At 54.6% G+C, this 137,607-nt stretch overlaps 5 protein-coding genes, 2 long non-coding RNA genes and 1 other non-coding gene across 35 annotated transcripts; 4 read left to right on the forward strand and 4 right to left on the reverse strand.

Annotated features, from left to right (window-relative positions):
- Positions 1 to 16,409: 16,409 nt before the first annotated feature.
- Positions 16,410 to 26,631, reverse strand: LOC145540629 (uncharacterized). The gene is made up of 2 exons (XR_014078432.1): positions 26,331 to 26,631; positions 16,410 to 18,906 (listed from the first exon to the last, which is right to left on the reverse strand). It is a non-coding gene; the product is annotated as an uncharacterized LOC145540629 (long non-coding RNA).
- SPHK1 (sphingosine kinase 1) lies at positions 22,085 to 30,116 on the forward strand. Of its 8 annotated transcripts, none has more exons than XM_081575481.1 (7): positions 22,085 to 22,388; positions 22,960 to 23,774; positions 27,660 to 27,863; positions 28,198 to 28,350; positions 28,450 to 28,544; positions 28,640 to 28,755; positions 29,065 to 30,116. In XM_081575481.1, exons 3-7 carry the CDS (start codon positions 27,854 to 27,856, stop codon positions 29,867 to 29,869), a joined length of 1,179 nt encoding a protein of 392 aa, XP_081431607.1. In that variant the 5' UTR covers positions 22,085 to 22,388; positions 22,960 to 23,774; positions 27,660 to 27,853; the 3' UTR covers positions 29,870 to 30,116. The 8 variants fall into 8 exon arrangements, with proteins under 8 accessions (XP_081431607.1, XP_081431609.1, XP_081431608.1 ...); XM_081575475.1 differs by lacking the exons at positions 22,085 to 22,388; positions 22,960 to 23,774 and adding exons at positions 24,839 to 24,877; positions 25,897 to 26,076; XM_081575476.1 differs by lacking the exons at positions 22,085 to 22,388; positions 22,960 to 23,774 and adding exons at positions 25,057 to 25,331; positions 25,897 to 26,076.
- Positions 30,117 to 31,026: 910 nt separating this feature from the next.
- UBE2O (ubiquitin conjugating enzyme E2 O) lies at positions 31,027 to 81,801 on the reverse strand. Of its 5 annotated transcripts, none has more exons than XM_081575470.1 (19): positions 81,715 to 81,801; positions 81,238 to 81,665; positions 43,631 to 43,690; positions 43,417 to 43,527; positions 41,262 to 41,359; positions 40,726 to 40,789; positions 39,918 to 40,061; positions 39,531 to 39,640; positions 39,254 to 39,404; positions 38,579 to 39,051; positions 38,083 to 38,237; positions 37,734 to 37,846; positions 37,512 to 37,640; positions 36,924 to 37,013; positions 35,448 to 36,144; positions 35,106 to 35,242; positions 33,516 to 33,719; positions 33,362 to 33,419; positions 31,027 to 33,219 (listed from the first exon to the last, which is right to left on the reverse strand). In XM_081575470.1, exons 2-19 carry the CDS (start codon positions 81,646 to 81,648, stop codon positions 32,549 to 32,551), a joined length of 3,876 nt encoding a protein of 1,291 aa, XP_081431596.1. In that variant the 5' UTR covers positions 81,649 to 81,665; positions 81,715 to 81,801; the 3' UTR covers positions 31,027 to 32,548. The 5 variants fall into 5 exon arrangements, with proteins under 5 accessions (XP_081431596.1, XP_081431598.1, XP_081431597.1 ...); XM_081575472.1 differs by lacking the exons at positions 81,238 to 81,665; positions 81,715 to 81,801 and adding exons at positions 45,879 to 46,165; positions 67,112 to 67,292; XM_081575471.1 differs by having other exon boundaries at positions 81,238 to 81,801.
- Positions 59,277 to 67,220, reverse strand: LOC145540632 (uncharacterized). The gene is made up of 2 exons (XR_014078435.1): positions 67,173 to 67,220; positions 59,277 to 62,439 (listed from the first exon to the last, which is right to left on the reverse strand). It is a non-coding gene; the product is annotated as an uncharacterized LOC145540632 (long non-coding RNA).
- LOC145540628 (serotonin N-acetyltransferase) lies at positions 81,262 to 93,254 on the forward strand. 2 transcript variants are annotated; one of them, XM_081575490.1, is made up of 4 exons: positions 81,262 to 81,444; positions 91,721 to 91,956; positions 92,248 to 92,402; positions 92,755 to 93,254. In XM_081575490.1, exons 1-4 carry the CDS (start codon positions 81,410 to 81,412, stop codon positions 93,058 to 93,060), a joined length of 732 nt encoding a protein of 243 aa, XP_081431616.1. In that variant the 5' UTR covers positions 81,262 to 81,409; the 3' UTR covers positions 93,061 to 93,254. The 2 variants fall into 2 exon arrangements, with proteins under 2 accessions (XP_081431616.1, XP_081431617.1); XM_081575491.1 differs by lacking the exon at positions 81,262 to 81,444 and adding an exon at positions 81,933 to 82,374.
- A 10,348-nt stretch (positions 93,255 to 103,602) lies between these two features.
- LOC145542867 (serotonin N-acetyltransferase-like) lies at positions 103,603 to 105,015 on the forward strand. The gene is made up of 3 exons (XM_081582589.1): positions 103,603 to 103,765; positions 104,056 to 104,210; positions 104,563 to 105,015. The coding sequence occupies exons 1-3, from the start codon at positions 103,603 to 103,605 to the stop codon at positions 105,013 to 105,015; spliced, it is 771 nt and encodes a 256-aa protein (XP_081438715.1).
- A 721-nt stretch (positions 105,016 to 105,736) lies between these two features.
- RHBDF2 (rhomboid 5 homolog 2) lies at positions 105,737 to 130,942 on the reverse strand. Of its 16 annotated transcripts, none has more exons than XM_081575502.1 (21): positions 130,908 to 130,942; positions 130,396 to 130,477; positions 120,937 to 121,064; positions 120,089 to 120,290; positions 115,832 to 115,997; positions 114,813 to 114,955; positions 114,246 to 114,441; positions 113,959 to 114,162; positions 112,942 to 113,070; positions 112,510 to 112,622; positions 112,163 to 112,357; positions 111,041 to 111,152; positions 110,746 to 110,820; positions 110,400 to 110,561; positions 109,130 to 109,239; positions 108,897 to 108,960; positions 108,709 to 108,803; positions 108,430 to 108,505; positions 108,196 to 108,296; positions 107,891 to 108,044; positions 105,737 to 107,115 (listed from the first exon to the last, which is right to left on the reverse strand). In XM_081575502.1, exons 5-21 carry the CDS (start codon positions 115,973 to 115,975, stop codon positions 106,696 to 106,698), a joined length of 2,493 nt encoding a protein of 830 aa, XP_081431628.1. In that variant the 5' UTR covers positions 115,976 to 115,997; positions 120,089 to 120,290; positions 120,937 to 121,064; positions 130,396 to 130,477; positions 130,908 to 130,942; the 3' UTR covers positions 105,737 to 106,695. The 16 variants fall into 16 exon arrangements, with proteins under 16 accessions (XP_081431628.1, XP_081431629.1, XP_081431631.1 ...); XM_081575503.1 differs by having other exon boundaries at positions 130,392 to 130,477; positions 130,822 to 130,942; XM_081575505.1 differs by lacking the exon at positions 130,396 to 130,477.
- Positions 130,943 to 132,068: 1,126 nt separating this feature from the next.
- TRNAE-CUC (transfer RNA glutamic acid (anticodon CUC)) lies at positions 132,069 to 132,141 on the forward strand. The gene has a single exon. It is a non-coding gene; the product is annotated as a tRNA-Glu (tRNA).
- Positions 132,142 to 137,607: the final 5,466 nt, after the last annotated feature.

The following is a 137,607-nucleotide window of genomic DNA, read 5'->3' on the forward strand; positions in this document are numbered from 1 at the left end:
AAAGTGCAAGAGAAGCCTTGACACTTTCCTTTCCTTCACTTTCTATATCTATCCATTTATCCATATATTAACATTGACTGAGCATCTGCTGTTTGCCAGGCTCATTTTAAGTAGTTTGGGATACTTTAGAGGAAAAAAGAAAAGACAGAAATTCCTACCCTGGAGAGGAACATCTATCAGGGGGACAGAAATTGAAAAATGAACATAATAATTGAGTAAATTATATAGTATATTAGAAGTTGTATTTATTCCCTATGGCATCAGTAACAAATTACCACAACGGGGCTTAAAGGTGAAAAAATAAAGTGTCAGTCACTCAGTTGTGTCCCACTCTGAGACCCCATGGACTCTAGCCTGCCAGGCTCCTCTGTCCATGGGATTTCCCAGGCAAGAATACTGGAGTGGGTTGTCATTCCCTTCCCCAGGGGATCTTCTCAACCCAGGGATCAAACCCGGGTCTCCTGCATTGCAGGTGGATTCTTTACCATCTGAGCTGCGAAGTGGCTTAAAATGACACAAACACACCATCTTACAGTTCTGGAGGTCAAAGGTCCTACAATGGAGGTGTTGACAGGCTGATTTCCTCCAGAAGATTCTGTAAGAGAATGCATTTCCTTGCCTTTTCCACTCTCTAGAGACCACTTCTCTCCTTGGCTAGTGGTCCCCATCCTCCATCTTCAAAACCAACAACCTATCTTCTTCAAATCTCTCTTTCATCTTTGCTTCCATTCACATATCTTTACCCACTCTGACATCCCTGCCCCCGTCTTATTGACTTTTGTGATGACATTGCATCCAACTGGAGAATCCAGTAAAATCTCCCCATCTCAAGGACCTAACCTCATCTCATCTGTGAAGTCACTTTTACCGTATAAAAAGGTAATAAAAAAGTGATCAAAGGAATTTTCACATATTGAGGTGTGGGAAGTCATTCTGGCTTATACATGAGTTAACTTGAATTTTATACTAACTATAACAGTCTATTAATGGCCTATGAAAATTACAGTGTGCTGCTGCTGCTGCTAAGTCGCTTCAGTCGTGTCCGACTCTGTGTGACCCCACAGACAGCAGCCCACCAGGCTCTGCCGTCCCTGGGATTCTCCAGGGAAGAACACTGGAGTGGGTTGCCATTTCCTTCTCCAATGCATGAAAGTGAAAAGTGAAAGTGAAGTCACTCAGTCGTGTCTGACTCAGCGACCCCATGGACTGCAGCCTACCAGGCTCCTCTGTCCATGGGATTTTCCAGGCAAGAGTACTGGAGTGGGTTGCCACTGCCTTCTCCAAATTACAATGTACATCTGTTTTAATTATTAAGGAAAAGGGCACACTGACCAGAAGTAAAGAATGAAAGTAAAAATGTTAGTAGCTCAGTCATGTCCGACTTTTTTCGACCCCATAGACTGTAGCCAGCCAGGTTCCTCTCTCCATAGGGTTCTCCAGGCAAGAATACTGGAATGGGTTGTCATTTCCTTCTCCAGGGGATCTTCCCAAACCAGGGATTGAACCTGGGTCTCCTGCGTTGCAGGCAGATTCTTTATCTGGGCAAAGTAAAGAATGTACATGTTAAAAATAAAGATTGAATGCCTCCCTTCCTGGGATGCCAATGTTGGTTACCCTTTCAATGATAAGACTCCTTTCCCAGGCACCAAGGCCATGAGTCACTGAGTTCCTGCTGATCTGTTTTGTTTTTTTTTTTTTAATTTTGGAAGAATGTCTTGCTGACTTGTTTGATGTTCTTTGTCCTAATAAGACATAAAACTGAGCTGAAAACCATGCTTCTCTGGAGCAGTTCTTCAGAGTTATCTGGGAGGCTATCTTCCAGCCTATACTTTGGCTCAAATAATACGATTTTCTTTTCCTATTATAGTTTTTTTGTTGTTGCTTTCTGTTTTGTTTTGTTCCAAGGCATGTGAAACTTCTCTGACCAGGGGTCAAACCATTGCCGCCTGCTGTGGAAGTGCAGAGTCTTAAACACTGGGCTACCAGGAAAGTCCCTTAGATCGTTTACTGATTATTTTGTTCGACAAGGGGATCCGGATGTCAACATCTTTGGAGGACTGTTATCCTTGCTACCACAGAAGAAAAAAATAGGAAAAAGAGCAGAAGAGGGTTCTGGGGTGGGGTACCAAACAAGTTTTGTGTTTTCTACTTTCCAAAACTTCTAGAAGCCCTCCCACCTTCTTAGACCTGTGATAGGTATCTCACTAGAATAGCCAGCTCCTCTCTACTGGGTTCCATTCATAATGACCTCTTCTTTACCCCCTGGAGAAGGGAAAGGCCACCCACTCCAGTATTCTGGCCTGGAGAATTCCATGGACTACATAGAGTCCATGGGGTCTCAAAGAGTTGGACACAACTTAGCGACTTTCACTTTCATCTACCTGACACAGGAATCACCTGGAGGATCAGAGTCTATGCTTCTGATTATTGTGATTAAACAAGTTTGGGAAATACTCTGTGACCTGTCCTCCACATAAGCCAGCCTGGGATTTACATATACAGATCTGATAGTGACTCCTCCCAAAAGGTGTCCGAGGTTCCCTGTCACTTTTAGAATAAAGCCGAAGCTTAAGGTCTGATCCCTGCCTGTGTCTTCAGTTTCATGCCTTATATTCTTCCTTTGGGATCAACCTGATTGGCTTTCTTCCAGCCCTGCTCTGGCCCTGTACCCTGCTGCCACAGGACTTTTACACGTGCTGTTCCTTCTGCTGGGAAGCTCTGCCCTCTTCTCATCACCCAGTCAGCTCTCATTCCTTTTCAGCCCTGGAGAGTCTTCTCTGACCTCTCTGAGAAGGTCAAAGTCTCCTCCCGTTAGCTCTCCCAGCAATATACCTTGGTCACATTCTCATAGCTCCAACGGTAAAGAATCTGCCTGCAATGCAGGAGACCCGGGTTCCATCCCTGGGTCGGGAAGATCTTCTGGAGAAGGGAATGGTGATCCATTCCAGTATTCTTGCCTGGAGAATCCCATGGACAGAGAAGTCTGGCAGGCTACAATTCATGGGGTCACAAAGAGACACGACTGAGCGACCAACACTTCACTTCACACTCGCAAATGTGTATATTGTGAGGACCACCAATCATGAGACTGTACCCAATCTCCCTTCTTCCTTTCAGTATTAGAACCAGCCCAGCTAGTGTCAGGTCCCGGCCTCCCTTGCAGCTAGGGTGGCCACGTGAACACATTTGGCCAAGGGAATGAGAACAGAAGCGATGTGTGCAGTGTGCGGGCATCTGATGCTCCTGGTCTGTCATTTCGCTGCTGGAAAATGACAACCACTGGAGCAACCCCTGTGGACCTGGAGGTGGAGGCCATGTGTTGAGGACAGCAGAGTCAGCTTATCACCTGAGTTGCTGGCTGACCTCAGGAAGCAGACCTGCCCTGCCAGTCCTGGACCACCCACCTCTGCTTGGTCACAGAGGACAAGAGATCAGCGTCTATCTGATTTAAAGCACAGTATGCTGGGAGCTTTCTCTTAGAGCATCTCAGTCTGTCCCCAACTGGTCCCCATGTTTTGGGTGATTATTTATCTCCCCACCAGACTGTTAGCTCCAAAAGGCATGGATGACTCTGTGTTCATTCATCCTTGCATCTCTGGACCAGACAGACCAGATTTAGCCGGCCCATCTCACGTTTTGAAGTCTCTGATGAAAAATGTACAAAATTTGAGATTGGGAGTCCTCACCTTCACAAAGCCTCAATGTCTAATTTCCTACAAACTTCTCTTATTTCTCCAGTGATAGGGAGGAAGGGCTGTAAAAAATCAATTAGGGGGACTTCCCTGGTGATCCAGCGGTTAAGACTTCATCTTCCAGTGCAGGGGGTGTGGGTTTGATCCCTAATTGGGGAGCTGGGGTCCCACACGCCTCATGGCCAAAAGACCAAGACATGGAGCAGAAGCAATGTTTTGACAAATTCAATAAAGACTTTAAAAATGGTCCACACCAAAAACAGCCTTCAAAAAAAGAGATGAATTTGTAATAACTATTGGGGGAGCTACTGATGAGAAGCAGCTGCCCTCTCAGACTGGCTCAGGCGTAGAGGGAGGAGGCTGGGCTTTAGGTACAGAATGTCTCCGGAAGCGCCGTCAAGCTAGGCGTTTAATCTTAGCCTGGCATCAAGAACTACATGCTCTGTTTTAATGTGACGCTTCATAAAAAATGAACATTTCGATTACACTGTTGGAAGTGTTCCCAGTTAATGATCTGTGTATAATAATCTATGTGGCGCCAAGGTGGTTCACACAGTGTACCTGGGAGGAGGTATTAGTAAGTGCCTTTCAGGTGCCTGGCACATAGTAAGGGCTCTGCTTGTATTTGTGGACCAGACACGTGACACAGCAAATAGCTGTTGGTCTCTGATGTTGGGCAGAGTTCTCGCAGCTGGCCTCATTCTTTCATATTCTGTCCTTCCTTCCCTCCAATGGCTCTAGCCCACCCTCCACACACACAGCAGGTTTCCTGGTAAAAAGCCTTCAGGACTGTCCACCGCCTACAAGCCCAAACACCCTAGTCTGACATGGTCTGAGCCTCCCTCCCCATCCTCCTGCTTTCTCCCCACCCCCACCCCATGGGCCACACCCTGGGTCTGTGGTTTTCTGAACTCTTTGCCATTTGCTGAAAATGTCGTGTTTTTTTTTTTTTTTAAAGATTATTTATTTATTTGGCTGCGTGGAGTCTTAGTTGCAGCATGTGGGCTCTGTTCCCTGACCAGGGATCGAACCCCAGCCCCCTGCTTTGGGAGCTCGGAGGCTTAGCCACCGGGCCACCAGGAAAGTCCCATGCCGTGGTTTTTTGTGTCTGAGAATCTTTGGAATGTTCACTATGATTTCGTCTTTGTCCTGTGGATTGTTAGCAGTGTATTGCTTGATTTCTAAACTTTGAGAAATTTCTAGAGACTTATGATTGATTTCTAATTTAATTCCACTGGGTCAGAGAACACACTCTAAGTGAACTCAGTCCTCTGCTATGTGTTGAGACACTCTTGGTGGCCCGGAATGTGATCTATGTAGGTAAATGTCCTACCTACACCTGAAAAGAATATGCATTTGGCAGTTTGGAGGTGCATGTCCTATATCTGTGGTTAGACCAAGTTTGTTAGTTGTATTCAGATTCTTTATTACCTTAATTATTTTTCATCTGCTTGTTCTCTGATTGTGGACTTTTTTATATTTCCTTTTAGTTCTTTAATATTTGCTTTCTAGGCACTTCCCTGGTGGTCTAGTGGCTAGGACTCTGTGCTCCCAGTGCAGGGGGCCCGGGTTTGATGCCTGGTCAGGGAACTATAATAGAGCCCATATACTGAAACTAAGACTCGGCGTATCCAAATAGATAAATACTAAAATTTTTTTTTGCTTTCTAGATAGATAAATAATCATATGAATTCTGTTTCTTCTCTGGAGAACTCTGACAGATACAGGGTCTGAACCGAGGGAAAAAAATACCTCTTCTCATTTTGTAAAGAATGTTTTTTGTTTTTTCTTTTTTTGCAGTTTGAAATGAGACTTTTCTTGCCCGGTTCTATTTAAAAAAAAAAAGGTTTCTCTGTAAGAACAGACTGATCTTCCATATCTGTTGGACATTTCCTGCAAAAAAAAAAAAAAAACAGCTCTCTCTGCTCAGTGCAAGATGACATTTTTCACAGTCAACTCAATTTCGGTTTTCAAGTTTAAAAAGAAAAACCCTGTTGTTAACTGGGCTGCAGGTTCAGCATAAATTACGGAAACGTAATCTCCTCTGTTCTAAAAACTGGAATAGAAAGCACAGGTTCAGATTTGACACGAAGAATTGTCCGAGAGAAGGGAGCAGACAAAGAGGGGTGTGTTTCAAAAGACTCGGCCTTGTCCCTGGGGAATGAATCCTTTGGAAGACAAGGTCAGTCTCGGCAACAAAGGAAAATGTTTTAGGCAGTGATTCAGAAATGTTGCCTCCAGGTCGCACTACTCTGACTTGAACTTTGAAAAAATGTGAGACTTTTCCCTGTTTTCGTTCCCTGAACAGGACTAAGCAAGCTGAGACCAAATGATCTTTAGTTCTAAAAATAATACCGATTTGGATCTCTACGCTGATTCTCTCCATAGGACACCAGAAACCACGCTGGGGACAGGGCAAAATACTGGGTAGATAGAGCCAAGCACGCTGGGAGTGACCCTTCCCAACTAGAGCAAGGGCAGTGATAGAGAGCAGCTGCCATGACGGCCACTGGAAAGTCTGAAATGGAATCCAGCGTAGGGTCTCAGTAGGACAGAACCTCTGTTATGAGGTTTTCAGGAACTCTTGGTGGAGGCCTTTGGAAATAACATGCTAAGTGCTAAGTCGCTTCAGTCATGTCCGACTCTCTGTGACCGCATGGACTATAGCCCACCAGGCTCCTCTGTCCATCGGATTTTCCAGGCAAGGATACCGGAGTGGGTTGCCATTTCCTTGTCCGGAGGATCTTCCTACCCAGGGATCGAACCTGTGAAGACATAAGTGTCTCCTATGTCTCCTGCATTGGTAGGCAGGTTCTTTACCACTAGTGCTACCTGGGAAGTCAGAGAGACATTTCAGGGTTTCACCAATACCCATACTTGCTGAAGACTTTGGTTCAAGGTGAGACCATAGTGCCTTCTAAAGTTCTGCCAAACAGGAGACATTTCCTTGCCCAAATCTCCAGATTTACAGCAGCATTGGAAAGGGGTGGGGGAGCTCATAGAGAAAGACATGGAGGGAGGAAAAAGGTCAGTAGGGGCTGATAAGATAGAAGATAAACATTAAGGAGACAGGGGACTCTCCTGGTGGTCAGTGGCTAAGACTCAGAGCTCCCGGTGCAGGGGACCTGGGTTCAATTCCTGGTCAGGGAACTAGATCTCACATGTCGAAATGAAGATTGAAGATCCCATGTTCCAGGACTAAGACCTGGCACAACCAAATAAATAAACAAAACCAACCCTATTAAAAACAAACAAACGTTAAGGAGGTAGGTTGCAACAAATCATGGACCAAATAATTCAGAAAGTTGCAAGATTCCTGGCTCAAGTAAACTAAATTTGTCAGGTTCAAGGTGATTCAGGATCTCTAATACCTAAAACCTCCACATGATATAAACATCCAAAAATAGCTCTAGTCCATCCATAAACTGGGAAACTATGTGTTCACTTAATGCCCCAAGGACACCCTGAGAGGGTGGATATGTGTGCTCTGTCCCAGGGCCAACTCTTAACAGCTGTGTGACCCTGAGCAAATAATTCTGTATTCCTTTGCCCTTCAGTTTTCTCCCCTGTTGAAGTGAGGATAATAGTAATTGCTGTTTAGAAGGGTTTTGTGCGAGTGAAGTGAGTCCATACATGTTAAGCAGAACAGGGTCTGGCACGTTGGAGGTAATTAGGTGACAAGTGTTAGTTGCTGAGTCCTGTCTGACTCTTTGCAACCCCATGGACTGCAGCCCGCCAGGCTCCTCTGTCCATGGGATTCTCCAGGCAAAAACACTGGAGCGGGCTGCCATGCCCTCCTCCAGGGGATCGTCCCAACCCAGGGATGGAACCCGGGTCTCCTGCACTGGTGGATTCTGAGCCCCCAGGGAAGGGAGGGGGGAAATGTTTATATATATTTATTAGTCACGGGCAACCAGGAAAACAAGCACATTCATTATTTTAACAAAGAATTTAGAACAGAGAATTGGTTAAATGGGTATTGCAGGACAGAAGCGGCAGAAAGTCGACTCTGGATGAACCACAGGAAGCAGCTACCCCACCCCTTGGCTGGGGAACCGAGAGGACAGGAAGGGGTTATGGGATCCTTAGAAGCCGGGAAGAGGGGGTCCCAGGGAGCTGGGACTCTGATCTCTGGCGAGGGGTCACTGCCCAGCTGGTGCGGTATCTCTGTGAGGCACAGAGGCTGGTTCTGGGAGCACAGGGACCCTGGAGCCTGGAACCAAACATCAGAGTGATGCTCGGGAGCCCGACTAGAGAGCCCTCCCCGCTCCGCCGGCCGTGTGGGCCCCGCTAGCGCCCCTGGCGGCAGAGGCTGGAAGGGAGCCGTGGCCGACGAGAAACGGGGGTTCGCAGAGTCCCGGCAGCATCACGGAGCCGCGTGTGGCCCCCACTTTAAACACTGCCCCTCCTCCCCCTCCCCACAGCCTCAGGACGGCGGATCGGAGGAGTGAGAGGAGGTGTTCAAGGGTTTAAAGGCAGGCCTGAATGACAGCGCCGCCGCAGGAGGGAGAGAGCAGGACAGCCTGGCCCGTGGACTTCAGCCCTGGAGAAGGGCTGGTGGTCCTGGGGCGGCCGCGAGGGAGTCAGGGCTGAGGTCGGACGCGGATGGAAAGCCCTCTAGATCGGAGAGAGATTATGGCAGGCGTCCAGCTCCCAGAACCTAGTGTTCTACACGTTCTCAGAACTCGGAGCCAAGAAGATTGAGAGCAGAGGCCAGAGACGTCCCAGACGAGGAGTGGGCGACCACAGAGGGAGGGCTCGGAGTGGTGAGCCCCGGAGCAGAGGGTCAGGACACGGCTTTGCAGGAGGAAGGGAGGTGTTTTGGAGGCCGTGAGGGGAGCTGGCATGACTACACCAGTGGGGGCAGCGGATAGGGAGGTTTGGGGGGTTTGGGGGGAGCCAGAGGGGGCAGCTCTGGAGTCAGACAGACCTGGACTCAGTCCTGTTCTAGTGGTTCACCTGGGGAGTCTCTCAGCCTACACCTGCGTTTCTTCATCTGTGAAAGGGTGATCACAATAACACCTGCCTAGGGGCAGGGGGTGGGAGACGGGGTTCAACTAAATGAGGTAATGTATATGCGACAAGATGGAGGGAGGCACCCTGCAGGATCTTTCCTACTCTCCAAGAATTGCCAGAGCCTACTGCCAAGAATAAAATGCACCCCACATTATAAGTTCAGGGAACTAGCAGCCAGGGGCTGGTTGGGAGCTGCCACGCAGCACTGATTCTGTGAATCCTGTGTGTAACCCGGCATTTGGATGGTCTTTGTCTGGTTCCTGGGAGGCCACCTCTAAATCCTTGGAATTTTCTAAGTGATGGAAGTGTCAGTTATTCACACTGGACTCCTCCAACTCGACCTGTTGGTTTAGGATAAACCATGTGTTATTAGTTCAGTCTCGGGGAAGGGAGGGGAACTGGAGATTGAATTGAGTCAATGGTGTACGTATATAATGAAACCGCAATAAAATCGCTGGGAAAGATTGAAGGCAAAAGGAGAAGGGAGTAGCAAAGGATGAGATGGTTAGATAGCATCACCAACTCAATGGATATGAATTTGAGCCAACTCCAGGAGGTAGTGAAGGACAGGGGAGCCTGGCATGCTGCAGTCCATGGGGTTTCAGAGTCATACACGACTTAGCGACTGAACAACAGTAACAGCAACAGCAATAGAAACTCTAGACACTTAAGCTCAGTGAGCTTCCTTGGCTGGCAGTGCTCTGCATATTGTCACATGCTGATGTGCCAAGAGGGTAACATGTCCCTGAGGATGTCAGAAGCTTCAAGTTTGGGACCATACCCCACCCACCCCCCCGCAGACCTTGCTCAAGACTGGTTCAGATTTGTATCCTTTTGCTATCATTAAACTGTAACGGCAAGTACAGCACTTTTCTGTGAGTCCCTCTAGTGAATCATTAAACCTGAGGGAGTAGGGGAACTCCCAGGTTTGTAGCAAACTGTTAAAAAGTGAGTGTGGCCTGGGGAACCCCAGACTTGGCGGCTGGTGTCTGAGTGAAGACAGTCTTTCAGAGGACGGAGCCCTTAACCTGTGAAGTTTGGCCCAACCCTGGGTAGTGGGTGCCTCCAAAGGAAAAGGGAGGGAGGAGGGGTGACAGGCTGCTTCTTCATGAAGACTTGACTGGCTTTTCTGGGAAACAGGTGGGAGTGAAGGGGGTTGGGGACACAGTGGAGTCATTGTAAAGTGGGTGGGACAGCAGAGAGGAACACCTCGTCCCCCACTTGGCTGTCCACTTGGCCATGGGCTGGTGGCTCTGCCCTGGGGCTCCTGAAGTTTGGAGAGTGTCCAGGGGAGCTGGCGTGGTGGGCAGTCAGCCAGGAGGCAAAGGACTGGGACCATCCCCACCCCAGCTCCCCTACAGCGCCAGAGCTGGATCCGGAGTACGGATGGAATTGCAGAGTCTTGGTGTTTTTTTGAGGCTTTTTTAGAAATTTACTTTTGGTTGCACTGGGTCTTCATTGCTACATGCAGTCTTTCTCTGGTTGCAGCCATCAGGGGCTACAGTTTATTGTGGTGCTCATGCTTGGCCTTCTCATTGCAGTGGCTTCTCTTGCTGCAGAGCCCGGGCTCTAGGCATGAGGGCTCAGTAGTTGAGGCACACGGGCTCTAGAGCGCATGCTCAGTACTTGCGGTGCACAGGCTTAGTTGCTCTGTGGCATATGGGATCTTCCCAGACCAGGGATCGAACCCACGTCCTCTGCATTGGCAGGCGGATTCTTTACCCCTGGACCACCAGGGAAGTCTAGAATTGGATTCTGGGGTTTGGGGGTGGGGGAACACCTCAGAGCAATATGGCATGAGGCCAAGGGTCAGAAAGAACCAGGGGAGCCCCGAGGGAGAGAGTCTCTGTTGGTAGGCCCATGGGGCACCCCCTTGTCCACACCAAATCTAAGGAGCACTGGTTCTCAACCAGGGCATATTTGTAATGGCTGACACATTTTTGGTTGCATAACTTGGGAAGTGTGACACAACTTAGGACTGAACAACTGGCGTCCAGTAGGGTGAGGCCAGGGATATTGCCAAACAATGCATAGGACAGGGCCCCACAACAAAGGATAATCCAGCCCTAAACATCAGTAGTGCTGAGGACGAGAAAGCCTGCTCCATAGAATGAGTTGGGTCAGCAGTAAAGACCCAGGACAGCCACATCATTGCCCCCAGCCAATGACCACAGGAAACACCTCTGCTTTCCATTTCTCTTCCCAGTGCCTTAAGTAAGCCGAGAGGAGGGATGGTGTGAGAGGTATGTTTGGGCCCTGCTTTAGTGCTGGAACCTCAGGCCTGTGCTTCGGCAAGGGTAGGGGTAATTTGAGACAAGCTTGACTTTATTTATTTATTTTTTTGGCCATACCACGTGGCTTTTGGGATCTTAGTTCCCTGACCAGGGATGGAAACTGTGGCCCCAGAAGTGAAAGTGAAGAGTCCAAACCACTGGCTGCTGCTGCTGCTGCTAAGTCGCTTCAGTTGTGTCCAACTCTGTGCGACCCCATAGACGGCAGCCCACCAGGCTCCGCCATCCCTGGGATTCTCCAGGCAAGAATACTGGAGTGGGTTGCCATTGCCTTCTCCAGTGCATGATTGGGAAAACTGAAAGTGAAGTCACTCAGTAGTGTCCGACTCTTAGTGACCCCATGGACTGTAGCCTGCCAGGCTCCTCCGTCCATGGGATTTTCCAGGCAAGAGTACTGGAGTGGGGTGCCATTGCCTTCTCCGACCACCAGGGAATTCCCGAGTTTGACTTTTTATTTATTTTTATCCTTTAATTTTTATTGGAGTATAGTTGCTTTACAATGTTATGTTAGTTTCTGCTGTACAGCAAAATGAATCAGCTCTACATATACGTATGTGTGTGCTCAGTCATTTAGTCGTGACCCACTCTTTGCGACTCTAAGGACCGTAGTCTTCTAGCCTCCTCTGTCCATGGGATTCTCTAGGCAAGAATACTGGAGTTAGTTGCCATTTCCTACGTCAGGGAATCTTCCCGACCCGGTAATCGAACCACAGCTCCTTTGTCTCCTGAGTTGGCAGGCGGATTATTTTCCAAGAGCCACCTGGGAAGCTCATGTGTGCCAAGTCTCTTCGGTCATGTCTGACTCTTTGCGACCCTATGGACTGTAGCCCATGAGGCTCCTCTGCCCATGGGATTCTCCAGGCACGAATACTAGAGTGGGTTGCCATGCCCTCCTCCAGGGTATCTTCCACACCCAGGGATTGAGCCTGCATGTCTTATGTCTCCTGCATTGGCAGATGGGTTCTTTACCACTAGCGCCTTCTGGGAAGCCCTGGGAAGCTCACACATATACATATATTCCCTCTTTTTTAGATTTCTTTCCGAGTCAGGTCACCATCATGCATTAAGTAGAGTTCCCTGTGCTATACAGTAGGTTCGCCTTAGTTACCTGTTTTATAGCTAGTGCATACATATGTCGATCCCAAGCTCCCAGTTCACCCCTCCTCCCCACCCTTGGTATCCGTAAGTTTGTTCTCTACGTCTGAGTCCCAAGTTTAACTTTTTAAATAGACAAGCCTTCAACTCCCAAGTGGGGCTGCCTTAATAACAACAACAAAAACAAAATGACTGGAAAAGCGGAAACAGATTGAGGTGCCTTAACGGGGAGCCTTACACTCAAGTGACCAAGGAGGTTTGGACAGAGCACAGCTGGTGGTAGTTATTGGAAACAAACAAACAAGCAAGCAAGCAAGCTTTTCCTAACAGGCACTTCAACAAGACAAGTCTTCTTAATGAAACGGGTAAGTGCATGCATTGCTCAGCACAGTGTCTGGCACAAAATAAGAGCGTGATGAATGTTAGCACTTGTATTAAGAAGGAAGTGGAAAATCAGCAGCTTCCAATGGAGAGAGAGGGCTTAAGGATGAATGCTGTCTGGCTGGGTAGCTGGTTCCAGTTAAAGCACGGACACCCAAGGAAGCTGGGGCTTTGATCAACCAGGCACTGGGGTTTCCTGAAAATACATTTGAAGGAGTCTGTTCTTAAACTGAAAAACAGTTTCCTTCAGGGTGAAGCAGTTCCCTAAATTTGTCCCAGTTCCCACTTCCTGAGATAAGTAACCGAGTCCCTAAATATGGCCTCCATAGACCCCTCCCCCCCACCGAGGGGGAGGGGCCCTGGCTCCCTTCCCTGGAATCTGCCCTGGCCTTAGTGATTGCTTGGGCTGTAGAATGTGACGCAAGTGACAGCCTGGAACTTCCAAAGCCAGGGCATGAGACGCCGCACAGCTTCCGCTGGGCATCTTGGAATGATGCCCGTGAGACAGTCGCTCTGGGAACCCAGGCTCTGTGTCACCTGGAGGGGCCACGCAAGAGCTCTGGCTGCTGGCCCCAGCTGAACTAGCTGACAGCTCCCTCAAGGGTCCCGTGGGAGGGACCCATCTCAGATGTTCAGACCACTGACATTGCAACCACATGAGTCCCTTAGTGAGAACCACCTGACTGAGTCCAGTCATCCCGCCGAGGACCCAGGAAATTATTGCTTCAAGCCACTACATCTTAGGGTGATTTATCACTCGGAAACAGGTAATTAGAACACTTCCCTAGGGAGTCAAGTACTCTCAGAAACATATGGTGCTTTCGTGGACGAAAAATTAATTGTCTTTCTAGTGACCATCCAGGAAGGGTTTGCATAAGTGGCATATCCGGGCTTGTGGAAAGATACACGCCAAATACTCTTCCAATCCCAAGTTCTAGCTCAGGCACAGTATCAGCTCATAAGGTGGGTGACATGAAAGCATTCCAGCCCCCCACTCGTTGTTCTTCCCTTCCTGCCCATTTCTTCCTGCTGTCAAGCCTTTCCCATTCTTCTGTAAATTTTAAACCACTATTCCAAACAACCACTATAGAAACACAGTCAGGTTCTTAGAAATCTGACCCATGTCATGAAGGTACAGTGTGTTTAGGTGGGAGGAGCAGGAACATCAGAGGTTAACGCCCGCAGCGAGAGTCCTCAGGGGGTGGGGGTTGGAGGAGTTGGGGAGAATAAGGCAACTTTATCTTCCTTTCAGGGAAAATAGAATCCCACCAGTAATTAAATACCAATTTGATACTAAGAAGGAGCACAGGGAAATAAGGTTTAATTGAGTTTGGTTTTGTTTTTTTTAGATATTCACAGGAGCATCTGCTCCGACGCCACCTAGTGGAAATAATTGTAATAACAGCAGAGCCTCCCTTCCCCACCCCACCCCCAGCCCCCACGCCCCACTTTCCCTGGAGCCTGGGTGGCAGCCAGCTTTGTCACTGTTCCCACATTCCCACGCCGGCATCGAGGAGGATGTGGGGAGAGGCCGTAAGAGTATGTGTCACTTGTGTACTACGGCTGACTCATTTCCAGAAGTGAAATAGTCACAGGGACCATGACAATTCATGATGCTCTTGAGGAAGATGGCTTTTTGTGGTAGTTACAGAATCTCTGGGAGGCTTTTGAGTCTGCCCACCTGCTTGGAAGGCAGGCTTCAGATCCTCCTTGTAAGCTAAGTCAGTGGTTCCCAAATTTGTCCACGTATTAGAATCACTAGAGAGCTTTGAAAAATTCTCAAGCCCAGACCAGTGAAATGACCATCTCTGCGGATGGAGCCCAGGCATCTGTAGTGCTGAAGCCCCCCTGGGGGGGGGTGCCAAAGTGCTGCCCAATTGACCCAGGAAGGCGATGGGGCCATCAGTTGATCTACTGATGTAGATCTACTGTAGTAGTAGTTGGCTACTACCAGCTGCCTCCTTCTGCTTTCCCTTAGGAGCAACTTGAGGCCAAACTCACAGCTCTGTCTTTACAATGTCTAAGCCATTTGGAAGATCCTTCACAAATAAGCTTCCCTGGTGGCTCAGACGGTAAAGTGTCTGCCTACAATTTGGGAGACCCAGGTTCCATCCCTGGTTCGGGAAGATCTCCTGGAGAAGGCAATGGCACCCCACTCCAGTACTCTTGCCTGGAAAATCCCATGGATGGAGGGGCCTGGTAGGCTGCAGTCCATGGGGTCGCTAAGAGTCGAACATGACTGAGCAACTTCACTTTCACTTTTCACTTTGATGCATTGGAGAAGGAAATGGCAACCCACTCCAGTGTTCTTGCCTGGAGAATCCCAGGGACGGCGGAGCCTGGTGGGCTGCCGTCTATGGGGTCGCACAGAGTCGGACACGACTGAAGCGACTTAGCAGCAGCAGCGGCAGAACAAGTTCACTCACAGATAAAAAGTGCTGGATTTAAAATTTTTCCATCTCTAATGTATTTTTGCTGTGTTTAAATTTTAAGTATTTTTTCCCCAATATAAAAATATACTGCATGAGTAGTCATCGTGGTTGGGGGGCAGGGAGGAGCTGGGAGGGAGCACCAGGGGTTTCTAGGATGTGTTCTTTTGTTGATGCATGTGTGTTGGTTCATATTCATAGTTTATAATGTGTGCTTTTCTGTACACATTTATACCTCAATAAAAATCCCACATAGCCAAGCGATTCAGTTATACAGATATGTACATTCTTCAGAAAAAAAACCCAAGGGATTTCCCTGTTGGTCCAGTGGTTAAGACTCCGTGCTTCCGCTGCAGGGGGCACAAGTTTGATCCCTAGTCAGGGAACTAAGGATCTCACAGGCTGCATGGCAGGGGTCCAAAAACCCCTAAAAACTAAAATAAATAAAAACCCCACACATACTGCATAACTATGTGGGGAAATACAGAGAAATGAAAAAAAAAAAAAAAGAACCAGTGAAGACCAAGGATTGGCCCTTAGGGCCTCCACAAGGTAACACAACTTTTGAGACAAGGTAAGTCCCTTCAAATAAAGCCACCAAAGTGCTGGTGGCCACCTCTCACCCCTGTAAGGAGAGGGAAGGAGCCCCTGGGAGGTTCCATGAGGTTGACATACTAGACTCTGAATAATTCACTGCCAAGGAGCAAGATTCTCTCTTTGATCTAATCCAGCTTATCTTACGCCTCTCTTTGACCAAGTCTCAAACCCCGGGCCCTTTTGTCCTTCCATGCAAAGTCCAGTTGTAACAAGAATCCTGGTAAGTCAGTTTAGCCAGGACCCCCATCCTCCAGGTCTGGTCACCTTCAAAATGTTTGGGTTCTCCATCGTTCAGCACCCTCCGGTGATGTCTGAGCCTCCTGGCCTGCCTTCAGCAAGTTGTTTTTTTTTTAATTAATTAATTTATTTGGCTGCACTGGGTCTTAATTGTAGCATGCAAACTCTAAGCTGCGGTATGTGGGGTCCAGTTCCTTAAACAGGGATCGAACCGGGTCCCCCTGCAATGGGGGTGTGGCATCCTAGCCACTGGAAGTTCTGCCAGGTCAGTTTACGGTTTACCGAGAATCTCTCCTGACCCCTGATGTTTCCTTTTAGTAATCTTCCGCCCACTGACCCCTACACTACGCCTTGGCTTATAGTCCCACTTCTCTTTGTATTCACAGTCGAACTCAATCTCTACTCCCTCCCGCCCATCTGCAAGACCCCAACGTAGTGGTCCCTGCCCCCATCACAGAGGTCCTGAATATAGCCCACCTTACCCTTCTTTAACAAGTGCTTGGAATATTTTTCTTTAACAGCAGTCAAATCAGAATTTAAACCTCATCATTAGAAATGGACCTTTTGCGCATCACAAAAGAATGATGCTGAAAGGGACATTGCTGATTCAAGTCCCTCATTTAAAGAAAAAAAAAGGGAAGAAATGCACATAACAGGAAATAAACAAGTGATTCGCAATTAGCATATTCATGTTGTGCAATGATGACCTCTGTTTTCAAAATAAAACCCACAATAAAACTATCACCCAAAATAAAATCATCCCAAATAAAACCCATGTCCATTAAGCATTGTCTCCTCACGCTCCTGGCAACCACCAACCTGCTTTCTGTCTTGGTGAATTTATCTTTTCTGGAAGTATCATTTAAATGGAATCACACAATATATGGCCTTTTTGTCTGCCTTCCGTCACTTCTTTCACATGATGTTCTTGAAGTTCACTCACAGGGTAGCACAGATCAGGACTTCATTCCTTTTTATGGACAAAGCCACATTTCTTTTACCCATTCATCTGCTGATGGACACTTGGGTTGTTTCGACCTTTTGGTTATTGTGAATAGAGCTACTATGAGCATTCCTGTGCAAGGTTTTATGTGGACACATGTTCTCAGTTCTCTTGGGTAAATACCTAGGAGTGAAATTATTGGGTCACATGGTAACTCTAGGTTTAATTTTTTGAGGAACCTTCAGTTTCTCTTTTTTATTTTTTGGCCACACTTAGTTCCCTGACCAGGGATTGAAACCCTGTCCCCTGCATTGGGAGTTCAGAATCTTAACCACTGAACTGCCAGGGAAGTCCCAGGTCTCTCCTTTTTTAAAGATATTTTCTGGGACTTCCCTTGTGGTCCAGTGATTAGGACTCCAGGCTCTCACTGCTGAGGGTCTGGGATCCCATAACCCACCTGGCATAGCCAAAGGGGGGAAAAAAAAGATATTTTTCTTGGGGCAGGGTTGTTGTTGTTATTCAGTCGCTAAGTTATGTCTGACTCTTTTATGATCCCGTGGACTGTAGCCAGGTTCCTCTGTCCATGGGATTTCCCAGGCCAGGAATATTGGAGCGGGTTGCTGTTTCCTTCTCCAGGGGATCTTCCCGACCCAGGGATTGAACCTCTTGTATTGGCAGGTGGGTTCTTTACCACTGAGCCACCAGGGAAGCCCCGGGGCAGGGTGGGGAGGTTAAATCAGGAGTTTGGGATTAACAGATACATACCACTACCACTATATATACAGAAAATAGAAGAATAACAAGGACCTACTGAACAGCACAGGGAACTATATTCAATGTATTATAATAACCTATAATGGAAAATAATCTGGACAAGAAAATATGTATATGTATAACTGAATCACTTTGTTATACACCTGAAACTAACACAATATTGTATATCAACTATACTTCAATAAAAATTTTTTAACATATATTTTCCTCAAGGGCTGGTGGGTACTCCAGATTCGTTTTCCACATCTACTAGTAGTAGTAGTGTTAGTTGCTCAGTCGTGTCTAACTCTTTGCGACTTCAAGGACTGTGGCCCACCAAGCTCCTCTGTCCATGGAATTCTCCAGGCCAGAATACTGGAGTGGGTAGCCATTCACTTCTCCAGGGTATCTTCTCAACCCAGGGATCGAACCCGGGTGTCTTGAATTGCAGGCAGATTCTTTACCGTCTGAGCTACAGGGAACACCCTGTTCCACATCTGTTAGGACCAGTTTTTCATGGGTGACCAGGCTGTCTTTGTTAAATACACATAACATCCAAGTCTCAGTTTAGAATTAAAATGATGCTGTTGTTCTTTCAGGTGGCTCAGCAGTAAAAGCCCACCTGCCAATGCGGGAGACACAGGAGACACAGGTTCCATTCCTTGGTCGGGAAGGTCCTCCGGGGAGGAAATGGCAACCCACTTGTTTTCTTGCCTGGAAAATTCCATGGATAGAGGAGCCTTGCGGGCTACTGTCCACGGGGTTGAAAAGAGTCAACACAACTGAGGGCAATGAAGCCTGTTCTTCCACTCAGGGTCCTTTGCATTTCAGAAATGCCTGAGACCTTAGTGTCCTAGGGTTTGCCTGTGTGCTGGCGGCCAGCCAGCCTTCCCCCAGTCAGTGTGGCTCCTGCACCGCTAATGGCTGCAAATCGGGATAACAGATCCACCCCCGAGAACTCAACACGCCTCTCCCCTTAGGAATAACACTTACTCCTGCCAAGAGATGCAAGTGGCAGATCTGATTCCATGCTAATCCTATTTTACACTTAGATTGTCTTCCCTCTTTAAGTGCTCCAAGTCCTCAATTTGAGAACCAAGCGGTCACAGATACTTGTCACGTGGCAGCTGGAATTCAGCCTAAAAAGATAGGATCTTTGTGCTTGTTGGCAAATGCCAAGTTGATGCTGTGGATTTTTCTAGGTCATGCCGAGTCCGGAAGATGGATATGTCCTTTTAACTCCGCATCAGAGCCGTCTGTCTGTCCCTCCCTCCCGGGACCCATCAGCCTGCTGCACGGAGCCAGGAGGAGGTGGAGTGTTTGTGGCCTTCCTGGGCTCTGCATCGCTGCAGCAGCCACCTGGCGCCCAGATGGGGCTCCCTCCCCTGGATCCTCTGCTGCGGTTGGGAGGGGTCAGCCCACAAGCGTTTCTCTCGAGGACCTCTGTGTACAGAACCGCGCTCACTGCAGCTCTAGGAAGGAGACAGAAACAGAAAAGAAAGGATACTTTCTTCGTATATGCTTCCCATTATATGCTCCTCCCAAGCCCATTCCATCTTTTGTTTTCTTTAAAAATAACTTCATTCCTTAGTCTGTAAACTTTGATAGGTAATCACTTGGCTCCCTCTTCTGTTTTGAGACAGGGGGTTTCAGAGGAGGCTGCTAGGATCATCTGATGGTGCCTTGAAGGAGAAATGACATCTCGACTCATTTTCAAGATGCCAGTCACGTTGCCGTGGTCAGCACTTTAGGGCAAGGAGCAAAAAGGACAACGAGCCGCTTTTGGAAGTGGCTGTCCTGTTGGATCAGCACAGCATCACTCCCGTGGCAGCACAAAGCTTCAGGGGCACACGTGTGGAATGAGGTTACCGTGTCCCTTGCCCCGGGGCCCCTCTCCTCAGCCCCAGCTGTCCAGCCCATCCTGTGTAATCATTACTTAAATGACCAGGGTTCTGTCTGGAAAGAATCGAAGAGTTTGACCTTCAGGAGGCCAGCCTCCAGGGAAGGGGAATTTCTATTTTCGGGATGTGGATAGTGAGCGTCAGGGGCAGGCAAGCCCCACTCAAGGCACCCGTCTTTTTTTGCAGCTTGGCAAAGTAGGGTGCTGGCCCCTCTTTGGCCTCCAGTGAATTGGCTTCTGTGAAGGAGGCCTGAGAGGCGAGAGGGATGCAACCCCAGGTGCCCACCAGGGGCCAGCAGGGAGCCTTGAAAGGGCGGTCCCGCATCTCCGGAGAGGGTGAGAGAGGATGTCACCTCTGCTTTGTGGGAGTGGTCCATTCTCAGGTAGAAGGAAACCACCCCAGACCATTAGCGCCAAAGCGCTGCGTCCAGTCTGTTTGCTTTGGGAACAACCCAAGGACGCGGCTTAGCTTTGGAGCAATGTTAAAGCGGAAAACACTGCACAACGAAAAACGCCCGGAAAACTGTGTACACACCCATCCCCTTGGCCTGCACGTGGGCTGCTACCAAATAAAAGCGGCTCAGCATTTCTGCTGCCTGGCTGCAGAGTGGCCAGGTCTCTTTTCCTGCTTTCCAGAAGTTCTCCTTGTGGGAATCACCCAAAGCAGCTTAACACGGTTGCTGGCTGCTCTTCCCTTGAAGGAGACGACCAGTCTCTCCGAAACCAATATGTGAAGTGAAGTCGCTCAGTTGTGTCCGACTCTTTGCGACCCCATGGACTGTAGCCCACCAGGCTCCTCAGCCCATGGAATTTTCCAGGCAAGAATACTGGAGTGGGTTGCCATTTCCTCCTCCAGGGGATCTTCCCAACCCAGGGATTGAACCCGGGTCTCCTGCAATGCAGGCAGATGCTTTACCGTCTGAGCCATCAGGGAACCAGTATAAACCAGTATAAATGAGTACTGGTATAAAGTAGCTAGATGGCGCCCGAACCAGTATAAACCAGTATAAATGAGCAAGTGATTTCAAAGCACAGTTGAGGGCTTCCCAGGTGGCTCAGTGGTAGAGTCCGTCTGCCAATGCAGGAGTCATGGGTTCCATCCCTGATCTGAGAAGACGCCAGATGCCGCGGGGCCACTAAGCGCATGCGCCACAACTATGGCACCTGTGCTCTGGAGCCCAGGAGCTGCAGCGACTGAACCCACACGCCCAAGCTACTGAAGCCAGCGTGTTCTAGAGCCTGTGCTCCGCAGCGAGAGAAGCTACCGCAGTGAGAAGCCTGCACACAACTAGGAGTGGCAACGAGAGAAAGAAGTCCATGCACAGGAATAAAGACCCAGCACATTCAAAAATAAATAAAATTATTTCTTTAAAAAGAAAAACACAGTTGGGTAGGGCGGAGGCTGGCTGCAGCCTCAGACGGGGACCTTCTCTCCCCTCACCAGTGTCCAGGATGTGGGACTGGGTGCTGGAGACAGGCCAGAGCCCGCCGTAGTGGGCCCAAACTGGAGCTGATGTCAGCAAGAACCTATGAAATATTCCTAGCCGCCGTTCTCCATGTGGCTGGCCTGGCCAGCCTCACCACAGAGTGTAAAAGTAGCTGGACTGTCAGGCTTCATGACAGGAGCTGAGAGGACCATGTCATTTGTGTGGCACACAGTGGGCTGGGCCGGTGGCAAGCCCTTCCTGCAGAGTGGGAAATTCTGCCAAGCTGGAAATGGATGGGCAGGTCTGCGCCCCACTCTTCCCTCAGGTGAAAAGTCATTTGCAATCCTATAATTACTATGTTTAGTAAATATGCCAATTGCTCCTTCTTGGGCAATTTTTTGTTTTTCTCCTGTGCAGTTTTTAAAAATGGAAACCAGTGTTCTTTGCCGAGCCCTCTGTCTGCTGAGTCAAAGACCACAAAGTCTACAGAATCACGTGTTAACAACCTCAGCAAGAGTGTTTTCGGCCCCACCATGACAAATGCGAATTGAGGGAAACCAAGTTCCTGTTTTGTGTTCAGCTGGTAGCACTGCGGAGATGTGGAATGCTAGAAAGAAGGTTCTGGCACTGAGTAAGGACATGATTCCCAGATGTTCCCCTCCCCACTGTGGTTAGCAGAAAAACAACCCCCCAAAGATGTCTGCGTCATAGTTCCATGCGACCCATGACTATGTTACCTTATATGGAAAAAGCAATTTTGCAGTTGTGACTAAGTTAAATTAAATTAAGGCTTTTGAAAGGGGAGCTTAACCTGGGTTAGCCAGGTGGGGTCAATGCCATCACAGACAGGAGAACTTACAAGAAGGAGGTAGGAAGATCTGGGGGTTTTCCTGGTAGTTCAGCTGGTAAAGAATCCGCAGTGCAGGAGACTCCAGTTCGATTCCTGGGTCAGGAAGATTCCCTGGAGCAGGGTTAGGCTACCCACTCCAGTATTCTGGCCTGGAGAATTGCATGGACTGTATAGTCCATGGGGCCGCAAAGAGTCAGACACGACTGAGAGACTTTCACTTTCAGGAAGATCTGGGAGCTTCCCAGGTGGCGCTATTGGTAAAGAACCCTTCTACCAATGCAGGAGATGTAAGAGACTCAGGTTCAATCCCCTGGGTGGGGAAGATTCCCCTGGAGGAGGAAATGCCAACCCACTCCACTATTCTTGCCTGGAGAATTCCATGGACAGAGGAGCCTGGTGGGCTACAGTCCTTAGGGTCGCAAAGAGTCAGACACAAATGAAATGACTTAGCACAGCACAGGAAGGTCAGAGTCAGAGAAGATGTGACAACAGAAGCAAAAGTCAGACGGAGACTTGGAGATGCTAGACTGCCAGCATGGAGGTGAAAGAAGGGATCCGCAGCCAAGGAATGCAGGTGCTTCTAGGAGCTAGAACAGGAAGACGGCTCAGCCCTGCCAATCCATTCTAAACTTGTGACCTCCAGAACTGCAAGATGAGAAATCGGTGCAGCAATGAGAACCCGGGACACTAACACAAAACCCAGCTTTGTTCTTCCAAGGACTGCAGAAGAAATCCATCTGCTCAGAAAACCAGAGACGCCATAAGCCAAGGTACAGGGTAAGATCTGAAAGTCGGGGGAGCTGGGCTGGTGTGCAAGCCTGGGCAAGGTCACCTGGCAGCATAAGTGTAAACAAGTTCCCCCCACAGTGGGAGGCGGGCAGGTCCACTTCCCAGATCCCTTTCCTCCGACACCCACAGGAGTGTGCACTGTTGTCCTCTCTGGAGACACCTAGTACTGTTAGATTTTTTATTTTTTAGTTTAAAAAGTGATACATCCATTCACACTAGAGTCCTCATAACTAACTGGGTTTTCCTCCCAGAGTAATTTGCATTCGAAAAAGAACAGGCCCGCAGAAGACAATGCAGACCCTGAAACAACAAATTTCAGCCAAATCTTTCACCAGGGAAGAAGGCCATGTGGTGACCAAGGCAGAGCTTGCGTGATGCGTGTACAGGTTATGCGTGCGTGCTCAGTCGTGTCCAATATGTGACCCCGTAGTCTGTCACATGCTCCAGGCTCCTCTGTACATGGGATTTCCCAGGCAAGAATACTGGAGTGGGTTGCCATGCCCTCCTCCGGGTGATCTTCCAGACCCAGGGATCGAACCCACATCTCCTGCATTGACAGGTGGATTCTTTACCGCTGAGCCACCTAGGAAGCCTGCACATACAGGTCAAGGAACACCAAAGTTGGCCAGTCAACCACTAGTAGCTAGGGGAGAAGCCTCGAACAAGATACTCCCTCACAGGCCTCAAAAGGAACTGACCCTGCTGACATCTTAATCTTGGATTTCTTAAGAACCGTGACGCGGTAAATTCCTAAGTCACCAGGTCTGTGGTACGTTGTTATGACAACTCGAGGAAACTAACACAGATGCCTTCAGATCCCAGACCAGCAGCTGAAATGAGTGGCGGGGGTGAGGCCTCTTTGGGGAGGCTGTGCTAGTGAACTTCCCTGAAAGGGATGTGTCCCTCTGAGCAGGCCTGCAGTTGCGGGGTGTGTTGGAGGCAGAGTCCAGAGGCCCAGAAGAGATGTTGGCTGGCAGCCTCGGCAAGGACACCTGTGTGGAGGAGGCCACCTCTGAGGTAAAGCTAGGCTCACCCCACCACAGCTGGAGCAGCTGAACCACTGCAGAGACAGAAACCTGGAACACTGCCTGCAAGTCAGGAATCTCGTGGGACCAGTCTGGTCTCCTGCATGCCCGTCCAGGGCACGCCCCTCCACCCACAGCCTGCCACCCTCAATGCCTGGCAGGGTCACTGGGATTTCAGAATGGAAAACCACATCTGGGGCCATCCCAGGAGACCAGTCTTAAAAACAGTTTGCCAGGCCGGACATCTCCCTCTCCCAGCCCTCGCAGCCTTCCACGCAGAAAGCCCTTGAGGTCAAGGCAGGCCTCTGGGTCCTGCAATTCAGCCTGGGAGCTGGAACCTCAGGAATAGGTGAGATGGCAGGAATGAACATATGAATGTTGATCGCTGAGTTGAGTCCAGGAGTCCCCACCAGGCTCCTCTGCCCATGGAATTCACCAGGCAAGAATAAATACTGGAGTGGGTAGCCAAGGAGATGGCAGGAAACCTCTTCTAATAAAAGCAAGTCATTTGCCATCTGGCAGCCTTGGTTCCAAGTTTTCAGAGAGCTGGGCCGGGCCCAGTGCATGCCTGCTTGCTTTTTGTTTTGAAAAAGAACAAAAAAGGATCAGGTGTGTGGTGGGGAGGCTACCCTCAAGGAGGAGGGAGGGTGACTGGGGGAGTTGGAACAGCAGTCTCTTTCACCTGTGATGGCTAGTGACCGGGACAGATCAAGCTTCATGCCAGGCCTGTGGCCACAGCAGCTAGTTGCTTTAATCAGAACCTGGAGGATGAAGCCTGGAGAGGGCTTCCAGATGCTTCCTCTCTCTCAGAGCGATTGAGCAGCGGGTGGGTGAGGCAGCTCTGTGGCAAGCAACACATCAAGCAGATGGATACTCAAACGCCAGCTAGAAGCTTGGGGTCAGCTGGGCCTCCCGGGCTGGGGGCTGGGATCTGGGTTTGCTTCTCAGCTCTGTAGGGAGCTGGTTCAGTGGCTTAGTCAGGCAAGACCCTTCACCTCTCAGGGTTTCACTTCCCCAGTTATCAAAAGGGGAAAAGCATCTTCCTCTTGCCCAATCCGGTCTCCCGGGCCATGGGTACTAATGAGGGTCTCTGGAGACGAAATAAAGCTCTTCAGAGAGGGGCTGGGGGCGGGGCGGTGTGGGCCCGGTGGGAGGGAACCTGGAGGGAGGAGGTGACGGACGAGAATGAAGCGGGCAGAGCAGGGACCTTGGGGGTGGGGACGGGGGCTGGGGAAGAGGCGGCCGGGAGGACAGAGGAGCCTTTGTGCGGACTGGAACCGGGGCCAGAGGGCTCTGCCCTTCACCTCCCTCCCACTGGGCTCCGGGAGGCCGGATAACAACCCAGCAGGCCGCCCCGCCTCCCTCGCTGCCCGGTTTCCAGTCAGCCCCGCCCCCGCGCGGCCGCACGACCCCAGGGGCTCCAGCCTGGGAGGCGGAGGGACCCTGTGGCAGGTGGGCTTTCTCACTAGGCTCGTGCACGGCCACGTCCTCGCTTCCCGGGCCTGAGTCCCACCAGACTCCGGGGTTTAAGCAGCGGCTTCTCAGGACTGATGGAAGCGCTCGGGGGGAGAAGAGGGAGACAGCCCCCCTCCAAGATCCGAGATCCCCGGGAGCATCACGCCGCGTCCCGCGTCTTCCAGGCGCCCGAAGCCCTGACTTTGACCGTAGTCCTGGCTGGAGGAGCAGGCAGGCGAGGGAGGAGGGAGAGAGGAGAGCCGAGGGATCGAGCCCGGGCTCCCGCAAGGAGCCCCCTCCTCCCGCTGGCGCTGGCGTCCCCGCGTCGCGTGACCACGGCACTGCGGCTGCAGCGCGGCGCTCGGCTCCTGGCACGGGATTCCTGGGGGGTGGGGAGCCTGGAGGTTCAAGATCAGACCTCGGTGGACTCCGGTCGCGGCGCTGCTAGAGGGTGATGACGCCCCGCCCCGCTCCCCCCTCGGGTTCCTAGTTTCGCAGTTTCTCGACCCGTGAAAGCATCGCTGAGTCACCTTCCCGCAACGCGCTCGGGACGCTCACGACCCAGCCAGGGCTGCCCTCAGAGCTGCGCAGGGCAGAGGTGGCCACCACGCGGCCGCTTGCCAGGCCAACGGCCCCGGGACCCACGCGTCCCAGTCTGAGCCTCTCCCCTACCCGGGGACATCTGGGCTCCGCCCCGCCAGGTGTTGGGAAACAGGCCGCCTGGGTCCTCTCGCAAAGGGGTACCTCGGAGCCGTGCCGAGACCTGCCTCTTCTCAACTTTCAGGGGTGATGGGAAACTAGACGTGTGAATGGGTGTCGGGTGGGGGCAGGTGCGGGCGCGTGAGCACCCTGCAGCTGGGGCCTGCATGAGCTCAGCCTCCTGCAGTGGTTTGGTCTTTTCTTACTTCGTTTAGAGAGTTAGAAACTTGGTGACTTGATCTTGGCAACTTCCTCCTCTGGGTCGCCACACACTACCCCACAGGGAGCTTACTCGAGTGGGTCGTGGACACTTTCAGGTCGGACACTTACTTGCCAGTGATGTATGTTTATCACACCCCATTGACACACGAGGCCCCGGGCCAGTTTGCAGCTCCCCGCTGAGCCAGCAGGGGCGACGAGGGACACGCCCCCGATGCTTGGCTTCCCAATCCGGATGGGGTCGCCTAGGCCTGTTTACACCGCCAAGCTCCTTTCAGGTGGGTGAGGGGCGCGAGGCCTTAGAGCTCCCCCTGGTTCAGGCGAGCCTCGATGTCGTCCTCTGAGAAAAGCACCCAACTTCTGAGGTTCTTAACAAGGCCCCTTCCTCCGGACCGCACTGCTGGCCCTCTCTCCCGGGATGGCTCCTCTGGCTGTCTCAGGCTCCGTGGCCGTGCGGTCCAGGAGGCTAAAAATAACTCTGGGGGAGGATGGGAGCGGCTGCAGAGACGCCCCAGCATGGAGTGAGGGGTACCTGGCGGGGCCTGGACCTCGAAATCCGGGTGGGGTTGGGGGTCGCGGGCAGCGGGGCGGGTTCCGCCAGCAGACTATCCAGGGACAGGCGAGGGTCTAACGGGAGCACTGAGCCACGCGCTCCCGGAGACCCACCCGGGGGCCGATCCGATTTTGTGCGCGGCGGCCTGTGATGCGCGGTCACCCTCGCGCGCCCGGGATGCTGCGCTCGCGGCGGGTCTGGGGCTCCGCGCCTCGCCAGCGGCTTCCACGTCTCCCGCCCAGACGCGGCGCTCGCTTTCCTTCTGGGTCCGAGAGTCCCCGGACCCAGCCAAGGGCTGCGCGCTTGGCCGAGCCGTGTGCGCGGACTGGGCGGGGGAGGAGCGGCGAGGCCAGGGCCCGGCTGGCTCGCGCAGTGCGGGGCGCGGGTTCCACCCCCGGGAACGCCTGGGCCGCGGGGCGTGGCCAGGCTGGGAGGCTAGGCACGGCGCCCTCCTGAAGTTGAGCGAAAAGTTTGAGGCTGGAGGCAGCGAGGCCGCGCAGTCAGCGTTTACTCAGCGCTCCGGTTGTTCCGCAGATGCGAGGCTGAGCCCGGGACCGGCTGTGTTCAGCCCCAGGCCACTGTGGGGAACGGAGATAGTGCTTCCCCAGGAAACTGGACCGACTGGGTAGGGCTGGCCGCCTACCTTGCCTTCTCGCCCTTCTTGGCTTCCTGGGCGGCCAGGGGAGCTGCCGAGCAGCACATGGCCTCCGCGCCCACTCGGCTCTGGCTGAGGGAGGCGGTGGCTGGCGACACGGCTCCGGCTCAGCCTTCGCGCGACTCCGGCGCTGCTTCCACGAGCGCTGCGCGCGGCGCCGCATAGCCCGGCCCTTGGAAACGCGCGCGGCGGTCCGGGCCATCCAGAGCTCGGGTAGAGGACCCGGCGACTCGGCTGTTTCGGGCCAAGGATCGCTTGCCCCGAACTTCGCGCGGGGCGATGGCCACTCACCTTCTGGGATTTTTTTTTAAGCAACTGGACTCCCCTCCCCCTTTCGGCCCCCGGGGAGGGGCGTGAGGACCCGATCCCACGGAGAGAGCCACGGGGCTCTGACTCATCGTCGGGCAGGAACCCGAGGTCCTAGAAAAGACAGGTTTTCAGGAAAAGACCCTTTCCCCTTGGGGGTGGGGTGGGGCTCAGTTCCAGGACCCGAGCGCTCTTGGTGGCACTGAACCTCGGCTTTCTGGATCTCTCGGAAAACTAGGCGATGCCCGTGCACGCGGCTCCCCGAGTGTGGTCCCAGGACCTAACGGGGCGCCCCCCACCTCAGGGGGCCTCTCCAGACTCCACCAGCGCGGTCTCCTCTCCCTCAGGTCCGGCAACCGCAGGGAATGACGCGGGTGCCCCCAAAGCCCCGGCAACGGGCGGGGAGGTCGAGCCCCATAGCCGTCACCGAGACACCCGCCTGGGCAGCACCGATAAGGAGCTGAAGTCAGGAGCCGCCGCGGCGGACAGCGTTCCGACAGCGCCGGGGACCCCTTGGCAGCAGGGGCCACGGGGCGAGGTCATGGATGCAGGTTTGTGGGGGCCTGGCCGGGAAGGCCTGTAGAGGGATCCCTTCTCTCCCTGGTGAGGAAAGTTGGCCGGAGTCAACTGAACAAAAGAGGGGCTGGGGACCCTGGAGAGAAGCCTTTTTCCCCACGAGACCAGAAGCTGGTGGGAGTCTGAGCCCAGCCAAGCTGGCTGGGTGTGGAGTGTGGGGCTCCCGCTGGAGCGCGCCCCTGGAGGCCGCTGCCGCTGGCCAGGCTCAGTTGGATCAATTACCCGTGGATTTCAGGCGCCGCGTTTCCACCCCGGTGCGGGCGTTGTGATCCTCAGCCCCTAGTGGCGGGTTTGGGTTTGCGTTTACAGCGGGCGGCTCCCGGAATCCGCTCCCAAGGCCCTGCCACGTGCTGGTGCTGTTAAATCCGCGCGGGGGCAAGGGCAAAGCCCTGCAGCTCTTCTGGAGCCACGTGCAGCCGCTGCTGGCCCAGGCCGACGTCTCCTTCACGCTGATGCTCACTGGTGAGTGTCTCCCCTGGAAAGGGCGGGCGCGGGGAGCATCCCCAGCCGGGGGACGGGCGACTCCAACCTCCCACCTTGATAGCCGCGCCCTCTGCACAGAGCGGCGGAACCATGCGCGGGAGCTGGTGCGGGCCGAGGACCTGAGACGCTGGGACGCGCTGGTGGTCATGTCCGGAGACGGGCTGATCCACGAGGTGAAGCCTTCCCAGGGGAGGCTGGGCCTGGGTCGTGGGGGCGCTGGGTCCGGTGGGGGGAGCTTCCCAGGCTGAGGCTGCCTGTGCTCCAACAGGTGGTGAACGGGCTCATGGAACGGCCTGACTGGGAGACCGCCATCCAGAAGCCCCTGTGTAGCCTCCCAGCCGGCTCTGGCAATGCGGTGGCCGCTTCTTTGAACCATTATGCCGGGTGAGAGCCCAGGGTCCGAGCGGGCTTATTTTCCCTCAGGGCCACCCCTACTGCCAGGCTTTCTTTGGAGTGACTACCACTTGTCTCTGGAGCCCTGAGCCTCTGTTCCCGCCCGTCTCTCTCTCTCTCTCTCTCTCTCTCTCTCTCTCTCTCTCTCTCTCTCTCTCTCGGTGACTCCAGTTGGCTGTTACCCCCTGCCAACTCCCCCAGGGACTCAGTGTCACTTTGGCCTGCCCCAGCTCCTCAGGCGGAGGAAGGGCAGGGCGTGTGAGGGCTCCTGCCCCCCTCATCCGACTCCCTCCCCTGCAGGTATGAGCAGGTGACTAAGGAAGACCTCCTGACCAACTGCACGCAGCTGCTGTGCGGCAGGCTGCTGGCGCCCATGGACCTGCTGTCCCTGCAGACGGCCTGTGGGCAGCGCCTCTTCTCTGTGCTCAGCCTGGCATGGGGTTTCATCGCCGACGTGGATCTGGAGAGCGAGAAGTTTCGGCGCCTGGGCGAGATCCGCTTCACTCTGGGCACCTGCCTGCGCCTGGCGGCCCTGCGCACCTACAGGGGCAGCCTGGCCTACTTGCCCGCAGAAACGCTGGCCTCCAGGAGGGGCCCCTCCCCAGCTCGGGCCCCGCAGGGCCCCGTGGACACCCACGTGGTGCCCTTGGAGCAGCCAGTGCCCCCTCACTGGACGGTGGTGCCGGAGCAGGACTTTGTGCTGGTGCTGGCGCTCCTGCACTCCCACCTGGCCAGTGAGCTTTTCACCGCCCCCATGGGCCGCTGTGCAGCAGGCGCCATGCATCTGTTCTATGTGCGTGCCGGCGTGTCCCGGGCCACGCTGCTGCGCCTCTTCCTGGCCATGGAGAAGGGCAGGCACATGGAGTGCCACTGCCCTCACTTGGTGTACGTGCCCGTGGTCGCCTTCCGCCTGGAGCCCAAGGACGGGAAGGGTGTGTTTGCTGTGGATGGGGAACTGCTGATCAGCGAGGCTGTCCAGGGCCAGGTTCTCCCCAACTACTTCTGGATGGTCAGTGGCTGCAGGGAGTCCCCACCCTCCCTGAAACCGCAGCCCTCACCCCGCAGGAAGTCTCAGCAGAGGCCGCCCCCAGCAGAGCGCCCATGACTCAGTGGGCCTTGCCTGTGCCTTTGTCTACTTGGTTTACTCTGAGCTCAGGCCCCCCACCCCTTTCTTCCTCCCCGAGTACTGGAGGGCCTGTCCACAGAGCACGTGGTGAGTTGGGAGGAGGAGGAGGGAGATGCCTGGAGAAGGGTGGGAAGGGCAGGCTCTGCCCTCCAAAGGCCAGATGGAGTGTTGGGCTAGGAGCAGGGAAGCCACCCTTCAATCAGATCCGAATAAACTGACATTCCCAGCCTGCTGGTCTTATCCTAGGGGGTGGGGGGAGTGGGGTCTTGCTTCTGCTGGGGCTCTAGAATTTAACGTGATGCCCAACCCAGTGGTCCCTCCTGGATGGGGCAGCGTGTGGTACCGGCCCCTAAGTCATTTTGGTAGTTGGCACAGGACCAGAGCTGGTCCAGGCTGCTTTTGCAGGGCATGGGGCCCTGCCCCACTGAGATTATACCCCGTCTGGCCTGGAGCCAACTGCCTCTTTGCACAGGTAGGAAGACTGAGGTTTAGAGTGTGTCTTACCTAGGGCCATACAGCCAGCGAATCTCAGCCAAAAGGGAGAATGTCTCCGAGTTAGGGGCACTAGGGAAAACTGGCCAAGAGCAACAGAGGTCAAAACGGCAGACAGCTGTCCCCTTTCTAAAAGGAGTCTGTCGTCCCTCCAGGGAGGGCTCTGGGGCTCCCCCTGCCTCCCCTGCCCTCCTCCAGTCTGTCCTTGTGGGGGAGCAGTGGGCTGGGGTTTAAAAGGAAGCAGCAGTGAGGAGGGGCAGATTTCAGCTGTCCAGAGTGGCAGCTGGGCCCAGGCCAGGTGCTGCCAGGTCAGCACTCCCAGCATCTGGAAGGAGCTGAACCGGTGGACCTGGTCAGAGGCCCCCGGGGACCAGAGCTGCTGCTGCTGCCCTGCTAAAAGGTGGCTCTAGGACCCAGGCCCTGCTCAGAGGCAAGAGCACTGACCCACTGAACTTCTAGATCCTCACTTCCCAGCCCCTGCGAGTCCTTGATGGGAGATGAAAAGCCTTGGGAGCGGGCTAGGTGGGAAGAAGCCGCTGCCTTGAGACGCCCCCCACCACCCGCCCCAGCCACAGGGATCTTTCCTTCCCCTGGGGAGGGTGTGTGAGGTGCCCCCGAGGGGAAGAAAGGCGACAGAGCCCGGATGAATGGCAGAGGCAGGTTTAATGGTGCCACCTTGTCTGTTTTGTACATTGTAATGAGCCAAACCCCCCCTCAAAAAAAAATGCAAGTAAAAAAAAAAAGTTTAATCACACAGCACTTTATACAGATATCTTAAGCAGTAAGCATTCACATCTCCACATGAACAACGCACCGGGAAGCACAGCCCCGCCAGTCACTCCGGGTGATCCTCCAACAAGACTCCGACTCTGGGCGCCGATCGCCGCAGCCCCAGCCTGGCCCCCATCCTTACCCACGCTGCCGCCGGCCGCGTACTCACAGCGGCCCAGGTGTGGAGCCAGCGTGAGGCGGACAAGACACATCATGCTTTGGCTTATTTTCTTTTTTTTTCCTAGTAAGAGTTAATGTTTTTTGATTTATTTTCTTTCAACCTTAAATATTACATACATACACCAAAAATTACATAGCTGCAATGTGCTCAACGGCATCCCCTTCACCTGGAGCTTCACATTATCAAACGCTTAGAAAACTTGTAAACCTCTGGGCCCAGCCCTGCGAGGGAGAACCCTGTTGGCCGCCTCTCCCGCGTTGGGCCTGCGGTTTGTCAGCGCAGGGCCGACAGGCTCTCTTCTGTCGCGGGGGGAGAGGGCTGGCCCGCTCTGAGTTCCGTGAGCTGTGTGCTGCCCCCGCCGGCGTGAGCACTGGACGCTGGAGGGGAGAGGGCCCGAGTCCACGGGAGAGGCCCTCGTGTGTGCCGCTGCTCCCGCCTCCGGGGACCCGGGAAGGGGCCTAAAGCCAGAGCTGCGGTCCCCCCGCCCCGAGGGGCAGGAAGGGCAAGGCACCTACAGCTGTGTCTTCCCAGCAGCAGCTCCCTGTCCTCACCCCGTGGCAGCATGCGAGGGCCACCACCTCCCGGGGGTCGCCCTGCACCCGGCCTGGTGCCCGCCTCTCTGAGAGAGAAAGTTCAACAGGTCGGGCTGAGCTGGGAGTCAGCGGCACAGCTCTGGGGAAGGTGGCGGAGCTGGGGGGCGAGGGAAGACCTGGTGGGCGGTGGCGACGGGAGGGCCCGGGACACCAGGAAGCATCAGCGGGACTCAAGAGGGCAGGGGGGACGGGGCGACCGCTGCAGCAACCCACACTTCGTGCAAGGCACGTCCACGTGGCCCGTGGGTCCACCTGCGCCACGTCGGAGCCCAGCGTTCTCCTGTGTCAGCCCCCAGGGAGAGCCCACCCCTGCCCTGAGGGGGAGATGGCGAGGGAGGAAGCGCAGGGGCACTCTGCCTGGGACGAGGGCTCGCGGTTCCAATTTCCTTTGCCACAGGGCACCCGCCTGCTGGAAGATTGCTTCAGAATACAAATGGCAGCATCTCAAGAAACTTCCTGCACGTCAGCAGCAAACTCACCTTGGGAAGGAGGAGGCAAAGGCCGGGGGAGGTGGGGAGCCTGCACTGGGGACAGAGGAGGAGAGGGAAGGGGGGCGGCTCCGGGGAGGGCTGGGCGGGTGGCCTCTCCCCGCGGCGATGTGCCTTGCTCCGGGGCTGCCTGCTACTTGTCCCCTGCGCTCTCAGGCATGCCCGCTTCCATCAGGGCGGCCCGGAACTGCATCAGGACTCCCCGGATGCTCTTGACGAAGCCCTTGGAGAGCGGGAAGAGGGGGAAGCCGAGGTCGGGGTAGCCGCTCTTCTCGGGCAGGAAGCTCCGGTAGCTCTTTCTCCTCTTCTTTGGCTTGACGCTGGGCGGCACTGAGGCGTCGGGCGGGGCCTCCGAGGCCTGCTCTGCGTGGTCCCTGCTGGCTGAGGCCGGGCCTGGAGCGCCGCCCTCTGAGTCTGAGCCCTGGGAGGCCTCCCCGGGGGCCAGCCCCCCGTCCTCAGGTTCCTCGCGGCTGAAGTCCAAGAGCTCGGCCGTGGCCGGCGGCTCTGGCGAGCTGCTGTCCTTGGGGAGCCCGTTGGGCAGCGTCTGGGCCCTCTCTAGCAGGGCGTGGGTTTCCAGCCAGGACTCGATGCGGTTCACCAGCCGCCAGCCACCGGTGCTGAAGTGCTGCCGGATCTCCTGCTCAAAGACCTCGGGTGGCCGCCGCACCAGCTGGGTCATGGACTGCACCACGCGGATGAGGGCCATCTCGTTGTAGCAGCGACTGTTCTCATAGCCCTCCTGCAGGCCTCGGTCGCTGTCAAAGCCCGCCTCGTTGTAGTACGGTTCGTTCACCAGGATTAAACCTGCAGGAGGGAAGGGGAAGTCCCTCAGGGCTGGCCTGACCTCCACCCCCGAGAGGAGGCCAGACCCACAGACAGGAGGTAAAGGGGCGCCAAAGCCCGAGTGACTGTGCCCTCCAGCCCAGCCCCGCCCCGCCCACCGTACCTTGGATGGAGATGAGCACCTGGAGAAGGCTGGATTTGCTCGTCCACCTCTCTGTCCCCTGCAACACACGCACACACATGGTGCAACTGATCAGCTGTGTCCCAGATACCTACCCGGACTGGCCTACCCTCACCGCGTGCCAGCACCGACCCACCTTTCCAATCCAGGTGCCCAGGAGGCTGACGCACACCTTCCCGTTGTCGTACAGGTTGGGGTTCAGGCGGCCGCTGCACTGGGAGAGGTAGCAGAAGTGGGGGGGCACGGCCGGGTAGATGTTGGGGAGCTGGATGTCGAACAGGTAGAGGCCATCCTCATAGGGGGTGCGAGTGGGGCCCTTGATCAGGGCCGAGAAGAGGTCCTAAAGGGGGGTACGGGGAGAGAGCGGGGAGGCTGACGCGGGCAGTGGGCACCCGTACGTGGCACCTGCTTCCAGTCTCATCCAGGGCGCCTTATGGCTGCAGCGGGACAGGGAATGGCCCCGGGATCTGGACACCCGCGGACAGCGACAGAGAAGCTGAATGCAGGCACCTCTGTGCAGACCTACTTGGCACCTCTTAACTCCTGGCACGAAAGGAATTTTCCAAACTGCTTTTTATCTTACCAGGTTTTTTTTTTTTTTTAATAAACTACTACTTGTAAGTCGCATTCCTCAAAACACCACTGTGACCTACCCCCCCACCTCCCCCCAGTGAAGGCAGCAACAATTACAACCAATGAGAAGAGCAAAGAACATTCCAGGATGGCAAGGCTGCACTGGCTTCAAGGGAACTAGAGGGATGAAAGGATTTGAACTCGAGGGAAAATGCTCTGTCAGTCATTAAGGAGACTCTCCGCAGACATCAGAGACCCAGGCTGAGGGCTGGGGCAGGGGCACCATTGCCAGGGCAACGTGCCGGGTGAGCTGCCAGCTGAGAGACTGCCAGGGCTGAGTGGACTGGCGGGAGTGCCGGCAGGCCCGTTCCCACAGCATCCCTCTTTGTGGTCCCTTTCCCGTGGCCCCCTTCTCCAGGGCTGGGCCAGAGGTGAGGCTTCAGACCCAAATTCAGGGTCTTGCATGGTGCCTGGCACAGGACACGGCCCAGCTGAACAAACAAGGTGGCAGATGGACTGGGCTTGCTCTTCCTGTAACAAACAAGGAAGCACTCACGCGCCTCCACCAGTGTGACTCAAACACAGGCCCAGGTCACAGACAGGACTAGCAAATGGAGTGGGACGTGGCCACGGGAGGCTATACTGCCCTGGAGCTAAAAAGCAATGAACTACATGGCTGTCATTCAACACAGGTAGGTTTCAAAATTTACCCTGTTGATGAACAAGTTACAGATGATATATTCGATGACGCACTAGCCTTGTGGGACAAATCCTACTAAAAAGCCTGTGTTTATGGCGATGCATGAACAGGTAAATGTGGAGGGTCATCTGCAGGAGAACCTGCCCCTGGGGGTGGGGAGAGGACCGGTCAAAGGATACTACAGGTTTTTCTATAACATTCTAATTTTTCAAAGAAGAAAAGTCAAGTAACATATTACGTAATTTTAAAGCAAGCTTTAAAAGGACGGCCGTCTGGTCTAGACACAACTGTGGGAGTCTTGTTGGAGCCTCTCCTGCCCTGTGAGGGGCTGCGGGTGGGCAGCCTCATGGGTGCCCCCCAGGCCTGCAGGTCCAGGGCCCGAGGCTGCAGCCTCTTGGGCGCCCATCCAGCTGCCCGCGCCTGCCCACGCCCGGCCCGTGCCCGCCTACTTGCCATTCTGTCCTCGAACGTCTTGACCATAATGCCGTCGGGCAGCGAGGTGGCCAGCAGCGCCATCTCCTTCCTCACTGTGCTGAAGAACTTCTTGGCTTCTGGAGGCTGGAACTCAATTTTCTTAAAAGAGTGATTTGCTAGAGGGGGAAAGAGGGTGGTCAGTCCCTCAGGTGAGGCCTGGGAATGCCACCCGGAGGGGCAGCGGCAGCCGAACGTGCTCCCCAGATGGGTGGACAAAGCCACACACCTCCCACCCGCCGTCTCCTGGCATGGGGACCGGGGCCCACTCCAGGGACACGGCGCCCCGGCCCTGGGCCTGGAGCGCAGGCCGGGGGAACTCACAGGGCGCGAACTCCAGCACCGAGAAGACCTCGCCCTTGGCGCTGGTGAAGGTGACGCCGGGCTTGCCGCCGCACTGCTGGCAGAGCACCGGCGTCTCGCTGGGCCACTCGGCCTTCACCGGCGACTGCCCCTCGGGCTTGTCCTCCTTGCGCTCTGTCTCCGGCACCGCCTCCATCTTCTCCTCCTCGGCGATGGCCACGTTGTCCAGGGTCTTCTTGAGGTTCTCCTGCAGCTTCTTGATGTCATCCAGGAACTTCTTCTCCCGAGTGGGTTTCTCAGGCTCCGCCGTGGGGGAGGTGGGCGAGCCCGTCAGCAGCTGCTCCACCGTCATGTTTTTGAGGCTCTCCAGGATCTTGATGGCCTCCTTCAGCTCCCGGAAGCTCTTCGGGGGCCCGTCCTTGCCAGCCTTCTCCATCAGCCCGGCCATGGGGGCGGCCATGGCCACGGCCCCCTGGATGGCGGCCGTGGCAGCCTCCTCGCTGATCACCACGCCCTTGTCCTCCTCGGGGGCTGCCGGCTGCTCGGCGGCGGGGATGGGGGGCTCCTCTATCTTGGGGTGCTCATCCTCCACCAGCCCATTGTCCGTCTCCCAGCTGTCACTGTCGTCTTCCCACTCGTCCGAGGACGCCCCGCTGGTGCTGCCTTCCACCGAGTCGTAGTCCGACTCCTCGATCTCAGACTCGATGTTGTACAGGTGCTGGGGGGAGACGGGGCGTGGGCTGGTCAGAGGCCCTCTGCCAGGGACCCCGAGCCTCAGAGCTGACGGTGAGTGGGTGCCCTGAGGCCTCAGCAACCCTGCCACCCTTCCTCCCTTTCCTGCTCTGGCCTCGAGGTTGGGCCTCTGCGCTAGGTGTTCCCTTGGCCTCTGGGAGGCACCTGTGCCACCCCAGCCCAGCCCATGGGCCCAAGGCCCAGCAAATGCCAGTTCCAGCCTCCTTGCCACTGAGTGCACTTGGTCCGCTGGACCGTGGCAGACTCTGTTCCCATCCCTGGAATGACCTCCTGGACAAGGAGGGAGCCACCCCCTTGTCCATCCTGTACTGGCGCTGGGAGAGGGGAGCTGGGGTGTGAGAATCAGCTCAAACGAGGAAGCACAGAAATGGAGCTGCAAAAGCCCTGAGGCTCAGAACTCGTCTGTTCCCCCCCGATCTGTGACAGTTTCTTAGACGTGTTGGGGGAAGGCTGTTTCTTACAGGGAGCAGTGCGTTTTCAGCACAGTGAGATAGGGATCCAGGTAATCTGTGAGAACCTAGACATGCCTGGCAACCAGGAGCCTGCTTGGTGGGGCGGCACAGACGGGCCAGCTGTCGGCAGCCTCTCCACTCTCCCGACTCACCCGGGGCTCTGGGTGTAACACTGCCCTTCCTTTCCCCAAGACCCTGCTCCCCAAAAGAAGATTCCTTTGCCAGGAAGACCTGAGCCCTCGGCCTGGCTGCCACAGATTGGAGCTGAGTGATGGGCTCCCGGGGGTCTCACCTGGGGCAGGATGATGGTCTTTGAGTTGTCAGCCCACACAACCTCCACTTTGCTGCTGACGTCCACTCGGGCTACCTGGCCCACTGATGGCTGCAGGGCAAACGGGACAGGGTCACAGGGGCAGCTCTCCAAGGGTGAGGGCAGAGGCATGGCCGTGAGAATGGAAGTGATGTGGGCATCGGCCAGAGACCACCTGAGTACTGAGAGCACTGGCCTCCCTGGATGCTCCCCAGATGAGGCTCCAGTCTTGGGACTCTGGTCCCCCTTCCTCCCCTGCCCAGAATCTGCCTGACCTCACCGCATGTCCCCACTTGTTCTCTGGGGCCTAGCTCACGGTCACCTCCCCAGGCCTCTCCTATGCTCCTACGGCACCTGCTGCCACGATCACAGCACTGAGGACAGGGCTGGGCGCCCCTAAGAAACAACCCGTGGAGACCGGGGAGCAGCTGTGCAGACCTGGGCAGACCGCTGTTGGTGGGCGGGCCCTACAGGGGGCGGGGCGGGGCGGGCAGCCGCCTTCGCTGGGTGTACGCGCAGGCCCCCTGGCGGCACTGACAGGTACTGCAGCGGCCGCGCAGCACGCCCTACCTCGTCCTCCTTGTGCGGGGCTCCGTCCTCAGTGTTCCCGATTCGGATGACGATATCGGTCGTGCGAAACCGGAAGTCAGGGTGATCGGCGATGTCGTAGACGCTCACGTCTTCCTCCTCTCCGATCAGCTGGGGCGGGATGGGCGGTCGTGAGCCCAGGGGCTCTACGCCCAGCTCACCAGAGCCCACCCTGAAGGCGACACGGGGGCGGCACCCGCTCACCTCCACGTCATCCCCGCTCGGCCGCAGCTTGAACCACTTCACCATGCACGTGCGGCCCACGTGGTCCCCAGACTGCACCACGCCGTAGACAGCGGGGTCCGGACAGCTCTGGACTGTGGACCCAGCGCGGGGGAGGGGTGAGCTAAGGCACCCTGGTGGGGCCACCGCCCGTCCCCCCCCCCCCACAGGCTGCACGTCAAGCACAGGGGCCTGGGACCCACTGCTTCCCTGGCTCCATCAGAGGAGGCCAGAAAGGCTGCCCTGGTCTTCAAAAGTGGGAGCCACCTCCCAGGGGAGGCCTGATGCCAGACCTCCGAGTCCCTTCCTCCCGAGCTCCGCCCGGCACTACCTCGCTTGTCCACCACGAAGTCTCCGGGGCAGAACTCGTTGTTGTCCAGGTGGTGCACCGGGAAGAGGTCGTTGGAGCGGATGTTGCACTCCACGGAGCCGTCCTGCCACATCACGTCCGCCGAGGTCATCGTGGTCACCACCTCCACGGCCACCCTGTGGGCGGGGCCCGTGAGCAAAGGCCAGGGACGCTCCCTCCCCACCGCCCTCCCGTGGGCTTGGTAACTTGGAACTCGGCCTCAGGCAGGAGGGAGGAAACAGCGCCACTCCCCTGCAGTCTCCATGCCCAGCATCTCCTCCAGGAGAATCCCTCAACCCCCGTCTCGCCCTCTCCCACTCCCAGATCCTTCCATCCCACCTGGCCGACCCCAGGCACTCCTGAGCCTGCAAGGGGCTTGCAGACTGCGGGTGCGCCCATGAGCCCGCGTGCATGCAGGTGCCAGGGAACAATCCTGGGCTGGACACCCAGCTGGGAAAGAGGGTGCCCCTGAGTCTACCTGTCCCCCGGCTTGAAGTCGCGCGTGATTTTATTCTTCTTCCTCTTGTGTTTCCGCTTTAAGTTCTTGATTGACAAGGGGATGCTCTTCTTGCGACTCGTGCCGCTGCCGCTCTGGGAGGACGTGGTGGAGCTGGCGGAGGAGGTCACCGAGCTGGTGTCGTCCGTGTCATCGGCAGCCTCGTCGTCGGCGTCCTGCTCAGCCGAGTGCAGCCTGTCGTCCCTGCCCTCCTTCAGCAGGAAGGGGGGCAGCTGCTCGCCCGCCTCGTGGGCCTCCTCTGGGCCCTCGTCCTGCATCTCCACCGGGCTGGAGGACCCATCGGGTGTCTCCTCGGGGCTGGCGGAGGCCGTTTCGCTCCTGGCTTTGGCCGCCCCCTTCTTGCCTGCATCCTCCACGGAATGGTCCCTGGAGAGCTGGACGTCCGGGGAGCAAGACGTGATCCTCACAAGCTGCTTCTTCAGGAGGCGCTTCACCTGCCGGCAGAGAGGGAGGGCGGGCACCGTGGAGAACTGACCCCAGGCAGCTCGGTCGAGGGGTGACGGCCGTACACACCTAACTGGCCTGCAAGGTTCATCAGGGCTGCCCCCCAAGGCCTAAAGCACAGACCTTCCTCTGTGGAAATGGCTCAAGGCCAGTTCCTCAAACGCCCGCCAAGCCCCAACCCCGAGGACATACCTTCTTGGCCATAGAGCCCTCCCCCTGGGCGCAGTGTTTTTCTGGACATTCACAGGCAATCTTGGCCGGCTCTACCTTGGCTGGGAAGACATACAGACAGCGCTCCCCAAGCTGCCGCTGAGCATGGTCAAAGCATCCGAGACGCTTCACCCTGGGAGGGGAGAGGGGAGAGGCGGGTGCTGGGTGAGAGGGTCCTCAGCAACCCCCACCTGGCATCTGTGCCTGTGGCCCAGAGACTTGCTTGGGGACCACCTCTGGGTGTGCTGGGGCCGCTCACCTGCCTAGGTTTTCCTGCGTGATGACAGAGGGTGGGGGGCTGACACTGTCCGTGCCCCCTGGACAGAAGCTCTTGGTAATCCAGGTGACCTTCAGCTCTACAACCTGCACCTGGGAAGGGGGGCGGGACAGGGCCCCAGTTAGCTGACTCTAACGCCCCTCACTGTCCGCAGCTGTCCTCCAGAGCGGGAAGCAGGTCTTCATCGTAGTTCAGAAGCTCCCAGAGGTCACAGAGGCCTCCTCCCCTCCAGAAGGGCCCAGCGGACCGGCTACTGGCTACCCCCCGACTTTGCTCAGCCCAGGCTTCCCCTCAGAACAGCTCCCTTCCAGGCGAGAGAGGCTGGGTGGGAGCGCTCGGGCCTCACTCCCCGCCCTGCCCTCTCCCTACCTCTTCGACCACCACGCGGAACTTGCTCTTGGTGCTGAGCACCGGCTTGACGCCCGACAGCCACTGGACGCTGGAGAAGATCTTGGCAGGGCCAATGAGCACCTGGCCTGGGTAGAAGCCATAGGAATCATCGAAGAAGAGACCCTGCAGGATTAGGGGCCAGAGGAGGGTCCCTGTGAGTGCTGCCTCTTCGGGGGTGGGGGGAGCACTGTCCACACCTGCGCCCCCTACTCTGCACCTGCCGTCCACCCCAGGCCTCCATGCTCCACACCTCCTAAGACTGCAGAGTAGCACCTCTCAGACCTCAGATGCACACAAACCACCAGGGGTTTTACTTACTAAAAGGCACGGCTGACCCATTCTGCTTCTAACAAGCTCTCAGGCCACAACAATGCTGCTGGTCTGGGGGGACAAAGCTCTAAGGGCGGGGGTCCCCAAACCTGCTTGATCACACACACTCTCCTAGTATTATTTACAAACTGTCATGTACCACTGCTCTAAAACTGTCATATCGTAGTAAAATACTGCATACACTCCAAGAAAAAGAGAGATTTTAAAAGGCTGAGACAAAAAGTTAGCAAAATGCAAAGAAAGTTCTACTGCTTCCTGCAAACACCCAAGCTTTTACACCTTCTGATACACACCCCCCTCCTTCCAGGAAAGCACTGGCCGAGACGCGGCAGTCGGCCTGGGCCAGCCCCCGGCTCTCTGCCGAGAAGCCCCTGAGCCCCCCTCTTGCAGAACCCAGGGCTGAGGAACAGGAGACGAGCCCTCCGCCCCCCAGGCTTCTGGGGTGGAGCCAACGTACAGAGTCGCTGACATGCGGGCAGACGTCGTAGAGCTTGGCGCCGTCCTCTGTGTTCATGGAGCATCTGCAAGAGAGTACGGGGGCTTGGTGGGCACTGGACCCAGTGCCTGAGTCTCAAGGGAGCCCAGGCAGCCAGGACCCCGTAAGGAGTTGGTCAGTGTCTACAGGACATGTCCAGGGGGGTCAATGCCTCCGCGGGCCTTAAAATGGGTAATTCAGCCTCTGCCCACACCTCAGTCCCTGCACTGGAACAAGGAACTCTCTAGAACAAACAGGACCCAACCAGCAGATCTCAGCGTTCACCCCGTTAAAGTGCCTGAAGGAGACCATCAGCCCCTCTTGGGGGTCCTATGTGACGATGAGGGTCTCCCCAAGCCAGGGTAGAGGGAAGACCAGGAACTGAGCCAGAGAATCCGGCCAGGCTGACAAGAGACCAGCCCAGGATCAGGCCCTGAGACGTGAGGCCCACAGCCCCTGGCCCCTTCCCTGGTGGCCCCCGCCCTGCGAGGGCTCCTGCGTGGTGGGGAGATCTGCACCTTGCGCCGTTGGACAGTTTCAGGATGATCTGGTTCTTCAGGTCGTAGACCTTGCCCAGCCAGCAGTCGTAGGCAATGTAGTCCCCGTACATGAAGGGCTGCAGACCAGGGAGACAGGGTGGTGAGAGACGACCAAGGCCACTGGTGTCTGGGATACCCGTTCCTCTTGGCCCCACAGACAGGGCAGAAGGCTCCGGATGGGTCGGACCTAGTAACTGTGCAGCGAGCTTCCCCCAAGAGTCCCCAGCTGCTTGCCCCCACAGAGGCAGAGGCTGGACGGCCTTCCAAGGACACAGGACTCGTGAGTGGGAGTGGGCTGGGTGGGTGGTTACACAGTCTCATTAGTAAAGTGATTTAAATAAACAGATAATTATACGGAAAATATCAAAAGCCAAGTCTCTCACCGCGGGGAACAGTAGTCACTAACACAGGCAGGGCAAGAGAGAGGAGCTGGACTGGGGTCAGAGGGGTCAAGATGAACTCACACATCTCAGTACGTACACAGCAGGCATATTTAGAGGTGTGCGTGTAACCACCTACATACACATATAGACGTGTGTGCGTATCTACCTACATACACATACGTGAATTCCCCAGTGCTGCCCTGAACGGGGCCCAGGAGCAATCAGCACACCCAGCTTGCACCCAGACCGTGGCTTTTGAGAGAAACTAGGGCTCTCTGAAGTAACGGCTGATTCTAGGCTGGATCAGAAATAATATGATATGGAAAGTAAGAAAAGTGTTTTAAAAAAAAATAGTGGAGACATGTCAAAAGAGCACAGATGCCAGCTTGAAGGGGTTCCTACTGGCCAAATCTGGGTGGGATCACTGAAGCAACGAAACAAGTAACGGATTACAACCAATGAATAAAACAGGAGTCTCTGCATCTGATGTAAGAAATGAAGAGATAAATGGGACAGAAAGTACAGCTCTTCCATATGGTAGAATGCCAAACTCATAACAAAGCAGGCAGTGATGGTGTCATGAAATCACTGTTTAGCAGGCATCCGAGGGCCGGCTGAGTCAGGTGGGAATTGTTAATGGAGACTAAGGCTGGCGGATGGGGGTTGAGAAGCACCAGTTTATCGACACAATCCCGGAACATCTCCCCACAAAACCAATACGATTGCTGGCAAAGGGGTGAACTCTTACTTCGTTGGGAGGAGGCTCAGCAGAGCTCAACACGACTGGGGAGCAAAGAGAACGTCCCCACACTGCGGCTGAGGCACGTTCCGGGCCAGGGAAGAGCTGAGCAGTACTTCTGGGGCAGTTCTGCCAAAAGCGTGGGGCCCGAGGCTGTCACGGGCACTGTCGGATGGCCCCATGCTCAGGGTCACCCGGGACAGGGAGACAAAGCAGGACTGGGAACCGCTCCAGCCTGGGGGAGATCAAAGTGTGTGTGCTCCTGATGGAGTCCGGGTCAGAAGGGGAAAACGGAGATGGCTGGGACAACTGAGCGGGGTCTGCGGATGGACAGTAACGGGTCAAGGTCCTGATCCGGGGGTCTGAATGGTGGTTAAATAGGAGAGTGCTTCTGTTTGGGGAAAATACATACTGTAGAACTTAGGGGGCATATGGCATCGTATCTGTAGCTTGCTTTCGGACGTTTCAGAAAAGGGGGCACTTCCCTATCCGTCCAGTTGTTAACACGCGGCCAATGCAAGGGGCACAGGATCGATCCCTGGTTAGGGAACTAAGAGCCCACATGCTGCATGGTGTGGCCAAATAAAAAAAAAAGGTTAAAAACAAAGTTTCAGAAAAGAGAAGAGAGAGAGGGAAGGAGAGAGGGGTGGGCAAGAGCGGACAGACAGGCGCAGATGCTGATGTGGTGACACGTCACCAGCTGAGGAATCCCGACGCTGCAGGAGACACTGGCATCTACGACTTTCAGCAAGTTTGGAATCATAAAAACATAAACAAACTCCTGAGAAAAACTTTGTTTCAAAAACGATGACAAAAAGTCTTAGAAGAGAAAGGAAACCAGCCTTGTCTGCTGGAGACATAAAGCGCCTTCTGACCTGAAGTCAGGATGGCTGACTCACGAGAAGCGCCACCAGGCTGCAGGAGAGGCTGAGCCCTGGGCTTGGCCGCTCGGCCTGTAAGAGGCTGCGGAGAGAAGCAGAGCCCCGCGAGGGGAGGCCGGCGGGGAGCTCACCCAGATGTGCTGCAGGTCCTTGCTGTTGACGGGGTAGACGATGCAGTTGGTGCCGATGAGCTTGACGGCGCAGTCGATGTTCACGTCGATCACGGTGCCGCACTGGCTGTCCTGTGGGAGAGAAGGCATCCAGGCCCGGGCAGGCGCCCTGGGGCCCCCCAGACCTGCCCCGACCTGCCCCAGGCCACCCCCGTCGGTGGGACGCAGGACTCACAGTGGAGCGCATGTGCCGGACCACATCGCGGGGCACCACGGAGCGGTCCTCGAGCTTCAGCTGGAACAGAGAGCAGAGAGTGAGACCTCGGCCTCCAGTCACATGGGGTACGGTCTCTTCCCAGCTCCTCAGTGCAGCGACGCTTCACTACGTGCAGCCAAACGCAAAAACCCCAAGTCCTGCCTGGCTTTCCCAAATCCCACGCACCCCTCCGCGGCACCCCGATCAGGGGACAGGACCGCACTCTGATCAGGGACAGACCAGGTGCGGCCTCCCCGGTCCAAGGCGAATATCGGGCTCACCGGAGGGAGCTAATCACACTGGAGAGGGTGGCTAAGTGACAGACCACGGAAAGCCTCACTTAAACGAGAGCAAAACGTTCTGCTACGAGTGGAGTCCTCTCTCTGCCCCGCGCCCCTGCCACTGAGTGCTGGGGAGGGTGGGCTGCAGGAGGAGCGTGATGCAGGGCCGGGTGGCACCCTGAGGCGGCTATCAGCCGCACCACCTTCTAATCTGGGCTATCCTGCCCGGCCAGCCGCAGCCTGCTCCTTATCAATAGCCCCGCGGAGGACTGCAGGCTGCTGAGTAACTCAGGACGCCGGCTTCTGGACCCCGGCCGACTGCACAGCAAGCGCTGACCCCTCCCCTCCATGACAGGGTGTCCCCCTACCCCATCCTGGGCACAGGATCCCCACAACAGCCTGACGCTTCTCTACTGAGCCAGCTCACCTTCTGCACTGGCCCCTCAAACCCAGGGCGGCTCTGGGACTGCCCACCTCCCTAGCTCAGAACCTCCAAGACCCCAGACGAGGAGGGGGGAGGAGCTGTTCCCACAGACATCCAGCTGAAGACCCTCAGGGTCACTCTCGCCACCGCAGAACCTGGGGCCTGGCAAGGTGACCTCCGTGAGGCGGCCTGAGTTACTGAAAAGGGAGACACGCTCACGGTCACCGAAACCCTGGCGTCTGTGCGATGAGACGGAGGAAACCAGTAAAGCGGAGGCAACGGGCCCACCACCAACAGGCGACCGAGATGTTCCCACAGGGAGGGAGCCCCAGGTTAGGCACAGCGGACCTTCACCAGAGACAAGACGGCACTGCAGCCCCCAGGGGCTCAGGGATTCACAAGGCGGTGAAAGCACAGACGGCCACCGGGCGCCTGGCTCATAGTAAGCGCTCAGCCAAGGCCCACTGTGATGACTCCACCCGCCTCCGCTGCCCCCAGGTGCAGGCTGATGACCCCAAGTTCAGCCTCCGAGACCCCAGGAGGCTTCGAGGGGCCATGTGGAACTCTGCCAAGAAGGTACCGGAATGATGGTGCCGTTTTGCTAACTCAAACAACCTCCCGTCCTCTAACCCTCCGGGTCCAAATCCCCGGGTAGGACGTGGTATTTTCAGTGCTGTCCCGCTCTATCTCAAACCTCTGCTCCCGTTTCAGACTTCAAAAAGCCACAACTACAGGTCTTTCCAAGTTGCCATGGAAACCAGGAGTTGTAGCAAGGGGGAAGCTCTCTGGGAAAGGGGCTGTGAGTGAAGGGTGGCAGGTGACCCCGTGCCTGGCCATGAGGCACAGCGGCCCCCGAGCGCGCCGTGGGGAAAGGATGGGAGCAACCTGGCACAGACCCTGAGTCAGTGCAGTCCCAGCGGGTGGAGGGGATGCTGAGGCTGCTGCTCGGAGGCCCAAGCAAGAATGCCACAGCTCGTGACAGCTGGCATCGTGGCCAGGCCAGGGGCAGGCTTTCTCCTTCCTCCCCTTGCGGAAGCGCTGCCAGGACGTGGGGCAGGCGGGTCACAGAGTTCCCGGGGGGCAGGCGGCAGGGGAGGGAGCTGGGGAGCCAACGTGTCCCCGGGTGGGGCTCTCCCGACCTGCACTCGGCCTCCTGCCAGAGCCTGACTCCCTTCCACCGTGAAGCCGGGTCTCCAGACTCTTCTAATCCCGCACGACAATGACACAGTGCGTGCCGAGTGGGAGTGGCAGGGATGGCAGGGAGGAGAGCAGGGCGCAGGGGCCTCAATTCTGTCCGTGTGCCCTCCTCTGGGAATCCCAGAAGATGAGCGCAAGACGCCCGGGAGGGCAGGATGACTCGCCAGGCTCTCCTCTCTGCTCCACAACGTTGCCTCTGGGCGCCCGCGTGCCCCCACACCAGGCACGGCTCTCTGCACGTCCGCCAGGCACCACCCACGGACCGGGCCTTCCCCTGGTCCTCCCCGCCTCTCCCTGCCCTGGGCACGTGCTCCCAGCATCTCACAGGTTCTGGAAGGAACCTCTGCTTTGGAGGCCTCTCCTCACAGCGACAGCACACCTGGTGTGCATCACACTCCGAAAGCACGTGGTCTTCAAGCAGTTCACGTGTTTTCACCTGTGGAATCAGTATACCATCCTGGCCTTACAGAGACGTAGACGGAGACAAAGAGCAGATGAAGTCATGCGTGCAGGGTCACACGGCTCCTAAGTGGTGCAGCCTGGACTTGAATTCGGGCAGTCCAGCTCGAGTCCATTCTCTTAACCACATAAGAAGCTCCTCCCTTCCCAGAGCTGTAGAGACAAGAACGGAGCAGAATGCATTTCTGGCAGCTCCATGCACTCTGCAAGACAGCAATCTTTGTCCTGGTTGTAAAAGCAGTAACTGCTCTGCTCATTTCTGGAGCACATGGCAGGCAGCTGTCGTGGCTCCAGCCGGTGGATGTCATGAGGGCCCTGAGCACCTGCCAAGGCCATGGCCACGGCCGTGGTCTGTCTCAGCCTGGTCTGTCTCAGCAGAGCGCCCTCTGCTCCTCCCGCCCTCCAGAGATCCAGTACCCAGCCCACAGGTGCCAGACACGGGGGCCGACACCAGGGGGCGCTGTGCCTGCTCCAGGAAACGGCCAGGTTCTAGAGGAAAACAAGCCACCATCTCCTTCTTTGCTGGGTGCACGCTGATGTAGCTTTTCAAGTGGTCACCAGGGTGGGGTCTGAGGTGGAAGGTGGGTGCATCTTTTTTATCATGATCAGCTCTAGAATTCTGAACAAGCTCTGAGGTGGTGAACTATGGTTTACCATTTCTGGAGGAGAGCTGTAGCTGTCAGAGGTTTCTGAACAGAAAAAAAAGATAACACAGCATACCAAAATGACACAGTGTCTGAGTGAAGAGGGGCTACAGGTGGTTTCTAGGATGACATGCATTACTTTGGAAAGACTGAGGGTCAGGAGGAGAAGACGGCGACAGAGGAGGAGATGGTTGGACGGCACCACCGATCCAATGAATATGAACTTGGGCAAACTCCAGGAGATGGTGAGGGACAGGGAGGCCTGGCGTGCTGCAGTCCATGGGGTCGCAAAGGGTCGGATACAACTTGGCAACTGAACAACGGCAACAACAGCTGCAATCCTGTTAGTTTCTAGTGTATAGCATAGAGATTTGTTTTTGTGAGTTTTTTTTCTTGGTACATTATATTTATTATAGGTTATTATAAGATACTGGGTATAATAATTAATCCCCTGTGCTTAGACACTTTTGGGACATGTCTGAGGGATGTGCCTGGTGGAATCCAAGAACACACATCCTTTGTTTCCATTGCCTCCTCTGGAAACAGGAATAGCAAACAACATACCTGCTCCCCATGGGGGGCGGGGAATTCCTGCACCTTTGGGGGTGGGGAAGCCAGGCTTCAGGAAGAACAGGCGCTGCTGAGATAGGTCCTGCTTGGACTCAGCTTCTGTTCAGTGAAGTACAGGAACAGATAGTTACTCGTGTGTGTGCCTGTGCACACACACTCGCAGACACACACACACAGATCAGGTGGTGCCATGTGCCATACAGAAAATCAAGGCACTACTGGGCAATGTATGCGGGAGTGACTGCAAGTGGGAGGTGAGCACGAGCGAGTTATTTTAAGTGGGTGATCAGGAAAGGCCATTCCAAGGTGACATGTGACCAGAGATCTGAGTGTATTAAGGGAGGGAGCTTGCCAAGCAGACAAGAGAGCTGCCCCAAAGACCCTGGGGCCTGTGTCTGGAGTGTTCAATGACCAGCACAGGCTGTGACAGCAGCGGTGAGCAGGAGGCGAGGCTAGGTGTCTCGGGCCTCAGAGAAAGCACCAGGGAAGGACCTGAGTGCACCGTGAGTGAGGTGGAAGCTCCTGCAGGTCTCTGTGGCGGGGCATGCTGGATCATCTGGCGATTGGGCAGAGAAGATGCTGCAGAGCAGGGAGTGGGACCAGGCAGCCCAGAGGTTCTCAACTGCACAACTGTGCCCCCAGAGGACACGTGTAATGATGTCTGGAGATACCTGGCTGTCACAGCTGGGGGAAGGGACTCCTGGTGGGTGGAGGCCAGGGATGCCGTTAAACATCCAACAAACCACAGGACAGCCCACGACAGAGAATGATCAGCCCAAAGCATCATTGGTGCGGAGGCTGGGGAGGCCTGAGGCTGCTCCCAGGGGAGCCAGGTGGTGTGGACACACCGGGGGTGGGTTAAAGGATCGCCCTCCGGCTGCTTCCTGAGATCAGAACTAATGAGGTGCTTCAAGTTGGAAAGCAGTGTGGTGGCAGAGGAAGGAGTGGGGACCCTGCGGGGGGATGGCGACCTGGCAGGGAGGCTGCGCACGTTCGTCCCGCCCCTTTCTGGGCTCCCAGGGGCTCTGTCCCAGCCAGGAGGCCCCCGCTCTGCCCCTTGCCCCCTGGGCCGCCCAAGGCACACAGAGCTCCCCTGCGCCGCAGCTCAGGGTCTAGACCCTCATTCATAACACTGCTCCCAGCTGACCTGGAAGAACCTAACTCACTGAATAAAAATGTTCTAAGGAAAGAAAAAGGCAAACTAAGGCTGATCACCTGGTTGAAAACACAAGGAAGCTGAAATAAGACACTCCTTTCCAGTGGATCTGAACGTGACATCCTGTAGGCCTGGGTGGCCTATGGGCTGGCACGCTCAGCGGGGCAAAGCACGTGCCCAAGGGATAAAAGGGGCCTTTGTGCCTGGTCCCTAAGATCAGCATCCACGAACAGGGCCCCTAGCGTGAGAGGGGAAGCAGTAGGAAGTCAGACGACAGGCAGAGAAGGGCCCTGAAAGGGGCCTGAGCGTCTGCGTTGAGGCTGGAAGCCGCCCACCCACCACTGTCCTGTCAAACTCTGGCGAGGCCAAAACACGGAGGAGGAGAGGCGCGTGTCCTTTAGACCCGCGGCAAGAGAACCACGTGGTCTTCTCTGGGGGTTAGTGATGTGGGCCGCACCAGATCCTCACCTGATAATGGGAGTAGCTTCGAACTCGGGGCTCAAGGACCAGCTCTCTGCCACCCCCACACGGCGCCCCTGGCAAGTGAGTGGAAGACGTGGAGGACGGCGTGTGTATGTGTGGGGGGACTGGCCTGCCGTGACCCCGGTTTGAGCTGTGGTCAGTGGACTGAGTCAGGCCCTTCCTGGGGTGGGGTGGGGGTGCCGGGAAGTGGCAGGTCCAGCAGACACACTGGGGCGATGAGGCTGTTTACCTAGGCCAGGACTCAAAGAACGATTCCTCAAAGAAATATGATGAGGTCAGGCCAGTGCTGGAAATTTCTAAAGGTTTGCTATTCCCAAGGGGCAAAAACAATCTGAGAAACACGATCCCTCCTGCCCCTCAGGCCAGCACAGTGGTCACTGCGGGGTGAGGTGGGGGTGGGGTGGGGGGACTTTGGGCCTCCTAACCAGCGCCCCCCTCAGCCTAGGGCGCAGAGGCTGCAGTAGGTCCTAGTCCTGCTGCCCTTGGGTCCGCTTGGCTGTGGGAACCCGGGCTTACCGCGGAGGACGCGCTGCAGTACTCCAGAGCGAGACGGGGGCGCCGGCACTGGCCACCGGCTGAGAAGCCCAGCTCAGTTTGGGGGGTGAGACTAGATGAAACTATTCAACAGGAACTTTGCTAAAACCTAGGACTGGGGTAAGTGAAACTCTTTTCAGTGCCTCGCAGGGATTCAAAGCTTGACAAGAATACAAATGTAAAACAAGGAATGTACACACTCTTAAGGATACAGAAGGATCTGGTGCAGAGATGGGTGGGGAAAGGAGAAGGGTAGGCGCAGGGATACTGACGCCCTCCTTCCAACACAAATGCAATCTGGACGCCAGAGCAGCTGTGCTGGCAGACTGGGAAGTCTACCCCTCGGTGCAGAATTATGAAAAAGCCTTGGGAATCCTAGAATGGATGCTCCCTAGAGCAGAGGTTTTTTTTCTTTTTGCCATGCAGTTTCACCTGTGCAATCCCCATTCCCCAACCAGGCCCTTGGCATGAAAGCGGGGAGTCCTAACCACTGGACCGCTAGGGAATTCCTGAGCAACACTGTTTCCAACTGAGGGTTCGGATACATTAGTGCGTTATGAAATCAATTTAGTGGGTCACAGCCAACACTGGGCGCATCATATACAGGAAGAGGAGTACTGTCTGGATAAAACTTTTCCAGTTGCATAAATAACATACGTGAGTCCTGGGTCACGACGTAAAAGGTATAGTCAATGCTGGGTCACTTTCAAGGTGTCTGAGAGCCCCCACCCTAACCAGCTGCTCTGCGGGTCCTCTCTGGCTAGGTCCTTTCTGGCTGGGGTGTCAGCCAGTTTTATCAAGTTGAGGGAGACATCTCTTCTAGTCAGAAGCTCGGCCAGAGCCAGAACCAAGGAAACAATCAAAAATCCTAGGATCCAAATGTTTACACGTAGACACTGTGGGGTTGGGGAAACTCTTAACCCTTTCTGACCTTACTTAAAATGTCAGTATGCTGGCTTTCAGAACAGTCCCACTGGGAGTGGCAGGAAACGGTACTAACTATGGGCTGGAGCCGGGCTCCTCTGCCAGCTTTCAGTTCTGAATGGATCTGGGGACCTGACTGGCCAGTGAGCCTAGTGAATGCCAGTGTAATGACTTTCCCACAGCAGTTGACCATCATGTGACTGCAAGTCCCTAAAAACCCAGCCATCAGCAAGCTGCCCACCTGAGGATCGAAGGTTTTACCAGCAAACACAAATGGCCAGAGGGCCTCACGTGCCTGCGGGAGAAGAGCTGGAAACGGCTGGGCAGTGGAAGAACAGACCAACACTGTTGCCTCTCGCTGGAAAATTCTATCAATCACATGCTACAGAAACCACTCAGCAGAAGCTCCACTGAATCCAAAGACTGAGGTCAATCAATTCAATATTTTTTAGTGTTTTCTATAGGTTTCAGAACGAGACAAGAGCACAAATATGAAGGTATGTGTCCCGGCTTTACAGAACTTACATTTAGTTGAGGGGAGACAGAAAGAAAAATACCTGAAAACACTTACTTGAGTAAATACACAAAACCTCTGTCGCCAAGGGCAGGCGGGGGAGGTGGGAAGGGCCAGGCTGCAGAGGAAACGTCCATCAGAGATGTAGGCGAGGGTTACCCGCCCCACCCCCCACACCCTTTCAGATGAAAGCTGTGCTGGCCAGGCCTCTACACTCTCAACCCCTGGGGTGGTGGCCCTGTCCCCAGGGCCCCCTTGCTCTGATGGCACACCGCAGACCAGAAGCCTGCAATCAGGGCCAGGCAATGCAGCATGACTGCATCACTGCCTGGAAACGGCAGCTGCGGCCTGCCAGCTCACGGAGACGGCCCAAGGCTCAGCGTGCCCAAGGGGACAGAGAAAGGGGACCGGGTCCAACTGCCTGCTAAGTGAGGGGGAAGGACCGGAGAGCTGTGCCTGGCAGCGGACCAGCTGAAGCCCAGGCAGCAGAGCTGGGTCTCTGCAGATGCTGCAGCGTTCAGGGGGAGGGCAGCGCCTGCCTTCAAGAACTCAGCGCTGCACCCAGTGTCTTGGCCCCAGCCTGATCAGCCTGGCTCTGAAAAGGACAAAAGAGCCCAGGACTCCTGGATTCAGAAGGAGGATATGAGACGGGAAGCTTCAGAGTGAGAACTCCCTCCTCAAGAGGTAAAGGAGAAGTCAACAACATGGTTTCAGGCCTGTCCTGATGGCTGGGCTGCTGGGCATCCCTGAGTAGGCAGATAGCAGGCTCAGAGAGAGCTCAGCGCTGCTCCCCAGACCCCTCCCTCACCCCCACGTGTCTGATGTCAGCTTAGCTCACAGAACGATGACCCAGGCTGGGAACCCCACGGGCAGAACTTCACGGAGCTCACACTGTGCGGGGATAAGCCCTGTGTGGAGAGGTCGGGGGTACTGCTGTGGTCTCTCTCACTCCACAGAGCAGGCTGGAGGCTCGGAGAGGTGAGGGGCCTGCCCCAGACCACTGGCGCCAGGACTCCAGGGCCCTGGACCTGCTACAGTCCTTCCTCATTTGGCAGGCGTGACCCTCCTCGTGGCCCCAGCCAGCCTGGCCACCTTAGAGTCCACCGCTTAAAAAGGTCTCCGGGTGACCCAAGGGCACGTCCCATTGTCCTCACGTAACAGCGGCTCAACAGAGGGGCCTCGGGGTAGAAGGAGGGGCCCAGCCCAGGCTCCCTGCCCAGTTGGTCCCCTGGACGGTAATCTGAAAACAGGCGTCCTGAAAAGGTTCCTAAAGCGATTTTGATACATAGCCCCAAATCCTGGCTCTTCTGACTGGCATTTTAAAGGCAGCGAGAGAGGAGGAGAAACAGCTAAAAGGGCCTGTGTCTGAGTCCAGCGGGGCAGGATGAGCCCACCCTCAAGCGCCAGGACCCCGCGTGGAGGAAGCACAGCCTCCCAGAAGGCACACGAACCTCTGTGTGTGCCTCAGACACCTGCCATCACTATTTCAAGGCATGGAGGGGATACCCACCCTCGGGCACTGGGTGTCCCTCAGGCAGCAGCTGGCCTGACGACCCTGGCACAGCCTCAATGGCTCCTGGGGGCTGCTGTTAACCTCTTGGTTTGATTTTTAAGCCCTAAAACTCTGACTGACCTCAAAAAAGCAGACTCCCTACGGCGGGGAGGAAGTGTCCCTCCAGCCCCGTTGGCACAGGGAGATGAGGCTGCAGCTGGCCATGCTGAGAGCCAGGGCAGCGGAGGCCACGGCTTGGCCACGCCCCCGCTGCGGGGCTGAGGAATCCCATCACCTCCCCGGGCGTCCCCCGGGACGGGCAGCCCCTTCCAGCTCCAGAGCTTGGCCCCTCAGCGCCTCCGGGAGCCCTGGGGTCTACCTGCCCAGCGCCTGCCCTTGCTGAGGGGCCATATGGGGAGTCCATTGGGAATGTGCACCCCCCCAAAGACCCCCGGCCTGAGAAGGTGCTGAGACGGGAGTGCCAGGGCAGAGCCTGGACTGCGCCCCTGAAAGTTTCTCCCCGGGAACTCAGACCTCAGCTGGAGGAAACAGATACACGAAATTAACACTTACAAAGACAGAAACGAGAGGCAAAAATTAACATACAGGTGCGTTTTGATTTAGAGGGCATTTCTAAAAAGTCTTGTATAAACTGAAAGGATTTCAGCATCAGGGAGGTCTTTCAAAGAAAATCCCAGGAAATCTTGGAGTCTGCCAGTCACCACCATCTGGTTTATATGGTCACCATTCTCCTCCCCTTTCAATGAGAGCAGACACACCCACCTCCATGACCAAGAGTGGCGTGGACCAAGGAGATGAGGCCAAGAGAGAATCAGAGCACGTGGGAGACGGAGAGCTCAGCTGGTGGCTCGGCGGTGCTGAGGTGCCTACCTCGGGAGAGCTATGATCCAGAGACCCAGCGCGGAGGAGACAGCACCAGGCCACGGGTCAGCACGGGCGCTCTCAGGCTCCGGGGAGCGAGGAGGGGCAGGGGAAGGTGTCCTCACAGCCCACTCAGGAGCAAGGGCCTGGAGACGTGTGCAGGGGGTGGTCACGGAGCGGGCACTCACAGAGTGAGCCTCGCCCCCAGCCCCCACCAGGACCAGGACAGCCTTGGAGCCTCATGGGGCCCCTGTGCTGTCGGAGGAGAAGGCGTGAGCCGTGAGCAGACGTCAGCACACAAGACCCTGGCCTGATTTTCTTTTCTGTCGGACTAAGCATGAAACTTCCTTCCTCCGAGCTCCTCTAGGTCTCACACAGGAAGAAGGACGTCTCGGCTAGAATTCATGCTATCACAGGTCTGGAGGAGGACGCGGTTCTGAGAGTGAGGGATTCAAAATGTATCTCAGCTACTGGACACCCACCTCCAGACGCCAAGCCCTAAAATCAGCAACAGCAAAGTAGTGTTTTGGCTGAACACCCACCACTGTGTTTGATCTTTGAAGGGCAACTGGTGGAAACGAACCAATGGCCCCATAAAAACAGAGTGCAGAAGTCTAGATATATTTAACCCAGCAGTGTTGAAATAGCAAAAGACTATGAAGAAAAATGAACGCCACCTCGGCAGGTCCCTTGGGAGGAGGACTACGTTTTAAAGCAACTATCAGAATCCTCAGAGCTCTTTCAAAAATACAGATTCCTGATATATATATAAAATCCAAAACCTGCTGAATGACTCTCTAGGTGAAACCAGCAATCTATTTCTTAACGTTCCCTGGGAGAGTCCGATTACCAGCCTGGTTAAAATAGCTCTACTTTCAACCAGTACGTTTCTCTTCCTTCTAAAACAAAAGACAGCCCTGACTACTCAGGGACACTTGTTTTTAATTTTTTTTTTGGCCGCACACCATGGCCTGAGCAGGATCTTGGTTCCCCGACCACAGATCGAACCCTTGTCCCCTGTAGTTAACCACTGGACCATCGGGAGGTCCCTGTTATTAATTTTTTAAAAATTTAAAGATAAAAAACCTGGGGATCAAGATGCAAAAGTAAGGTAGATTACAATAACTAGCAAAGCAAAGTGAGGCTGAGCTCACACCTGCCCCCCGAATATCCGACACACTCCAGCGGGTCAGCCCTTGAGCAGACACACAGGTACCAGGTTCTCTAGATGATGTGGCCCCAACTCTGACCTCTGTTCAAGTGGTCCAGACCCTGGCCTCAGTCAGCTTCCAGACAGACGCCAAGAAAACAGCCCCAGACCCTGGGGCCAAGAGCCCTGGGACCTGACCCAGGCCGGCTGCTGCCTAGGTGGCAAAGAGCAGAACTTGCCAGCACGCGTCCCTGAACACCTAGGGGACTCGGTTTTCCCACGGTGGAGACCTCCAGGCAGGAAGGCAGCTCCGGGTCCCACGCTGCAGCCACAAGAACAGCGGGGATTTTAGAGCTGGGTGACCGGATGGGCGGGAGCTGGTGCATCGAATGCAGCTCTCCTTGTGGGTAAGAACCCCGAGTCTGAGAAAGAACCACCCTGGCAGGAAGCCTAGTCTCTGCCTGGTCCAATCCTCAAGGACAACCACCGGACCTCGGCTCCCAGACGCTCCTGCTCCCTCTTCTTTATCTCCCCCCTTTCAAACCCACAGAAAAGTGACATCACCTTCAAGATGACGTCATCGCTGGCTGGCAGAGAGCTGGGCCTGTTCCCGCAATGGCAGGCTGGGGACACCTTCCCCCAGGAGAGCCACGGCTCCTGTGGTCCACGCTCCCAAATGCTGAGAATGGGTTCCTGATCAACAGCTACACTCCCTGCGAAATGCAACCTACCTTCCACAGCAGACTCAGACTGACAAGGATTCACTCTGCATTGCTATTTTTAAAAATGCAAATATGGGAGGAAAAGGCAGTAAAAAATAACACACCAGAGCCCTGGTCCAAGGCCGAGTCTTTCCTCCGGGGCCAGGTTCTCACTGAGGTGGGCTAGGCAGTGGCGGGGCAGAGTGGCTTACCTCCTGGGCAGTTCTGTCTTCACCATCCGTGAGGGCTCTGTGCCTCCAGCCCACCCACACCCTGAGCCGCCCCGCAGGCAGGTAAGGGGGATCCACACAGTGGGGCAGGAGCTTCCAGGACTCTCCCTGGAATAACTGTGGTCCTCTGCTTTCCTCAATTCCAAAACTCCATCTTTCCAGTACAAACTGGGTGTGTGTGTGGGGGGTGAAGTTGCAAACATGTTCTCTCCCCACCCCCTGCCCAGGAAGCAAGAGCTTTGGCCAAAGCACAGAAAGCCGAGGAGGAAGCGAGGTGAGGCCCTCCTGGGATGGAAAGTGAGCCAGGGCCTCACATCACTGAGTGACGGTCCCACAGCCAGCTGCTCCCAAAGTGCTGACGGCCTTCTGGACCGGCCTGATCCCCTCGGTCCACGGCACAGCCACCCCGAGCCCCACAGACAGGCTGGCCCCGCTGGGGAGCAGCTGACGTGGCCTCACCTCTCACCAGCGCCCACCTCAACAGTCACGTCTTCCTTTCCTCAGCCACCCCATGTCACCAGAATTAGACCAGGGGAGGATCGGGTAGCCTGCCCTCTGAGCAAAGATTTCTAACAGAACTAAGCACAAATGCTTACTGAGCAGCTGGCTTCTGGGCTGAGCGTGTGGTAACTGGCGTGGCTGGGAACAAGGAAAGGACTCACCACCACCCACTGGAGAGGTGAGGAGGAAACACCTGTAGGCACCAGAGACCCAGCTGGGTCCTGCAAGCTCACAACTCCTCCAAAGACAGAAAGGCCCGAGTCATCGTCATCTGAGCCCTCAGAGCACAGAAGGTGACTATTTTCTGTTCTCTGAAGGACAGTAGCAATCAGCATCGATGAAGACGCGTTAACTAACACATTACTATGGATGCCCTGGAGCGTCAGCACCCTTGCCTGAGAAGGGCTGGAGACTTGCTGGGGGTACTCGGGATATACCTTTTAGAGAAACATTTCAGCCTTGCTATCTCTCCAACCGCATGAATGCTAAGCTGCTCAAGCGTGTCCAACTCTTTGCCCTCCCATGGACTATACCCTGCCAGGCTCCTCTGTTCCATGGAATTTCCCAGGCAATAATAGCGGAGTGGGTTGCCATTTCCATCTCCAGAGGATCTTGCTGACCCAGGGATCAAACCCGCATCTCCTGTGTTGGCAGGCAGATTCTTCACCACTGTGCCACCAGGAAAGCCCATCCCTCCAACCTGGGCTGGCCTTGTTTCTCTTAATCCCTGGGCCCTCAGCACTGGCCAACAGGCTGCGGGACCGGAAGTGTGAAGAAGAACCAGAAGACGCCCCCAGGCTGGTGTCTGAAGAATCCTTCCCACCTTCCGCAGGCTGCAGCCAGGACCCCCCCGCAATCTGAGTGGAGGAAGATGGGACAAGCGCTCTGCCACAATCCTTTCAAGGTCAAACGAGTCACACGAGGGTGACAGCAGGTGGCAGGTCTGTGGTGGTTCTGAGATGGAGGCCTCCAGGACACAAGTGGCATGTGGCAAGTAATGGAAATGGCAGTTCTTTTGTCCACCCCTGCTTATGCTTTGCCAGTGATTTCAGGGCTTACTTCACTGGTCAGTTTGGACTGCCCTGAAACGGGAGGTGAAGCACAAAGCTGTGCAGTGAAGTGCACAGAGAGAGGGTACGACGGGGCATCCAGCGGGAACCCTGCTTTCCTCGGGCCTGGACCCCAGACCCGCCTCTCCTCCCCCAGCGGCCGGGCAGGGACAGAGCCCGCCCTGCAGAAGCCTGGGTTGGCTTCCCCTGACATCTGTCACAGGCTGCTCATGCAACCGTGGACCATCCATCCATCTATCCACACACTCACGCGACAATCTGCACACCTACGAGGATGCCAGACGCTCCGTGTGCCTGGTGCTAACGAAACGTCAGGCCGGGAGGAGCCAAGAGGAGGCGGGGGCACGAAGTGCAATGAGGAATCAATCACACACGAGGCGCCGCCATGGTGACAGTCACAGCTTTTACACGTGCCCAGACAGCTGACTCCAGTCTTTGCTTGGGCCTCACCCCATCAGGAAGGCCTTCTCTGACCTCCCCGCTTCCTTCTCCCGCAGCACCTGCCCTGCCCTGGAAGCAGACGGCTTTGGCCATGGGGGAACCTGCAGGAACTGGGCCGGGGACAGACACAGTGGTAAGCTGCACCCCCAGCAGAGAGCCACTGGCCCCCCAGGAAGCAGGCAGTGGAGGGTGGCAGCTCCTTCGGGAACTAGGCTGGAAGGAGGGGACGTGGGCTGGGGAAGGGCCTCTCTTTAAGACTTCGAAGACAGGTCTGGTGGGAGCTGCCCAGGGAGGCTCTCAAGAGTCCGGCCTGCGAGGTATTCAGGGCGGCGCCTCCGGGCTGGCCCCCTCCACAAGGCTGGCGTCCCACAGGACAGCCGAGTCTGCCAGCCGAGATTTCTCCTGGCTCGGGCAGGCTGGAGGGCTCGGCTTCAGCCTCATAAATGTCCTGAGTGTCCAGCGAGAGACCCTCTGCTGGCCGCCACCTCTGAACACGTGAGTTGCTCCCCCAACCAGACCAGCCGCTGCTCAAGGGCAGGGTCCCGTCGGTCATTGGCCCGGCCCAGGGGTCAGCCCTCCACCCCACCCCCGGGGGGCCCCGTCTAACAGGACGGCTCTGGTCTTGTCCCTCTCCCTCCTGCAGATTCCAGCCCGCCTCTCCAATGCCTGCCTGGGTGGGATCGCGTGGCCTGGATCCCAGGACACCCCCTGGTCTAGGTGAGCACACCTCCCACCGGCTTCTGGAGGAAGGTCCGCGGGAGCACGTGTCTCCAGGCCTCGCAGGCCCGGGCGGAAGTGCTTGCCAGGTGACTTGGTTGTGACGCTTCCAAGGAGCGTCGAGGGCTCATCTCGTCCAAACTGAGGGCCTCCGGTGTTACCTGGCGCTGTTGCTCTGGTTATATTCACTGTGATCCGGGGCGATTTCCTTCCGTCACCTGTAGGGCTTTCTATCACACTTTTTCTTTCCTCTTTTCTCCAGTGAAATGACCTAGTTTTTATAATCCTGAACGTTCTCCCTCTGTTGGTTTGAAGGCTTTCGATCCTGTTTCCACCCTGAATGTTTTAACGTGTCCAACTGGCTCAGAAAGTCTAGAGGAGACCAGCTGCCCTCCCGCTCTTCCCTGACAGTTCAAAGATCTTAGTGTTCACTCCCATGACCCTCTCCCGCATTTCCACTGACCGCTTGTCAGGGTTTTAGTTTCTGACTCTCCTCAGATCAGTAACGACCACTGTGTTACACGCTGACCATGATTCAGCTCCACCACCAGCTTCCGCTGTCTCTGCACACCATTTCTCTCTCTGTCCTGGCTTTAGTCTCCTTCTTCCTGAAGTCCAGTGAGAGTCTATGAGGGTCTAAACTTGGGTTTCTATTTCTGTGAAAATGTTTATATATTTTTAAAGTTAATTTATTTTTAACTGGAGGATAGTTGCTTTACAATATGGTGTTGGTTTCTGCCATACACCAACATGCATCGGCCAAAGGCATACACACGTCCCCTCTCTCCTGAACCTCCCTCCCACCAAAATGCCTGTATTCTGTTCTTGCGATAGAATGATATGCTGGTCTTATCGTCCTCGTGAAGATTTTCTTCCACCGTGGCCTGGTAGACACTTGCTGAGTTTCAGTGTTGAGCCTTGGGAGCGATCTCTGTTTTCCTCTCGAGCTGCTTTTAAGATGCGCCGGAGCCCTCTGGGAACTCCATCAGAGTCGGCCTGGGTCCTCCTCGCGTCCTCCCCTCTGCACCACCTCTCTGGATGCCTGTGCTAAGTCTACTTCACTTCTTCAGATCTCTTTTCTGGCTCATACATAATTCTCTCCTGGGGCGCGTCTATTTTGCCGTTTAACATCTCTGTTGGGTTTTATATGCAACGGCTAGAGTTTTTATTGTAGAGATTTTATGTGATTCCTTAAAAAAAAAAAAAAAGCCTCCTTAAAATGTACTGTATCCTATTCTTTTCTTGATTTCTAATCTTTCTTTAAGCCCTTTGATCACCTTAAACATTAAGATCTCTTCTATCATCTGAAGTTGTAAAATGTTGGAAATCCTCCTGTTTGTTGTGACACCTGACTCTTATGATTTCTGTATGTTTAATAATTTATTGGCACAAGCTCGTAATTTGTGGAAATCGTAGGATTCCAGGTGGCCTGAGCTGTGCAAGGGTCGTTCTACAAACTTTTTGCTTTTCTTTCTGCAAGTAGCTCCAGGAGTATCACCAGCCTGGTGCTGGCTTGGGGATTCCTGAAACACGTAGGGTATTATAAACACAGACCTCAAACTCGGATGTTTCCATCGCTCACAGGAGACTTCCCCCAGCATCTGAGTGCAGGGCAGTGATAAACTTCCTCATCATTTCTCTGGCTCCATGGGGAGACTTTCTCATGTCTGTTTTTTCCCCCCTTTACCAGTTAATAGCCCTTTAATGGGGATTTCTACTTCAATTCTATACATTTTTTAACGAATCCAAAGTTATATTATTGTTAGGGCCTGTTTCAGGGCCCAGTAAACATCCCTGGGGCTTTCCTGATGGCTCAGTGGGTAAAGAATCTGCCTGCAATGCAGGAGACACAGGAGATGTGGGTTCAATCTCTGAGTAAGGAAGGTCCCCTGGAGTACGAATTGCCGATGAAGGTCCCTACAGTAAAAGCTATGGCTTTTCCAGTAGTCATGTATAGATGTGAAAGTTGGACCATAAAGAAAGCTGAGCACTGAAGACATCGATCCTTTTGAACTGTGGTGTTGGAGAAGACTCTCGAGAGTCCCTTGGACAGGAAGGAGATCAAACCAGTCCATCCTAAAGGAGATCAGTCCTGAATATTCATTGGAAGGACTGATGCTGAAGCACCAATATTTTGGCCACCTGATGCGAAGAACTGAGTCACTGGAAAAGACCCTGATGCTGGGAAAGACTGAAAGCAGAAGGGGACGACAGAGGATGAGATGGTTGGATGGCATCACCGATTTGATGGACATGAGTTTGACCAAGTTGGGAGTTGGTGATGGACAGGGAAGCCCGGTGTGCTGCAGTCCGTGGGGTCGCAGAGAGTCAGTCAGACACTACTGAGCAACTGAACTGAACTGACTGAGGAAATGGCAACCCAACTCCAGTATTCTTGGCTGGAAAATTCCATGGACAGAGTAACCTGGCAGGCTCCAGTCCATGGGGTCTCAAAGAGTCGGATACGACGAGCGACTGACACACACACACACACAAGCACCCCCAGAGCTGCCATGACATCGGCGGCCTGCTCGGGTTTTAGGGTCCCTCTTTGATGCTGTGTCTTGTTATTTCATTCCTTTCTCGTATGTTCAGTGATATTTAAAATCTTTGTTCTATTTTATGTAGCACTTCTAAGTGACTACGGTAAGAGTGGTTCCGTTGTACATTAGCTTAATCTACACGTCAGACTGGAAATCTACTCCATTGCCTTTTGGCTTCCCATGAAGTTGAGAATCTGATGCATCTTCATTCCCAAACTTGTTAGTGACTGTTTGGTCGCTTTGGAAGCTTTATCCCCAGTGTTCTGGAATTATATGAATGTGCCAGTTAGGACTTTTCCCATTCACCACCCTGGAACCTTGTGATCATCGATTCTGGAAACATTTCTCATTTCTTTGATACATTTCTGCCCTTTGTTTTCCCTCTCTTTACAGATCGCCTAGATGTCAGATGTTCTATTTTCTGGGAGTCTTTGTCAATGCTTTTTTTCCTTCCAATGTTGTGTTTTTAATTTCTAAGAATTATTTCCTCTTCTGACTTTTATAGCATCCTGTTTTATTTCATTGACAAAATGCTGACTCTTATTTCTCTGAGGCTACTTGGTATGTGTTTTGAGGGTTTTTCTGTTTGCAGTTATCAGCTGTTTCCTCTGATATATCTTTCTCTTTGCTTGTTCTGGCCTCTACCCTTTCTGCTGGGAACCTTGTGAAAACAGGCAGTGATCCTTGCTGTCCATTCCTATTTTTAAATGAGTCATCAGGGAATTCTTTGTGATGATGGAACAGTCCTTGTACCTTGACTGCTGTGTTGATTACATGAAGCTACATACACAAGCATCCTGGACATGTCAGTTTCCTGGTTTTGATACTGTCTGTGGGTTATGTATGATGTAACCACTGGGAGAAATTGGATGGAAGGTGCAGGGGACCTCTCTCTACCATTTTTTTGCAACTTCTTAGGAATCTACACTTATTTCAAAATAAAAACATCTAAAAGCTGAGGCAATAAAAAGATGATGGAAGCTTTGTGCACACAAGCAAGCCTCTGGACTCGTACTGATTGTATTAGCTGAAGCACCCAGCTTCTGCTTTGAGGGCCTGCCAAATGCTGGCAACCAAAGGTCTGTCTCTGACACCGTTTCTTCTTCCAGAGGGGAGTCCTCCAACCCCGTGCCCTGCCTGGACTCGGGCTCTGGGATTTCCCCTCAACTGGACAGACTTCCCTGAATCCTCTTTCAGGGTCTGGCTGCCCACTTTGCTCCGCCTGAGGTGCCTCGTCCAGAGTGCCTGGTTTGAGGATTTCTCCAGAGCATCAGCCTCTGCTCTTGTGGGCAGAGGAGATAAGTATTCTCTGGTTGGTATAAGCAGACAGGTAACTTGGGGAGCTTCATTTCCTCCCACGGAGACTCTCAGCGAATCGCCCGTCTTGAGGCTCAGACGCAGTCCTGGCACTGAGGACCCCAGGCTTCCATACCGCCCCCCACCCGGGCAGGCCTCTGCAGCACCAACATTTCAGCTCCTGCTCTGCCACCTTCCACCGTCCATCTTCCACAGCTTGAAGTCTCCTGTCTATTGTCTTGTCTCCTATTCTTGGTTCTAACGGGTTCAGACATTTTAAAAATTCTTTCACTGTCATTTTACAAGGGTTTCTGGAAGAAGTGGAAATAAATGAATGTGTTCAATCACCCGTGTTAACCCAAGCATACCATGTCAACCAGAGCTCCTTAACCTGAATTCTGCAAAGTATTTACACACAACCACAGCCCTAAAGGGCTTCCCTGGTGGTTCAGATGGTAAAGAATCTGCCTGCAATGGGGGAGACCCAGGGTTGATTCCTGGGCTGAGAAGATCTCCTGGAGAAGGGAATGGCTACTCATTCCAGTATTACTGCCTGGAAAATTTCATGGACAGAGGAGCCTGGCAGGCTACAGTCCATGGGGTCCCAAAGAGTCGGACACAACTGAGCGACTAACACTTTCAACTTTATAGTTCTAAAGAAATCAACCCTGAATATTCATTGGAAGGACTGATGCTGAAGTTGAAGTTCCAATACTTTGGCAAGCTGATGTGGAGAACTGACTCATTGGAAAAGACCCTGATGCTAGAAAAGATTGAGGGCAGGAGGAGAAGAGGGTGGCAGAGGATGAGATGGTTAGATGGCATCACCAACTCAACGGACACGAGCTTGAGCAAACTCTGGGAGATAGCGAAGGACAGGGAAACCCGGCGAGCTGCAGTTCGAGGGGTCACAGAGAGTCGGACATGACTTAAGAGACCGAACAACAACAACGGGACGGATGTGAAGACGGAGAGATGGTAACGTGTCAACAAAAACAAGAAATCACAAACTCAAATCAGAAATCTTCGGCTTCAACACTCATCTACAAGTATGTGCACACTACCTACTAGACACCAGGGCATCTCTGACGGGCTCTTCCAGTCATGGCGACTCCAAGATTCGAAATGGGGGGACAGGAAGAGAAAGCACAACTCCACTTGAAACTCCCTCGATGCTCTGAAAGGGCCACCTGTCTGCTCCTACAAAAGGGTTTTGTTTCAAATGTCAAAGAAACTTTAAATTCCACAGAGGGCTGTGATTTCCAATCAGAACTGATCCAGGACAAAGCTGGGCTCTGGGAGGGAGGGACTTGGAGTCATTGTCAGGCAACAGGCGCGGGGAATCAACACTTCACACACTTACAAAATGAGATCAGACTCTTACGTGCTAACCTCAAAACAACCACTGAGAAAGTCGCAGGGCATAAATAGCAGCACGTGTGCCCCTCGGCAGTGGGCCATGCTGCTTGAGGAGGGAGGATCTGTGAAGTGGCGGCAGCCAAGACACACTTGGAAAGCACAGGGCCTCTGCAGACAAAGCCCCGTGTCACACACAGGCATCCTTGCACCGTCTCAGCACAGCCACCTGCCAAATGGCTCCAGAAACGACTGTGACCAAAGTACCTTCATGTCAAGCAACAAGCATTTCACCACTGTTGCTATTGTTTATTCACTCAGTTGTGTTCGACTCTTTGCGACCCCATGGACTGTAGCCTGCCAGGCTCCTCTGTCCATGGAATTCTCCAGGCAAGAATACTGGAGTGGGCTGCCATTTCCTTCTCCAGATCTTCCCGATGCAGGGATCAAACCTGTGTCTCCTGCATTGGCAGATGGATTCTTTACCTGGAGAACCCCATTTCATCACCTACTGCATAAGAAATATTACAATCTATACTACGAGAGACTCAAGGGGAAAAAAGATGGTACAGTCTCTGCCTTTGAAAACCTTCAATTGTAAATGGCATACTACGCATATTCCAAGTGACTGGAACATATGTGAAAGATTGCCCCGCTGTCCAAGAAGCCCCACTCAACAACCTCATTCTCACTCTAGAGTCATTGTGGAGCACCAGAGGTACAACAATCAGAACTTTGTTCTTAGAAAGATGTAGAACCTAAAGATCTTTCAGGGTCTCAAATCCCCTAAAGCTGTTTAAACAGGAAAGGAAGTTAGATCCCAGTGTAAAGCAAGACACCTCGCACAGACCCCAGGGACACAGACAGGGCACCTACCACAGGAGAGGGCCCACCTATCAGGGTCTAAAGGACAGACAGTGGCTAACAAACACATGAAAAGATGCTCAACATCACTCATTATCAGAGAAATACAAATCAAAACCACAATGAGGTACCATTTCATGCCTGTCAGAATGGCTGCTATCCAAAAGACTACAAACAATAAATGCTGGAGAGGGTGTGGAGAAAAGGGAACCCTCTTACACTGTTGGTGGGAATGCAAACCAGTACAGCCACTATGGAGAACAGTGTGGAGATTCCTCAAAAAACTGGGAATAGAACTGCCATATGACCCAGCAATCCCACTGCTGGGCATACACACTGAGGAAACCAGAACTGAAAGAGACACGTGTATCCCAATGTTCATCGCAGCACTGTTTATAATAGCCAGGACATGGAAGCAACCTAGATGTCCATCAGCAGACGAATGGATAAGGAAGCTGTGGTACATATACAAAATGGAATATTACTCAGCCATTAAAAAGAATACATTCGAATCAGTTCTAATGAGGTGGATGAAAGTGGAGCCTATTATACAGAGTGAAGTAAGCCAGAAAGAAAAACACCAATACAGTATACTAACACATATATATGGTATTTAGTTAATCGGTAAAGATAACCCTGTATGCGAGCCATCAAAAGAGACACAGATAAATAGAACAGTATTATGGACTCTATGGGAGAGGGCGAGGGCGGGAGGATATGGGAGAATGGCATTGAAGCATGTAAATTATCATATGTGAAACGAATCGCCAGTCCAGGTGCGATGCATGATACAGGGTGCTTGGGGCTGGTGCACCGGGATGACCCAGAGGGGTGGGATGGGGAGGGAGGTGGGGGGGGGGTTCTGGAAGGGGAACACATGTACACCCGTGGTGGATTCATGTCAACGTATGGCAAAACAAATACAATATTGTAAAGTTAAAAAAGTAACAATAAAGGACAGACAAGACCCAAATGCAGGGTCTCAGAGGCAAGTCAACACATCACCCGATCTAAAAAATGGGCAAAGGATGTATCTCAATAGACGTGTTTTCAAAGAAAATACATATACAGCGATCAAGGAGATGAAAAGACACTCAGCATCATTAGTCATAATGCACATGGCATCATAATGTGATACCACTGCATACCCACTAGGATGGTAACAACAAGCCACCAGGGAAGGCCACAGTGGACTACTACCTGGCTATAAACAGGAATGAAGCGCTGTTACGTGCTCTTACTAGGTGGCTCAGTGGTAAAGAATCTGCCTACCAATGCAGGAGACGTGGGTTTGATCCCTACGCCAGGAAGATCCCCTGGAGAAAGAAACGGCAGCCCACTCTTAGTATTCTTGCCTTGAGAATCCCATGGACAGAGGAGCCTGCCGGGCTGCAGTCCTCGGGGTTGTAGCGAGTCAGACACGACTGAGCACGCACGCACTGTTGTGTGCTACAACATGAAGGAAACGCAAAACGAGGCTAAGTGACAGGAGTCAGACACAGACGGCCACACAGACACAGGAGGCCAACTCTTTACGTTTCCATCGATACGAAACGTCCAGAACAAGCAAACCCACGACAGAAAGTGGTTATTACCAGGGGTTGAGAGGAGTGGGGGATGTGGTGTAACTGCTGATGGGTATAGGGTTTCTTTCTTGGGGGTGATGAAAGTGTTCTAAATTTAGACTGTAATGTTGGGTGTACAAACCTCTGAATATACTAACAACCATTTGAATTGTCTTCTTTAAGAGTGAATTTTATGGTATGTGAGCTAAGTCGCTTGCTTCATCATATCCGACTCTTTGCAACCCCATGGACTGTAGCTCACCAGGCTCCTCTGTCCATGGGATTCTCCAGGCAAGAATACTGGAGTGGGTTGCCATGCTCTCCTCCAGGGGATCTTCCCCACCCAGAAACTGAACCCATGTCTCTTATGTCTCCTGCATTGCCAGGCAGGTTCTTTACCACTAGCGCCACCTGGGCATATGAGTTATACCTCAATAAAGCTGGTGGCTGTTTTTCCTTTTTTTTTTTTCAAGCAAGCCCAGGTTAAGCTGCCTGGTTATATGTTCTTGAGTAGAAAGTTTTCTTGGAATATATCTCTCGAGTCATGGTGTAAATCCCCTAAATCCTCTGTATTATAGACTTTATTTTCCAAGTCAAAAACCAGAAACTGTCTCCACTGCAACTAAATCACCAGAAAACTAAAATCGACACCACTGACCCCCTCGACTTCTATTCAGAAATTAGAGGGTGCCTTCCTGTGGACTTCTCTCTCCTAAGGTTTAGTGCTGGTGTCCATTTGTAGCTTCCATCAACCTTAATCTCAACCACTTAGCCCCTCGGGGTCTTAGTTCCTTGATTACAAAATAAAGGGGTCAAACCAAATCTAACCACCCCTTCCAGTCCCTTCCCTGTTGCTATGGATCTCGACACCATAAAACCTGGGATGCAGCCAATATCAACCATCTCCGGGCCTCAGCTGAAGACCCACCAGCACTGATCACGCCCTCGTGGTCCAGGGTCACCAGCACAGAAGAGGGGAATCTAAGGTGTGAGTGTCTGTGCAGGCGGGGAAGCTGGAAGCCTCTCTATGGAAGAAACACACGCCGACCTTGGGAACTACTGCCAAGGACACAGTCCCATGCCACTGTGAGCTGTGCCACCTGGGAAATGTCTCACTGGAGCCACGGAGAAGAGAGTCTGAGCGCTGGGATCACGCCTGCCCTGGAGAAAGGGAACAGCCCACTGCGCGTGGCACGGTCTGCTCTGCAGCTATGGAGGGTCCTCTCAAGAGTTTAGCCTTGGCTTCTGGAAGGACTTCTGCGCTGGCCCCAGCCTGAACCTTCATACCTTGTGAGCAAAATGCCAAGAGTGGAGACAAAAGGCACTAGGGAAGCTTCTGGGAATGCTTTTTCGTTTAGTTTTGAAAAAAAAAAAAAAACCCAAACCAAACCACAACTGTCATTCCCCTCCCCCGCTCCACACCCCACCCATCCCGGGCTCTGCCAAGGGTCTTTTGATTCAAGTACCTCCAATAGCCCCTACCCACATCAGTGGTACCTCTGGCTGAGAAGAACCTGGACAGAGGGCTTGGGGGCAGGTGCTAAGAGAAAATAAACGCTGGTCCTGCTGCCCCCAACAGCACAGTGGTCTCTCCCTATGTGGTATCCAACTCAACATGGCATGCTGCCCGTGCAGAGAGGAGAAAGTGGGGAAGGACGGGCCAGGGACAGGACACTCTGAAGTCCATGGCTCAACATCACAAAGCTAATAAAGAGGGAGGGCGAACCCCACCCAGGCTGGCCTGGAAAGAGGAGGAGGGGGGCAGAGGAAAATATATACATGCATGTCAGAACAGGCAGAGAATAGCGGAGACCATTTTGAAATGTACAGAAATACTGACGCACTATGTTGTGCACCAGGAACTAACAGCGCTGTAGGTCAAACACACTTCAAGAACAAACTCACAGAAAAAGAGATCAGATTTGTGGTTAGCAGGGGCAATCGGGAGGGGCAAACTGGAGGAAGGTGGTCAAAGGTACAAACTTTCAGTTGTAAGTAAGTGCTACGGACGTAATGTACACCATGACAAATGTAATTAAGATGCTGTACGTTATATACGAGAGTTGAGAGTGAATCCTAAGGGTTCTCACCACAAGGAAAAGAATTTTCTTGTTTTATTACTATGTATATTCACTCCAGTACTCTTGGCCTGGAAAATCCCATGGACGGAGAAGCCTGGTAGGCTACAGTCCATGGGGTCGCTAAGAGTCGGACATGACTGAGCGACTTCACTTTCACTTTTCCCTTTCATGCACTGGAGAAGGAAATGGCAACCCACTCCAGTATTCTTGCCTGGAGAATCCCAGGGACGGCGGAGCCTGGTGGGCTGCCATCTATGGGGTCGCAGAGTCGGACACGACTGAAGCGACTTAGCAGCAGCAGCAGCATATTCACTAAACTTATTCTGATCATCATGTCATGACATATTTAAGTCAAACCGTTATGCTGTACACCTTCAACTTATATAAAGCTGTATATCAATTAGATCTCAATAAAACATGGGGGCAGGGAGGAAGAAGTAGCAAATAGTTTTAAAAATCTAATTAGGGACCTCCCTGGTGGTCCAGTGGCTAAGACTCCAAGCTCCCAATGTAGGGGGCTTGGGTTCAATCCCTGGTCAGGGAACTATATCCCACTAAGACCCCACGTAGCCAGATAAATAAATATTGAAAAAAGAAAAAAAAATCTAATTAATTCAGTCTTGCTGCAGAACCATCACAGAGAAAGTCTAAGTGGGGTGTTAATATATGCCTAGTCTTGTTAAATATATATGCTTAGAACAGACTATATCTGGTCATAGTGATGGTCTCTGGGGAGAAGAAATGTTAGGAAGGAAACAAACATTTCATGACATCCTCTTTAAGCCTTTTGAATGTTGTTCTATCTGCATATATTATCTATCTAAACACACACACAAGAGCATTAAGATTTCAATTTAAAGGGCAGACAAGCTAATTAGCAATATCCCCCCTTGGACCTGCAATCACATTTACTGTGCGGGCTCCCAAACATGACCAGGAAACTGAAGCAGAGCTAAACGACTCTCCAGTAGCGGCAGCTGCCAGCCAGCGCTACGCTGAGTGGTGCTCAGGGTGATCTCGTCCAGTTCCCAGAACTGTCCAAGATTCTGTCTATGGGGTGAGCTGTGGACACGGAGCCATCACGGGTCTCCATGCTGACTCCAAACCCCAGGGAGTGCTTCCTGCACCCCTGCCTTACTCACTGCCCCCTCATCCAGCCCTCTGCCTGGGGAAAATGCTCGCCATGAGCTGAAGGCACAACAGACCGGCCCTCCCGGGCCGCAGAGCTCAGGACCAATCCCTGGCACAAGAAGGGCTTATTTCTTGGCAACCGGGGCACAGTCAGCTGACTTGAGCTCTAGTCCTCTACATGCTGCCAACTAGCTGGGTACTCTCGCCTAAGTCACAAAAGGCTTCAGCATCGTGCTGGGAAACAGGCGTTCTAAGATGGAAGTCTAAGTGGAGACCACTCGGGGGAAGGACAGTCTAGTAAAATGAATCAAATCTTAAAAATGTATTCCTACCCCTTGACCAGTAATTTCATTTAGGAATTTAACCTAAGAAACTTACAGAGGTAGACAAAGATAGAGAAAAAGTATTAAGATGTCAGTTCCATCATTTAAAACTGAAAACCTGGCAATAATTTAGCTGGTTGAAAGAGACTGATCAAAGAAACAGGTTCATCCATCGGATGGAATTATGGACATTAAGAATCATGCTATCAAAAATTTTCTGTGAAATGAAAATGTTGCCAAAAAGAAACATATCTGCCTCTGAACGCCCAACTTGGGAGAATATGAAGGCCCCAAGGTACAGGCGACAATTCTAATAAAGAGAATGCAGAAAGCATGGGGAATCGCATCTGAAGACTAGTTTATGGGGTGAGCTGATCAACAGAGGAAAGGACCCTGAAGGGCTGAACAAGCCTCTGCGAGGTGTCCACAGTGCACCAGCGTCCACCCTGGGTTCCACAGAACGTTCGGAACTGAGACCCCAAGGCTGGAGCAAGGTCAAAGTGGCCAAAGTTTCTGTCACTGGTGGTGTTTCTAAAACACAATCTGGGGACTGCCTTGGTGGCTCAGTGGATAGGAACCCTCCTGCCAATGCTGGGGACATGGGTTTGGTCTCTGCTGCAGGAAGCTCCCACGTGCCGTGAGGCAACTAAGCCCGTGCACCACAAGTACCGAGTCGAAGCACCTAGAGCCCCAGGCTCTGCAGCGAGAAGCCCCTCACAGCCACTAGAGAGCAGCCCCCTTCGCCGCAACTGGAGAAAAGCCCACACAAAGCGAAAAGACCCAGGGCAGCGAAAAATACATAAATAAATTTTAAAAATTCACTTCACAAAATACAACCTGGCAGTAAGTCTTTAGGTTCGAGCCCAAGAGAATCAGTGTACATCAAAGCAGGTGGGGCTGCCTGCCCAGCAACAAATGTGACCGGGTTTCCATGCAGACCACACTGCCTGTTGTGGGAATGGTGTGTTCCAGAACACTGACCAGCAAAGAGAAGAAGACTCTCTGGGTTTAAAGCTTCCACTGTTCTGTGGAAACACACAAGTACTGCAAACTTGAACTCCCCTGGACACGTGCAAATGGTCCATTTACATGGTTCATTTTAAGTTTGTTAAGTGGTGTGGAGCCAGGATTAAGCACAGTATGTACTTTTGTAAACAAATATTGATACGCTCATAATAGACTAGAATAACCATCCACTGCAATGATAAGCAGCAGTTATACCTGAGTGGTGGAATTACAGGTGACTTTTTTAAACCAATTTTTTGTATGTTCTTGCAACTGTGTACTAAGTATTATAAGTAACTAAAAATAACTTGAGCAGTCAGAAAAAAACAAAACAAAACAAACTATCCATCTAAGACAAGTAAGAGAATAACCCCACTGATTTTTCTTCAGTGATGATCACAGAGACTGACAAGAGGCCACTGAGCCTGCACTTTCCCTGCACACCTGACCCTGCAGGCTACACTCCCATGCCATTGCATTCACCTGTCCACCCGCTGCTGCCCTCTGCTCTCCTCCAGCGCCCTCCACAGTTACGTGTGGCTTCCAACTGTCTCTTTCTAGAGAGCTTGACCCCTTCTCTCGGCATCAAAAGCTGTTGAGCAAAATTCTTCAGTACAATGACTCTTAGGGCAAAGGATGAAGTGTGGATTAGATAAAGAGCAAGAGCAATTAGAACGGTTTTTCCAACATTCAAAAGGCAATTATGCTAAGTGCAATGCAGAGTCGTAGATATGGATCCTGGAACAAAAGGAGGACATGAGTGGAAAACCAATCCAAACAGAAGTGTGTATTTCAGTTAATGCTGTGGAACCAGGACTAATTTCTTGCTTTTGACAAATGTACCGTATTACATAAGACGTCAACCTTGGGGGAAGCTGGGAGAAGGGTATACCATGATCCTTGCAACTTTCCCATATACCTCAAGGGAGTTTATTTTTTAAATGCAGACATGAAATAGGACAATGATAAGAATAAAAGAAAGATGGGGGACAGACTGAATACGCATTTCCACAGCAGGTATCTCTCTTGACGAGGATGCTTTCAGGCACCCAAGACACAGCACAACCAAGACTGAATGTCCTCACCCTCTGCCCCTGGTGCCATTACTGGAGGGGCATCACCTGCTTGAGCCCTTGGGAAACCCAGGTCTCTGCCACTTTAGGGAAAGAGAAAGATGACACATTCAAAACAACCACGACGCTGGCTGGCACACAGCCGGCAATCCACGGATACGGGTTGGACACAAGACAGCAATTTCAGCCCTTTTCCTCTTGGACTGGTTGCATTCTACTCATAACAACTCACTCTTAAAAGAAAGTAAACCCAATAACACGTCTTAGCGACAGCTGCGTATTAATACTAGTCAGCAGGCAAAAGGGAGTGTGTGTGTGTTTAGTCACTCAGTCGGGTCCTACTCTTTGAGGCCCAGGGACTGTAGCCCGCCAGGCTCTTCTGTCCATGTGATTCTCCAGGCAAGAATACTGGAGTGGGTTGCCATTCCCTTCTCCAGGGGATCTTCCTGAATGGAGGGATCAAACCCAGGTCTCCTGCATTGGCCGGCAGATCCTTTACCGTCTGAGCTACCAGGGAAGCCCAGGCAAAAGGGTAGAGGGGAAGAAAACAGGTTTTTCTGCTACTCGGACCTGAAAGCACTGCCTGCTTATCGAGGGCAACTCAATGTCCCTTCCCTCCTGTGGCCCATCTTTTGCTCTGGCATTAACACTGTTACTAGAAGACTAAGCAGAGGGGAGACAAGAACCCTAAATCAGATATATATATATATATATACACTTAAAACTTGGGGTGCGGGGGTAGATTAAAAAACTGAATCTACTACAACAGGGTTTTTAAGCACCTATATGTCAGTCCAATTCAAAGGGTAGTTAGTTCCAACCAGCAGACTCTGCATCACAGGGAGGACATTCCACCTGCAGGTCCTCGGGCCCGCCCACCCCAGTCTGACTGTGTCAGAAGAACCTACGTTAATAGGAGCCAGCTGATTCCACGCCATCAGCTTTCGCAGGTGTGACTGGGGATCATTTACCACGCTCTCCCTACTCCCCCCAGCCCCACAGGTAAACAGGGTGGTTAGATCCATTTTTAATTGAAGGAGTTACTCACTCCTCCATGTGAGTCATTCGAAACGTAAGCTTTCACAGAAAGCCCTGTTTCTCAAGAAGCGCCCGATCCGAGGAGAGAAAGCGAGGGTGTCGTATGAGTGTCACGGGGTGCGAGATGCAGGGGACAGCACAGGTGGCCTGGGGGGGACGGTCAGGTTAGCCGGAGTCAACTGAAGGGGCAGGAGACTGTGTGAAAGTAGGTGAGGAGCCCTGAAGACACGCGAAGGCAGGACCGGAGGCTGGGGGGCGGGGGGCAGGGGGAGAGCTCAGCCGGGAGCTCAGCCGGGAGCTCAGCCGACATGCTGGGCTGAAAAGGGGTCTGCGGGCCAGGAGGGGCGTCCGGGCTGGGGCAGTCAGAGCGCGAACCAGTGCAGGAGAGAGGACACGCAGGGCAGGCAAGGGGCATTTCCAACAAAGATCTGACGACAGACGAGAACGGGGCCTGGCACCAAAGGCACAGGCAACAAAAGCAAACAACACAGACAATTCGGGCTTCAGGAAAATTAAAACAAGTTTTATGCATCAAAAGACTGCCAAGAGAGCAAAGCGCAACACCCCCGAAGAGAGAAGATACCTGCAATCAGATATCTGATGAAGGATTAATATCCAGAATACAGACTGGTGGTTTAGTCGCTAAGTCATGTCCGACTCTTTGCGACCCCGTGGACTGTAGCCTGCCAGGCTCCTCTGTCCATGGAATTCTCCAGGCAAGAATACTGGAGTGGGTAGCCATGCCCTCCTCCAGGGGATCTTCCTGACCCAGGGATCGAACCCAGGTCTCCCAAATTGCAGGCAGATCCTTCACTGACTGAGCTACCAGGGAATATAGAGAGAATCCCTAAAACTCAGCAACAACAGAAAACAATTCAAGTCAAACATGGACAGATGACCTGAATAAATGTTTCTTCAAAGAAGACACACAAGTGACCGATAAGCACATGAAAAGACGCCCAACACCGCTAATCTAATCGTTAGAGAATTGCAAATCATAACTACAATGAGGTATCACCTCACACCCAGCACGATGGCTACCATCAAAAAACTAAATACAAATCACAAATGTGACTAGGGTGTGGAGAAATTGGAACCCTTGTGCCCTGTTGGTGGGAATGTAAAATGGTATCGCTGCAAAGGAAAAACAGTTCGGCAGCTCCTCAAAAAAGTAAAAATAGAATTACCATATGATCCAGCAATCCCACTTCTGGGTATATACCCGAAAGAACTGAAAAACAAGATCTCCAAGAGATATCTGTACACCCATTTTCCTAGCAGCATTATTTATAACAGGGAAAAGGGTCAGCATGGGAGCCCAAAAAGGAGAATTTTAAATGATCCCAAATGTTCTGATGTTTAGAAGATGTACACTGGAGTACTCGGAGGGGAGCGTCGCGGTGTCTGCTCCTGAACCACCACGGGCTCTGGAGGAAGCGTATTTACATACTCTTACAGACATAGATAAAGCAAACTTGGCACGAGGTTAACTGCTGACTCATGGTGGCTGGTAATTAGTAATCACTGGCCTAGTCATTCAACTTCTCTGTACGTTTAAAACTGTCTCATAATAAAAAGTTGGGAAAAGAAATGTTTAAAATTCCAGACTTGCGGGTGGAGAGGGCACTTAACACTTGCAAAGTCGGAGGTTCTAGATGACAGGATGGAGCCATCAAGGAAGCAGCTGGGAGTGTGCAAGTAAGGACGAACATGCAGGTACCAGCAGCCCTTCCCCGGTGGCTCAGACGGTAAAGATACAGAATCCGCCTGCAATGTGGGAGACCTGGGTCTGATTCCTGGGTCGGGAAGATCCCCTGGAGGAGGGCATGGCAACCCACTCCAGGATTCTTGCCTGGAGAACCCCCATGGACAGAGGAGCCTGGTGGGCTACAGTCCACGGGGTCCCAGAGTCGAACAGGACAGAGCGACTGAGCCCAGCACACAGCACAGCAGGCTGATAAGAGGGCTGAAGAAAAGCCCAGAGAGGGGAATCGCCAAAAGTTCCTAAGAAGAAAGAAGGTAAAAGAGAGAAAAATTCACCACAGCCAGGAGAGTGGAACTCAGTGGAATAGTTTCCATTAAGAGGGTGATTGATGGGCCATACTGACAAGGCTGGTGGGTCAACAGGGCAGGGTCCGAGAAAAAGTTGGTAAGTGCAGTGCCCAGGAATTCCCTAGGCCTTTGTGACCTTCGGAAGAGCTGTTCACACCCTTCAGTGGGAGGCCAGAAGGAGAAAGGCTTTGGGGTGCTCCGGTCACAGGGAAATGGAGGCAGACACCCTTTCTCACCCGGGGGTGCTGGGTGCCCCCAAAGCACGCTGGGGGAGGGTGAGATGCTTTTTCTCCCTTGTCCTGAAGATGACATCATCAGCCTTCAGGGCCCTCAAACTCCCTCAAGTAATCAAACAGTCAGGGAGGCTTTCAGCACGGAGTATGTCAGGTCCTGATGCTCCCGGAAGCCACACAAGAGACACAGATGTGTGTGTCTGTCTTCCTTCCCACCTGCACTTAGGGGGCCAGTAAGTATAATCCCGTGGACATGCCTGTCAAGGCAGCTCCGCCAGCCCTCATCACAACAGCATCTCCCACAAAAAAAGATTAAAATGAAAGCTAGGAGGAAGAACCTCATCAGAGCTGCTGAGTGTGAAGGACCAGCTCTCACTTGCAGGATGCAAATGAAGAATGCTCTTCAGACTGCAGGAAATCTCTCCAGGAGCTGGGGGTTTTCATTTTATTGTTGAATAGGATTGACTGTGGTTTGTTTTCTTGTTTTTTATTTAAAGCACTACTCAGTATCTTAAATTTTTTTTAATTGCTCAGATTGTCATAGTCAGAATGAATTTTTACCAGATATAGCTATGCTATCAATTTAAACCAGAAGTGATCTGGTGTCTTGTTCCTTTCATCTTGCTGCAGAAAAGAAGATGTTTCAGTCTTTCAAAATATGCAAACACACCAAAAACCCCTCAACCAGTCAACTAGATTTAACCCCTAAAGGACACGCATCCCAGGACTTTCCGCCTAGCTGAACCCCTCTGAACAGCATATCATTTGCCTCAATGTTTAAATCACAAAACCTTTTTCACAATCCTGATTCAGAAGAACACAGTGGACCTGCAGACCCAATGGACCAAGAGATCCATTCAACGCAGTCAGCCTGGGTCGAAGGACATGAAACCCTCAACCACAGGGTGTAGCTGAAGAGCAAAACATGGGCAAATAACCTTGGAGTAGATACACTCAGAGGGTCATCCACTAACATGATTCAGTTCTATTCTGAACTACAAAAAATTTCAGTAAGCGTTTTGCTCTTCACTGTCTGTAACCACACGTGTCAGGTGGCTCCTAATAGAGCCCCCTGAGGCTGGCAGAAATGTCAGCAAGAGAAGCAATTCTGAACGTGTGCTCCAGCTCAGTAAGAGTTGCTACTGTGGGCTCAGGAGCATGAAAACCTCATCGTTCTCAGGGTTTGGCATCCAGCCGCTGGGCTGCTGGAGCCTCAGGGAGGAGCTATGGTTAAAAACACCAAACTGCTAGTCGATGTGAGTGACAGCATCGTGTAAAGCGAAAAGCACTCTGGCAACGGTCCTGCTGGCCACTTCCCCCCCTTGAGCATCTTCTCACTCCAATCTGGGCAACAAACTCCGAAAGCTTCTTTCAATCAGAACAGGAGCACAGATTGTCTTCCAAGGGTTAAGGCTCTTTACAAGAGAACCCGCTCATCACCGAAATCGCCATAAATTCAACTGAGGGGACCACAGGGTCAGCTGCACTGATCACAGGTCCAGCGCTGTTGCGATGGCAATGCACATCACACACTACACCCGCATCCCTTTTGTAAAGCGCTGGCCCCATGGATGTTCCACTGGAGTCCATGAGGCCCGTGGGTAAAGTTGTTAAAAAAAAAGAAAAAGTTCCTCTCGATAGAACAGGAAAATGACTAACAGAAAGGCAGGACTACCAGGGACACAGGGATGGGAAAGCACCAGAAGACCTTTAGTGTCCTAAAGCAAAAACAGGTGGGGAGCAGAGTCAGCCTGACGGGAAGGGGCTGCACCCGGGAGAAGGGACCGAAGGAGTCCATCTGAACCTGACCCATGACTCAGCAGCATTCCCAGCGGGAAGGTGATGATGCCAGCAAGAGGGGCAGGAGGTCAAGCTGGATTTCCTGACACCGCCCTTGTCTAAGACAACACAGGAAGGCCGGTTACCTGCAGGCAGGGAATCAGACTTGCATAGGTTTCTTTCACTCAACATCTAGGGGTATTCACAGGTTCTTTAGAAATAAAGTGTCTCTGACAGTTGTTTGGATAACGACCAAGGGGCTAGCAATGAATGACAAATATAGGAGGGAAGCAGCCTGCAGCGCAAACAGGGTGTTTCTCCCACCCTTCTGCTCTTGGCCAAGATGGCCTCCCTTGTGGCCACTGGTCCACCTTCCACCCATCCCAACACCCTGCCCTTTCTGCTTGCCTGTGGTTCCCTCCCACTCTACTGGGACATCCAAGTGTGAAAAGACTAGACGATTAATGCCAATGACAGGGCTAGGGACTCAAGTTTGATGGGGGTACTCGATTCTAGTAACGACCTATGAAACCTCAGGTGACGGCAAACTATATTTACTTCCACTTGTATTTGGGTTCCTCCACTATTATCAGTGTGACTGGATAAGTTACACAACTACCCTGTTCCTCAGCTTCCTCCTCGAAAACAATAATAATAATAGTACCTAATTCCCAGGGGTGTTGTACACATAAGTGAGCGATACGCATAAAGCACTTATCGAGTGCCCAGCACATAGTAACATAATAAGAACAAGCATTATGTAATCTTTAAATACAAAAGCAATACTCTGCCATCCTTGTAATCCATAATCTCATTTCCTGTCTTTTGGGAATTTCAAAAGATGCCCCTAGATTCTGGAAGATATATATACCTACATACACACATTCATTCCATCCCCCTCCTGGAGGCTGGTAGACTTTGCCAGGTGTTACTTTAAATGTCCATTACTGTTTTCTTATAAAGTAACAGAGGAGTGAAGATCATGAGTATTTACAGAAGAGGCTTCAAGAAGAAATCAAAGGTGTAATCCACCAGGTCATAAACTGCAACATCATCAAACAGGAATTCCTACATCACTGAAACAAACCGCGCCTTCTGGCTTCTCTGTGGAGGAGCATCAGCCTATGACACATGGACATGATCTCCTGAAGGGGTGGGGCTGGCCCTGTCTGATGGACACCAGGATAGTGTCTGCCAACAGCTAAGAGGCTGCTCCGGGCACCACCCAGCTAAGCTTCTGGTTATTCCACCTGTGCAGGCTCAGTTCAGTGGCTAGAAAGACAGACCTCGTATTTTACCGCAGAGAGAGAAAAGGAGGCAGTGACGAGGCCAAGGTCGTTCAGAGTAGATGACAGCCAGCAAGGGCACCCAAGGGTTTTTACTTCCAATCACAGGTCCCTCATCTGGTCAAAGTGCCCTTGAGTTAGGCAGTGGGCCAGACAGAGAAACCAGGAAGACACTGAGGCCTAGGAGTTAGAAACCAGAAGCCAAGGGACAAAGATTAAAATCACAGAATAGTGGTGAGATGCCACAGGGCTGTGATCCTACCTGAATAAAATGCAATTAGATGCACTCAGTCCTGCACCTTGGTTAACCTTACATAACTTCTTCCTATTACATCACTAAGAACAATTGCTTTTAATGGGTCCAACACTGGACCAGCGAGGCAAGCAAACCTCACACACTATGATGCTACACCTAAATAGCTTTCCCCATGGAAATGCTGGCCTGAGTAGGGGCCAAAAATAAACCCAAAAGCCAATTCCAGAGGGACCTGTCATCAGGAATGCTACACACACACACACACACACACACCTCACAAAAGGAGGGTGATCATAAACAGACAGCTTTAACTTAGAGACATTAAATCTCAAGCCAGGCAAGACCCTGAAAACTGTGGCGACTAACAGCAACAGACAACGCACAAGAGATGGGAAAGCAAAGGAGTGTGAACAGGAAGGCCCTAAACCTGCTCAGACAAACAGCTGTTGGCACTCTTCCTTACAGGGGCTGCTCTGTCCAACCATGACAGGTGGAGATCAGAATGACCCACCATGTTTAGCCAATGCTCAAGAAGGGCAAAGTCTCCACACAGGAGATCCATGGCCAAATGGGACAAGTCTCAAGTGGATAAATCAGCTATCACACTGAAGGGGTCAGGAGCTCAAGGAAAGGAAGGAGCACAGATTGCATGCCTCTTTTAAGTCCTAAAGAAGCTTATAACTTTGGCTGCTTGAAGCCTCAGGAGTCGGACCATAAATCCTGCAGTCTCCAGGAAGAACGACTTATTTTTCTGTTGATAACTTTCATGGTAAGTGGCCAAGAAGGGACAGGACTTGTTGACCAGGCTCTTCATCTCTCTTTCTCAATTTGCTCATTAAAAACTTAAATTAAGAAACTAAGAGTACTCACTGTCTGCCGTATTAACATGAAAACTACAAAAAACACTCCACAGCCTACCAAACAATTCACATTAAAAGGACACTATTTATAAAATGGCAATAGGTGGCAGCTTTAAAAAGAAAAGTTTCCCAAGACTGTCACTGCTTTGGCCTATCAATAACTGGGTTCTCAAGGCTCAGAACCAGATTAGTGATGGAGTAGGAATCAGAACCTAAAAGCTCAGTCTCGGTCTAATGGTCTTTACAGCACACTGTCACTTCGATGGGTATATAAAGAGTGGGAAGTGAGAGGGAAAATCTTCCTAAACCATAATGTCACACGGTCCCAGGCCCTACCCCACCACCCTAGTGGGTGCTCAGGAGCAACACCTCAGGAGCAAAACGAGTGAGACACTCAGCTGACCAGGGTCATCTGTGCCTATAGTTCACGGTACTAGAGAGCTACCTACCAGGTATAAACTCCCCTCTTCCCCGCCAATAAACCTATTCTCAAATCCTGATAGAAGCACTAGGTCCTGCTATCCACGAATGGGCACTATGTGTCACCCCATCCTAGAATCCCTATGTCCCCGAGCTTTTGCCAAGCTCAGAAGTGGCAGAAACTACAATGGCAAAGAAAACATCACCACTGGAGCCACGATGGACTTTACCAAATTCAAAGCATGTCACAAGAGGGAAGCTTCAAAATATATCCAACCTGGGGCCTTAAACTTAAGTTTCTATTTAATTCCAAAATAGATTATTTTAAGTCAAACTTCATATAATTACACATTGTGGGAGGAGACAGACTGAGAATAACTGTAAACAAAGTTAACCACCAAAGTCAAGATGAACAGGAACAACAACTGATAAACATGGCAGCTCCCAGCAGTGAGCCGGGCCTGCCTCCCTGAGTCCCAGGGCAGGAGGCCCTGACAGAGTCCAACGAGCTCCATCCCAGAAGTCAGAAACCTCTAGAGGAGATGGTTAGGGAAAACACTTTTTAAGAACCAATGGAAAGATGCTGGCAACCCTTCGCCAGTGTGACAACCTTTGCTAGCGTGACAACACACACACACAGCGTATAGAGCAAAAAATCCTGTCTTCCCAACAGCACTGGTAGTAATTTTTAACCAGCATTCTGCGGCAAAAGGTCATTTATTCCACATACTTTTGCGTGAACCTATCATTTTCTCTCTGACTCAGAGAAGCTACCGCCTGATCTGTATTTTTCTGAGGGGAAGCCAGGGGTCCTGTGCACTGATTTCTGTGCCCATGGATGCGCATGTACTGGCCGGGAAAAAGACCCTGCTGGTATCAGCAGTGACTTCTGCCACTAGGAAATGGATCACAGGCTCTTCCGGGAGTGGGGACTTCTTCCCAGCCAAACAGGTCATCACAGACCCCTTGTGCAGGTCGCCTTCCTCTCCCATTGGGTCAGAAACCCAGATTAACTTCTAAAGTGCCCTCCCCTGAAATCAGACCACTCAACATCCCGGGCAGCTAAAACAGTCCAGGCCTGATTCTTGCCAAGAAATGTTTTCTTGAAGGAGAGGAGGAGATGAAAAAGGGGTGAAAGATACAAGAGGCGTGTGTGTCTGTGAATTACTGATAGGACTTCACATTCGGGGAAAACAAGACGTGAAAAGCCACCAAACCAGCCCTGGTTCACGGTTTAAGTTTTATGATGATGAAAGGGGGAGTCTGCTATTTGCTTAATGGCCTCAGGTAAGACAAATCCTTCAGGTTTCCAAATGGGTGGCTCCCCTCCATCCAGGGTTCTATAGTCTTTTTTCCCTCCCCAAGAAGTCCAACTGTACTTAAGAGAATCATCAATCCCAGTCAGCAGCTGCCACATCCCTCCCTGCACCCCCAGCGCTATTAATATCAGGGCTCTGATTGTTAATGATTTTACTCAAAGTTCCCTGCAGCAGTTAAAACGAGGCAACAAGCTAAAACACAAAGGGGCTGGTTTTCTTCATCCATAATAACGCATTCTGCAATCCAGTGAACTTCCTGGGGTTTCATGTCGGCCGAGATTTTCACCTCTATCTTTTGTTTTGGAATGCCCACAACCCCCCTCCCCTGCACGGACCAGCACGGCCTTACTTTCTGGATGCACAATGCAGTAGGTAGCTGCTCTGGGGGTCAGCAGAACGCCGCACTGGTGTAAAGCTGAGAGCGTGCCTGCCCCAGGAGTTCCCCCACCGGACTGGGTTCACATACAGGATCTTGAGGCCGACACCGCAGCAGCCTGGCACGGGCTTGCCAGTCTTTCGCGTGGGGGAAGCCCGGGGCCCAGTGGCCCAGAGCTGGTGCAATGACTTTGCACCGGAGCGTCCCCGCCGCGGAGGCTTGTCCTCCCACCTCGGCCCCACTGCAGTGTGGCACCACTACTGGGCAGCGCCCTGCACGCCTCCCCTCCCGGTCCAGGGCTCGAGCGGCCGATTCGGTCCCCCGCCGGGCCCCCGGCCCCCGCCCGCCGGCCCGCCGCACCTTGGTCTCCTTCACGTGCTGCTTGACGCCCTCCGGGTACCACTGGACGCGCACGTAGCCGCGGCGCAGCGGGCTGGCCCGGCCCTCCTCGTGGCCCGCGCCCCCCGCCTCCGAGCAGCCCGAGCTCCCACGGCCCTCCTCCTCGCCCTCCGAGTCCGAGTCCTCGCCGTGGATGAGGCGCACCAGCCCGAAGTGCACCGAGCCGCGGTAACGGCCCGACACCAGGTCGTGGGAGAAGAGCAGCCGCTGCGAGCCGGCTTCGGGGCCGGAGTCCGAGGACGGCCCGGAGCCCGAGTCCGCGGCGGGCGCCGGCGCCGGGGCCGGGGCGGGGGCTGCGTCCGGGCTCGGGGGCGCGTCCGGGACCTGGGCGGGAGCCGGGGCTGCGGGCGCGGACGCTGCGGGATCCGCCATAACTGCGCTGCGCGAGTCTCGGGCGGCGGCGGCGGCGGCGGCGGCGGCGGCGGCGGCGGCGGCGGCGGCGGCGGCGGCGGCGGCGGCGGCAGCGGCGGCGGGAGCGGCAGCGGCAGCGAAAAAGGCACGGGGAGGCGGGGCCAGGCGGCGCCGGGGGGCGGGGCCACGGCGCGCTGACGTGGCCTGCGTGCCGCCGTCGTCAGGGAACCGAGATGCGGTTGCTAGGGGCTACTGCCTGGTCGCTAGGGGACGCTGGAGATTCTGCCGCGTGCGAGGGGCGGGGTGGGAAAGGATGGACTGCGAGAGGGCGGGGCGGGGGCAGAGGGAGTGAAAGGAGGGAGAGAGGAGGCAGGGGTGGGGACCCAGGAGGAGGAAGTAGAGTGCTTACCGAGGAAGAGGGGAGGGGTCGAAGTGGGACGGAGGATGGTCCGCAGCACTTAATGAGCTCCCTGGACGTCTACGGTCTAGTTCTACGCACTGGGAGGGATACAGAAGGAACAGGATACAGCCTCTGTCCTCTAGGTGTTTACAGTCTAGTTGAGAAGACGAAACATACACACATTAAATAGCTTAAAAGCAACTCCAAGGCAGCTTGTAAGCAAGGCTAAATATAAAGTGTATCTACAGTGTACTGCATTAGGGAATTCCTTGCAAAGCCTGGAAGGTATGACCCCTTAGGGACTGGTCAAGGAATTGGTGAAGGAATGCCAGAGAAAGATCGGACAGGTAAGCAAGTGTTAGTGGCCCCTATGGTTTGGCTTTAAACTCATCTAGATGACTTCAAAGCTCCTTGAGGCTTATGCATGGCAAGAAGGAGCAGAGAGAGGTAATTAAGAGTATAAGCCTTCGATTCCAATTTTGGGCATAGACACTTACTAACCTTATAAAATTAGCAAGCTGATAAACTTCTTTTCACCTTAATTTTCTCATTTGTAAAATTGGGGAGGTAATAGCAGTACCTCTGTCATCTGGCAGTTGAGAGGATTAAGTGAAATAGAACAGTGCCTGGTATATAGTTAACCAATAAAGAAATTTTTTATATATTACATTATTATAATATTTCGAACCCCCTACCTAGACTAACATTCTAGACTGGCAGAATTCTTAGACTTACGATCTGCTCCAGATTTCCATTTTAAAATATTAAAAGTAATTATAAAACAGAAGTAATTATACTGATGTGTCTCTCCTAAGTAACTTCCAAAAGATTTAGATACATTCTCAGAGGACATATTCATACTGGGTTGTTGAAAGGAAATTAGGAATACTCAAGATATGGCCCTAACGTTTCTCAGTTAAAATCATTTTTTTCACAATTTTCTGCAAGACCATCAGTGGTAAATTAGCAAGATGAATCAATATTTCAGTATTTAGGTTCTTCAAAAAAGGCATTGGGTAGTTTATAGGCTACCAAGCATATAGAACTACACTCATGGAAAAGTTATGAGCATTCATGAAAGGAAAAACATTTTGTTTTAAAAATTAAAAAAAAAAAAGAACACACATGAAGTGCAGATGGCAACCTGAGTACTTGAGATGCCCTGAGTTAAGTACTTACAGAGTATTAATATAATACTGGGCATGGGGTGGTTGTCAATGGACTTATATCTTGGAAAATTCACATACTAAGGTATAGGAAAAAAAGACTTAAAGGGAAATGAGGATATGATTGAGAGACAAAGCTTGATTCCCAAATCATGGCCTTCCTATCCCAGACCACAGTGCAGAATAGCCATCTGGAATTATTGCTGTAGGGATACAGTTCCCTACTCCTTTCCCCATAAAGACTTGGGCGGCTTAGTAGCAGTGACATAGTAGCTTCTGTTCCATCTACCAAGTCCCTTTTGCTCTGTCTCCTTGGCCCCTGATCACCTAACATTTATCGATAACCGATTATTGACCCGCACTGTGGCAGACACATTCACATGATCTTATTTGTTATCACAATTCTGGATACAGGTGTAATTAACTCTATTTTACCAGTGAGAAACAGGGCCCAAGGAATTCAGTGCCTTAAGGGCTCAAGGTAGTAACTGGTAGAGTCAGATTGGAACCCAGGTTTCCTGACTCAAGTTAAGGGGCTTGTCTTTTTTTTGGCCAGGCCACCAGGCTTGTGGAATGTTAGTTCCCCAGCCAGGGAATGGACATTGGCCCTTGTCAGTGAAAGCTCAGAGTCCTAACTGCTGGACTGCCAGGGAATTCCTTCAGGGTCTCTGTATCCATCAAGGGATGGGGGGTGAGCAAGACCTTAGAAGGGGCAGGGCAGATCTTTGTTTGATGTCAAAAATCTAAGTGAGTTTTGCATTCTACTCCAGCTTATGCCAGTGTTTGTTTTAATATAATAAGAATGTTCTTTCCTCCCTAATCGTTGAGTAAAATTAGCACTCCAGGAAGACGTGCCATGTTTATTCTGCAGCTTCTTATAATAATGGCTAATAATAGCTACCATGTATTGAGCTGTAACTTAATGCCAGGTACTCTGATAAGTGCTTTACATAGATTACCCATCTTTACATAGATTAAACCTGTGAGAGAGGAAGTATCAGCCCCACTTTGTGAAGCACCGCCCCAGACTGTGCTGTCCCCCCTCCCCCACCACTACCAGGAGTGTGCTAGGTTGTAGGCAAGAGTCCTTGATTTCAAATGCGGATCCCTCCCTTGCTCAACCTGTTTCAAGCTGGTGGATCCTCACACTTATATGTGTAACCTGGTGCTAGTAAGCACTGGCACTCAGTAATAGTACCATCTTGGTGGGTACATCAAAGGTGTGAGGTTCCAAACTTCCACTGGGCCAGTTTCCCATCCTCTCCTCTGTATACCTGAGGAGTTGAAGCTGGGGTGGGGCGAGTAGCCCTCTCTGGCCCCTACCTGCCCGGGCTATCTCAAAGCCCTGTCTATTGCCCCCAGTTTGAGCTGCATCTGAGCCCTTTTCCAAAGAGAAGCTCAGTACATTCCTCCCCACCTCCTAGTGACCTTCAGTGACCTCACTCAGCCCTGAGATGCTCCTGACAAGGTGTGAGACTTGACTCCTTCCCAAACCCCAAGCCCCTAGCCACAGTCTTTTGCACTTCCAGGCTGGCTAGTGGGGGGAGGAAGGCAATGGCAATCCACTCCAGTACTCTTGCCTGGAAAATCCCATGGACGGAGGAGCCTTGTAGGCTGCAGTCCACGGGGTCACTAAGAGTCGGATACAACTGAGCAACTTCACTTTCACTTTTCACTTTCATGTATTGGAGAAGGAAATGGCAACCCACTCCAGTGTTCTTGCCTGGAGAATCCCAGGGATGGGGGAGCCTGGTGGGCTGCTGTCTACGGGGTCGCACAGAGTCGGACACAACTGAGGCGACTTAGCAGCAGCAGCAGCAGTGGGGGTGAACCTGGATGGAAGTGACTGCCTGATTTTTATTTTCATAATTGTTGAATGGGAAAAAAATAAAATAAAACAGATCTGTATTCCCCAGCGGAGAATCCCCATTCTCTCATGGCCTCACACTTAGCCCTTCGTGGAGAATAAAGATACTTCTCGGGAGAATTTTGCTTATTTACAAATGTGCCTGCTGAAAACTGAGCCAGCCTGGCCACTCCCCTTGCTAAGGAGATGGCTGGGTGCAGGAGGCAGTGGACCTGGCAGCAAAGTGAACAGATCCCTCTGAAGCAGGCTGTCTTTCCCTGTCTTAACTGGCCATAGCGACCTCTCCAGAACCTTCAAGTGAGCATGGGCTCCACACTGCCCCCTGCCAGAGCTCTGCCCTGCCTGGCCTCTCCAAACCTCCGCGTAGGGGGAAATCCAGATGGGCCCAGAGAGGGCCCTGCCACCTTGCAGTGAGTGTTTGGGAGCTCTAGGCTGCCTGCAGCACTGGGGTCTTTGGTTGGGAAAGGAGGGCAGGAAGGGTGTGGCCCTGGGAAGCCCTCCCACACCCTCAGTGGCTGGCTGGGGAAATGCCTTTGAGGTCCACCAGTGGCTTGCTCTAGAATCGTGATCTCTTGGAATTTCCCTGCTGGCCCAGTGGTTAAGAATTTACTTTCCAATGCAAGGGACATGGGTTCAGTTCCTGGTTGGGGAACTAAGATCCCACACCCTGCAGGGCAACTAAGCCGTTGTGCTACACCAAAGACCCAGCACAGTCAAAAAAATTTTTTTAATTTATTTTTAATTGAAGGATAATTGGTTTGCAATATTGTGTTGGTTTCTGCCATGCATCAACATGTATCAGCCATAAGTATTCAAATGTCCCCTCCCTCCTGAGTCTCCTTCCCACCTCCCAGCCCACCCCAACCCTCTAAGTTGTCACCGGAGCCCAGTTTGAGCTCCCTGCGTCATACAGCAAATTCCCGCTGGCTATCTAGTTTACATTTGGTAGTGTTTATGTTTCCTGTTACCCTCTCCATTCATCCCCATCCTCTCCTTCCCCTGCTGTGTCCACAAGTCTGTTCTCTATGTCTGCGTCTCCACTGCTGCCCTGCAAATAGGTTCATCAGTGTGTGAGTGTGTGTGTGTTAGTCACTCGGTCATGTCCGACTCTGTAGCCCATCAGGGTCCTCTGTCCATGGAATTCTCCAGGCAAGAACATTGGAGTGGGTTGCCATTTCCTCCTCCAGAGGTTCATCAGTACCATCTTTAAAAAAAATTTAAAAAGGCTCTTCTTGCTCCTGGAGCCTCACTCCTCCTTGCTTTGATGCCCTGGGTGAACTAACCGCGGGACCTGCCCAAGGTCACCCTGCAGTACAATCGGAATGAAGACCTGGAGCAGCTGGTCTTTGGCCATTCTCACTCCTGACCATGAGGATAGGTTGCAGTCCACTGGGTGAAACCCTTTGTGCTTGGGGTGACAGTGGAAAGGGTGAGCTGTGAGTGAGAGCCCAGGATTGGCAGGCTCATCCTGTTTCCCTCCTTCCTGAGGATTCAGGGCCCAAGGACAGCAAATCTCCCAGACCAGCTGCAGAACAGGAACAGGGCTGCTGTGGCTTAACCATACTATGCTCTTCATCACCAACTCCCCACCACCAAAGCATGGGAGCTTCCTGGATGACCAGCCATGGGAGCAAAGTGGCATCTTCTCCCTAAAACCCCTTCCTTCTCCCAGAGTCTTCATCCAGGTTGTTGGCAGGAACACTTACCTGGGTACCAAGTTGGCCACCTGAGGGTCAGCCCTCGATGTGGAGCTCTGTAAGTCATCTAAGCCCAGGACATGGTCCCTCTACCCTCCCTTTTCACACCCAAATAGCCCCCGGCTGCTTCACGGGAAGGGTCGGATGGGGCTGGGGTGACGGGATGGTGCAGTGGTTAAGGCTGAGGTTCTGGAGTTAAACGAGCTTGGGTTTGAAGCTTGTGTTGCTGCTGACTCACTATGTGACCTTGGACAACTTATTTTACTTCTCTGACCTTTGGTTTTCTTTGGGAATAATAGCAATACCTACTAGATAAGGCTGTTAGAATTTAACTGACATGAAGAATCGGAGGTGCTTTGCCTGTGCCTGGACACTGTAGGAGCCTGATCAACGTTAGCTGCTGCTCTTAGTTCATCTCCATCCCTCACCACCCTGTTCCCGGAAGACTGACATATCAACACCACCATCCGACTTCTCAGCGTAGTGTCTTTCCGTGGCTCCCCATGGTCCATCAGAGCGTGGTACTCGGGGCCCTTCATGAATTCCTTCCTTAATTCCTCCCAGCTACCTCCTATCGCACCTTCCACCTCTGCACCCAGTGCTCACGCTGCATGCTGCAGCCTCAGCTGCTCACGCCAGGATCCTGACTTTCCGGTGCCTCTGTACTTTTGCTTGTCATTTTTTATTCCTCTACTTCAACCTGTGGTTTTGCGTCAAGAACTCCTTTTCATCATGTGACGTCTTCCAAGAGCCCCGTGGTGCCCACTTATTCCTCCACTTACCTAGTCATACCTGCCTGATTGCATTTATTTCAGTCTCTTAGGGCCATTTGTTTGCATGCCTATCTCTCCTGTGGGACTGTATCTTCTTTGTACCTTTGTATTCCAGCATCTAGCACAGGTCTGATCATAGTAGGTGCTCAAGAGAGTTTTGTTACGAAACAAACTCACAGACATAGAGAATGAACAGACTTGTGGTTGCTGAGGGGCGGGAGGACGGATTGGAAGTTGGGGGTCAGCAGGTGCAAACTCTTACAAATAGAACAGATAAAAAACAGGGCCCTACTGTATAGCCCGGGGAACTATATTCGATACCCTGTAATAAATCATAATGGAAAAGAATATGAAAAAGAATGTCTATCTATGTATAACTTAATCAGTTTGCTATATAGCAGAAATGAACACTACGTTGTAAATCAAGTATACTTCAAATTTAAAAAATTATTTATGTTGAATGATTGTGCAAAACAAGCCAACCTCTCTCCAAGGCCCTGAATATGCCGATAGGTCACTGGATACCTCTGTCTTTGCTCAAATCCCCAGCTCTCCATTTTTCCTAGACACACACCTCACTCAGGCACACTCACCCTACACACACATGTATACACACATGCACACACATACATATGTGCTGCCCCTTCCCCAAGATTTTGCTGTCTCATTAAACTTTAGTCTCTAGATCTGCGCTGCCCACTGCAGTAGCCCCTAAGCACATGTGGCTCTTGAGCACTTGAAATGTGGCTGATCTTGGTCTTCCCTGGTGGTCCAGTGGCTAAGACTCGGTGCCCCCAATTCAGGTGACATGGGTTCAATCCTCAGTCAGGAAACTAGATCCCACATGCCACAACTAAGAGTCCCCATGCTGCAGCTAAAACTTGGTGAAGCCAAATAAATAAATATTTTATAAATAAATAAAGTTATTTAGGCATCATTTAAAAATGTGGCTGGTCTGAACTGACATGTGCTGTAAATGTAAAATACACACGACTTTTTTGGTCATCTTTCATCTGTATTTTGTATTTATTCTATAATAAATATATAATTATATAATATAGAAATGATAATTTTTTTAAAACAAAAGGGTCCTCAAGTATAGATTCACATATAATTGGCACCACACCATACCACAACTTTGTACTATGTACTCTTTTTTTATGATTCAAGATAGTTTTATTATATCAAGCTACAGACTCAGTATAAAAAGGAAAAAAACAGAATATGAAATATGTGTAATAATTTTATATATTGGTTACTTGTTGAAATGACAATACTTCTTATCTACTGGGTTAAATACAATATCTTATTAAAATCTAGTTAACCTGTTTCTTTTGGCATCTTCTCATGTGTTTACTAGAAAACTGAATAGCATGTATGGGGCTCCCAGGATCTTTCTGTTGGACAGCTGGGCTCCAGATCCTTAGGGAGCTGTAGGTCCCTTCTTTCTCCAGGAGGTGGCGATCACTCCCTGCTTTTGACACCCCTGTTCCAGAAAGGTCTGGAAGGTTCCTGAGGAAACTGTGCACCATGGCAGATACCGAAAACCCTAAATAAGGACAGAACCACATTCAGAAGCCTATCTATCCAAAGGAGGCTTCAAAAGAGGTCCACAGGAAGTCAAGGAGCTAAGTGTCATCCTCACCAGCAGAAAAATCAACACCTAGCTGACAGAATCCTGGTCTATGTATCCAGCTAACTGCCGCACATTCAATGCAATCTCTGTTTTCCAGGGGTTTATAAGCTGCTGGGAGCTTGCCCAGTGAACCTCCTGCACACAATTCTCCATCTCGGTCTCCATCCCCTGGAGAACCTGCTAGTGACAGGTTAAGGTTGGAAAGGTGAATTTTTGCTTAGTCACTCAGTCATGCCCGACCCTTTACAACCCCATGGACTGTAGCCCACCAGGCTTCTCTGTTCATGGGATTCTCCAGGCAAAGACTGGAGTGGGTAGCCATTTCCTCTTCCTGACCCAGGGATCGAACCCGCCTCTCCTGCATCAGCAGGTGGATTCTTTACCACGGCGCCACCTGGGAAGGCTGGAAAGGTAAATATGATTAGGCAAAATGTGCTCTGTGCCCGCTGTGCAGGGGAAGAATGAGAGAAGAATGCCGCCCTCAAAACCACCAAAAAACAGCACTGTCTTCCTTGCCTGTCTGGGCCTTTCAGTTGCTCTGGTGGGAAAATTGGGGTCTCAGAGGCATCATTGGAGTTTGTCGTGGGTCCCACCTTTCGATTTCCCCCGGGTGGATTCCCTGGGGTCCTTCAGTGGGAACCGGGCAACAGTCACATGGTGGCGGGGAGCAGGTGCTGCCCCACCCTGTGCCAGGCCCTCCAGGTGCAGCTGAGCTGCAGCAGGCTCTGTGCTGGGGGTGGGGTGGACTGGGTGAGGGGAGGCTTCCAGCCCTGACCGCGCCAGCAGGTCGTTACACCTTTTGCCAGTGCCCTCTGCCCTGCTGCTGCTTCTGCTTTGTCACCATAAAGTGGCTCCTCTGCATCTGTCCCCCACCCTCCCCCACCTCTTTCTCCTGGAAGGACTCATCAAGGTCATTGGGGGTGTCCTTGTTAGGAGAAACTGAGCTCCTGTCTCCACGCTTGGCTGCAGGAGATGCTGCTGATTGTCCAGTACTTGGGTTCTGGGATGTGTCCTGATCTTGGGGTCTGCTCGTCTCCTCACCTTTCTCCCCACTAATGGCTCATCCTGCACCCCCCTACTCCACCCAGAGAGAACATCCCCCAGCTCACCCCCAGCATCCCTGTGGGGACACACAGACCCTAAAACGTCCTTCCTATATTGAGAATCCGATGTCCACTCTGTCGTGTGGACAGCCAAGTCTGTTCTGGTCATCTCACTGCTACAGAGCATTAGTGGGGTGGGGGCTCAGCTGGCTCAGAGGGAGGCTCTGCTGGGAAGGTGGGCAGTCAGGTCCCATCCACGTGCTCTCGACAACCTGGCTCCACTGTCATAGAATGTTCTGGAGCAGGAGCCCACCATTGCCCCGGACCTGCCTGGGACCACAGAGCCTGTGGGAGAGACCTAGCGGGCAGCCACAGCCGATACCCAGAAGTGTATAGCCCTGTCTTGTAAGCTGGGGGGCCCCAGAGGAGATCTGGTGGAAGAGGTGACAATGGAACCCCTAGTGGGGAGCAGCTGGGGAGAAGAAGCAAGAGGTGAGCTGAGTCAGAGCCGGGGGAGCCAGGATTGCAGGACCCTCTCAAGGGGGCTGGTGCTGGAGGGAGTCCATGGCATAGAGTAGAACTCCATCATCAGGGGTCTGGGACCAAGCCCCCGAGCCAGTGTCCCCACATGGAGACATCTGATGATGTTGACTTTGCATCCCATACCCAGCCTTGTCCTCTTGCCTCTGGTTCTGCAGTTCTGATTAGCCACTGAGCAAGTCCTCTAAATGATGACACGCTCAGGCTGCCAGAGCTGGGAGGACCCTCAGAGGCGGGCTTGCCCAGGGGACAGAGTGTGAATGCCTGTGCCAGTCAGCTGGTGCCAGGACACTGATTAGACTTGACCCACGAGGCTTAGCCTCGTGCTCATCCCCCCAAACCCTGGGGCCTCAGCCATCCACTGTAATCCTCTACATCCATGTGCCATCTGAGGTTTCAGCCTCAGCCTGCAGGGACAGGGCTTGGCCGGGGGGTGGGGGGCGCAGAGCCCTGCTGGCTGCATCTGCCTGTAATCTGGGGGCAGGGCCGGCGGGGGATTAGAAATCTCAGAGATCAACATCACAAGTGTCTGGATTTTTCTGGTCCTGAGGCTGTGGACAGCCCCCGGAGTGGTAGCTCTGTGGGGGGAACATTAGAGCTCCTGCAACACAGGAGTCCTGGTAAGCGGAACCCTGGACCCTGGGCTCCCAGAATTTGAGAGCAGGAGTCCCTTGCTTGGGGCTTGGAGACGAGAGGAGAGAAGGAGGCAGAGGGCGGACAGGGCAACATGCAGCTCATGAGCTTTGTAAGGGAGGGATGGCCGCCCCTAAGAACTGCACATCAACAGGGGTCAGGGAGTGAGAAAGGGGCCCAGGGAGCCAGTGAGCAGGCACAGGGCAGGAGGAATTGATACTCTAGCCCCTAGACTCCCGCCTCCACTTCCCCTACAAGAGACGCATGAGGTGCCATCGCCCTGGACGGCCCCATGGGAGATGAGGACCGGACCCCTGACCATCGCACCTCTCCAACAGGTGCAGAGGGACCCTCCTCATCACAGGGGCCCTTCTGAAGCTGGGGATCCCCTGGGTGGCAGCCGCACCCAGGATGTCCACACCGAGCGTCCACTGCCTGAAGCCCTCGGCTCTGCACCTGCCGTCTGGGATCCCAGAGTCCCCAGGCCGCCAGCGGCGCCACACGCTCCCCGCCAATGAATTTCGGTGCCTCACCCCAGAGGATGCTGCCGGGGTGTTTGAGATTGAACGAGAGGGTGAGCAGCCCCCCCGCCCCCAGGGTCTGGGACTCTGCTGAACTCTGCCGCTGTTGCCCTTGGGGAGAAGACCCTGGAGTCCCCTGTCCTTGGCAGACGGGCCCCCAGAGTATCTGATGGTGTGTTTCTGTGCGTGTACAGGAGCACATGTGTGTCTCAGGAGAATGGGGGGAAGAGCAGCCCTGAATCCCATGCTTTCCCGGGGGAGGCTTGGGGACTCGGGGAGCCCACCCAGCGTCCAAGCAGATGCTCAGTGGACAGGGGGTCACCCACTCGTGCTTCCTGATGCAGCCTTCATCTCTGTCTGCGGCAACTGCCCCCTGAATCTGGACGAGGTCCGACACTTCCTGACCCTGTGTCCCGAGCTGTCCCTGGGCTGGTTCATGGAGGGCCGCCTCGTGGCCTTCATCATCGGCTCCCTGTGGGACGAGGAGAGACTTACTCAGGTGAGGATGGGGGTGACCTGCCCGGTCCCGGGAAGGCCTCAGGAAAAGAGGCCACCACTTCCCATGGAGGCAGAAGTTGGGGGAGGAGCGGGAGGCTGGGATGTCTTCCTCCAGATCCAACACAGGAGCACATGGTGGGTCCTCTCCTGGCAAGAGAGCACAGTCCTTTGGGGTCTCACGTCTCTGATGAAGGGACTGCCATAGTGCTGGGAATGTAGGTCCCAATCTGAGGTCCTCCTTGGATAGTAGGGGCCTGATTGGAGACTCTCAGGGGCAGCTGCTCTTGGCCCAGCGGGGATGGTTTTGGGGTGCACAGAGGCGATGCGGACTTGTGTCAGTCTCTTGCCCCCAGGAGTCACTGACGCTGCACAGGCCCGGGGGCCGCACCGCCCACCTGCACGTGCTGGCCGTGCACCACACCTTCCGGCAGCAGGGCAAGGGCTCCGTCCTGCTCTGGCGCTACCTGCGCCACGTGGGCGGTCAGCCAGCTGTGTGCCGGGCCATGCTCATGTGCGTGGACGCGCTGGTGCCCTACTACCAGAAGTTCGGCTTCCATCCCGTGGGCCCATGTGCCATCGTCGTGGGCTCACTGACCTTCACGGAGATGCACTGCTCCCTGCGGGGCCACGCCGCCCTGCGCCGGAACAGTGACCGCTGACCCCCCAGGGAGCCCATGGTTGGGGGCTCCTACCCAGTCCCCGGTCGGTCCCCTTCTCTGCCCTGCCGTCCCCCGGCTCTGCTTGGTCTGCAGGGAGACGGTGATTCCCAGGGGATGGTGGAGCAGGGAGATGGGTGAAATAAAGAGAAGGCGGGGCAGCTGCTCCCAGCCCAGGTGCTCTCCTGGGGCATAAATACTGTGTGCTTCTCTCTGTCCACGCCAGGCCCTCCGGACCCCCTGCATCCAAACTGCGCCCACACGTGCTGGCTCCGTGAACTGGGGACAGTGGGAGGCATCCTGGAGCCTTGCTTCTGCGTCCTCACCAAAGAGCCCTTATCCCCCCAGACCCAGGGCTGCCCCTTCTGGTCCTCATCCCTGGAGTGGGGGCAGCCGGGAGCAGGGAAGGACAGGGGCCACCTCCCAGCTTCCCCACCACCCCAGGTGCCCTGGGTCCTCTGCCCACAGTGACTTCCACCCCATCGTGTGTGGGGTGAAGGATTGAGGGCAGGTGCCGTGTCCAGCACAGCGGGTGAGATAGACCTGAAATGGGGGTGAGCGCGTAATGAAAAGACAGACACATATAATTTGGCCAGCGGTGAGTCAGGAGGCCCTCCTGCTCTCCATGGCAGGAAGACAAAATGGCTCCTTTCAGCCTCACTTTTATTGGCAGGAGTCACATGAGATCATTAGGGAATCGCTATACGGTGCGGGGGTTGGATTACCGCACTGTAAAGAGGAAGTAAAGTTAAGGCGCTGCTGTTGATCAGGAATATCTTGTTTGTTTCCGTGGGAAACGGACGCTGGGGTAGGCAGTGAAGCGGGGCAGGGAGTACTTGCCGCCCCAAGAATGTCCGCTGGGCATGTTTACTTGGACAATCATGAGCACAGTGTGCCGTACCCTCGAGTCATGGGGTAGGTTCTGGTCTCTGCTCCCCTAGGCTGCAACAGGGAGGCATAGAGAGTGACTGAGTGCTGTACCCCCAGCCCAGCACTGCTTCTGCCCAGCTGGCCCTCCCCTCTGCCCAGCGGACCCTGACTCTCCTGTGGGGAGGGGCAACAGGCAGGGGGCCATGGCCAGGCAGAGCTGAGAACGCGGCGGGAACCCCAGCCTCGTCTCCTGGAGGGGCGCACTCGCAGTAGCGGGGAGGGGACCGTACCAGCAGAGCCACAGGTGGGGGCTGAGCAGCAGCCCAGGACCCTGGAAGAAAGGAGCCTATCCCCAGGAGGTGGTCCCAACGGCAGGGCAGTGGGGGGTCTGTCAGGGCCTCGGCCTGAGCTGCAGAGATGCACAGGCTCCGAGTGTCCCCCAGCCCAGGCATGAGGAAGGGGGGCCTCGGTCTCCCAAGAAGCCCCCCTTCAGGAGCGTCTCCCCTTGGACTTGGCCTCTCCTGGGGGAGGGAGCTCCTGGGAGCAGGGCTGGCCCCATGGGGTCTCTGGAATGTGTGCGGGGGCGCTGTGCAGGCCGACAACCCGTTCCAGACATAGTCCCCGCGTCCTCCGAGCTGAGTGGGAGCAGCCGTGCTGGCTCCGCCAGGCAGGTGGTCAGTGTATCTCCTAGTCCAGCTTGTACTTCTCACAGAAGCGGCTGGTGAAGGGTAGGCAGGTGAGGACCAGATGATGAGCAGGGTGGGTGGGGAGGACACAGGGTCACTTCCAGGTGCCAGTTGGAAGCCTGCGGGAGGACTGGGCATATCCAGGCTTGAAATCTGGGACCTGGGTCATCCTACATGTCATCCCCTCCCAGGGTGGGGAGCCTAAAGCTGAGAGCCTCGGGGCAGGGGGAGGTGCCGCTGGAGCTGCCAGAACACGGCTGGACTCCTCCCTTCCACCCTTTCTGCAAACATTGAGCACCTACTGTGTGCACGCCCAGTGCAGCAAGCAGGACAGGCAGCCTGCTCTGGTTGATGCACATGGAAAGGGACAGACACTGAACAAGCCCACAGCCTGAGGAGGAACTGATTGACAACCTGCTGATTCTTAGGGTCAAGAAGGGTCACACAAGGGCGACTTCATTTGGCCTAACTCGTAGCTGTGGGATGTGCTGGCAGGTGGTGGTCAAGGTCACGGAGAGAAAGCAGAGAAGAGGCGGAGTGAAGGGGGGCGGGGTCCCAGCATGGAGGTGACCTTGGAGCATGAATCAGGGGTTTGGCTGTTCTCTCTCATCCGAGGATTAAGGAATCAGCAGTGGGAACCTCGCAGCTGTTACACTGAAGAAGAGAGGGAGCAGGTGGGGCCCAGTTTGAGAAGCTCCCTGGGACCCTCACACCAGTGCAGCCCAGATCACCTGGCCCAGATCAATGGTCAGTGCCACCCTGAGCCAGGCCCTCTAGGTGCCTCTGAGCTACTTCAGGCTCTGTGATGGAGGCAGGGTGCAGTGGGGTGGGGTGGTGGGGGGGAGACTTCTCCAGGCCTTGGACACGCTGGTGGGTCAGTATACCTTTCACCAACGTCCTCTGCCCTGTTGCTACCTCTGCTTTGTCACCCGGAGGAGCCCTGGTGCCTCTGGCCCCTACCCGCTCCCACTCCTCTCTCCTGGAAGGACTCCTAGCAGCCATCAGGGCGAATCTGAGCTCTTCTTTGCACTCTTGGCTGCAGGAGATGCTACTGGCCACTCCTCCTTGGGTTCTGGGATGTTCCTGATTCTGGCTCTGCTTGTCTCCTCACCTATTTTCCGGTTATTGGCTCATTTTGCCCACCCTCGGCCCCGAGAGAACATCCCCCAGCTCAGCCCCAGCATCCCTGTGGGGATACACAGCCCCTCAGAACGTCTTTCCCATACTGAGACTCCAGTGTCCTCTGCTTTGTGAGGACAGCCAAGTCTGTTCTGGTCATCTCACCGTTACAGAGCATTAGTGGGGTGGGGGCTCAGCCGAGTCAGGTGAGCAGTCAGGTCCCATGGTCCTCTGGGGTTCTCTGTGTGGCCTGGACAACCTGGCTCCACTGTCATAGAATGTTCTGGAGCAGGAGCCCACCATTGCCCAGGATCTGCCCGGGACCACAGAGCCTGTGGGAGAGACCTGGTGGGGAGCCACAGCTGGTACCCAGATGTGTATAGCCCCGTCTTGTAGGCTGGGAGGCCCCAGAGGAGATCTGGTGGAAAAGGTGACAATGGGACCCCTAGAGGGGAGCAGCTGGGCAGAAGAAGAGAGAGGTGAGCTGAGTCAGAGCTGGAGGAGCCGTGGTCTCAGGACCCTCTCGAGCGGGCTGATGCTGGAGGGAGTCCGTGGCATAGAGGGTAGAACTCCATCATCGGGGGTCTGGTACGCAACCCCCAAGCCAGAGTCCCCACTTGGACACATGTGATGATGTTGACTTTGCATCCCATACCCAGCCTTGTCCTCTCTCCTCTATGCTGGAGTGATGGTGGTGTCACCTGTGACTGCCTCACAGGTAGGTGGCACTTTTCTCCTGCTGCCTCGGCCCCAAGCCTGGGCAGAGCCTCAGAAGCCCTCTGAACAGCCACAGAGAGTGGAGTGGGCACAAGAGATAAATTTCATGACCAGGAAGGGAAGGTGTGTAGGGGTGGGGTTTCCAAGGGCCCAGGGGGCTGAACTGTGGGTCTAGGCCTCTGCAGGAATTCCATTTCACTCCAGGGTCCCTGTGGGGGCCCTCATCATGCCCCCCGTTATTCTAGCAGGGTCCTCTGGGGAACCTCACATATTCCCAGCAGTTCTGTGGAGTCCTGCCTCAAGGCCACAGAAGCAGAGTCCAGAACCACGGTCACCTGCAAAGCGGACTGAACCCTTTTGTAACCATTGCCAAAAGCCCCCCGATCATCACCAGCCAGCTTCCTGACCCCAGATGAGTCAAAAATGTCCACCCCAGTGCTCACCCTATAGCGCCCTAACCAATCACCTAACATCAGCTCTCCAGCAGGAATTTTCTTTGTCTTGAGGCTTTAAAAATTGTCTACTCACCCACAAGAGACCCTGATGCTGGGAAAGATTGAAGGGAGAAAGAGAAGGGGACGACAGAGGAGGAGATGATTAGATAGCATCACCGACACATTGAACATCAGTGTGAGTAAACTCCTGGAGATAGTGAAGGACAGGGGAGCCTGGCGTGCCGCAGTCCAGGGGGTCCAGAGAGTTGGACACGACTTAGTGACTGGACAACAACAACAGCCCACAGAAAACGTCATCTCTCCCTTGAGCATGCCCGCTGTTCTAACAGCGTCTCCCAGAATAAACTCTCTTCTCCCTTCTGTCGGGTCTCCCTGGCCTGTCAGGAGGTGTCGGCCTGCTGCACTCTCAGTGCCCACATTATCTCTGCTCTTTGTTCTTAATAAACTCACTCCTTTCTGCAATACTCTGTGTCTGGAAATTCTCTTCCAACCCATGTGCGGACTGCCATAAGTTCCAGCCAGGCTGCTCTTGGCCTGTCTACACTCTTGACCTCTGCCACAGACTCCGCTGGAAGGAATGGCTGGGGCTACAAAGGTTTGAAACTCCCTTGCTCTGTGCACATGGCGGGCTGGGTACCTGTGTTGGGTGACCCACATTCTTTCCCCACAGGAAGACAAACAGGTTGCAAAGTCATGGCTAAAACGCTATTAGGAGAACCTGCGCTTTGAGTAGTGGTTCTGAGCCCAAGCTGCACAGGAGAATCCCCTGGGGAAGGTACACAGGCCTGGAGTCCCATCCCAGGACTTCAATATCAAAATCTTGGAGGGTGAGACAGATATTGGAATATTTTTAAAGCTCCCATGGGATTCCAATGGGCAGCCAGGCATGAGGACCATGGTTCTGAAGCAGGGAAATCTGGACAGATGCCAGTCATGGCCGGGGCATCAAACCAGGGTGTACATTACAGGTTTCCCCCACTGTCGGAAAGTAAGGAGTTCTCATGAAAACTTTCATAAGCTGAAAGGGCATAAAGTGAAGAAGCAATTACCATTAAGTTATGTGGAAACACTTTTGAGTGTTCCCAGACCCCCAAAATAACCTTCCAAATCATACCAAATAACACATAAAACCTAAAATAACACTACCATATAGCAAAGGCAGGAATAATAAGATAATCACACAGCCCTTATCAAATGATAATGCACAGAAATGATGTATGCACAGTTAGATTCCCTCCCAGCACACACTGGGAGGCTGAGAGGTGGTAATGATGGTGCCTTAGGGTCAGTCTTGGCAGTCAGGGTGGAGGAAGTTACCTGGAAATGGGGTGCAGGGCAGAGAGGAAGCAGTTCATCTAATAACATCTCACCATTGTCTGAATCCACCAGGGCAGGCAGGTCACTAACAGCTGTGTCTTCTAGGTCTGCTTGCCTCGAAGTCAAAGGTCAAGGTTGCTGTCTGCTGTACCTGATGTTGCTGATGTGGCTGGTGTGGCTGGTAAGGAAGGCTGGGAATAGGACAGCAAGCTTGACTGCTTAGACTCACATGTTGCTCTATCATAGAACCCTCGGTAAACAGTCAACGTGCAAAGCCGCCCTGAACCTACATGCTGTTTCAAAATTAGTCCTGTTTTCCTGTCATCATTGCAGCCCTGGCAATCACAGTGAAAACCTCAGTCAAGAGCTTCTCCAGTTCCTAAACGTCTTCCCTCGGGCCTTTTGCTACTGCGTTCAGTTTGTTCACTGCCAAACAATCCCCCAATTCTGTTTTCGATTTTTACCTCTTTTCATGTAATAGCGAAAATCCTCATCAGATTTCTTCTGGTTAGTGAAAACAGGTACTAATGTAAGCCTTTCGAAGGCGATAACTGTATGAGGTTTGGTAGCCAAAGGGTCCAGCCGGCCCAAGGCTCAGATGGCCGCTTCCCTGTGCCCTGTGCCCAGTGCCTGGTGCAGACCTGCGATTCTCCCTGGCTCCCTCAGAGCCCTTTACGCGCCCAGGCTGACCACTCCCTTCTCATACCTCACAGAGTTGCCAGATAAAATTCAAGACCTCTGGTGAAATTAGAATTTTAGCTAAACTCCTTTTTAGTATAAAAATGTTCTACCTATCACATGTATGCGTGTGTGCTAACTCACTTTAGTCGTGTCTGACTTTTTTTGACCCTGTGGACTGTAGCCTGCCAGGCTCTTCTGTCCATGGGGATTCTCTAGGCAAGAATACTGGAGTGAGTTGCCATGCCCTCCTCCAGGGAATCTTCTCAGGGACTGAACCCACGTCTCTTACGTCTGTTTGCACTGGGAGGCGGGCTCTTTACCGCGAGGCGCCACCTGGGAAGCATCCATACTTTAAACAGTGTTTGTTGTACACCTGGTTCAAATCTCACCAGGTGTCCTGCACTTTCATTTGGACAGACTTAACAGATATCACCTGAGGCCACTCTCTTGGTTGATGAATTCAATTACAGCCCAGGGGAGGGGGAGGACACCTCACTAGGGAGTTTAATGGTCTGAAATTCCTCGGTAGGGAATTTCCTGGCAGTCCAGTGGGTCAGACTCTGTACTTCCACTGCAGGGGACTTGGGTTCAATTCCTGGTCAGGGAATTAATTAATTTTGCATGCCTTGGGGCTAGGCAAAAACAAACAAACAAACAAAACCTCAGCAGAGTATTACTCAACAAGGTCAGTACCAGAGACTTTTGCTGTCACTCTTGATGTTGATTTCACTGCAGAGGGAACCCTTATCTTTGTTCCCATCACCCTCTCCCTGTGATGCTGTATTGTCATTTTCTTCCTGTTGACCAGGAGAGAGGCCTCATGATCACCCTTCCCTGCCCTTTCCTGCCCACAATGGGAGCCAGGCCCCAGTTCAGCTGTGTTTTGTATCCTACTGGTCTTGTTCTCAGGGGATCCATGTGCCTAGACAGGTTTTCCAGAAAGTATAGGCCATTTGATGTGCAAACAAAAGAGGGCCATTCAACAGCCTGCATTTCTTCACAGCTCCAGGCTGTTGTGATCAGCCACCAAGGGGTGAGGTGGAGCCACAGGATCTAAGAAGGGCTTTGTTGTTTAGTGGCTAAGTGGTTTCTGATTATTTGCACCCCCCAAGGAGTGTATCCCACCAGGCTTCTCTGTCCCTGGAATTCTCCAGGCATGAATACTGGGTGGGTTGCCATTTCCTTCTCCAAGGGATCTTCCCAACCCAGGGATGCAACTCACATCTTCCTGCTTGGCAGGCAGATTCTTTACCCAGTGAGCCACCTGGGAAGCCCCTAACAGAGGAGGCCTTTTCTGGGACCCCAGGTTGGAGGTAGGGGTGCCCAGCCCAGGTCCTGGACATGTTCCCTCCAGCAGGTGTGAAGGCCAAACCTGAGGCAGTCTTCTGGTTAGTCCTGAAAAGTCAGTTGTGGGTCCCCAGAATGGGAAAGACAGGAAGTTGCCCAGTGGCAGGTGGGGTGAGCGGGGGGCATGTGAGCTCTGGGGGTTCTGCCTGGGCCTCAGACAGCAGAGGGGCCCTGGGTGAAAGGGTGTGGGGGCACCTGGGCTGGTCTGAGGTCACTCCAGCGTCAGGGCAAGGTGGGCCCAGCAGCGCCTGGCCGGGCCAGCACTGGAGTGCCTCCCGGATCCTGGTGAGAGCAGGGGCTCCTTCTGTGGTACGTGGACAGGGGTCAGCTCTGCTGTGTGGGTGTAGAAGCTAAGAGCTGATAGGGCAGGCGGTGTGTGTCAGGGAAGGACAGGGCTGGGTGCTGGCTAGGGAGGGGCTGAGAGCTGCAGGAGGGGTGTGAGTTGGGGGTGGAAAGGGAAGCCAGGGGCCATCTGCTGGCTTGAGGAGGGGCTGGGGTAGCAGCACAGGAGAGGGGAGCAGTTTGCTGAGACTCTAGATTCCGGAGGGAAAGCTCACGTCAGATACTAAAACCAGAGGCAGCCCTGGGCATGGGGTGAAGCCAAGGTAGACTAGGAACCCAGGGGGTGAAGCCACTGGTAGACCAGGAACTCTGGAGTGGACCTGTTAGGTGAAGCAGTCTTCCGGATATTTAAGTAAACTTCAAGTAGAACAAAAAGTAGAACAAATATGCACAAAATCTCACAAGTTAAATTTAAGAATGTAACGTTACATTTCCAGCACCTCCCCAAAAGCCCCCTTTGAGGGGACTTCCCTGGTGGTCCAGTGGTTAATACTCTGAGCTTCCACTGCAGGGGACATAGGTTCCATCCCTGATCAGGGAACTAAGATCCTGCATGCCACTTGGGGTACAGCTGGGATTAAAAAAAAGCCCCATTTTCCCCCCATCTTGGACAGGCACTGATCCTCCCAGGTGGTAACCTCCAGGTGGCAGAACAGGCCTGCCAATGTAGGAGACTCAAGAGCTCTGGGTTCCATCCCTGGGTCAGGAAGATCCCCTAGAGGAGGGCATGGCAACCCACTCTAGTATTCTTGCCCGGAGAATCCCATGGACAGAGACGTCTGGCAGGCTACAGTTCATGGGGTCGCAAAGAGTCGGACAGGACTGAAGTGACTTAGCAGGCACTGCATTTGGAGATCTTCCCCAGAGTGCTCAGAAAGAGGTGCTTGTGCAGAACCAGACTTTGGTTACCTACGCCACGGAGAAGGTAATGAATGCGGACAGGGCCTCCAGGGTTTGTCAGTGATGGAGCCCTTTCAGAGGCTTGTCCCTGTGGACACAGCAAGGTCTGAATAGCGCAGTTGCAGCCACGTGTGCATCTCCAGGCTCACTGGTCCCACCTGCCTATCCGAGAACCAGATTTGAACTGACAGGTGGCTCACTAGCTCCCTCTGCTTGGTAGGCCCTGACTGGAGGACATGGATGACCGTGAGGAGAGATGTGAAGCTGTGAACTGGTCATTTGGAAAATCGATGGGGCCTAGCAGCCCTGGGGGTAACACACAGGTCACCTCACCTCTCTGAGTTTCAGTTTCCCTCTCTCTGACATGGGGTTCAAACTCATTGGGCGGGGCTGTCGTGTGGATTAAAGGAGACTCTGATCCAGAGTTCAGCAGGTATCAAGTGCTATAAATGTAGCAATCTCGGGCTGCCAGGGCTGGAAGAACCCTCAGAGGAGGGGTGCCCAGGTCTCCAGTGGACAGAGGGTGATGCCCCAGCCAACCAGTGAGCACCAGAGCAGAGGTTAGAGTCTGACCCCTGAGGCTTAACCCTGTTTAGAAATCAATGACAGGTCCAAAATGGAGTCCCTAGTGGTAAGCCACACCAAACTGAGGTTTTAATACCTAACCTCTCGGTGGCAGCTTCTGCCTCTCTCAGGACTGGAATGCTAAACCAGTCAATCTGGAATTTCCTGGTCCGCTCTAGTGACGTACTCTTCCTGATAGACCTCATCGGCTCTTTCATTTATAAAAATTGGCTGCACCATTCGGTTTGCTGGATCTTAGTTCCTCGATCAGGGATTGATCCTGAGGCCCCAGCAGTGAAAGAGCCGAGTCTCAACCACTGGACCATCAAGGAATTCCTCATCAGCTCGCTCCTTGTTCCTGGCCCCCTCAGCCTTTGTAAGTCTCCGACTTTGTACAACTCTTTGGAGCTCGTTTGTAAATATTTGTTTGTTTCTTTTTGACTGTGCTTGGTCTTCATTGGTGCACAGGGGCTCTGTTTAGTTGCAGTGCACGAGCCTCTCATTGGGGGCGGGGGGCTCCTCTGGTTGCAGAGCAGGGGCTCTAGGGCGCCTGGGCTCAGTGGTTGTGGTTCCCAGGCTCTAGAGCACAGGCTCAACACTTGCGATGCAGGGGCTTAGTTGCTCCACTGGCAAGTGGGATCTTCCCGGATCAGGGATCGAACCTGCGTCTCCTGCTTTCGCAGGCGGACTCTTTACCGCTGAGCCACCAGGGAAGCCCTGCAGCTCCTTTCTATTTGCCAGGTGGCATGCTGCTTGACTCATGAATCCCTGAATAAAGCCAATTTGATTTTAGAATGGACTTGGTTGACTTCCGTTTTTGAGCGGTCCCAAGTGATCTTTTCCCCAAACCTCGGGGCCTCATCAGCTGCTGTAATCCCCTCTGTGTCCTGCATGCCAGCCTGAGGTTTTGCCCTCAGAGCCTGGGGACAGGGCACAGCCCTGCTGGCTTCATCCTGTCTGGGGTGACGTGGAGGTGGGGCATTGCCTTAGAAATCTCTGAGGACACTGTCATGCGCTGCCCGGCCACACCTGCTACAAAAGCAGGTCCTGGATTTCTCGGGCTCCTGAGCCCAAGGACGGCTTCTGGGGTAACTGGCCCTGTGGTCCTGATAAGTGGGATCCTCTCACAGGCTCCCAGGAACAGGAGTCCCCTGCTTGGGGCTTGGAGACGTGGGGAAAAAAGGTGGAGGAGGGAGGGGAGGGCAACTCACAGATTACGGGCTTCGTAAGGGAGGCACAGCTGCCTCTAGGATCTGCACATAGACGGGGGTCAGGGAGAGAGACAGAAAGGGACCCAGGGAGCCAGTGAGCAGGCACAGGGCAGGAGGAATCGATGCCCTACATGCTTGCTCAGGCCTAGCGCCCAGAATCTCCATTCCAGGTCCCCTACAAGAGAAGCAAGAGGTGCCATCGCCCTGGACGGCCCCATGAGAGATGAGGACCGTACCACTGACCATCGCACCTCTCCAACAGGTGCAGAGGGACCCTCCTCATCACAGGGGCCCCTTCTGAAGCTGGGGATCCCCTGGGTGGCAGCTGCACCCAGGATGTCCACACTGAGCGTCTACTGCCTGAAGCCCTCGGCTCTGCACCTGCTGTCTGGGATCCCAGGGTCCCCAGGCTGCGAGCGGCACCACGTGCTCCCTGCCAATGAGTTTCAGTGCCTCACCCCAGAGGATGCTGCCGGTGTGGTTGAGATTGAACGAGAGGGTGAGCAGCCCTCCGCTACCCCCAGGGTCCGGGACTCTGAACTCTGCCGCTGTTGCCCTTGGGGAGAAGACCCTGGAGTCCCCTGTCCTTGGCAGACGGGCCCCCAGAGTATCTGATGGTGTGTTTCTGTGCGTGTACAGGAGCACATGTGTGTCTCAGGAGAGTGGGGGGAAGAGCAGCCCTGAATCCCATGCTTTCCCGGGGGAGGCTTGGGGACTCGGGGAGCCCACCCAGCATCCGAGCAGATGCTCAGTGGACAGGGGGTCACCCACTCGTGCTTCCTGATGCAGCCTTCATCCCTATCTGCAGCAAATGCCCCCTGAATCTGGACGAGGTCCGACACTTCCTGACCCTGTGTCCCGAGCTGTCCCTGGGCTGGTTCATGGAGGGCCGCCTCGTGGCCTTCATCATCGGCTCCCTGTGGGACGAGGAGAGACTTACTCAGGTGAGGATGGGGGTGACCTGCCCGGTCCCGGGAAGGCCTCAGGAAAAGAGGCCACCACTTCCCATGGAGGCAGAAGTTGGGGGAGGAGCGGGAGGCTGGGATGTCTTCCTCCAGATCCAACACAGGAGCACATGGTGGGTCCTCTCCTGGCAAGAGAGCCCAGTCCTTTGGGGTCTCACGTCTCTGATGAAGGGACTGCCATAGTGCTGGGAATGTAGGTCCCAATCTGAGGTCCTCCTTGGATAGTAGGGGCCTGATTGGAGACTCTCAGGGGCAGCTGCTCTTGGCCCAGCGGGGATGGTTTTGGGGTGCACGGAGGCGACGCGGACTTGTGTCAGTCTCTTGCCCCCAGGAGTCGCTGACGCTGCACAGGCCCGGGGGCCACACCGCCCACCTGCACGTGCTGGCCGTGCACCACACCTTCCGGCAGCAGGGCAAGGGCTCCGTCCTGCTCTGGCGCTACCTGCGCCACGTGGGTGGTCAGCCGGCCATGTGCCGGGCCATGCTCATGTGCGTGGACGCGCTGGTGCCCTACTACCAGAAGTTCGGCTTCCATCCCGTGGGCCCATGTGCCATCGTTGTGGGCTCACTGACCTACACGGAGATGCACGGCTCCCTGCGGGGCCACGCCACCCTGCGCCGGAACAGTGATCCCCTGACCTGGCACCCCCCTGGGGAGCCCACAATCGGGGGCTCCTACCCTGTCCCCAGTCAGTCCCCTTCTCTGCCCTGCCATCCCCCCGCTCTGCTTGGTCTGAAGGGACACGGAGATTCCCAGGGGATGGTGGAGCAGGGAGATGGGTGAAATAAAGAGAAGGCGGGGCGGCTGCTCCCAGCCCAGGTGCCCTCCTGGGGCACAAGTACTGTGTGCTTCTCTCTGTCCACGCCAGGCTCTCTGGACCCCCTGCATCCAAACTGCGCCCACATGTGCTGGGTCCATGAACCGGGGGCTGTGGGAGGCATCCTGGAGCCTTGCTTCTGCATCCTCACCAAAGAGCCCCTATCCCCCCAGACCCAGGGCTGCCCCTTCTGGTCCTCATCCCTGGAGTGGGGGCAGCCGGGAGCAGGGAAGGGCAGGGGCCATCTCCCAGCTGTCCCACCACCCCAGCGCCCCAGGTTCCCTGCCCACAGTAACCGTGCTTGTGCCCCGTCTGGTGTGGGGTGAAGGGCTGGGGGGGAGGTGCAGTGAAAGGCCAAGAGCTGCTCCCCCACCCCCAGCACTGCTTCTGCCAGGCTGGCCCTCCCTGCCACCCAGATGGACCCCTGACTATCTCTACAAGCAGCTGGGGCTGGGGCTCCACGGGGGTCCAAGGATTTACCAGTATCTTCTCAGCGCACCCCCTGAAACCTTCCAGGTGACCTCAACCTGGTTTCGGCCCCAAACAAATCCCTCGAAAGTCCCCCAAGCTTTCATGGTTCCTTTGGGCCATGCCCCTGCCCTAGGCTCCTCATGGCTGACCCCCGCCACCCCACCCCCAAAGTAAAGTTCCAGCTTTTATTTGAGGCCTCACATCAAAAGCTAGTCCTTTCTTAAAGAATATCATTTAATCCATTTCAGACATTGTCCATACAAAGTTAGCGTTACTTTAAAAAATTAGGACCATGATATAAATTGGTTAAAAAAAAAAAAAAGTCCTGATTGACCTTGGGCAACCCCTGGGCACAGGTCCACGGGGTGGCCCTGCCCCTTTCTTGGCAGAAGTGAGGCAGAGGGTGGTGAGCTGGTTGGCATCAGTCCAGCCCCAGAAGGCTGAACACTAACTCAAGGGGAAGGGCTGGTTGGGAGGGCCTGGGGGCCCTGGGGTGGGTTGGCAGGTTCAGCTTCTATTGGATAACAGCCCAGGCTCTCAGCTTCCCAACCCAGCTGTGTCTCTCTGCTCCTTCTCTGCCCCAGTCCATGGCCAAAGCCTCTCCCACGAGGTTTGGTCCAGGAGTGTTATGGGGAGGCTCACTGGGCCACTTATGGAAGCTGGGCATGGACTCAGGGCAGAGAGGGGAGGGGCAACAGGCATGGCCAGGCAGGGCTGGGAACCCAACAGGAACCCCAGCCTCGTCCCCAGGAGGGGCGCACTCACAGTAACGGGGCCGGGAGGGGACCGTACCAGCAGAGCCGGAGGTGGGGGCTGAGCAGCAGCCCAGGACCCTGGAAGAAAGGAGCCCACCCCCAGGTGGGGTCCCGACGGCAGGGCAGCGGGGGGGCTGTCAGGGCCTCGGCCCCGAGCTGCAGAGATGCACGGGCTCCGAGTGTCCCCCAGCCTGGAACTGAGGAAGGGAGCCTTGGCCCCTCAAGAAGCCTCCCTTCAGGAGCGTCTCCCCTCGGACTCGGCCTCTCCTGGAGCAGGGAGCTCCTAGGAGCAGGGCCGGCCCCATGGGGTCTCTGGGGTGTGTGTGGGGTGCTGTGCAGGTGGACAGCTCAGCCCAGGCACTGTCCCCGCGTCCTCCAAGCTGGGTGGGAGTAGCTGTGCTGGCCCTGCCAGGTAGGTGGTCAGTGTAGCACCTGGTCCAGCTCGTACTTCTCGCAGAAGCGGCTGGTGAAGGGGAAGCAGGTGAGGTACTCGACCCAGGGCCAGTGGATGGGGTAGACATACAGCCAGATGACCAGCGAGGCGAAGAGGCCGGCGAAGACCACCAGCGACACCAGGATGAGGGCGCGCTTGCGGTACTTGTCGCTGGTGCCAAAGGTGATGTAGGGCAGGAAGGCAAAGGCCAGCAGCAGGCCGCTGAGGAAGCCGAAGATGTGGGCAATGTTGTCGATCCAGGGCAGGAGGCCGCAGATGAAGAGGAACAGCACAATGGCCGACAGGTTCAGGAAGGCCTTCCAGGGCCGCTCCAGCAGCTGCCAGCTCTGGAAGAGCTCCACGAAGAGGCAGGCCAGGAGGCCGAACTGCGACCCTGCAGGGCCCACCTGGGGCCGGAGGGCGGGGCGGGGACACGGTCACTTCTAGGCACTGGGCGGGAGCCCGCGGGGAGCCCTGGGCACAGCCGGGCTGGAGCCCTGGGACCCGGGTCATCCTGTCTGTGAGCCCCTCCCAGGGCGGGGACCCCAAAGCTGAGGGCCAAGGGGGCAGGGGGAGGTGCAGCCAGAGCTGCCAGAACCCAGCTGGACTCGTTCCGCCCACCCTTTGTGCAGACACGGAGCACCTACTATGTGCACAGCTGGTACAGTAAGCAGAACAGACAGCCTGCTCTGGGCAGCACACATGGCGGGGAGACATTGAACCAGCCCGGAACATGAGGTGGAACTGATCCACAAACCCTTCTTTCTTAGCAAGAACGGTCACATGAGGGCGACTTCATAGGGCCCAGCCTGTAGCTAAGGGGTGTGCTGGCAAGCGGTCATGGTCACCGAGAGAAATGAAGCAGGGGTGGGGTGGGGTGTCCAGGAAGGTCTTTCTGGAGGTGACCTCTGCATGTGACCCAGGGGCATCGCTGCTCCTTTGTGCCCAGGAACAGACTAAGGAACTGGCCAGGAAGCCCCCAGCTTAACTGTCCGTTGACTGTTGAGCCTGACATGGCAGGGGCTGTGCGTCCCTCTGGCCAACCCGGGTCAGGTAGTGGGGGTAGGGGGAGGGGGGCGGGGGCAGGGAAGGAAGTAGCAGGGCTAGCCCCACCCCGCCCAGTCCCCAGAGTGTCCCAAGTCCCCACCCCCGCCCGGTCCCCAGAGTGCCCCGAGTCCCCACCTCCGCCCGGTATGGGAGGAAAAGGGCGCTGGCGAGGTTGCCAGTGATGCCGCTGAGGATGAAGATAATGGAGATGCGGTGCCAGCCGGCCAGCTTCTCCAGGTCACGCAGGATGGTCATTTGGAAGATCACAGACACGAGGCAGTGGACCACGCTGGGCGGGGACACATGGGCATCGGCTTCTGCCCGTGGCCACCAGCCAGGCACCAGCCAGGCACCAGCCTGACTCAGGGGCCCTTCCTCTGGGGGTCCAGGTGGGCGGGCATCACGGGGGCCTGGGGGGTGGGCAGCGAGGGGCCTCTTACCCAGCGTGGAGGAACAGAGACAGCCAGAGCCTGTAGAACTGATCGGGGACCTCGGGGTTGAGGAAGGGCAGCAGTCCACACACCTTGTCCAAGCAGTGCACCTGGGGGTGAGCGCACGCCGGTCAGTCCCTGGGGCCCGGCTGGGTGGGAGGCCCTGATATGTGGGGGGGTGGGACCGGACACCCGCTGCGGAGGGCTTGAAGGCTGCTCACCGTGCCCGGGGCCCCGCCTCACCTGGGAGCAAAGCGTGGCCTTTTCGTGGAAATAGCCGTGCATGAACTCACAGTACTCCCGCGTGGTGATCTCACAGCTGGGAGCAGGGAGGCAAGAGTGGACGTCAGGGGACTGAGTCCTGATCCCTCGCCCGGTGTCCAGCGCCTGGCCGCAGCAGGCATCGCTGGCAGGATGGGTGCCCCTCTTCAGGGACCCTCACAGCATGGACGGAGTGGGCAGGGAGGACAGTGGTGGAGGAGGGGCACAGGGGCTCCCGGTCCAGTGCCCAGGCCGGTTTACCTGCCCTTGGTGCCGATGCAGCAGGGGCGGCCCCGGATCTGGCAGTCCATGTGCAGGAAGCCGGAGAGGTTACTCTTGGCCTGTTCCGTGCAGATCTGCCGGGAAGGGCACGGAGCGGGGATGGGGCTGTGCGGCGGCCAGCATGCCTCCCTGCCCTTCCTGGACCGCTCTCCTTCCCGCACACTCACCGGCCACTTGGTGATATCGTCAGGCCAGATGTGGGCACCACTGGAGGCCGGCTCCTCACAGGTTCTGGAAGTAGAGGTGGGAGGGGGCAAAATGTGGGGCCTTGGCACCCCCAGCCTTCCACGCCCACTGGCCAGCACTCCAGCCTGCCACGCCTACCAGCCAGCACTCCCACGGGTGGCACCAACTACATGACAGTCAGCCCCATCTTCTCAGAGAGCTCAGCCATGGGTACCTGGGGTCCTGGTTGCACACAGCCCCGGAAGTTCGCTTCTGGCCCAGATCAGACTTGTCCATGGGGGGCCCTGTATCTTCCTGCCACTTAACGAAGGTGGCCAGAGTCTCCTGGAGGATGGGGAGGGGCTGGTCATGGCGGGCTGGACAAGGTCATGCCGATCAGAGTGGGCAGGGGCCCCTCCAGGGCAGGGGCTCATTCCCTGCTGTCCAGGTTTCTGGCTCATCTCCCAGACCGCCACCCCTCACTGACACTCCCAGGACTTAGCTTTCACTTCTCTGGGGCTGGGGAGGTTGGTACTCTCCCTGTGCCAGGCTGCCTACATGGGGCGTGAGGCCAAGGGGTGGGTATGAGGCCAGGGAGGGGGGGGTGTGAGGCCAGGGAGGTGGAGTGTGAGGCCAGGGAGGAGGGGTGTGAGCCCGGGGGAGGGGAAGTGTGAGGCCAGGGAGAGGGGTGTGGGCCCAGGGAGGGAGTGTGAGCCCAGGGAGAGGGGTGTGAGCCCAGGAAGGAGGGGTATGAGCCCAGGGAGAGGGGGTGTGAGGCCAGGGAGGGGGAGTGTGAGGCCAGGGAGGGGGGTGTGGGCCCAGGGAGGGGGGTGTGGGCCCAGGAAGGGAGGGTGTGAGCCCAGGGAGAGGGGTGTGAGCCCAGGGAGAGGGGTGTGTGCCCAGGGAGGAGGGGTGTGAGCCCAGGGAGGGGGGTGTGAGGCCAGGGAGGGGGTGTGAAGCCAGGGAGGGGGGATGAGGCCGGGGCGGGGGGGGGGGGGTGTGAGTCCAAGGAAGGGGTGTGAGTCCAGGGAAGGGATGTGAAGCCAGGGGGGGTGGTGAGGCCGGAGGGGGGTGGTGTGAGCGCAGGGAGGGGTAATGAGAGCCCAGGGAGGGGGGTGTAAGTCCAGGGAGGGGGTGTGAAGCCAGGGAAGGGGGGTGAGGCTGGGGGAGGGTTGGTGTGAGGCCGGGGGGGGGGGGGGGGGATGTGAGCCCAGGAAGGTGGGTGTGAGGCCAAGGAGGGGGGTGTGAGGCCAGGGAGGGAGTGTGAAGCCAGGGAGGGGGGGTGAGGCCGGTGGGGGGTGGTGTGAGGCTAGGGAGGGAGGGTGTGAGCCCAGGGAGTGGGGTGTGAGTCCAGGGAGCGGGTGTGAGGCCAGGGAGGGCAGAGGAAGGATGGACGAAATGTGTAGACACCGCCCTTGAAGGGCCCCTCCCCAAGGCTGGGGCAAATGGAGATGGTGTGGGGGACCAGGGTGGGCTGGCCGGGATTGCAGGGCCCATGCCCACACCGAGCAGTCCTTCCTCTGGGTCTGGATGCAGCCCGAATGGTCGTTTTGGACACAGCAGCCTGAGTCCCGCTCCAGGTCTCGCTCCCGCAGCACTAGCTGCTCAATCTGTTGGTCCTTCCGGATGCAAGGCGAGAACTTGGCTCCCAGGTGGATCAAGTCAATCTGGGGAGGGGGCAGCCGGGGAGGGGGTTGTGAGCTCAGGCCCAGACCTGGCCAGAGCATTCCTCCCAAGGGTCCTCCTGCTGAGGGGGCCTTCCAGGTTAGACACAACCCCCTCTCTGCCCAGCTGGGGTGACAGGGGCAGGGGGCTCCCTGCTGAGATGCCATCTGCGCCTGGGCCCCTCACCGAGCTGGGGCCAATCCAGAAGTTCTCCTGCTGGATGTACTTCACGCTCTCATACACACCTTTATTCCTGAGCACCTGGTGCAGAGGTGGAAGGAGGCCGGGTCAGGGCTTTCTCGGTCCCAGGGAAGGGCTTCCAGGAAGGGGCTGAGAGGCAAAGCAGAGGAGAGCCCAGAGCCCCCTCCTGCTTGGGCCAGGTTTGTGCCTCGGAGGGACTGGGTGGCCCAAGACAAGGATGCTTCTTTGGGGTGAGGCTAGGATTCCCAGGATGGAGACCCCCTTCCTGAGCCGCACTCACCAGCTGGGTGGTGACGTGCTGGGCGAAGCCCACGGGCGCGATGCCGTATGTGCCGATCACCAGCAGCGTGACAATGATGTGGACAAAGGTCAGCCAGTAGGTGAAGTAGGGCCTGTGGGCAGGGGCCTCGGGTCAGCAGAGCTGGACTCACACTCTGACCCTCAGGCCTGTGACACTCAGCTGCTGACAACTCTTACCTGCTCCCAACCCTCCACTACTTTTCTTGGACTCGTCCTTCACCACCGCAATTCTTAACACACACCTCTATGCCTTTCTCTCCCAGCTGAAACCCTCCCCATGGCTTCTCGCTGCTCTGGGAATCAAGTCTAACACTGCCCACCTCCACTGGTTGCCAGGCCTTGCTGCGCCTGCCCACCTTCCTCTCCTCCTCTTGCAGTTCTGAGAATGCACCCCATGCCCTGCAGCCCCAGGGCCTTTGCACATGACGCTTCCTTTGCCTGAGATGCTCTGCCCGTCTCTCTTCACCCAGCTAACCACTGCTCCTCCTGACCACATGCCTCCCCACCCTCTGTTCACTCCCTCTCTGTCCTCCTTCTCCAGGACACACTCCACACCTGCTATCACTTAACTTTTTGTGATCTGGGGTTCAATGTCTATCAGGTTGCTGCTAACTGTACACAGAGAATGGCATGTTCCCAATCCTCTGGCTTCCCCTGAGGTCTTGCACACAGTCCCTCTCCACAGGCCCCTCAGTGGCAGTCACCACTTCTAACCATGCCTCTGACCCACCACACCTGCCCTGCTCTGCTGTCCCAGGGCCTGTGTGGCACTCAGTGAATGCTTGTTGTCTGGGACCCAGGGAGAAAGCAGGCCCAGAAAGCAACAAGAGGCAGCAACACCCGACGATTCTTCCCGGGTGACGTGCATGCTCGCAGGGTGAACCCGGGGACTGCCCTGCTCCCCCGACCCATAAAAGGTGCTCATCAAAGTCTCGCTGAACAAGAAGGGATGCTCCAGGAGAGGGCCCAGGGGGATCTGGAAGCCCCCTGGTCCCTTCTGGGTGGCTCCCAGCCCCTCTCCCTGGGCCTACTCCTGGGAGCAACCCTCCAGGACAGTGAGCACCCCCAGGTCTCGGAGCGGGCGGCCCGGCCGGCAGCTCACCGGTGGCTGTCGAAGCTCTCCAGCTGCCGCTGCACCGTGCTGCTGATGCTGCGGCGGTAGGTGCGGTTCAGCCAGTTGCCCACCACGCCCAGGCCGTAGTGCCGCTTCTTCCGGTCGAAGGCAAAGTGCTTCACCTTGGAGGCGATGCGCTTGCCGCGTTTGGTGGGGGGCACCGGGGCTCGGCTGGACTCCTTCCTAGTGAGGATGGCAGTCGCAGCCAGGTACCCTCACCCCCTCCTTCCCACGAGGGGGGACCAGGAGGGACCTGTGATCTGGGGAACCCCTCCACCCCCACCCCCACCCGGGGCCGTCACCACGCTCCGCTGGGAGGACTGCCAGGAACTCACAGAGGGATCTGGTCGGGGGAGACCGGAGAGGCCGAGTGCGGGATGCCCCGGAAGTAGCTGGCAGAGAGTGGGGGTGACTCAAACACGTCATCGGGCATGGAGCTCATTTCTTCCTGGAGTGGGGGTGGAGTTGGGGACACAGAAAGAGACAGTGTGAGGAGTCACTGTCCCCCGCCCTGCCCCCTTAACAGCTCAATTCAAGGGCAGGACAACGCAGGACAGGCTCCCGGGGAGGGAGGGAGGAGAAGGCATGTGTCTGTGGGCCCTAATGGGGGGGCCCGGGAGCTCTGAGAGGCGGCACCCCCATCCCACGGATGGGCCTCTGGACATCTGAGGGGCTCCCGGCAGAGTGCGATGGAGGCCAGGTCTCTTCCCCCAGCTCCCGCCCACCCCAGCCCCCCGACCCCGAGGGCCCACACACCCCGTGCTTGCCTTACTAAAAAACGAGGAGTCGAATGTCTCCGCCCCGTCGACCGCGTCCTCCTCCAGGGAGCTGGGGTAGGCAAAGCTGCACTTGACCAGCCGGCTCCGCTGTCCTGTGGCCTCCAGCACCGAGCGCCCCTGTGCGGGGCAGAGGCACGGGCGTCAGGCCAAGGGGAGGCAGTCCTGCCCCGACACCAAAGGGGTGACAAAGCCATCCGCCCGGGGAGGTGGGACCCTGCACAGAGCAGGAGCGTCTGCGGAGGCCGGGACTGGGCTCCAGCTCGCCCCCTGGCCTGCGCACAGCACTCTCTCTGCAGTTGGCTGCCAACTTCTCTTGACGACCTCCCGCCCTCGGGCTTGAGTACCTGGCACCCCACCACTCACCCTGCACCCTTACTCCCGAGGTTCGGGCTTCCTGGCACAGCACACGGAGCCCCTACCGACCTTTCTGATGCCACCTCCCGCCATTCCTCTTGTGACCACCCTTCACTAAAACTACCTGCTACTGCCTCTTACCCCCAGGCCTTTGCATAGGCTGTATCCTCTGCTGAGAATGCTGTTCCCTTCCTGGCAAAACTTTCTTTATACCTCCCAAGTGCCCTCTCTGACATCAGCCCCTCTCCTGGGCAAGACGGGGCAGCCCCTCCTCTGGGTGGGCCCCAGAACCTGTCACACCGCATGGTGACATCTCCTCTCACTCGAGCTGAGGGCTCCTCCAGGGCAGGGACACTGGCTCAATTCTCTCTGCGGTGCCCCCGTGCCCAGCACGAAACGGGGGCTCCGCAAACATGGGTCAGGAAGCAGTGACTGTATGTTTCACTTCCTACTTCTCCTACGTATGTGTTAGTGCAGAAACCAGCTGCCCGCACTAGGGAGAAGAGGGGCTACAAGGATGTGGGTGAGTCTGCCTGCTGGGCTGCAACCCCCTTCTCAGCCCAGGGATCCCGGAGCAGCCACTGCCCTGGCACAGATGGAGGTGCCTGGGATGGGGGAGAGAGGGACCAGGCTGGGCAGCGGTGTCCTTACCTTAAGCAAGGCTGCAGCAGCTTGAAAGCTCATGTGGGCCACAGAGATCCTCTTGCGGCGGGGCAGGTGGGAATAGCCAGAGCGGACGCTGGTGAAGGAGGTGAGGGAAAGGACCCCGGGGGTCAGTGGTGGGTGCGGGGCGTGGGGCCGGTCCACCTCGTCCGGGTGGCGGAATGCCCGTCCTCGGGCCAGGGGGTCCACGATCTGGACAGGAGGGAGGCAGTGAACAGAGGCCGCCAGGCCCTGGGCCAAGTCCCCTGGTGCCCCCGCCCCTGGCTGGAGCCCACCTTGGGCATCTTGCAGGGCTTTGGAGACTCGGTGTCCTGGAAGGAGGGCACCTCTTGGCTGGGGAGCTCCAGGTCCCGTTGGCACGAGGCCTTGAGCCGGCCGTAGCGCACGCTGCAGTGGTGAAGGCTCCGGCGCTGCCAGTGCTGCCGCTTCAGTTCCCAGTCTCCGCTGACCCCGAACCACTGGGCCGCGCCCCTGCGGGGGCGGACAGGGCACAGGGCGCATGTCACTATGGCGCGACGAGAGCAAGAAAGGCCACGTGTGCGGGGAGGTGACAGGGCGTGTGTGTGTGTGTGTGTGTGCAGTGGGAGGTGACAGGACATGTGTGGGTGCAGTGGGGGGTAGGGAGCAGATTGACCCCCCCCACTCAGTGTCCAGGGACTGGCCGGGTCTTCCTGTCAGGCTCAGAGCCGCCCTGGCCTCAGGTTCCCCCGCCTGGAACATGGGCTGCCTGTCCTCGCCTCCCAGAAAGGGGCTTGGGGCCCCAGAGTGTCAGAGTCCTTCAGGTAGGGAGGGGGGTCTGCGGGGTGGGGAAGCATGTAGGCGGGGGCGGAACGCGTGCTCACTTGCGGATGCTCTGGGACAGGGAAGCCTGGCGGCGGAAGCCGGGGCGCTTCTCTGGGCCGCCCTCCTGCCATCGCCCTCGCGGCTCCTGGAGGCTGACGCTCTTCAGGAGGGCCGGGTTCCTGGGCCTCTGCCCTCCGGGTTCCTGGAGGCGGGAGGGGAGACAGGCTGTGACCCCGCGGAGCCCCGAGCCCCGCCGGCTGCCTCTGCTCTGGCTCCTGATGTGAAAACCCAGACAGGACAAACCTCGACCCCAGCTGACCCCGAGCCACTTTCTCATTCTGAGGGTCAGATAGGCCCTTTTCTAGTGCGTCCAGGAGCCCGGCACTCACTTCCCCAGCTCCCCATCCAGGGCTCCCTCTCTAGGTCCTGGCCGTGGCTAAGCCGCAGACTTGCCCAGCTTTGCATGTTTGAAACCGCCCTTGGCTGCGTGGGCGCCACGAGACCGCCTCCCTGGGGGCCCTGGACTGCATGGGAGCCCACGCTGTGAGAAGCGGGTTCTCAATGGACTCTTTATGGGGCGTTGGTCGGGATGCTGGCAACAGTGATTCATCCCCGTCCTCCCGCACGAGCAGAGTGCTGCGAGTCGGGGTGTCCCTTCCCTTGAGTCACAGACAGTCCACTGCCTGCAGAATGGCCCCCGGTGGGCTTCCCTGGTGGTCCAGTGGCTAAGACTTCGTGCTCCCAATGGAGGGGACCCAAGTTCAATCCCTGGCCAGGAAACTAGATCCTGCGTGCTGCAACTAAGACCTGGTGCAGCCAAATAAAAATAAATAAATAAAAGAAGGGACTGGGGCTGGAAATAGCCAGTTCCCAGGTGGGACTGACAAGAGTCTCCTGTTTTCCCTGGCCAGCCATGAGACTGAGCTGCTGAGCTCAGGAGTCACACCCAGTGATGTTGGGGGCCAGGAAGGAGGGGGTGAAGATTATGGCAGGGGCTCTAGCAGGCTCCGGAAGGGCCCCCTTCCAGGAAGTGAAACTGCCCTAAAGGTGCCAGGGGCACAGCGGGGGCCCCTCTTACCTGGGGCAGCATGCTGGCCTGCTCACTGGGGGCCGGGGTCTCGGGCGGAGGGATGGTGATGGACAGGTTGGGTGGCTTCCGGCTCTGCAGGCGGCTGCTGGACACCGAGGAAACTCTCTCGCCATTCTTGTCATCGGAGGCCATGGTGGGCGAGGGGGCGGGGCAGCTGGAAGGGAAACGGAGGGGGCACGGGTGTATCGTGGAGAGGCTGCAGGATGGGGGGGACGTGGGGACAGTGCAGGGTGTCAGGGCATGCCAAGGCGGGCAGCCCAGATGGAGCACAACCCGTGGAAAATTGGTTCAAACCTGACTCCGGATACTCAACCATGCAGCAGCCAGCACACTGAATCGGGCTGGGTGGGGTATGGTGAGAAGGTCTGTTTTCATCCTTCATTTGCATTCTAGGCCAGCAGGAGCCTGGGAGGTCCCCAACTTGTCACCTCATTCTGTTTCTGGTCTCTGCTTCAGGCGAGGACCACACCCAGAAAAGAATGTGAGGACCAGGGATACAGGAGGGATGTGATCTTGGCCTGCCCATCAGTCTGGCTAGAGTAGGCCAAGGGGCTGGAAGGCAGATTCCTTGGACAAAGGGCCCTGCCTTCATCCCTGGGGCAGGGTTTGGGGAGGTCAGGGAGAAGGCTCCAGGCGGCCCACAACCAAGGGACCCACAGCTGTGCAGGGAGCAGGTGGTTCTCAGAGAAGGAATCCCTGGGCTGCAAGCGAGGAAGGGAAGGTCCAACCTAACTCCTGGGAACGTGAGAAAGCCACTGGGCTAGTCCCTGTCCCCCCAGACTGCCAAGTTCCTCTTTCAAAGGTAAGTGAAACTGCCATCTGTCTGTTACTTTTTTCTTTTCACAAAGGAAGAATATTACATCTTAATGATAAAAATGATACACGAGCATTGCAAAAGAGACTCAGAGGACTAAAGAAGAAAGTGAACTGCTGGCCCGCCTGTCACCCCGTGTTCCAGGAAAGAGCTTGGTGTGCACATGCCTCCAGGTGCTTCTGTGTACCTGGAAAAGGACACAGTACTTAACATTTCGTTGTTGTTGTTTAGTTGCTAAGTCGTGTCCGACTCTGAGACCCCATGGACTGTAGCCCGCCAGGCTCCTCTGTCCATGAGATTTTTCCAGTCAAGAATACTGAAGTGGGTTGCCATTTCCTTCTCCAGGGGATCTTCCCAACCCAGGGATCAATGCATCTTCTGCACTGGGAGGCAGATTCTTTATCACTGAGACACCAAGGAAGGCCACTTAACATTTTACATGCACTCATATCATTTCTCTACAGCAAGGAGATCTTTCTCTGTCAATGGAGACAGACAGGCCCACCTGATCTGTCTTGAAGACTGGGAAGGTTTTTAAGAATGGAATGTACCAAGATTTACTTAATTCCAGACTGATGGTTGCTTAGATTTGTGTCCAGGGTTAAGGAACACCCTTGCCTATATCACATGTGTTATGCTATGCTACATGGCTTCAGTCGTGTCCGATTCTTTGTGACCCCATGGACTGTAGCCCACCAGGCTCTTCTGTCCATGGGGATTCTCCAGCCAAGAATACTAGAGTGGGTTGCCATGCCCTCCTCTAGGGGATCTTCCTGACTCAAGGATTGAACCCATGTCTCCTTATAAACCTGCATTGGCAAGTTCTTTACCACTAGCAGCACCTCCGAGTTTTATAACAAGACAAACTTAGAAGGGGAACTACTGGACTGAAGAATAAGTGTGTCTTGAATTTCGGTGGAACTTTCCAAATGGCCCAGCCAGGAGGAAGTAGCAACTTACCCCCACCTGGGGCTTTTCCATCCTCACAGGTGCCACTGACTCCCGTACCCTCTTTGACCCAACAGAACGAACACCCTCTGATTTGTCTAGTCTCTCCATTTCACCTCTCACTCTGCCCTGTGACCTTTGTCTTGCTAAAATCCTTTGCTGTTTCCTCTCCCTGCATCCTAAGGCTGCTGGGGCAGGTCTGATTTCTCTTCCCTCACATCCATCGTCTGATCAGAGTGGGGCCACCTGTGGCCAAGGTGCCGGATGGCAGGGCAATGCAGCTGCCACCTTTGTTTTGAGCCTGCCTGTTTCCCCAACTCTGCCCGGCCCCCAGGTGAGGCACCATCGCCTCTCATCTGAAGGGTCCCAGCAGCCTCCTGACTCTTCCTGACCTGCTGCCCCCTTGAACCCCCACCCCAGGACCATCTCCACCCAGTGGCAGAGCTCGCCTTTTAAAAGCACAAATCATACGATGCTCAACACTAGGCCAGGATCTCCAGTTCTCACTTAAAATCAAGTCCAAACTTCTCACTGGGGCCGCTGGGCCCCTCGTCCCTTCGTCTCCTCCTTGGTCCCCACCCTCACCTCAATCAGGCCACCTGGGGTCCCTCACTGCCCTACACCTGTCAAGCTCTATTAGGAGGTGAAGGGGGGTCATGGTCAAAAGCACAGACTGGAACTGAGTGGCCCGGGGCTTGATCTGCATCTGATCACTGGTCACCTAGGTCCTCACCTTATGGGGGGAATAACCCCCTCCCCTAAAGAGACATCCTGGGCATCACATGACTGCATGTATGACACGCACTTAGGCAGCACGTCCACAGACACTCATTCAGGAATGTTCACAGCGCCACGTTCACTGGAACTCAAAGGTGGAAACAACCCAAGTGTTCATCAAAATACAAGTGGAAATTAGGAGCTTGGGATTAACATATACACACGACTATACCTGGGGCTCCCTGTGGCATAGAGGTAAAGAATGTTCCTGCCAATGTAGGAGACGCATGGGACAAGCTTTCGATCCCTGGGTTGGGACGATCCCCTCGAGAAGGGAATGGCAACCCACTCTAGCATTCTTGCCTGAGAAATCCCATGGACAGAGGAGCCTGGCGGGCTACACAGTCCACGGGGTTGCAAAGGGTCAGATATGACTGAGCACACACCCCTTCCTTCCTTCCTTCTCACCCCTTCTCACGACTATATACAAAACAGACAATTAACAAGGACCTACTATATAGCACAGGGAACCCTGCTCAGTATTCTGCAATGAGTCTTCCCTGGTGTCACAGTGGATAAGAATCCAGCTGCAAATGCAGGGGACATGGGTTTGAACCCTTGTCCTGGAAGATCCCACATATCGCAGAGCATCTAAGCCTGTGCACCCTAACTTCTGAGCTTGCACTCTAGAGCCTCTGAGCCACAACTATCGAGTCTACGCGCTGCAACTACTGAAGCCCGTGCGCCTGGAGCCTGTGCTCCACAATGAGAGAAGCCACTGCAAAGAGAAGCCCACACACCACAATGGAGAATAGCCACTTCTCTCCACAACTAGAGAAAGCCTGTGAACAGCAATGAAGACCCAGCGTAATTAAAAAAAAAAAATCCTGCAATATGGGAAAAGAATCTGAAAAAGGATAGATATATGTACATGTATAACTGAATCACTTTGTTGTATACCTGAAACTAACACAATATGATACATCAACTATACTACAATATAAAATAAAAGTTAAAAAAAAAAGTGTACTATAATCTGTGGGGAAAAAAAAAAACCATACAAATGGGTAAACAAAATGTGTTAAATCCACACAAGGGACAGTTACTCAGCCATGAAGAGGAATGACTCACTGAGACAGGCTGAACACAGATGAACCTGGAGCATGTTATGCTAAATGAAAGAAGCCAGACACTAATAGACTACATACTCCAGGGGTCCAAATGAAAGTCCAGAAGAGGCAAATCTATAGAGACAGAAGAATGAGTCATGGCTTAGGGCTGGGGGTGACAGCTAAAGGACGGGGGTTTCCTTCTGAGATGATGAAAATGTCCTAAAATAGATGAATTTTACGTGAATTGTATAAATAAAATGTGAACTATATCTCAATAAAGGCGGTTAAAAAAAAAAGTTGCAAGTACAAATGTTGGGCCTCTGGTTGGAACCCTGCTGGCTCTTCCCAGATCAGATTAGCACTTGTGCACAGCAGGTGGCTCCTTCTCATCATTCTGGTCCCAGCGTGAGTGCCACCTCCTCCAAGGAGCTCTCCCTGACTGCCTGAGGCAGCACCCCTCCCACCCCATGTGTCTCTCCATCACTTCACCCTGCTCGTCTCCCTCTTTCTGCCTTACTCACAGCTGCATCTCTACTGTCAGTAGAGTGCTGGCCCATGGGTAGCATCAGTACATATTTGTTGAAAGTCAGATAAGCAAGCAAGGAAAGCAGCTGGTACCTGGGGTCCATGCCACTCGGCTACCCAGCTTCCTACCTTCAGGCTGTGGGCTGAGCTCGCAGTTCCCTGGGTCTTGTTGCTGAGGACTTTAGAGCATGTTCTAGTCCTTTCCTCGCTCTGCAGAGATGCTCTGGGGTCAAGTCTCAGCTCTGTGGAGAGGTGGCTGAATGCAGAGACAGACGGAAAGACAGACAGATGACTCCAGGTCAGGCAGGGCCGCTTCCTTGGTGCTCACAGCCTATAAGGAAGGAAAGGCAGGCTCAAGGGGGTATGTCAGGACCAAAGCATCTTTCCATCTTCTTGACCTCAGTCTCCTCATCTATAAAATGGGGATAATTCCACCAGCTTCATAGGTGGGGGATTAAGAAATAACCCCCTCTTCTTCTCCCCTTGTGGTGATGAGGTAGGCTCTTCAGAGCACCCGGACGCCAGGGGCCTCTGGGCGTGTACCTAACAAAACCACATAAAGACCCGTGCTCTGGGCTGGGAACCATAATCAATACGCTCCCTACTTTCTTTTCTTGTTTCTAGAGAACTTTACTAGAAACACTAAACTTTTTAAAATGCAGGCATTATTGGCTATCTTCTGATCAAGATTTCTTTTCAATTAGACAAAGCCAGATATTCAAGGCAGTGTTTAAAGGGTTCAGACGTGTTTTGCTGTCGTTTCAGCTCTTTAACAATTAGTTTAGGTGAAATCTATGCCTGCAATGCAGGAGACCCGGGTTCAGTCCCTAGGTTGGGAAGATCTCCTGGAGAAGGGAATGGCTACCCGTTCCAGTATTTTTGTCTGGAGAATTCCATGGACAGAGGAGCCTGGTGGGCTACAGTCTGTGGGGTCGCAAAGAGACAGAACTGAGTGACTAACACACACACACACGCACCATAAAAGGATTAAAAAGTGAACAACTCGTGGGACTTCCCTGGTGGTGCAGGGGTTAAGACTCTGTGCTTCTGCTGCAGGGGAGAGTTTGATGCCCAGTTGGGGAACTAAGATCCCGCATGCTGTGTGCTGCGGCCAAAAGAAAAAAAAAAAAGTGAGCAACTTGAGGGCATGCCTTTGTTTCTGAGAAGTCCTGCACAGGAGACACTGCTGGTGTGGCAGAATAGGGGCCCCTTGATGGAGCCCCTGAGGGCTGCTGGGGACAGGACAGGGTCAGGGCCCCAGGTGAGCCAGGCCTTGCCTGACCCTTTACATGCATTATCCCACTGTCCTCAAAACTTGCTCCGAGGTAGATATTATCAACTACCTTTTTGTAGGTAAGAATGGAGGCTCAGGGGTTGAGTAACTTGCCCAAGCTCACACAGCCAGGATGGGGAGCAGCTGGGACTCAGGGTGCTCTGGCTACAGGGCCCGAAGCCTCTTTGGAAACAGGCACCCCTTCTCCCTAAATCTGGAGTACACTCAGGACTAGAAAGCCTCCTATCAGGGAGACAGAGCAGAGAGTCCAGCCTGGAGAGAAACTTGGTTGAACATCTCTGCACTTTGCAAACTGTGCTCCTCAGAGGCCTGGGGTCACCAGAGGTGCCCAAGGGGCTGCCATGGGGTGAACTGGAGGCTGGAGGAGGGCCCGGGACCCCCCTGATTCCACAGGGCAGCAGTCCTCTGGCTTTGAGCAGGGCCTCTCACCTCCAGTCCTACAACTGCAGGTGAGAAGAGCTCTGGGTACAGAAGGGGTGCCAGAGAGCTATCTGAGGCCTAGCTGGGGGCCCAGGACGCTTCCTGCTTAAGACTTGACTAAGACTTGGGCATCCTTCCTTCTATCCCACGTGTGGGGAGTTCTGACCCGCACCCCAGGGCAGACGGCCTGTCGGCAGGCGCCTCAGATGCCACTTGGCACCACTCAGGGGACTGCTCCAAGACAACAGCCTCAACTGGGGCCCTGGCACAGAAACTTCTCCCACAGAGCCTCCCTTGGGACCAGGGCGCAGTGAGAGGGCACCAGGCGGGCACTGCCCTGGGAAACTGGCACCAAGGATGAGGGGAGGCAGTGGGGGAAGGCTGGGGGCGAGTCTGGGGCTGCCAGGCCTGAGCTCAGTAAGGTCACCAAATACTTGGATCCCTGGGTGACTCGGAGCTCCTGATGACAAGAAGGGCAGACTCAATCCAAGCCTGGGGGAAGGGGGACTGGACCACCCTGGGGAAATCCTAGCAGTCCGGAAGAGAAGTGGACAGTCCCGGAGAGCAGAGGCAGGGCGGGGTCACATTTTTCACACGGAGCCATTTAACTGTCCTTGTAGCATGGTGCCCAGAGCCTTGGCCTGTAAGCCGTGTGACCTCCACGGCCTGTTTCTTTCTCTGTTAAGCAAAGGGGTTGGACAAAATGATGACCCGCCATGACATCCTCAAGTGCACATACTGGGCATAAAAACACCACTTTGCCCCCGTCACTCTCTCCCTGTAGAGGGGGGTCTGCCCCCAGCTGATGCAGACACGGGGAGTGGGGGTACCAGAAGCCCAGCCCCTGCCTCAGGACTCAGGGAGGGAGGAAGTGGGGGTGACAGGTGCCTGGAGTAGATTCAGGGGTTGTGGATAGACTCTGGGCGCCCCCCATAACCCAAGTCTAGGGTGTGGAGGAGCCCAGATGGCAGAAAAAGCGCTGGAGCACTGGGAGCGCCCGCCCCGGCCAACGCTTATCTCCCGCGCCCCAAAAGTGCTTGCTCATTGCAGAGGAAATTGTGACATCCTGGGACCAGGCTTCCTCCTGACCCAGTCACATCCGCTGCTCTCTGAGACCCCTCAGGCCTGCCGCAGCATCCAGCCTGTGGGTCGGGGGCAGGGAGGTTTGAGGGCCTGACCCACTTGGCTGGACCACTGCCACCTGCCCATAAAAATTCTAGCCTTGGTGGGGGCCTGTCCCAGAAAAAGGCCTTCAGTCCCAGGGTACCCAGGAGACCCCAAAGGGGCCTGGGGAGAGGAAGGGGGTCCAGCCTGGAGTAGAGGGGTACATACCCAGAGCAAGTACAGTACAGAGTTCAAGTCTGTACCCCAAGAAACACCCAGGGTCTGAAACCCCACCGCCTCCACGCCCAGAGGCATAGCCTAGGATCAGACACACATGGCAGAAACGCAGACTCAGACACTGCATGCTGGTTTCGCCAGGGAATCCGGTTTCCCCACAGGGCGGGGCTGGGCACCGCCAGCTGAGCCCTGTCCTGGCAGCCACAGCCAGGGCAAGCCAGGCGTCCCTGCAGCGGGTCCCCCGCCGGAGCCCTGCCAGGGCAGGTGCCCCCTCTCCAGGATGCACGGGCCCACCGGCCCCTCCCCACCTGCCCCCAGGTGCGGCTCCATCCCTGGGAGTCTGACTCTGGTGTCCTGTTTCTCTCTCCACTTGCCCACCCCCCCACCCCCCGACACACCAGCAGGTTTCTGAAGCCACCCCCGCGTCTTGCTCACGGTGGATGGATTTTCCACGCCCCCTGGGGCTCTGAGGACCTCCAGAGCCAGAAGTAGGCAGGGCAACCTGACACAAGGACTCAGCCTGCGTGTGACCAGACGTGGGGACGCAGGGGAGGGAGGCGGCCCTGGGAGGAGGGATGGGCAGCCCCTCCCAAGAGGGGCTTTCTGAACCATGAGATAAGGTCAGGAAGGTTAGGGGATCCCCCAAAGCGAGGGCCTCAGGCCCCCCGAACAGAGGAAGAAGGAACCACCATCTGGCCCAGAGGTAGGTTCCTCCCAGCTGGCGGTGGGCGGGCAGTCTGGAGGGGAGGGAGGCGGCCAGGCGGCTGGGTCCCGCCTGTCCCCCCGCTGAATCACAGGATGTCAGGGTGAGGGCGAGGGGCGAGGAAGTGGCCTCTTTCCCCCTTGCTTCCCTGTCACAGAAACCGAAACCCGCTTTTATCCTCCCTACAGCCATTCTGGGAGCCGGGTAGGTTTTAGAAAGCAGCAAGGAGGAAGCGGGCCCTCGGGCAGCATGCAATCCCCCAGCGAAAGCCTTGGTTCTGCTGAACTGGGGTGGGGGCAGGCGGGAAGCGGGGGGCTGCTCTGGCTGCCGTGAGGCCCGGCAAGGGGCAGCTTATGTAAAAGGTGCCACCTGGCCGATCAGCCAGTGACTCACCCTAAATGCCTCCCTGCCCTGGCAAGAGTGAGTGGGGACAAAAGAGCCCAGCAGGAAAGAGCCAAGAAGGCCAGCTGAGGGTCGGACAGGATCAGGAAGACCAAAAACAGACAGATGAAAAGGGAGGGAGGCAAGCGTCCCAGGTGGGGACCACAAACCCCACCATCAGAGTCAGAGGAAGGAGAGTGGGGAGGGGATGCCCATCTGTCTCCAGAGGCCAGCGGGAGCCCTCCCCAGGACCCCCTTCCTCCTGACAAGCACCCACTTCCCCAGGGGAACCAGCCAGCAAACTTATTTCACAGGCCGCCCTTCAGCCCAGCTCCCCGCAACGGAGAGGAAAAATGAAACCACTTGTGGGTTGGCGCCCCAACCACAGGGAAAGGCCCCACTCACAGAGGGCCCTGGCCCAGGGAGGCCCGGATTTATCCTGCTTTTTGCTCAAACTTGAGTAGATAAAGAACCTGAGCACAGGTTCAAGGACCTGGTGACCTTCCCCATCAGAAACCAGGCTCGGGTTCCCCGTGACCCAGTTAGAGGGGCTTGGGAGTCACGGCCGACCACAGACACAGGAAGCGGGCGCTGGGCTCCAGCCTGCTGCCGAGAGCGTGTAGGGGCAAGGAGGGCAGGCTGCCGTGTTCCCAGCCCCCACCCTGTACCACCCAGAGGTTTGCTCAGGACCACACACCAGTGGGGGGCTGGCTGGCAGAGATGCGAATGCCCCATCCCCTGTGGGGACCCCAATTCCAAAACCCAGCTGGAACTGCCCAAGCCCCACAGCCCCCCATCCTAAGGTGTAGGCCACAGCTGGTAACATACGGGGACAGGCATTATTGGGAGGGAAATGCCACCAGATGGCCCCAACCGACCACGAGGCTGGGCCCTGTCCACCACAGTGCCCTCCCCGAGGCCCCACTGGGAATCCCTGGCCTCCAGGAGCTGCTGATGGAAGCAGACCAGGGACAGCAGCTGAGCAGAGACCTTCCAGACCTCAGACAAGCAGCAGCCTCCAGGCTGCTCATGGACAACAGTGGGAAGGGATGGAGCTGCTGGCTCCTGGGATGCTCTGCCCGGCAGCCTGGCCTCCTCTGGGAAGGTGGTCTATTCCCTCCCGGTTCTACTGTTCCAGGAGCATAGCCAGAAGGCTCTGGTCCATCCAGGCTGGATACCAGGGCACAGGAGGGAGCCTGGGGGGTGGGGGAGACATGTACCGCTGGGCACCACACTGACCCAGACCTGGCATGAACCAGGCTTTGCTCCAAACACTCATGAGGATTTTGCCTCTCTCGGGATCTTCAGGTACTGGAAGCTGGGTTTCCACTGGTCCATGGAACTGGTAGGACCTAGCACATGCTCAGTGGTGCGGGGGGGATGGGTGCAACACGGGTTGGGGAGGAGGAAGGCCCATGTCCCTCCCGCCAGGGGCTCCGGACCCCGAGGCATTTCCAGACACGACCAACCCCAGCACACAGAGCAGGCCTCTGTCTTGTGCTCGCGAGGGCGGAGGCCACCCAGTTTCCATCCACGCCTTGTGGCCTGGCTCCAGACAATGAGAATGCTGTCCCACTTGGGGAGATGGGGTCAGAGGCCCGGCCCTAAGCGCTGTGTGATACTGAGCAAGCCACTTGGCATCTCTGAGCTTTGGTGTGTTATGAATAAGAGGCTCAGGAGCCTCTCGAGATCTGAGGCTTTGAAACCTAGGGGTCACCCTGGGAGCCTAGGGAGCCGAGGGACAAAGCCTGACCATATTCCACAGAGAGGTTAAGCACTTCGCCCACTGTCACTCAGCCAGAAGTCAGGCCCTGGGCTGCCCAGGGTCACTCACCTCAACATGCTCAGGACAGGGCGCTGGGTTCCCCTCACTCCAGGAGGCTGGGGTCGGCCTTTAGCACCAAGCGAAGATGCCAGGCAAACACTTTTCAGCTTGTAAACAGTAATTAAGGAGCTAATAAACCAGACTTCCCAGAATCCTGCCTTGGGGCTTACTCCGTCCCTGGAAGAAGCTGGCCCCAGTCCCAATGGCTGCTGCGAGGGCTCTGGGACATGTGGACGTGGGCCAGCCAGGCCTCTCAGACCAGAGGGGCTCTCTGCATGCATTACCAGCTCTATCTCTCCACCTCGCTTTGGAGCCACTGAGGTCTTCTTATCAAGAAATGAGAGCTGAGGGGGCTCACACTCTAACTTGGTCACCTACTCGCTGGGAGATTGAGCAAATTATGACTTCTGAGCCTCAGTGTTCTCTGCTGTGAAATGGGGTGATGCAGCAGAGATGACATGAGATGGTGAGTGCCCAGAGCCTGGGAAAGTTGGTGGAGGGTAACGTGTAGCTTCTTTTATTCCCGGCTGGCGTCCGCCACCATGGCTGACTTGGTTTCTACATCTGAGCCAAGCGCCCCAGAGGCAGCAGATCTCTGACAGGTGGGGAAACTGAGGTTTGGAGAGGTGAAGGCACTTGTCCGAGGTTACACAGTTAGGCCGTGGGGCTGTGGCCTCCTGCCATCTGGGAACTGGTGAGGCAAAGTGGCAGAAGAGCGGGCAGGGGGTGGTGACTCAGGAGCTGGGGGCAAGTTTGGGGTGCACAGGCCTTTGACTCATGAGCCCCTCCCTGCTCCCCCCAAGTAGAAATGACATCATCTAACGCTTGGTGGCACTTCTCAGCTTATCTAGGGCTTTCACAAACATTCTCTCATCCTTGTCCTTATCTCACGATTGTCATTGGCTGATAAAGCCATCAGCTAATGAGCCAGGGCTCAGGCCAGACTGCAGTCCCAAGGCTGGCTTCTACCCAGTCCCGCGCAGGGGAGGCCTTCTCTTCCAGGCCTTCTGGGGTCTGCACCAGGGGGCAGGACCTTGGGAGAGCCAACAGGAGAGGGCACGACCACCCAAGGATCCTTGTGGCACAAGCTCTGGGGCCACACGTGGGAGGCAGAGAAAGCCAAGCTGGCCTGGCTCCCGGCTCCAAGCAGCCTGGCCAGCGGGGAGCAGGGCTGAGGGTCACGGCCTCCACAACCACCCCCCAGCAACATGACGCACAGGCTGGAGGGCGGGGGCCAGCAGTTCACAGCCTGGTCCTCCCTTCCCTCCCTCCGAAACCCACCCTCCATTCCCATGGCCTCCACGACGATGAGGTCCCCCACCCCAGACCCGGCCACTTCTAAAGGATGACACAGCGCGATGCCATTCCACAGCCTGTTCTTAGCTCGTCCCCCCAACAGGCCATGAGGTAAGACCTCTGGCCTCACCGCGAGTCCGTCCCAAGGGCACACAGACATGTCCCTGTTACTGTGATGTTTCTGTTACTCCCTCACCACGCTCCTCATGCAGCCAGGCACCTGCCCAAGCTTCACATGAACCACCACTGGAATCCTCCCAGGCAGACCACTGTGACCCCGCTGGGGAAACTGAGGCACAGACTATTTAAGTGACCCTCTCCCATCCTACTGACCACACTCTCATAGCCCGGGTACCTGCCGGAATCTGGGCCTTGCTGTTTGGCTCCCCCAGCTGGGAATCACCCTCTCCCACCGCCACCCCCACCCTTCCGGGCAGCATCCCTGATGGGCCCACCTTGTCTGTGTTGCCCACTTAGTGCCAGCCACTTTCCTAGATGGTCAGATGGCATCATCGACTCAATGGACATGAGTTTGAGTAAGCTCCGGGAGATGGTGAAGGACAGGGAAGCCTGGTGTGCTGCAGTCCACGGGGTTGCAAAGAGTCGGACACGACTGAGTGACTGAACAACTTCCCTGGAAGGCTCAGAATGTGCCTTCCCAAGGCTCTGAAACCGCAAGCCTTGCATCTGGGTCCCTAGATAAACTTACTGAACAAGGGAACAAGGACACGGCGGCTGTCTGTACTACTCTGATGCTGAGCAGAAAATGCTTTCTTTATGTCAGTCCTGAGAGCAGCCCTTGCTTCTCAGCCTCCCCACCGTGGTCACCACTCCTCCCCCAGGCCCAGCTGGACGGGAAACCGGGAGCAGAGGCGTGAGCTCACTCTGGAAATCCCCAGGGGGGCCAGGGCAACACTAAGGTCTGCTCCAAAGCGGGCGTCACTGAGACCCGAGAGGACTTGCTGTCCAGAGTGTACATCACCTTCGATGTTGCACGACGGGGCAGGCAGGAGGCTGGGGCCACCCTAATCCCGCCACCCCTCATCCCAACCCACAGGGAAGTGTCAGATGGCACATTCAAGTCACAGGCACAAACATACCATCCCTTGACTTCCTGCTCTCATCTGAGGTCTCACCTGGGGAAGAGTTTACACAGCAAGTCACACACCCTGCAGAGAAGTCTGGCCACCACCACTGACCCAGAGCTGGGCTTGGACCCCAGCGACCCCCACAGTGCATTTATGGCGTGATTCATTCCTCTTCTTAGAGGACCAGGAGTCCCCGCCTTAGGCAGTGAGCATGTGCCTGTGTGTGTGTGTGTGTGTCCATGTGGGTTACACCAGGTCCTGCTGCAGCTCAGAAATGAGTAAGTGAGGTAGAAGTCACCTGGTACTCTGTTGCCAGCTGGTGGCACAGGGTTTTAGGGCTGGGCCTGGGAAGGGACGGCCCAGGTTCAATGTGAGGCCCTGCTGATTACTTCCTGAACAGCTTTGTGCAAGTCTGGCTGCTGCTTTGTGCCTTCAGAGGCACACAGAAGATGGGAGGTCACTATTACAGGTTGTTTTTTTGGTTTGTTTTTGTTTTAGCTGAAAAGGTGAAAGCCTCACTCCAGTCTTTTAAAGTTAAAGGATTAAAAGAAGCCTCCCAAAGCAAAAGTCAAACCAGAAACTGCCACCTGCCCTCTGACCCTACCAGGGTTCCCAGGTCAGGAGGCCAGGGTCCACAAGTAAACAGGATGGAGGGTGGAGGTGGGAATGGAAATTGTCAAGAAGTGGGCAGGGAGGGCAGTGAGGGGGCCTGAGCTCCTGGGCATGGACGGCTGCTTCATCCCATCCTGCCTTCTCTATGACAGCCCCCCGCCATAATTCCCTGCACAGCAGAGAGCCCAACGCAAATAATTAATTCAGAGTTGTCCTACCGGGGAACCCCCTGGCCTGTGGCTCCGATGACCCCCATCTCTCACTGGGGCTCTGCTAACACCATGAGCAGGGGGCGCCTCGCTGCACCAGCATCAGGGCCCACCCTGGGTCTCTCATCTCACCCAGAGTTCCCACAGCCACCGTGGAACTTTCTACTGCCAGAGGGAAGCAGACTGTGAAGCGGCAAGGAATGAGGTGTCCTGTTATTCCTCGGATGTTATTTTCCTGGTATAAGTGACTGAGGAGTTAGGAGTAGGTTCAGAAGGGAAAATGACAGCTGGTCACATGGTGTCAGGCATCCAGGCCCGCCCAGCGATCAAGGGTTGGGACAGTCTCTGAGAACAGAACTCACCCCCTTCCCACCCTCCACAGTGTGCGAATGTCTGACCCCCAGGGCTGCCCTGGCTCACCCAGAGTGGGAGGCACCCTGGGGGTGAAGCACTCCAGGACCCAGCTGTGAGAGAGCCCCTGTTTCCAGCCCCTCTCCCATGGCACCCAGAACTGCTTAATACAGGGCCTAGGGTTTAAGTAGGGAAGAGGCTGGTGGCACCAAGGGTGGCTTGCTGTTAGGACAGGACTGCTCTCAGCTTATCTCATTCAGGTTTATTCCTCCTCTAACCTGGGGAAACTGAGGCAGGGAGGGGCAGTCAGTGAGAAGCAACCTGATGGGCTGGGTACCACGCCAAGCTCAGCACAGCACTCCTGACACTTCTGGCTGGATAATTCTTCATGGTAGGGGGCTGTCCTGCACACCTCAGGATGTTTAGCATCATCCCTGACCTCTACACACTAAATGCCGGGAGCCACAACACTCACCCGCCCCACCCCACCCCCAGGTGTGACAACCAAAATGTCTCCAGACACTGCTGAATGTCCCCTGGCAGGCAAAATCACTCCCCTAGGCCCGTTTGAGGATCACTGCTCTGAAAGAAGCTTTGCTTTCCACTCTCTCTGCCTCACCTACAGTGAGCGACAGCAACATAACACAGACGCTGGGCCCATTATATTTCAGCAAGTGCCACCCACACAGGGTCCTAAGGCTAGCCATTGGGAAAGAGCAGCCAGTCCACGTGGGGGGTCAGTCCGCAAGCCTTCCCCTCCTCAGACACTCCCTTCTCGGCTCCAACTCCAGGCCTTCTCCCTTGGCCTTTCACCGTGCTCCCCTCTGCCCTGGAGTCAGGGGCTTATACTCTAGAGACATACTCCTCTATAACCCAACGCAGTACCCTGGGGGAAAGGAGAATGGGGGCCACCTACTCAAGATCCTCTGTCCAGAAGTCAGGACTCCTGGGTCCAAATTCTGAGCTCCGGTCCGGCCTGGCTGCGGCACCTGTTTCCACTCCGGAGAGGGAGAACAAACTCTGTCCCGGCCGCTGCAGCTCACCCAGGAGAAAGTGGAGGGGCGGGGAAGGTCTGAATTCCGGGAGCTTCTGGGGCGAGGCGGGACTGCGCGGTCCTGCCCTGGGGCTTTCCCCCCCGCTCTTCCTCCCGGGACTTTAAACTGCGGCCCAATCATCCTGTCCCCGCCTCTGGTGACCCGTGGCCCAGGGACCCCGGAGGTGTCTCATCCGAGCTGAGCCTAGGGGCCGGCAGACCCGGTCCAGGGGCCCCGTCCCAGTCCAGCCCGGGTCTCCGGTATCGGCCCACGTGAGGCCAGCACCGGCCCCTTCGCCGGTCACTCACCGCCGCCCCGGGTGCGACCCCGCGGCCCCTCTGGCGCCCGGCGCCCTGCTGCCGCGAACCGGCCCCTCCCGGCGCCCCGCGCTCACCTCCCTGCGGCCCCAAGTCCCCGGGACTCAGCTCCGAGCTGTGCCAGCCGGCCGCTGGGTAGTGGCTTCTGGGGGCGGGGCCCCCGCGCTCCGCCTATTCCCTACCTGCGCGCGGTCGGAGGGGGCGGGCCCGGGGGAGGGCCCGGGGGCCGGGGCGGGGCCGAGCTCGGGGGGCGGGTCCGGGCCCTGGAGGCGGGGCCTCGCTCTGGGGCGGGGCCTCGCTCGGTCCCCTAGGCCGGCATCCTCTGCCGCTCCAGGTGCGCGCTGCTCCAGTGATGTACCCCACCCCCGGGCAGAGCCCTGTTTTACGCCGGAGCTACTCTCTTCCGGGCGCCGTCCTCTCCTCCCCCGATAAAACGTATAATCTAGGTCTGAAGTGCCATCATCCCGTCAACTTCCAAGAAAAGCCTCTCCAATAACAGCCCTCTCCCAGACCCTTCATCCCTGGATCAAACGAGCCTGTTCCCTCGGGCCTTTTAGCCCTCAGGCTTTCCTTCAAACTCATTTGGAGAGTCTCGCCTGCAAGTCCTGCTGCGGTTGCCGCCTCCGGGACGCCTCCTCTGATTTCCATCGCTGCTCTCGACTCTCGTCCACCGCGAACGCGCCCTCCCCCGCATCCTGCCGCAGCGAAGGCTCCCGGCCGGCCGAGACCCGGTCTTACTCAACTTCCCCCGCCCACCCGCCCCCGGCACTGCGTCCAGACCTGGCGCCGAGGACAGAAGGGGACCTAGGGTTTGCTCCTGGGAGAAGCCCTCACTGAGTGCCTGTGTGGCGGCGGGGTCTCTGGAAAAGTTCCAGGAATCTCCTTTAGGGGAGACCCAGTTAAAAAAAAAAAACAAACAACTGTGTGGCCTCTGGCCCAATGACACGGAACCTTCCTAATGGGGCAGGACCTTGGTTCGCACGGGTGCCTGCGTCGGAGGAAGGCACTCAAGATCTGGAGGTTGGACTGCGGGATCAGCCTCCGGGCCACGGAGCCTGTCTTGAGCCTGTTCTCAACATAGTAGCCACCCCGGTCCCGCCTTCTTACCTGTGAAACCACTGGTGGTGGCATCTCTACCGCCACAGGAGCCTCAGATCCTGGGCGTGCCACAGTACCTCAAATCCTTCAACCACCCTGGGCCTGCGGCTTCCTTCTCTTTAAAATGGGGGTAAGGGACTTCCCTGGTGGTCCAGTGGCTAAGACTCTGTGCTCTCAATGCAGGGGGCCCAGGTTCAATCCCTGGTCAGGGAACTAGATCCCACACGCCACACCTAAGACCTAGTGCAGCCAAATAAATGAATTAAATAATTCATTTAATAAATAAATAAATAAAATGGGAATAAAAGGAATTCCCTAGCAGTCCAGTGGTTAGGACTCCGCAGTGGAAGCGCTTCCACTGCTGGGGGCCTGAGTTTGATCCCTGGTCAGGGAACTAAGATCCTGCATAAATAAGTAAAAATGGGGGTAAAAATAGGCCCTAATAAAAAATAGGACTGATGCTGAAGCTGAAACTCCAATACTTTGGCCACCTGATGCCAAAAAAACTAACTCATCGGAAAAGACCTTGACGCTGGGAAAGATTGAAGGCAGGAGGAGACGGGGAGGACAGAGGCTGAGATGGTTGGATGGCATCACTGACGCAATGGACATGAGTTTGAGTAAACTCCGGGAGTTGGTGATGGGCAGGGAGGCCTGGCGTGCTGCATGCAGTCCACAGGGTTGCAAAGAGTCGGGATCAACTGAGCGACTGAACTGAACTGAAAAATAGGCCCTGTCTCTTGTAAGAAGCCCCTTGAAGGGCAGGAGGCACGTGCTCATAATTATGAGCGGCTGCTATTGTTAACTACTACTGCTGTTACTGTTATCACAGGAGGACCTCAATATCTCCTCAACTTTGAGCCAGTCTCTCTACTTGCTCTCAGCCCAGAGGAGCTCAGCTTTGATTCCTAGCCTCCCTCCTCTGCTGCATCCTCTCCCCTGGCCCCGTAGCTCCCCTGGGGTGGGGGGCAGGCAGAGTCCCCTCCGCCCCAGGTGCCCACTCCTGCAGGACGTCTCAAGTATGTGCCCTGTAGCTGGGCCCAAACCCCCGCACCTTCCCCTCCCGGAGGCATCTATCCACAGGACCCACCTAACTGGTCCCCTGGGTGGGTGTGGCCCCAACTGACCCCTGCCGGTGCCCAGTCACTCCGTCCTGGCCTTCCCACCCCTTGGTTGGGGTCTGGCTGTCCAGGTGCCCCGGTTCCCTCCTCTGGATGCTGATGTTCTGGCCTAGCCTCCTGCGGTAGACTAGACGAACAAAATCATTGGTAGGGGGTGCAGGGGCGGTGGTGAGATCTGGGGAGAGCTCCAGTGTCCAAATGCCCCTTTCCCAGCCCTGAGCAGGCTCTTATACCCCCCAAACCCACCCCTTGGAGAGACTTGGCTGGCCCAGAGGAGCGGAGTTTGAAGTGAGACGCTGGTCAGGGGTGGGGGAGGCAGACGGTGTCTGGTCCCTGTGGGGACCACAATCAGGCAGTGTGTTGGTCCCAGGGTGGGCCAGGGCCTTGGATTTTTATGAAGCTCCTGACCCCCACCTTCCTGCTGTTTATCACTGACCCAGATGGGGGTGGATGGTAAGGAAAGAGGGGGAGGGACTCTGGGGTGCTGTGGACCATTCAGAGAAAGGCACGTCTTCTCCTCCCCATCCCCCAGGCCTTTCAGAGTGGGGGTCAGGCCAAAACTGGAGGATTGCTCCTCACGGCACATGCAGGGGCCGTTTATTTATTGTGTATCCACCACATCCGCATCCGGGGAAGCTGCGGGGTGCAGACAAGACTAGACCAGGGCCCATGTGCAAAGCTTGGCACTCCATAGGGTAGATGGGATACCAGAGGGGGAAGGAAAGGGCAGCTAGCCATCCTGAGTCCTTCCCCTGATCCAGGGGCTATAACATGTTATTGTATGTAATCCTCAAGACAACTCTGGAAGTGGTACCATGATTATCGTCTCCTTTGTAGGGATGAGAAAACTGATGCAGGGAGAGATGTCGATGGAACAACTGGGATTTGAACCTAGACACCATCTGACTGTAGCCTCTGGCAAATGCTCAGCCCAGGAACTCCAAGGAAAGTTCTGCAGGAGCCCCTGGGAGGGGAGGGATTCCAGTGGAGGTTGACGTCATGGATGCGTCCCATGGGAATGTGGCACACTGCCCGGCCACATGGGGTGGGGATACTCATCACAGCCTTGGTTGCAACAGCAAGCGCCTGTTGGAGAGGAGGGTGTTAAATAGAACAGGGGGGTGATTTGCGCTAATGTCACCCAGTTATTTTTTTTTCCTGATCTTTTTCAATTGTTTACTTTTTTCCCCCCCAGTCACACCACATAACATGTGGGATGTTAGTTCCCCAGCCAGGGATGGAACCAGTGACCCCTGCATTGCAAGTGCAGTGTCTTAACCACTAGACTGCCAGGGAAGTCCCTCACCCAGCCGTTAAGAGCAGGGAGCCCACCTCTCTCTGTGCTGATTTGGAATACATCCAAGGTACATGTTAATATATAATTATACTTACGTACTTAGTATGTAAGTGTAATTCCATTTGTTGTTGTATAGTCACTAAGTCATGTCCACCTCTTTTGCAATCCCATGGACTGTAGCCCGCCAGGTTCCTCTGTCCATGGCAGGTTCCTGGGCAAGAATACGAGAGTGGGTTGCCATTTCCTTCTCCAGGAGATCTTCCCCACCCAGGGATTAATCAAACTCAAGTCTCTTGCATTGGCAGGTGGATTCTTTACCACTGAACCACCAGGGAAGCGATAATTCCATTTACCTACATTTAAAGAGAATGTACCTGTATATGCTGGTAGATCCACATAAACTTGTGAAAGTGTGTTTGTGGAGAGACCTTGCCTTTTAGGGAGGGGAATTAAGAGGAGAAAAACAGAGACTTGTTTTTCACTTCACACCATATTACTTTTCTAACTAACGGAAAAGCACAGTCTCAGCTTTTCTTTTAACAGGCCTAAAGGTATAGGAAAGATCTTGACAGGTAAGAATGAGGAAAGGGCACTCCAGGTGGAAAGAACAAGCAGGAAGACACAGGAGTGATTCTGGGGGAAAAAACTTCTGGTTTCTGGGGTGGGCTGCATCACAGGATGTGTTGGGAGGATGATGGACGGCAGCAAGACTGGGCAGGCAGGTGGGCGTGTGCTGGAGACTCTGATCGATCAGGGTCAAGTGTTTTTATTTTATCTTGTAAGTAATGGAGGTTGGTTTATTTTTTATTTTTTGGCTGTGCTGTGAAGCATGTGGGATCCTAGTTTCCCCACCAGGAATCAAACCTGTGCCTCCTGCACTGGAAGCATGGAGTCTTAACCACTGGACTTTTCAAGGAAGTCCCGATCGAGGTTTTTTTTTTTTTTCTTTTGAGAAATTGCATTCTAGTATTTTATACTCACATAGCCCTCTGTGAAAGGGGGCTTTGTCAGACATGTTTACATTTTTCAGTCTTAACAGCAATCCTGCAAGGTAGGTCAGGGCGAGTTTTACGATGAGGAAACAGGCTTTGTGAGTAAAGACCACACACTCAGTTTTAAAATGAGAAGCTTTGCCCTTTGTACGCACTGCTTTGCAGGAAGGCAGCAGAAAGGAGAAACCACAGGCCGGCTCTCCAACCCAGCAGAATGACAGGCTTCCTTTCCCATCTGAGCGATCTCAAGGCTCCCTCGTGACATTCAGAGCAAGGAGATGAGACACCGTGACCCTTGGGAGAGAAGGGCAAAGGACCTTGAAGTCATCAGTTCACAAACTCAAAAAGGCTCTGATGACATACCTTTCCTGGGGAGTAAAATATTAGCAGTTTCTTTGTTAGTCATAGCTAGGATTTAAACTAAATTTCTTTTTCTTCTTACAGGCTCATTTATTTTTATTTTATTGGAGTATAATTACTTCCCTGGTGACTCAGACAGTAAAGAATCTGCCTGCAGTGCCGGAGACCCAGGTTCAATCCCTGGCAGGAAGAGCCCCTGGAGAAGGGAATGACACCCCACTCCAGTATTCTTGGCTGGAAAATTCCACAGACAGAGGAGCCTGGCGGGCTACAGACCATGCGGTCACAAAGAGTGTCAGACACAACTGAACGACTGACACACTTAATTACTTTACAGTGCTGTGTTTATCTGCTGTACAAGGAAGTGAATCAGCTATATGTATACATATATCCCCTCCCTCTAATTTTTTTTTTTAGAACACAATGAAGTTCTGTTGAATGAAGGGATATGTCCACTTTCTTGTTGAGGTTCAGAGAGGTTTAGGGCTGTGCCTAAGGCCACACGGCTGGTGGAGCCCAGAGGAGAGTACTGGACCCAAGCCCTACACTCTTTCCAGGTCTTTCCAGCTCTTTCCATGGACCACACAGTAACAAACTGGTTTGGATGAAGATGGGGAGGCCAGTGAAGAGGCTGCTAAGGGTCCAGGGACCCAAGGGGAGTGGGACCTGGAGACCCAAATGGTGGGATCTGTTGAGAAAGTCATCCTCTCTCTTCAGAATTTAGCCAACACAAGACCCTAGATTTCCTTTCCACTTATGCTCCAGGTTTACCTTCCCTCACCCACGGGCTCCACAGGACAAAGTCAGGAAAGAATGGACTTGGGTGGGTGAAACTGAGGGGTTTTCCAGAGAAGGGAACCAACATCTCCTGCCCGCTCGCTGCTGGCAGTGATGGTACAGAGTCGCCACCTCGTGTCGCTAAGGGGTACTGCACTAAGGAATGCCACCTGTGGTCAAAGGGACTCAGGGGGATTTCCTTTTTGTCTGTCTACACTTGGCAGTCGCTGTTAAAGGTTACAGGCATAAGGCGTCAGGCTCGCCTCTTAGGAGGGCTTGTGAGTGTCGGTAAGATGCTAAAGCCTACGTAACTCTTCTCCCTGCCATCCTGACTGTCTTTCGGGTCATCCTGTGACCCTCTACAGGGGTGCTTGAGGGTTATAACACCCTGGGCACCCCAAGAACTGCCTGCTGTAAGGCGAGTGCAGAGAAAAAGAGAATGAGGTGAGCAGTTAGGCAAGAAAAGGAAATTTATTAGAGGGAAAATGAGAGGGTGACTGGCCCTTGGAAGAACCAGTGTCCTCTCTTTCTGACGGGGTCTTTCTTACACCCCGCCAGTGAAAAATTCTCTGAAGGGATGGTTAATTTTTAGCCTGTAGCTGAGTCCTGTGGTCAGGTAGCTGAAAGTCTGGAATCTGGCGGTCTCGTAGCTTTGAGAAGGTAGACACCTGTGAGAAAAGAGAAAGTCGTTTGGGCAATTTGGTCAGTCTCAAGGGTCACTGTGATTTTATTCTTTGTTTGCGAGGTCAACATGCTGAGCCATCTTAACAATGAGCCCCCATGTAGACCCTATCATTCCAGCCTTTTTGATTTAGGACAAGGGCTGAAGGTCAATCTTCTGTAACTGCTTTCTGCGGGACAGGGGTGTCGTGGGGGTGAGATAAGAAAAGGCTAGAATGTAGGTCAAGGGGATCTGTGTGGGGTCGAAGTTTTTGATAATTTGAGCGAGTTAGAAGTAGCTTGTAGATAGTTCGGTTGGTGAAGCCTTGTAAGCGGTCCTGAAGAAATTTTGAAAAAAGACGCATTAAACATGGGCCGAAAGTTAGAATAAGAGTAAATAGGAGAGGGCCTGGAAAGGGTAGGACCCAGGGCATCCAATCCCAATTGTTCAGCCAGTTTTCCCATGAATTAC

This window comes from Giraffa tippelskirchi, chromosome 3 (genome assembly GCF_054371585.1).
Source record: "Giraffa tippelskirchi isolate mGirTip1 chromosome 3, T2T-mGirTip1v1.2.pri, whole genome shotgun sequence".
NCBI classification, from domain to species: Eukaryota; Metazoa; Chordata; class Mammalia; order Artiodactyla; family Giraffidae; genus Giraffa; species Giraffa tippelskirchi.

What these genes read in the sequence shown, in the direction of transcription:
- SPHK1 (XM_081575475.1), top strand. Translation starts at nt 26,013, where the DNA reads ATGCTTGGCTTCCCAATCCGGATGGGGTCGCCTAGGCCTGTTTACACC. An exon ending in GGGCGAGGTCATGGATGCAG is followed by an intron (nt 27,864 to 28,197) that starts GTTTGTGGGGGC and finishes TTGCGTTTACAG; the next exon opens with CGGGCGGCTCCCGGAATCCG. An exon ending in GAGACGGGCTGATCCACGAG is followed by an intron (nt 28,545 to 28,639) that starts GTGAAGCCTTCC and finishes GTGCTCCAACAG; the next exon opens with GTGGTGAACGGGCTCATGGA.
- LOC145540628 (XM_081575490.1), top strand. Translation starts at nt 81,410, where the DNA reads ATGAGGCGCACCAGCCCGAAGTGCACCGAGCCGCG. An exon ending in CCGAAGTGCACCGAGCCGCG is followed by an intron (nt 81,445 to 91,720) that starts GTAACGGCCCGA and finishes CCTCTCCAACAG; the next exon opens with GTGCAGAGGGACCCTCCTCA. An exon ending in GTTTGAGATTGAACGAGAGG is followed by an intron (nt 91,957 to 92,247) that starts GTGAGCAGCCCC and finishes TTCCTGATGCAG; the next exon opens with CCTTCATCTCTGTCTGCGGC.
- UBE2O (XM_081575470.1), bottom strand. Translation starts at nt 81,648, where the DNA reads ATGGCGGATCCCGCAGCGTCCGCGCCCGCAGCCCCGGCTCCCGCCCAG. An exon ending in CTTCGTGGTGGACAAGCGAG is followed by an intron (nt 37,847 to 38,082) that starts GTAGTGCCGGGC and finishes CTGGGTCCACAG; the next exon opens with TCCAGAGCTGTCCGGACCCC. An exon ending in AGACGTTCGAGGACAGAATG is followed by an intron (nt 33,720 to 35,105) that starts GCAAGTAGGCGG and finishes ACCCCCCTTTAG; the next exon opens with GACCTCTTCTCGGCCCTGAT.
- LOC145542867 (XM_081582589.1), top strand. Translation starts at nt 103,603, where the DNA reads ATGTCCACACTGAGCGTCTACTGCCTGAAGCCCTCGGCTCTGCACCTG. An exon ending in GGTTGAGATTGAACGAGAGG is followed by an intron (nt 103,766 to 104,055) that starts GTGAGCAGCCCT and finishes TTCCTGATGCAG; the next exon opens with CCTTCATCCCTATCTGCAGC. An exon ending in ACGAGGAGAGACTTACTCAG is followed by an intron (nt 104,211 to 104,562) that starts GTGAGGATGGGG and finishes TCTTGCCCCCAG; the next exon opens with GAGTCGCTGACGCTGCACAG.
- RHBDF2 (XM_081575508.1), bottom strand. Translation starts at nt 115,975, where the DNA reads ATGGCCTCCGATGACAAGAATGGCGAGAGAGTTTCCTCGGTGTCCAGC. An exon ending in GTGTGCAACCAGGACCCCAG is followed by an intron (nt 108,961 to 109,129) that starts GTACCCATGGCT and finishes CTCTACTTCCAG; the next exon opens with AACCTGTGAGGAGCCGGCCT. An exon ending in TGCATCGGCACCAAGGGCAG is followed by an intron (nt 108,506 to 108,708) that starts GTAAACCGGCCT and finishes CCCTGCTCCCAG; the next exon opens with CTGTGAGATCACCACGCGGG.